This window comes from Convolutriloba macropyga, chromosome 7 (assembly GCF_964194025.1).
Source record: "Convolutriloba macropyga chromosome 7, txConMacr16.3, whole genome shotgun sequence".
Lineage (NCBI taxonomy): Eukaryota > Metazoa > Xenacoelomorpha > Acoela > Convolutidae > Convolutriloba > Convolutriloba macropyga.
Window position 1 is genome coordinate 68,275,860 of NC_134474.1, and position 129,994 is coordinate 68,405,853.

At 38.6% G+C, this 129,994-nt stretch overlaps 4 protein-coding genes across 10 annotated transcripts; 3 read left to right on the forward strand and 1 right to left on the reverse strand.

Moving 5' to 3' along the window:
* The first annotated feature begins 7,347 nt into the window (after nucleotides 1–7,347).
* LOC142343281 (uncharacterized) lies at nucleotides 7,348–11,127 on the forward strand. Its single transcript, XM_075395076.1, has 4 exons — nucleotides 7,348–7,532; nucleotides 9,216–9,508; nucleotides 10,201–10,320; nucleotides 10,666–11,127. The coding sequence occupies exons 1-4, from the start codon at nucleotides 7,440–7,442 to the stop codon at nucleotides 11,054–11,056; spliced, it is 897 nt and encodes a 298-aa protein (XP_075251191.1). The 5' UTR covers nucleotides 7,348–7,439; the 3' UTR covers nucleotides 11,057–11,127.
* Nucleotides 11,128–17,002: 5,875 nt separating this feature from the next.
* Nucleotides 17,003–25,997, forward strand: LOC142342480 (uncharacterized). 3 transcript variants are annotated; one of them, XM_075393818.1, is made up of 4 exons: nucleotides 17,003–17,165; nucleotides 18,531–18,764; nucleotides 22,320–22,596; nucleotides 25,171–25,997. In XM_075393818.1, the coding sequence occupies exons 2-4, from the start codon at nucleotides 18,584–18,586 to the stop codon at nucleotides 25,556–25,558; spliced, it is 846 nt and encodes a 281-aa protein (XP_075249933.1). In that variant the 5' UTR covers nucleotides 17,003–17,165; nucleotides 18,531–18,583; the 3' UTR covers nucleotides 25,559–25,997. The 3 variants fall into 3 exon arrangements, with proteins under 3 accessions (XP_075249933.1, XP_075249934.1, XP_075249932.1); XM_075393819.1 differs by having other exon boundaries at nucleotides 17,003–17,161; nucleotides 18,531–18,766; nucleotides 22,325–22,596; XM_075393817.1 differs by having other exon boundaries at nucleotides 17,003–17,161.
* A 4,414-nt stretch (nucleotides 25,998–30,411) lies between these two features.
* On the forward strand, nucleotides 30,412–53,691 carry LOC142342483 (uncharacterized). 3 transcript variants are annotated; one of them, XM_075393823.1, is made up of 3 exons: nucleotides 30,412–30,508; nucleotides 30,821–31,023; nucleotides 53,389–53,691. In XM_075393823.1, exons 2-3 carry the CDS (start codon nucleotides 30,912–30,914, stop codon nucleotides 53,616–53,618), a joined length of 342 nt encoding a protein of 113 aa, XP_075249938.1. In that variant the 5' UTR covers nucleotides 30,412–30,508; nucleotides 30,821–30,911; the 3' UTR covers nucleotides 53,619–53,691. The 3 variants fall into 3 exon arrangements, with proteins under 3 accessions (XP_075249938.1, XP_075249937.1, XP_075249939.1); XM_075393822.1 differs by having other exon boundaries at nucleotides 30,423–30,499; XM_075393824.1 differs by having other exon boundaries at nucleotides 30,424–30,499; nucleotides 30,788–31,023.
* A 2,173-nt stretch (nucleotides 53,692–55,864) lies between these two features.
* Nucleotides 55,865–117,625, reverse strand: LOC142342484 (transient receptor potential cation channel subfamily M member 3-like). Of its 3 annotated transcripts, none has more exons than XM_075393826.1 (12): nucleotides 117,098–117,625; nucleotides 114,317–114,440; nucleotides 109,837–110,052; nucleotides 107,577–107,715; nucleotides 106,659–106,796; nucleotides 104,072–104,535; nucleotides 86,113–86,241; nucleotides 85,127–85,429; nucleotides 83,010–83,243; nucleotides 82,615–82,814; nucleotides 60,635–61,016; nucleotides 55,865–56,857 (listed from the first exon to the last, which is right to left on the reverse strand). In XM_075393826.1, exons 1-12 carry the CDS (start codon nucleotides 117,197–117,199, stop codon nucleotides 56,064–56,066), a joined length of 3,225 nt encoding a protein of 1,074 aa, XP_075249941.1. In that variant the 5' UTR covers nucleotides 117,200–117,625; the 3' UTR covers nucleotides 55,865–56,063. The 3 variants fall into 3 exon arrangements, with proteins under 3 accessions (XP_075249941.1, XP_075249940.1, XP_075249942.1); XM_075393825.1 differs by having other exon boundaries at nucleotides 104,072–104,538; XM_075393827.1 differs by lacking the exons at nucleotides 60,635–61,016; nucleotides 82,615–82,814 and having other exon boundaries at nucleotides 104,072–104,538.
* Nucleotides 117,626–129,994: the final 12,369 nt, after the last annotated feature.

Here is a 129,994-nt window from a genome sequence, read left to right on the forward strand (position 1 = left end):
TTCACAATTTACAATGGAACACAATAAGCAAAACCACTCACCAATTTTTTTCCTGCCAGTTTGGAGTGGTGCCTCTGCAAAAATGACTGCCCACACTCAAATTAGCAGAGTTTCCAGGGTTTCCCTCAGAATTTCCGTAGTTGGAATCAGTGCAGTAATTGGTGGGAAATCTCTGTTCTCGCCGTATTTTGGGACGTTTTTCCCTTCATACGAAACAACAGTGGTTGCAACAAATACAGGTGCTAACTTGAATGTTTTTTAATATGGTTTGTTTCCAAAGCTGATTTTCATAACATCTATTAGCACAAAAATTCTTGTCAATTCAATAAATTAAATTCCGAAGCCGCAACAAACCAAACAAAATGACGTTACGCTCAAACGTTTTTTGGGCTTGTGCAAATTTCAAACCCATAAAACTGAATTAACGATGAAAATCACGATTTTCAGAAAAATCGATTGCGTTTCATTTGCCTGAGACCAACTCAGCTGCCGAAAAGCTGCAAAAACAGAATTTTCGTGTCCACAACTAAGGAAAACGACACAATAAACTCCTGAGTAGCTATTTCTCAAGGAAGGATGCATGCCACATATAACAACAGCAATAGCAATGAATTTAAAATGAGGAAGATAAGAAGTTGAAAGTATCAAGCTGACTGAGTTCTTAATGCTCTGGGAATTTTTGACCCTGAGTCCTCGTTTTGTTGCTAGAGGAGTCAGGTTTCTCAATTTGTAATCCTAGGATGAAAAGCGCCCTTATTAGTTTTAACTAACCATTGATAACTAAAAAAACTGTTGAATCTGGCGGCAAACAAAACAAAAAGAGAACTGTTAAATTTTTTTGAGCGAAGGGTTACTCTTCTCTTTAGTTGACCTATATATATATATATATATATATATATATATATATATATATATGTATATATATATACATATATATACATATATATATATATATATATATATATATATATATATATATGTATATATATATATATATATATATATATATATATATATATATATAGGTCAACTAAAGAGAAGAGTAATCCTTCGCTCAAAAAAATTTAACAGTTCTCTTTTTGTTTTGTTTGCCGCCAGATTCAACAGTTTTTTTAGTTCAATATCGTCTACTGCTAGATCTGGATTCGCCATTTAATTCTTTTTTCAAATCAACTTTAAAGGGTCGTTGCTCTTCCTTTGGCTGTGTCTTGTTCTGTTTGTTTTCGATCTCTCTTTCTTGCAGTTCATCAATAAGGTCGTCGCAACTAGTAGTCGTTCTATTGTATTATGATTTGCAACTTTGACTAATTGAAGTTGAAAATATCCCAAGACAAATTAAGTTAGATGTGACTGAAATATGAAAAGCTTTCGTCATTGATAGTAATATTGCTTCTTCTAATACGGAAAATTCTATCGAAAAAGGAACATTAAGGAATGAAGGTGAAAATTTTTTTCAAATTGAATCAGAATTGCTCTTGGTAACAGTGTTTTAGGTTCTAAATACAATGTTCTTGCATTATATAAGAAAAATTTTTGAGTGAAAATGAAGAATAACTATCATATATAACATCAAAGTCACGCGTTTTGAATAGTTTAATCAAATTGAACCAATGAGGTATATCACTTTTTTGCACAATATGTGTCAAGTAACGGCACTATACGCTATTGTTGCCAAATCCAATGATATTTGCGATGGTGAGCACCTAGGTACGTTATGTAGAGACACCCAACGATCATAACAGACAAACATTCGGTGTACAGGGTTGGTTGAAAACTCTCGTCAAAATTGTCTTCCACGAGATGTACTGTCCGGTAAACTTATTCGTTTTATGTAAATAACCGTTGCTTTGGACGAGAGTTAGTCAAAAATTGGTTTTGTATCACGTTATTTTTGAAGACCGATATGGAAGGCGTGATTATAGTTCTCTCTTGTTTATATATTCGTAATTTGTATAATAATGATCAAATTGCAGCTTTGTATCAAAAATTGTGTTGTCTGTCTGTTGCTTGCTAACTAAGGAAGTTTTGATTGTGTGGATCAATTAAGTCACTATTTCGACTGCTCTTGCGTCATCAGCAGTTGCTTGAAAATCTTTTTTAAATCATTTTCATATAAAAAAAATGAAATTGTTTTGCTGCAACACATTTTACAGGATCAAAAAACCTTGCTTGTTCACTTTGAATGTGATTATAGACTTGTAGAAAATATTCAAATTTGTAGTAAGTTTCTATTTTTCAAAGTATTGATCTCTGGGATATTTTGAATATCTGCATGTTGATGTGCGAAAAATAGAAAATTTTCTATTTGTTTTTTCACTAATATTGTTCCGCAAAAAACACACTTCTTCATTTGATTCTTCTTTGTATGAGATCGCAAAATAAAATTCTGAGTATTGGTTCCAATTTCTTTGCCAGTGTTTTTACGGGGGGGACTCAGTCAAGGGGTTTTGTCAGTATTTCCCCATGCATTTGAAAAAAAAGAAATCATTCTGTCAGGTTGGGACACATGTAATGACTCAAGTACGGTCTCCAAAAAGAAACTGGGAATAAAAACGTGGTCATTTTCAGTGAGTCATGCTCAATTTAATTCAGGATCCCACCAAAAAAAGGATATGCGGGCCAACTTTGCTGCATCTGTCAACGTCGGCTATTTGACACAACTCATCTGTTTGAAGATGACATCTTTTGTTGCCCAAATTGCCAACCTTCGTGAAAAATTGGCGGAAGTTGTTTTTGAATATCTTGTTACTGGACAAAATTTTTTTTAGGTTTTGGTTCATCTGGAAATTTTGGACACATTTACATTTGTATCAATGTATGGAATCTGTTTATCGTTGCTAGTGTTGTCGTTGTTATTATTTGGATTGTGATTGCAAATACATCTGATTTGAATTCATTTGTTATTTGCGTTTTCAGGATTGACCTCATCTTACCTGGCGATCCTCATCATCCACATAAACTTTGAAAAATTTTGGAAAAATTTTATAATTGTTTTTATAATTGTTTAAAATATACATTGCCCTCGGTTTCAGATCTCAAATCTTTAATTTACTTAATCAGCTGTAATTGATTTAACTTACTTGCTCGCAGGACTACTGTTCATCTTACAGTATGCGAATATTTGATTTGATTTGGTTTTTAATGTAATCAATTAGCAGTGAACTGCTAAATGCGATTTCTCAGGTGGTCGTTTACGCCACCTTTTAAACCGCGCTTTCACTTTGGTTTGCATTTGGTTTTGGTATTTTCGTTGGTTTGTTGTGGTTTTTGTTGAGTGCTTGTCTGGAGGATTAAAGCAGTGAGATTGGTTTTGGGTGGGACACTTGGTTGTGGGATTTCAAGTGTCTTTATTTTGTATTCGTGAGAGAAAAGAGAGAACCTTGCAGTGGGAGAAAAGGAGGGAAGTTTGAGAGAAGGAGAGAGAGTGAAGGAATAGAGTTTTCAGAGAAGAAGAAGGAAAAGAGAAAAGAGAGAAAGAAAGAAATAGAGGCACCCTCGGTACACCACCGGCAGCCAGTCCCCCTATTCAGAGGACAAGCAACCGGCTTGTGCATTGAAAGTACAGAGACAAGTTGCTCTTTCTGATGCTTATAGTGAACGGAAGACATGAATAAATTCATTAGAGGAAGACAAAGAGGGGCACCCAGAGAGCACCATCGGCAGCCAGTCCTCCCTTTCAGAGGAAAAGCAGCAGACTTGTGCACTGAGAGTACTACGACTTGTGGTTTCTGCCTTTTATTGAGGTGAGCATTTTCACTCTTGCTGGGATGAATGTTTGCTCCCAAGCGAGAACAGAGTGTGGGATCAGTATCAAGGCCTCAGCATGATTCCACAATCATGCTTCCCTCCATTACTGAAACCCTGGAGTTAGAGTGTGGGGCCAGCATCATGGCCTCAGCATGATTCCCCCGATTATGCTGCCTTCCCCTACTAGTACCCTGGAGTTAGATCAGCTTCAAGAACTAGACTGAATCCCGTGATCAGTCTAGTCTCCCACACTGATTTTTCTGATGTGGTGTTCATCGGCTCTTTGGTTTTTCGGGTTCAGAAATGGCATTTACATACCAAAGAAAAAATTAGCCGGGCAGTTTATTTTTGTTTGCTTTCAGCTAACTTCTCGAGTCATACCCCAAGATGTCCGCATCCACCTCTGTTTTGTTTTGATTTAGATTTCTAGGAGAGTTTACTTCTTTTTTTAATAGCTTCAGCTAACGTCTCGGGTTATACCCCAAGACGTCCGCTTCCACTTTTTTCTTTTCCTTTTCTTTTTCTTAATTTAGATTATTAGGAAATTTCCTACTATTTTTGATGGCTTCAGCTAACGTCTCGATTCATACCCCAAGACGTCGCATCCACCTTTGTTTTAGAGTTTTGCACTAGTTGTTGTTGTTGTTTTTTCCTTTCTGCCCTTTTTTAATTTTTCTTTTTGAGTGATTTCAGCTAACGTCTTGAGTCGTACCCCAAGACGTCCATATCCACCATTCTTTTAACATTTTTTCCTTAGTTTTTGTTTTCTCTTGCTTTTTTCCTTTCTGCCCTTTTCCATTTAACTTCTTCCCTTTTGAATTGCTTCAGCTAAAATCTCGAGTCATACCCCAAGACGTCCGTATTCACCGTTGTTTGATTTTTTTTCACTTTATGAAATACTTTGCAAATGAGTTTGATACATCTTGATCTGGCTCCAAGTTAACAATTTTTTCCACTATGTTTATAAGTTCTTTATTTCGTTTTGTAGCCCTTGCAAGGTATTCCGAGCATGACTTTGGATTGTTTTGCTTAAATTTCTTATTTGATGTAGGTCATCTATACTCGTCCACATTGGCAAGTTATAAATTCATTTTCTTTTTTTGTATCTTGTTGACATCAGTTTTTGTTACATCCACCCAAGTTGCCTTTGTATACATGTACAGTGGTCTAACCGATGTTTTATATAGGTACATAAAGATTTTAGATTTTGTGTTATATGCTTTAAGATGTCTTAGCATGCATGTTGATCTTTTGTTGCATTTTTCTGACTATTTTGTTGATATTATTTGCCCATTTTTATTTATAATTGAGGTCAAGTCCGAAAACTTTTACATCTTTGCTTACGTTAAAGTCTTCTTACCCTAATCTTATCCTCAGATTTGAGTTCAATATTTGTCTAGTGAAGACAGTATATAAGGTTTTTTTCCTGCGTTGAGGAGTCTTTTCCATTTTTTGCATCATTTTTTAAGCGTACGATTCCGATTTGTAGTTGTTTAGTAGCCATTTCTTGTTTTTTCATTTGTTTGGTATATAGCGATATCATCTGCATATTGTGAGACTGATGCATTTTGGTTTGCTTACATACCTATTCAACAAGATTGAGCTGATAATGCCGCCTTGAGGGACCCCTGCTTCGGGTGTAAAGCTTTTCAAAACCAATTGGTTGTTCTTTAGTCTGTTTTTTTTCTGCTACTTAAGAAGCTGCTAGTCCAATTTGTGATCCACAATGGTGTGTTAACCTGAATTTGCTCATAAAAGATACCTTTGTGCCATACAGAGTCAAAACATGCTCATTATCAAAGAAGGCAGCAGCTGTGGCACCTTTCCATTTGAAGCTTGTTGTTGCTTTTTTTTGTTAGCGTTAGAAGATAGTCTGTAGTGCATCTGCCAGATCTTTAGGCGCTTTGTTGATCTCCGAACAGGGTTAGTTGTTCAAACTGATTTATCGGTTTTCATTTACAAAGCTATCGCAAAAATTTCTAAGGCAGGATGTTAATGATAATGATCTGTATCCTTTCATCGTTTTATGATCTTTTCCTACTTTCGGTATTGATACAGTTGTAGTTTTCCATTGGGCTGGTAAATGTACTAATTGTAATGATGTTTGAATTGTTTGCGCTGAAAGATCTATTGTTTCTATAGGTAGTTATATCATCATCTGATATCTAATTCCGTCAGACCAAGTGCGGTATCTTTACGATTTCTTAAAATACTTTTAACAGTTCCATGGTTTCACTTCTGTGTGTTTCTTTCTTCTTCACTTAGATTGGTTGAATGATTTGGACCTATTGGTTTTTTCTGATATACCTTTTCCAACATTATCAAACGCTGTTTGTTATGTGTTTTACCATGGAGCCAGCACAAATAATTATTTTTGTGACAGTTAACCCAAATTAAGTTGCCAAACGGAGGTGACCTCTGATCATACTGAACTCAAACGCACACGGTATGTTTCCAGACCAAATATACAGGGTTTGGGAATGGTTTCGAGTGCACAAGCGTCTGGAAAATGGTCTGATCAGTGGTCACTTTCGTCAGATATTACCTTTGTCTGATCAGAGCTCACTTTTGAGAGTATTTTTTCTTTCATTTTTTCTTTTTCTAATGAGAAATGTTGACTCTCCCATGAGGCAACAAAAAAGCAGCATTCTGTTCAGAGACTCATCTGGAGTTTGACGGCTCTGATCAGTGCCAAAGTGGTCCAGCTAATGACGGTCCCCTCAAGAGGAAATTTCGATTAACTGTAGATCACAACATTTCTTACATAGTTCTTGCATTAAGTCAGAAATATGCACTAATGGCATACTAAACATCTTTTTTCCCTCAACAGTTTGGTTTTATTTTCATGAGCAATACTTTTAGAATTGTTTTTTCCTTAATTGAATTTAATGCTGCAAACATCAATTGTTCATAGGGAAAACTTTTCTCTGATCAGACTATTTCAAGCGCAATTGAGTCTGATCAGAGGCAATTGTGAGCGCACGACAGTCTGATAGATAGTGATTTTTGAGTGCCCCATATTCTGATCAGAAGTAATTGTGAGCGAACAATCATTTGTACAATGGTCTGGAATTGGTCTGGGCCAGGCTTGCGCAAAACGCTAAACGATGGTCTGATTTGGACCTGATCAGTGGTCACCTTCGTCTGGGAAAGTCTGATAAGAGATCTTCGAGCGCAGTTCCAGCTCACACAAGATTTCGCGTGATTATCAGTCTGATAAGAGGTTGTTTTGGTCTGAGATAGTCTGATCAGAGATCAATTCCGTCTGGCACCTCAACGAGGGGGTGCATCATTCAGCTGTTTTTTTCCCGTTTTCATCTCATGTTTTTGCGCATCTCATTAAATTCAAACAGAAATAATTTTAGTATTATTTTGTGTCAAACTTAACTTGGAGCGGGGGGGGGGGGGGGTGGGGGGAGGATGGAGTTATCAGAAATTATAAAGCTTTTATCCTAAACTGAAATTTAAAAGTTAGAGTTCCTTAAGATAAGCGCGAAGAAGTCATGACTCCTTAGGAAAATGTGAATTCATTTCACGTGATCCCCAAATCTGCTAACAAAAAAGCGCCTTAATGAAGTTTAAATATCAAAAAAGTCTGCCAGCTACCATCTCTCCGAATTTGGACTGAAAACTAAGTTGTAACAAAAGAAATAATACAAAATTTTGTAAAAAAGTTTAAAAGAACGGCAAAAATGTCTCTCAAGACTGTGATTGTTGCGTTCGGTTTGCTGGCGCTAATTCACAATTCGAAACTGGCGATTGCTGACGATTCGGAGGATCACATTGTAAGCTGATCTATTTTCGACCTTCCTTAGAATAACAAAATTTTGCTTTTATAATAATGTACTAAGACGATGCAGGAACCCAGGGCAGTGGTTAAAAAACTAATTGAATTCGAGTATAATCTAACTTGCGGGTCCTTTTCAAGGAAATGTTTCCTGACAGATACGCTTTTTAATAGTTTGACGAAATCTGAGTGTTTCGATATATAATCAATAGAAAAAATTGTGCATAAAGAATACTCGTCTCATTACCCCATCCTCCCCCGGTCACATACATGCGCGCGCAACACACCCACCCACACACACACACACACACACACACACACACACAGACACAAACACACACACACACACACACACACACGCACACACACACACACACACACACACACACACACACCCACGCACACACACACACACACACACACACACACAGACACAAACACACACACACACACACACACACACACACACACACACACAAACACACACACACACACACACACATGCTCACACGATAGATAACTGCATACTTGGACATACACAAACAAACAAATACTGATACATAAACGCACATACATTCAGCACACATACACACATACACATAAAAACACTAATACATACACATATATAAACAAATACAGACCCATACATACACATTCAAATGGTGCTAGGAAAATTGGCCGACAGGGCGTTTAGCCGACAAGGAAAAAATGGGAAATTTAGCCGACAATTTTATCATAATTGGTCATAAAAGTCTCATTGGTCCATAAATCAGTAGTTCGGTTGTGATAGATTCATATCAAGTCCCACGGGCCGCTGAGGCATGGCCATGTGCCGCTGAGGCATGGCCAGATGCGGTTAAATACCTTTGTTACACTAGTTGATAGACCTTCGTTATATTAGTTGATGAAAAAACTGCGGTATATTTATCCGCTTACGAAATAGTGTTTTAAATTGACCAATCACAGCTTCACAATAAGTTTTATTGCTCATTTTACTTAAATTGTCGGCTAAATTTCTCATTTTTTGGTTGTCGGCTAAACGCCCTGTCGGCCAATACGGCGGCCGCCCATTCAAATACACACTTACATACATAAATAAACAGACACACGTACATACGCATACACATACAAACACAATCAGACTCACATGACATATTTTTTACATATTGATTTACAATGTAATGACACGTGCTCTGTAATTGGGGATTACATATCGTACTGGGGGGGGGGGGGGGGGGGACAAATGTAAAAGCTCCTAATATACTTTGATCGCTTATGATGTTGCTTTGTTTTGTTTACGGGCCTCTCATGAATGGTCAGCTGATCTAAAATTCTAGAGTAGAAACATTTCTTCCGACTCCGTGAGTTAGAAATGTTCCCGGGTTGAAGGTTCTTTGACTTCGTACAAGGCATATAAATGATTTCATACTGAACATACAAAATTTCTTAATTTTTGATTAATTGATCTAATGATTAGTTGATTTTTTTGGGACTCACTAACTTAGGGTATAATGATTGATGCTTTTGGGAAAGAGTTTGATTTTTGTATGATTCTTTCATTACTACTAAGAATTCATTCACATCTTATTTGACCTAGTATGGTTACTAAAAATCATTTATGACCTAGTACGAAATAAACTAAAGTTGTATGATGGGTGAAACAAGTTTTTGAAAATTTCAGAACGAATCGATAGCCATCGGTGATATTCTTCTCGGCGAGCCAGAAAATTGGACTTTTGCTACTAATGAAACCAGGCGAAGTTTTTTCGAGGCAAACCATAAACGAATAATTGGCGGGCAAAGTGCGTGGTGGGCTAGAGAAGCATTTGCCCAATTAGTCGCAACTGAAGATATCTTCTACGATGACGTCATGAGATGCGGGGGCACCGTAGTCCACCCCCAGTTTGTCCTCACCCTCGCTAGATGTGTCACGTCTACGAACGAGTTCCATATATTTCTCTACAACAAGGAAAAGTATGAACTATTCAAAATTCAGTTTTTATTTTGACCCGAGTCCAAAAATTTAACCCGATTGTCTTTCACATCCTTTTGGAAGACAGCTTTTTTTTATCCTGGCTGAATCAAGTCAGACTGAAGTCAGGATAAGACTAAAGATTAGATAAAAATCTAAAATCCGTAATTTGACATCAGCTAATATGTTCCGCCGATTTCATAATATAAATTTGGGTTAAATTTCAGCCGATATGCTCCTTAATTTTAAGATAAAGTTCTATTGAATGTGAGTCAAATTTGAAAAATGCTTCTGATCCCGGGTCGAGGTTTTTGGGTGAATTTTTGTAAGAAATGCGGTGATTGCGTTGAATGCGATGAAAATATTTCACCGCATTTCTTACTAAAATTCACCATTAAACCTTGACCCGGGATGCTCTAAATAACATTAATTCTGTTTCTAAAAGTGAATAAAATTTCGAACAATGCCGAATTTAAATTGCGTTCAATTATAAAGTAAAATTTTGTTTCACCTGTTTTCAATTTTCCATAGTTACCACTCTTCAATTAACATTGTCAAAAAACTTTAAACTTCCCAAGTTATAAGCTAGTTTTTGGTTACTTTCTTCTGAAAACTCGCTTTTGGCTATTTTCCTTCAACTGAATGATGAGTTCTCAAATTTTAAGGAAAATTTTCCGGCCCGCTGTTGTTACAGGAATACACTTTCTCCAAAAGATGCCAAGGTAATCTCACACAAAAGAACCAATGGCCCAGACAAGACAGAATTCTACATCAATGAAATCATTGTCGGTAGCAAAGCTCGCTTTATGGAGGGGTAAGTCCTGTTTTGTATCTGATAGAACAATTTCAAACACCACATTGAGAGCACGTTAAACATGTAACCGGGGGTAAAGTGGGTGGTACAAAAATTTGCATAGAAAACAGTATGACTATTATAATTGCTACAAGCTTCGCTAGAGAATAATTAATTAGAATATGATAATAAAATCCAAAAAAGTTGTTTTTTACTCGGTACAGTTTCTCTTTAAACCTAAAGAGCAAACATTTTTGCTATGCTTGAAAGTTTACAGATGTTACAATTGAAGGGCAATAATCTTTACGTGAAATGCTAAACACGAAAAACAAGAATTTATGAACGAACAATTTGTTTTTATTTCAGCTCTTTCGAAGACCTCGCGTTGCTTAAAATTCCAAAGGGCTTTTCCAAGAGTAAGATCTCGCCGTGCAAAAACAAACATCTCAAAAAAGGAGACAAGCTCACAATCTTAGGAGCTGGAGAGTCAATTGACGAGTCGATAGTTCTCAGTGGAAAATTGACATCCACTGAATTGGAAGTCGAGAAACTTGATGGAAATTTTATCCTGACAACTTCTTCATCAGGAGCGCATCCCGGGTATAGTGACGAGGGTGGACCTGCTTTCGCTATTAAGGGAAAAAAGATTGAATGCCTAGCTGGTGTCATATCTCAACAAGATTCCAAAAGCAGTCCAAAAATTATCAACATAAAGTCGCACGCCAAGTGGATCAAAGGAATTCTGAAAAAACACTAAAAAACCTAAGACTAATTTTGCCAGCTAACTAATTGTAACCAAGCATTTTACTTCCAAAAATCTCCGTTTTATTTTGTCTCCGAAGCACACTTTCAGCTTTTACAAGAAAAGGCGTCTAGATTAGCCAACTTTCTTTGAAAAAACAAATCTGGGCAGTTTAGCGAATGCCATCATGTCAATCTCCAAATCTCAAGCTGCAGATTTAGGCATTAGGGTTTGACAATTTCCGTTGTCTAGGTACGTTAAAGTGTCCAGAGTTTTGTTTTAATACCATTAGAGAATTCAACAGGAACAAGGGACACCTGTAATGTTCCATATAATTGAACTGATTAAACGGCCGATGACGCCCTCACTTTCTGATTGTTTCCTCCAAAACTTTCATATAGCTTAGTATGATGCTTTCGGCCGCAATTGCCAGTTCGACAATATATTGAAATGGAATGTTGCACAAGATATGATTATAACCAATGCAATTGAAGCACAATTATAATTTGCTGACATGTTTTCTCCGATCGAGAGACACTTGTGGAGAGACATTATTGACATTTGTCATTATTAGGACAAAAAAAGTTCTGGTGTGGTCTTTTTGTTACCATCGGAAAACGAGTCACCTTATCAACGAGTTTTTTTGAACCCATGTTTTGTGAGCGAAACCTCATCGTCCATGGACGGACAGCGTTAAAGCTGTTGGCGCTGAAATATATTCACTAGCCTTTTTGCAGATAGATAACCAGTCAGAAAAATCTTTAAGAGACGGGTGGAGTCGAAGTTTTCGAGGACTCACATGTTCCAGATGGACTGGAGACGCAAACTTATTCGATGCCTGATTTAACAATTATTGTAAAGTAGATGGCGTGGTGTAATCCAAAGTAGTGAAATGCATCAAAAATATTCAGAAGTTCCAAACAAAGGCTGAATTTTGGGTACGACTTTCGGGAACATTTAGATCAGGCGGCTTAAACTACAGCTTGAGATTTTATCGAGACAAGCATTTACTAACCGTTTTGGGTTTCTGAAGTGTTCCTCAAAACAGTTTAGTACTGCAAAATACCAGATGCCGTTGCAGCTGTATCCGTCAAATGAAGATTTTTCCTCTCTTAGTTAAAAATAACTGAAGATGAGTAATCTTTTCTACTACTGACAAATAAAAACGATCACCTATGGCTTCAGAAAAGCTGACACTTTTCCTTCAGTAAGGCGGGTTGCCATATAAATCTTTTGCTCGCAATATTCGCAAAGTTATTGAACTATGTGTAGATGGAGAAAGAGTTCTGATATAAAGCACAGCCATGTGTAGCGGATGCTGACGGATCAGTGAATTCATGTTTTGGGAGGAATGTGCAAGATGGATTAGAATTTGCAAGATCAAATAAAATGTCCTGGTTGATTGAACTTGTGTTCCAGTTACACAGAAACGGTTCCGATGATATGTCAGTAAAAAAATTTGCCAGATGAAGTTGCCGTTGAGAATCTAATCTTGGCGTTCAATTTGGTTGGCATCGGAATGGAACTGGATTGAGTTGAGTAAGCGGATGGTGCAGAGTCCGATGTGAAACAAGTTGAGCTGATACTTTGCCCTCATCAGATGCTACGAATATTCTGGAAGTCTCTGTACCACCAGAAACTGTTGGTTTATTGCAAATGTTATCAAATGTTACTCCTTAGTGGCCTGACGAATCATTGCTTTGCTCATCGCTTCGAGATTCGTTCCTGTGTTTGCGGAAAATATTGATTGTAATTCATATCCTTAATTTAAGTTTGCTAAAGTGAGAACAGAGCGCTCCTATGGTTTGTCCAGTTGTCCAGTTTATCTTGCACCTCTATAATTCAGCTCAAGCGTAAAAAAATTAACTCCCTCTTTGATCGATGAGAGGTAGAGTTGTCAAATTATTTTAGTCCCTGTTATTAGCAATTTAAAGTTTACTATATTTGGACATCAGAACCTACTTACGTAACTACCATTTATCAAATACCTACCAAAATTTGATGAACCAAAGCTTGCTCCACTTGGTCCAACCGCACCAAAACTTGCTTAAAACAAAGCACTTTACCAAGTCTTTCAAAACCTTTCCCAACCATACGGAGGCTCACCGGATCTTATTGAACCTTACCAATTTTTACCAAACCCTGCCAAACCTTAACAAACCTAAGAGTATCTTAGCAAACCATTCTTTTCCTCACCAGACCTTATGGAACATTATCAAACCTTCCCAATTTTCACAAAACCTTGCCAAACTATACTGTGCCTGACCAAACTTTGCCAAATTTTGCCGAAAAATTTTGGTTACTACCAGTTACCAATAGCAGAACAAGTAACCCAATATATATCAAATAACCTACTGAACCAAACGGTTTTAAAACAGCCGTTTAATATTAGTGAAAAGCCGTTGTTAATGGTTGTGTCGAAGCAACCAAACAATTGACTGAATTTTTAGTTTTAGTGCAATTGCTTCCCTAGTCCGGAAAGTAGTTCTCTAGTTGCGAGAAAAACGCTGGGGAAATAACTGGTGAATCTCATGTTTCAAAAGAGAAAATAATATTGTAATTTATTAGGTCAAATATTTTAACGTCTTGTAGGGTCAGGGGATGATGGGTTGTATTGAGTTGGGTTGGATGAGATGGTTTTTTGTATCTTAATTTCTTTCTCTACCCTTATCACGAAAAAATCTCGGGAATTAAAATTTAGCGGGCCATTCTTTCGTTGGGCGCCAGTATGTTATATTGGCCGTCTTAGGAACTCTGGGAGGTTGATTTGATTGTCAATTTAAATATGAAGCGCATTGGTTTTTTAATAAATTATTTGGGTTTCAGTTTTGGGTTTTCAGTTTTCCTGAAATTGACAGTTTTTAATGATTTTGGATGTTGTTATGGCTGAAAATATGCACAACTTTTTGCTAACCATGTTCAATCATCATAGGGTAGAGATAAAAAATAGTGCACATATGGCAAATAATCAAATGGGCATCAATATTGGTAACAAGGTTTTTCCGATTTTTTTCCGTTTGCGCCCCCCCCCCCGCCCCGGCTTAGGCGCTGCATAATATTTCCAAACCAAGGCTCACGTGCCTTGTTTTTACTACTGTTTTACTATAGTTTAATACTGTTCCACTATTTAATCACATGTACTCTGTAACTTGGGTTGCATGACGTGCTGGGGTGGGGCGCAAACTGAAAAGATCCTTTTGTCGATACCTTTCCTGACATAAAATTATCTGCTAATGTACTGTATTTGTCATTCTTTTCGGATCTTTTCCGTTTGTGCCCCCCAGTACGTTATGCGCACGTGCCATTACACAGCCCCAGTTACATTACGTTTGTGCCCCCCAGTTACAGAGCACGTGCCATTACACAGTAAACCACTTTGTAAAAATATGGCACGTGCGTCCGGGGGACAAAGCTAAGCTGGGGGGCACAAACGTAAAATATCCTCCCTTTCTTACATAATTTTAGCACCTGTGAATGCATTAGGTTGATTATAAAGTAATTTTTTATCACGGATCTTTTCTGTTTGGGCTCTGATTTGGGTTGGTATTGCGTGCCCAGTTACAGTGCACGTGTCATTACGTGAATATTATTATACAAAATAAGAAATTGGCACGTACGCAAATAATATGCACTCAGTAAGGGGGGAGGAGGGGGGGGGGAGGAGGGAGGGAGGGAGGGGGCACAAAAGGGAAAGAGCAACCTTTTCCCTGAAAAAAAATCTGCTTAAAGATTTATTTTTGACCTAGAAAAAGGTAAACTTAATTTGATAACTTTCTGTTGCTTTTTGTAAGAAAAAGCGCCACTAGCGAAGTCAAAGTTCAAGACTTGTGAACAAAAATTTACACCGAATATTACCCGAAGTCACTAGTGAGTTAGCATCCAACAACCATAGGAAGGAAAAAACTGAATTTTTGATGCGAAATTACAATGGCCAATTTCAGACAATCATCAGAATAATGATCAGCTGAAATTATGGGTCTTTCCCATTATAGCCCCCCCATGAAATTATAGCCCCCCTTTATGGTATAATTACCATGATTGGGGGGAGGATAGGTTATCTGACCACTAAGATGGGGGGCTATAATGGGAAAGACCCGAAATTATAGCCCTCAATTGTGGTATATTTACTGTGGGGGGGGGGGGTTATGTATTCGAGTTTCTCACATTACAAAGCTGCGAGAGGTAGGGGGGTTTGTTATGTGAAGGACTCTGTTTTACTTCTATTTGACTTTGGCGTCTTTCACTTTATAGCCCCCCTCAACCCCCCCCCCCCCTCGCCAATTTTATTGGTCATATAATTTACCCCCCCACACACACACACCCCAATCAAGATATACATACCACACTGGGGACTCGTGGGGGGGGGGGCTATCTCGGGAAAGACCCTGAATGTGTACGAAATGCTTGAGAAGTGCTTTCTTTTTAGGGGGGGGGTTAAAGTTCCGAAATAGAAAAAGGCGAAATAGAAAAGATCCCAAAAATATATGCGTTGGAAAATCGGATCTTTCCCATTATCGCCCCATCGCCCCTCGCTTACGAAACTATAGACCTCTATAATGCTATGCTTACCATAATGGGGGAGGGGAGTTGGGCTGTATCTCATAACTAAGATGGGGGGCTACAGTGGGATCACCTAAAAAACATAGCGGGCTAGCATGATGTCCCATGAAACGTTGAACTGTTTGCTGGTCATAGTCACCATAATAATAAATAGCATTATAACCCTTTTGTATCTATTCTGTTTTGCCCCCCCCCCCAGCTTAGTAAGCATAAACCTTTTATAACCCCCAGGCGCACGTGCTATTTTCTTAGATAGTAACGTGCTATATAACAACATAAAATTTGTAACTGGGGGTCATAAAAAACACTGGGGAGGGCGATACAGAATAGATCCCCCCTTTTCAATATAATACAGTTATCTGAGGTATAGACGTTATATGTCTGTACACTGGGAGAAGGGGGCTATAATTTTTATAACCCAAAAAGCTCTTAACTTCTCAAAACTCACGGATGCTAACCTGACTGGCTATTTATTTTTCGAAAACTTTGAAACCAAGTTGAAACCAAAAGCCCAATAGTAAAAAAAACGAAATGAAAAATTCTCAAATAATTTTCAATGCAGTAGTCGTCGTACTCGTAGTCTTTGTGGCTTTGCAGGTTGAAGAAAGTTGCACTACAAGTGAAGACGATGATAGCTTTGAGAAAAGATTGATCGGCGGCAACACCGCATGGTGGGCACTTGACTCATTCGCACGAGTGGTCTCAGCTCAACAAAGGGAAATTTTTAGTTTTCCCTACCAGAGAATAATATTTCCAAACCAAGGCTCACGTGCCTTGTTTTTACTACTGTTTTACTATAGTTTAATACTGTTCCACTATTTAATCACATGTACTCTGTAACTTGGGTTGCATGACGTGCTGGGGTGGGGCGCAAACTGAAAAGATCCTTTTGTCGATACCTTTCCTGACATAAAATTATCTGCTAATGTACTGTATTTGTCATTCTTTTCGGATCTTTTCCGTTTGTGCCCCCCAGTACGTTATGCGCACGTGCCATTACACAGCCCCAGTTACATTACGTTTGTGCCCCCCAGTTACAGAGCACGAGCCATTACACAGTAAACCACTTTGTAAAAATATGGCACGTGCGTCCGGGGGACAAAGCTAAGCTGGGGGGCACAAACGGAAAATATCCTCCCTTTCTTACATAATTTTAGCACCTGTGAATGCATTAGGTTGATTATAAAGTAATTTTTTATCACGGATCTTTTCTGTTTGGGCTCTGATTTGGGTTGGTATTGCGTGCCCAGTTACAGTGCACGTGTCATTACGTGAATATTATTATACAAAAGAAGAAATTGGCACGTACGCAAATAATATGCACTCAGTAAGGGGGGAGGAGGGGGGGGGGGAGGAGGGAGGGAGGGAGGGGGCACAAAAGGGAAAGAGCAACCTTTTCCCTGAAAAAAAATCTGCATAAAGATTTATTTTTGACCTAGAAAAAGGTAAACTTAATTTGATAACTTTCTGTTGCTTTTTGTAAGAAAAAGCGCCACTAGCGAAGTCAAAGTTCAAGACTTGTGAACAAAAATTTACACCGAATATTACCCGAAGTCACTAGTGAGTTAGCATCCAACAACCATAGGAAGGAAAAAACTGAATTTTTGATGCGAAATTACAATGGCCAATTTCAGACAATCATCAGAATAATGATCAGCTGAAATTATGTGTCTTTCCCATTATAGCCCCCCCCCCCCATGAAATTATAGCCCCCCTTTATGGTATAATTACCATGATTGGGGGGAGGATAGGTTATCTGACCACTAAGATGGGGGGCTATAATGGGAAAGACCCGAAATTATAGCCCTCAATTGTGGTATATTTACTGTGGGGGGGGGGGGGGGTTATGTATTCGAGTTTCTCACATTACAAAGCTGCGAGAGGTAGGGGGGTTTGTTATGTGAAGGACTCTGTTTTACTTCTATTTGAATTTGGCGTCTTTCACTTTATAGCCCCCCTCAACCCCCCCCCCCCTCGCCAATTTTATTGGTCATATAATTTACCCCCCCCCCCCCACACACACACACCCCAATCAAGATATACATACCACACTGGGGACTCGTGGGGGGGGGCTATCTCGGGAAAGACCCTGAATGTGTACGAAATGCTTGAGAAGTGCTTTCTTTTTAGGGGGGGGGGGGGGTTAAAGTTCCGAAATAGAAAAAGGCGAAATAGAAAAGATCCCAAAAATATATGCGTTGGAAAATCGGATCTTTCCCATTATCGCCCCATCGCCCCTCGCTTACGAAACTATAGACCTCTATAATGCTATGCTTACCATAATGGGGGAGGGGAGTTGGGCTGTATCTCATAACTAAGATGGGGGGCTACAGTGGGATCACCTAAAAAACATAGCGGGCTAGCATGATGTCCCATGAAACGTTGAACTGTTTGCTGGTCATAGTCACCATAATAATAAATAGCATTATAACCCTTTTGTATCTATTCTGTTTGCCCCCCCCCCCCCCCCCCCCCCAGCTTAGTAAGCATAAACTTTTTATAACCCCCAGGCGCACGTGCTATTTTCTTAGATAGTAACGTGCTATATAACAACATAAAATTTGTAACTGGGGGTCATAAAAAACCCTGGGGAGGGCGATACAGAATAGGGATCTTTTCCGTTTGTGCCCCCCCAGCTTAGTGGGTGCATATTATTTGCAACCCCCAGACGCACGTGCAATATTTTTACATAATGATTTACTATGTAATGACACGTGCTCTGTCACTGGGGGGAGCATAACGTACTGGGGGGGCACAAACGGAAAAGATCCCAGAATAGATCCCCCCTTTTTAATATAATACAGTTATCTGAGGTATAGACGTTATATGTCTTTACACTGGGAGAAGGGGGCTGTAATTTTTATAACCCAAAAAGTTCTTAACTTCTCAAAACTCACGGATGCTAACCTGACCGGCTATTTATTTTTAGAAAATTTTGAAACCAAGTTGAAACCAAAAGCCCAATAGTAAAAAAAAAACGAAATGAAAAATTCTCAAATAATTTTCAATGCAGTAGTCGTCTTACTCGTAGTCTTTGCGGCTTTGCAGGTTGAAGAAAGTTGCGCTACAAGTGAAGACGATGATAGCTTTGAGAAAAGATTGATCGGCGGCAACAACGCATTGTGGGCTCTTGACTCATTCGCACGAGTGGTCTCAGCTCAACAAAGGGAAATTTTAGTTTTCCCTACCAGAGTATATCTCAATAATACCAACGATGATCAAATGATTCCATTATAGCCCCCCCCCCCCAGCTTAGTGGTCAGATAACCTATAGCCCCCCCCCCAATCATGGTAAAAATACCATAATGGGGGCTATGTTTTCATGGGGGGGGGGCTGAAATTGGAAAGACCCGATAGCCTATAGCCCCTTTCCCCCAAGCATTGGAGTTATACCATAATGGGAGTCTAAAATTTCATATTGGGTTTAAAAAAACTCCTTTTTTAATATGGGGTGACTTAAATTTCCCTCAGGCTAATTGGAAAATCCTAATTAGCACAAGTAATGAAGAACAAGAGGTACTAGATCTGATAGAAGACAACCTCTTAATGCAAGCCATGGGTTTTCCGGGGTCTTTCCCATTATAGCCCCTCATGAAAATATAGCCCCCAATTAAGGCATATTTACCATCATTGGGGGGCTATAGGTTATCTGACCAATAAGCTGGGGGTCTATAATGGGAAAGACCCATTTTCCGACCTGCTCAAAAAAAAATACTCGATGTTGCACTGTATAAAAACTGTCACGTTCATGCAGAAAATGTTGAAGCTGTTGAGAAAATTTACAGTTGTTCTGATCATACTGCAATAAGTCTGACAGCTGAGGTTCCGCAAACTAAAAAATAAACCACCCCTTGAGACTATTAAAAGCTTCAGAAACGCAAACTTTAATGAGATGTGCAAAATGATGAAAAGCAAACCTCCTAATCCCGTATGCCATACAAATAGAAAGCAAATGAGTGAAGAACTATACCAGTTTTTTGAAGACCTAATAGAGATTAACGTATCTCGTAGAACTCGACATCGTCAGAGTCTCCCACCGTGGATAACCTCTAGCATATCTAATCTGATGAAAAGGTTACAAACGCAACAGCAACTACTTAGAACAAAGCCCACGATACCGCAAAAGACATTTAAAGACTTTAAGAGTTGTCGTGACTGAAGCTGTGGAGACGGATAGAATTCTTTATCAAGGAAAGAAATTGGGTCTTTCCCATTATAGCCCCCATGAAAATATAGCCCACCATTATGGCTATAGGTTATCTAACCACTAAACTGGGGGGTCTATAATAGGAAAGACCCAAATTTTTTGAAAACGTAAAGCGTCTAAGAAGAGCAACTAATCTAATAGTTGGAAAATTGCAGCAGTTTCGCGCGATTTTCAAGAAAGGCTACACAAAATCAGTTGAAGAACACAGACCAGCTTCTCTGTTGAACATAATGAGTAAAATCTTCAAAAAATGTGTATACATTGCACATTGCCCTGTATGAGCACTATGTCAAATACTTAACGAAGTATCAACACGGTTTTGTAAAGAGAGGATCTGTACTGAGGAATATGCTTGCCTTCCTGCAGATAATATTTGAAAGCCGTGATAAAAAATCAAAAAATGAATTAATTGCGTTCGACAAAGATTTCATGAAAGCGTTTAATAAGGTACCTTGAGCACCGAGTTTAAGAACCAAATAGTCTTCTCTATTTGCCTAAGCGCAATATTTCCCCGAAAATCGCAATTAAGGTGGAACTCTGTCTCGTCCGTCTCGTTCTTAATTCGTTCAGTGCTAGTCTACAGCCTTCAAATCGTTGAGCTCACAAAAACAAAAATAGGTTGAATTGTACTCGAGATATTTTATAAAAAGTGCGGAAAATGGTTAGCTGGAGTCCGAGCCAGCTACGAAAATCAATTAAAGTTTTTAAATTTTCTGCCTCTTTCTAGGTATTTGCAACTGATTGACATTTTACTGCTAAGAAAACTGACATCTGAGGAAGTTTGGGAACCCAGGTTTCCTGAGAGGAAAACAAAAACTGGAGGAGCTCTTGAATTGTTTGAGACATTGAAAACTGGTACTGAAAAAACGAGAAACAAATACGTCTTTAGAACGGCCCGCATAGTCAACAGACCCAAAAAGCAAAAATTATTTCACGAAAGTGATTGGTCTGAAAAAACGAATATTGAAGATCATGTGGAAATTTGTCGATGGAAAGTTTCTAGAAACAAATAGCTGATGCTGGCAAATCGTTTGTGATGGTAACAGTTGCAGGAACATGAAAACAATATTTTAACGAACACGGAAAGGGAGATATACCCGTCAGTCACCAGACTGAGAATCCACAACAATAAAAACAACAACAATAGGACAGACCAAAAATTTTTACAAACTGCTTACTCAGCCGCGGAGTACTTCGAAGTAGATTATATAAAACCCACCATTTCAACAGTGACAAACTTGAGCGTCTCCAGGAAAGAAATTGGGTCTTTCCCATTATAGCCCCCATGAAAATACAGCCTTTCACTTATGGTATATTTACAATTGTTGGGGGCTATTGGTTATCTGACCAGTAAGCTGGGGGGCTATAATGGGAAAGGCCCAAAAAATCTATCATATTCTTGCAGAGATTGCCGGCACAAAGTTAAAAGACCCAAACGCCTACCAGAGGGAGGCCAAAATGTTGAGCTTAATTCCGCAATTAGTCATGAAAATCTCTCAAAAAGTACCAAGATGTTGGAAGATTGCGGCAATAACACCAATCGTTAAAAAATTGGGACAAAGGGGCAGTCAAAAACCTCCGGCCAGTTACTCAGCTAAAATTTACAGCAAACTTCTCAACATGTTGTGAAATGTGTATATAAAAATTAACTTTCGCGCACTTTCTGAAATTCCTGAAGAAGAAACAACATTGTTTCGTAAAGATGAAAATAAGAGACGTTACTCACGAAAGTGGCGTCACCAATTGTCCTGGGCAATTGATCAGAAGACGACAGAAGACATAACCATCTTCTACTCAGATGTTTCAAATGCCTGCGGCGAAGTTCTTCAAAAAACATTTATGAAAGAGGTAACCGACTAGGAGTTGGTGCTTGTCTTCTTGAAATCTTTGAAAAATGAACACTTTCCAGAAATAAACGAACTGCGAGGACAGAAGACCCGCTGTTCAACCTGCAGAGAACCAGACTTGTGGAAAGTTTCATCTTCAAAAAAATTTAGATTAGCCATTAGAATTGATAGCGAAGTAAACTTTTTGAAGATCAAAGACCTCAAAAATTTAATTTTAAAGCCAATGTGGAAGTGCGCCGAAAGTGAATGGAATAGCACAACTTGGCAACTCTGCTAAGATTTTCAGAAGTGCCAAAATGTCTGGATGATCTTTATAGAAGACTAAAGGGATAATATCCCATCGACGTCAGACGAAAATCGAAAAGAGCAATAACAACAACAATGCCCATTATCTACTAAATTGTGTATGTGTGTGTGTGTGTGTGTGTGTGTGTGTGTGTGTGTGTGTGTGTGTGTGTGTGTGTGTGTGTGGGGGGGGGGGTTATATAGAATCGTGAGGACCAGTATAAATATATTGATCCCGACTCTCTATTTCATATTCCTAAATCTCTATTAAAAAACATAAATGATGTGTCTCAAAAAGACATTTTCAGTTTTTCTCCAATGAAAACATGAAATTTTAACTAAGAAAAAAAACTGTTCTGGGAAAACTGAAATATTTCATAAAGTAGCTGGAACGGTTTCAAAGTTTGTGGGGGTACAGCAATTCACCCTCAATTCATTTTAACCCACCAGAAATGTATCAACGGGTCGGATGAGATTCATATTTTCCTCTACGAGAAGAAACGATCAAAAGATAAGAAATGTGTGAACAAAACTGTCTGTACTCGACCTATACCAGAGAACGTTACTGTAATTACCCATACAGAAGGTTTTAACAAAATGAAAAGTTATGTACTGAACGAAATTATCGTTGACTCACAATCAACCTTCGTCAACGGGTAAGTAGGTTATTTGGATCTATTCTGTTTCGGCCCCCCAGTGTTTTTTATGACCCCCGGTTACAAATTTTATGTTGTTATATGGCACATTACTATGTAAGAAAATAGCACCTGCGTCTGGGGGTCATAAAAAATTTATGCTCACTAAGCTGGGGGGGGGGGGGCAAAACAGGATAGATCTGGTTATTTAAGTATACAAAATTTGAACACTTTCCCAATTCTTCCGAAATAGATTAACTCAGTGACCCCCTCCTCCAGGAAATCAAGCTTTGTGCTTGACCCCCCCCCCCCCCCCCCCGAAAAAACTCCCAAATTAACTCGACAAATTTAAAGGTCCCTGACACAAGTGAGCTCTGGAAAGTGTTATAGTCGCACAAAAGTTTGATCAGAGAGCAAAATCTGGACATATTCTAATCAACGGTCACACTAAAATCTAATCGGGCCAGATGGATGCGGGCAGGATTCGCGGACAGGGGGGATTGCGGACAGTGGGTCCGGTGAGATCGAGCTCAGTGTCTGGGCAATTTTTCGGGCATTAACCCTGTCCGTATGGTCCGTCTGTTTGTTTTGGACTAGTATCGGCCTTGCGTCTGTTCGGTCTGGCCCAGGGCGACTAAAGTCTCTTCGGTCTGATCTCCCCTGTCGCAACCAAAGTGCGTCTGGCCTATATCTGTATTGGGCCGCGGACCTGATCCTGGGTAACAATCTATAATGACAATTTCATGAGTTCGTAACATCCTTTGATCAGACTTTCGTGTGTTCGTAAAAGCCTCTGAAGAGACCTTCGTGCGATCATAAAAGTCTATGATCAGACTATTGTGCATTTGTTACAGTCTCTGATCAGACGTTAAGGGATTCATAACAGTTTAGACGTTCTTGCGTTCATAAAAGTCTCTGAAGGACTTCCGTGCGTTAATAGCAGTCTCCGATCAGTCTATATACAGTCCAAACTTTCGTGCGACCATAAAAGTCTCCGAAAAGACTTTTGTGCCTTCAAAACAGTCTCTGATTAGACTTTCGTGTAATAGACCAGTAATTGCGTTCATATTAGACCAGACTTTTGTCCATTCATAATAGTCTCTGAAAAGATTTTTGTGCGCTGATAGCTATCTCGGGCCAGAATATCATGCTTTCGTAACTGTCTCTGATGAGACTATCGTGCATTCGTAACAGTCTCTGATCAGGCTTTTGAGCTCCCATAACATTCCAGACTTTCGTGCGTTCATAACGCTCTCTGGAAAGACTTGCAAGCGTTCATAAAGGTCTCTGCTCATCCTCTCTGATCACACTTTCTTGCGTTCATAACAGTCCCTGAAAAGACTTCTGTGCGTTCATAATTTCTCCAGTCAGAATATCTTGCTTTCGTAACAGTATCTGATCAGACTATCGTACATTCGTAACCGTTTGTGATCAGACTATCGAGCACTCGCAACGGTCTCTAATCAGACTTTTGTGCTCCCATAACATCCCTGACTTTCGTGCCTTCATAACAGTTTCTTGAAAGATTTTCATGCTTCATAACGGTCTCTTCTCAAACTATCGAACTATCGTGCGTTGTTAACAGCCTCTGATCACACTTTCTTGCGTACATAACAGTCTGTGATCAGACTATCGTGAATAACGGTCTCTGGTCAGAAGTTGAGGCGTTCATAACAGACCAGACTTTCGTGCTTTCAAAATAGTCTCCGATCAGACTATCTAGCTTTCGTAACAGTCGCTAAATAGACTGTTCTGCATTTGTACGATTCTCTGATCATACTATCGTGCGTTCGTAATAATCTGTGATCAAAACTTAGTGCGTTCAGAATAGATCAGACTGTTCAGTCAAAACATTCTTTGAAAAGTTTTTGTGCGTTCATAACTGTCTCCAGTCGGACTATCGTGCATTCGTAACCGTCTGTGATCAGACTATCGTACATTCCTAAGAGTCCCTAATAACACTTTCTTGCGTTTGTAACAGTCCAGGCTTTCGTGCGTTCATAACAGTGTTTGAAATGATCTTCGTGCGTTCATAACAGTCTCTGATCAGACTATCGTGCATTCGTAGCAGTCTCTTATCAGACATTCGTGCTCTCATAACGTTCCAGAGTTTCGTGCGTTCATAACACTTTCTGCAAATACTTTCATGCGTTCATAACAATCTCTAGTCTGACTATTGCACTATCGTGCGCAGTTAACTTTTGGGCGTTAGTAACAGTCTCTGCTCAGGCTTTTATGCGTTTACAAAGGTCTGTGATCAGACTATCGTGCAACCGCCTAAAACCAGACTTTTGTGCGTTTGAAATCTGTTATGACCAGATGTGAGTGCGCGACAAGCTACCTTTGCTCAGAACATCGCGCGCTCAAAACCTGCTGCGATCACAATTTTGTAGATTTTGTAGATGGCCTGTAGATGGCCTGATCATGGTTCCCTAACCGGTATAGACCAACCTGGGTTGTTAGAACCAATGTAAGTTTGCTATAATCTATTTTGGGAATAATTTTCTGCAAATTGGACTGCAACAGTGCTGGAAGTAGTCGCTGAGGTGATCCTTGAAGGCGATAAATTCGGACAAAATGATGATCTGTTTGCAGGAAATCCGGACATCTAGCCCTTATCAAGATCCCCAAAGGTTTTAATAACAAATCAATACCGCTGTGCCAAAGCAATCAACTTAGAACAGGAAAGAGGTACCACATAGTAGGCAGTGGGCAATACAAAAAAGACTCGGTCCTTATCAATAGGAAACTGGAATCAATAGACGTCCAGCTCCTGAGTAACCGTGGAGACTTAATTACCGCCGGTTCTACCACCGGAGCACATGCAGCACATGGGGACGAAGGGGGTCCATTTTTTCGAAAGCGGAATAATAGAATTGGATGTGTGGCTGGTATTATTCATGGATTCAACTCCAAAAATGAAACAATAGTTATTAGCCTTAAGTATCTCGCCAAATGGGTGAACGGTATCATAAATAATTGACATTGAAAATTCGGATTTCCAAAGGCCCGTGAAAACCCTTAATTTCGGATCTATTCTGCCCCCCCCCTCCCCGTGTTTTTTATGCCCCCTGTTACAAAATATATATATATAGAGCACGTTTCTATGTAAGAAATTGCTTGCACGTGAGCCTTCGAGACGTAAAATTTATACGCTCACTAAGCGCGGGGGGGGACAGAATGCATCCTCAATTTCAAATGACTGTGAACAAACTGCATTTTTGACTATTTTGTTTATATCAATATAAGAGTTTAAGCAGCCGCTACAAAATGGTGACCAAGGTTCCAGCATTCTGTGCCAGTGAAATATCGATCGTTTACTATAAAATGAAGTTCTGATATAATGAATTAACTAGCTAATGCACGACTGAATTTAGATATCAAAAGTCTCTATTTTACCATTAACATTAATTTTGGTCTTCTCTTCCCGTACCATATCACCAGAGACGATCAGGCCTGATTCAGAAAAAAAACACAGAAGGTCCCAGGCCTGATTAAATGCGAAGTTCGTAAAGTTTCGCAATTATTGTAAACGTGTTGGTATTTTTATGCAAATTGTTGGCGTGACCGTTGTCGGCTTTTCTTCTAGAACAATCTTTGAATTCTCAAGCGCCTTTTTCACAATTCCGTTCTTCATTTTTGAATGATCTCTATTGCTCTCACTCCAAAGTAAAGCTTGTTGTCGAGCACACCGTTACAAAGTCGAGACATAAACGCGTTGCATCGCACTGATTCTCACTAATTCTAGTCATAGCTAAGTTTCTGTCTGGATTGCCTAGTCATGGCCATTTCTTTCTGGATTCCCGGTTCCACCACCTCACTCCAGAAAGCTTAAAAAACTTTTCAAGATCTTATCAAGTTACGCCAAGAAAATTTCTTGACACATCTTGATAAATTCTAGTCAAGATCTTTTCAAGGTGTGCCAAACAATATTTGTCTATCATTATCTTGGCAAGATTTTTCAAGTTTTGCAAGAGTTATCAAGATCTTGGCAAGGTGTATCAAGTTTCGTTTCGTTGGGTTAAATCTTTCTTTTTAAATATCATTGGTTTGTGTAGTCGGTTCCAAAATCTTATTACCAAAAACGTCTAAGATTAGCACTCTTCTGTTCAACATTTGCTAATAAGTGCAAATCATTTTAAAGAGAACATCTTTATGAACCTCAAAGATCTCCATCGAAATTTTGCTAACACTACATACATTGTTCTCATGCATTTTCTGACCAATTGTTTCCGTAGTCCTACGTGAGGAGTTGCAGTTGTGTTGAACGTCCGTATAATCTCCTGCTGAATCTAAAATTCTTCAATCTTTTTTTGTTACTTATTTGAAGCAGACATTTTTCCAACTCTTCGTCACAGTCGAAGATACTCTGAGAAATCTCAATCTGATAGAACAAAATGTATCTTAAGGGTATAGACTTAAGAAAAGCCAAGGCTCGACAAAAATGTACTATAAAAACAACATATTCGATTCATTTGAACTATGAAAAGATTTTAGCCCGACTCAGATTTTTCGCAAAATCTCGGCTAGATTTAAGTTCGACACAATTCTTTCAAATCAAGTCGAGTTAAAGTCTATTCAAGGGTCCATCGTTGGTCTTTTCATAAGTCTGTTTTTTTCTGCCATCAATTTTTTACGTACAATGTTTCATATAAAGTAGTCAGCATGTTTGCTCCTTCATCTCTTAAGATTCAGAAGAGCCACAAAACGCACAAAAACCTGCATTATTTTTTAAAGATAGCTCAGAATTTTGTAAGGGAAAACAAACTGAATAACACCGACATTTTGTCAAGGCTAATGGGACTAAGACCAATACACTTGAACTAGCTGGTTTCATTGAATCAAGTAATGTGGTAATTATTCAAGTTGCCATAACTCTTTATCTCAAAATTTGACGAAATTCTTAAGGCTTTTGGCAGTTTTCCTAATGTTTCCTAATTTGGACTGCTCTGGCGCAAAGCTATTTAGTCTTGCTCCTATTCTGCATCTGCGTGTACAGAAGCAGAAAAAAACAAAAATTTCGAATTCTGAAAAAAACAGACTTATGAGAATACTAATGATGGACCCATGAAAAGACCGTAATTCGAATTTGTTGGTTATGAAATGACTTTTGCTCAACCCATGAAGAGATACTAGCTCGACTTTAACTAGGAAGCTCGACCCTGTGATTATTGTCAATATTGGCCCCCTACTAGAGTTTTAAAGTCTTTTCATAAGTCGAGGACTAGGCCTGGGTTGGCTGGCTTCTTTGATCAATTGAACATAAAAGAAAAGAATTTGGACAGTTTTCAATTTGGGTTCACTTTCTGTTTAATCTCCATATGTACTTCTACAGTCAGGTAGGTGAAAAGATAAAAGCTTTTTTGTTTCTCCGCCCTATATTTAACGTTAAGTAATCAATTTTTGTCATTTTTCATTTTTCCGACCAAGTTTTCTTGTAGTTCACTTCAAAATAGTAGGTTAAAGTAGTTCACTTCAAAATTTTAAGAAGTTTGAATAGGAAACAGTTTTTCTATTGAGGCAGCCCGTACATCACTTCTCTATGTGCAGCGCTATAAATCTATTCCTCCTTTTAGTTTAAAATATTCTTACCTGAGATCGGATACTGTTGACGAAAAACGTTTCTGACAGTTTAAAGGTTTTCAAGAATTGGTTTTGTGCTCAAAACTCAAGATTAGTTCAGAAACGTGAGTCCTCTAAAGTAACATTATTGCATTCTTGGTTTGAAAGCTCAATTGAGTTTCGATTATCTTGTCTTTTGCCACAAAAAGGCCATTTTTAAAACAAAAAAATGCAATACTTTGCTGCTTTATTGAAATGTTGTTTAGAGCTTTAATTCAGATATTTCGATTCGTCCATAAACTCTTATTGGATTGAAAAACCAAAAAAATTTCATTGCATTGGTTTTTTTAATGGCAACTATTTTTTGTTGACGGATTAGTTTGGCTCAATGCTAGCAGAACATTTGGCAACGTTTTCTCTATTCCACTGAAGCTTCAAAACTGCTTCCACAAAGTGTCCAGTTTTGTTTTTAGACAGTGTTAAGAGTGTTAAGCGTGTGTGTATTATCGGCGGTTTGTTTTTTGATCCCAGAGAAACTGAAGTTTAATTTGATTAGTCCGGTCAAATTTTTAACTTGTCGTGAAATTCGCAAACTATTTTGCTCCTGTTCTAAAGACCGATAAGTTATTAATAACGATCAAATGTTTCCGCAGAGATACATCCGATACATTCAGTTTTTCACCAACTCTATTGACTACAAATATGTGTTTTTTGAGAGATATGCTTTAATTGTATACTGTTAATGAGGCCATTAAAAATTGCAGTTATGTATCTTTATTTCATGTTACTTGACAATACCGCTCTTTTCATTTCAGCGGAATGTCGCTGCTTGTAATTCCAAACGAACAATTGAAAGATGTCGCTTTGGTGTAACTCTTAAAATTCCGAATACAAAAGCTCTGCAGATTTGATATCTGGTTGTAAACCTAAGTAAAAACTACAAACATCTTCTTTCTGGACGCGTCTTCAAATCAACAGCCACACTTTTATCTCTGGTGCAGATGTATCTAATATCGACGCTTATTTCAGCTGAAATTAGGAGTCATAACCTCCATCATGTCATTTTTGTTTCTTCATTAGGTTCTATATGTCTGTCCGTAAACTTTGAATGTTCAGTTCATATTAACGTCATTACTGGTCCTGTAAAAACAAAGAAAGTTGCTAATAATACTGTTACGAAGTTATCAGAAATTTTCGAATTCATTTTTTCCCTAAATGGTCTGCTAAAATTAAGTAAGAGTTGAATTTGATTTTCCTTCGCGGATCATTGTCAACTTTTGTGTTGTGCTAACTGAGTTTAAGTCATTTTTATTAGTAAAATTCCCATTGCAAAACAAATTGTGGATTCACACCGCAGTTAGCGGTTTTTCAATTAATTATATCACTGTTAACAAAAATCATGAAGTCTTTGAATTGGGTAAAAAATAAATAATAATAAAATTCTATCAATAAAATTTAACCTAATTACATTTTCAGAATCGTGAACGAAATTTATGTTTACCCGCAGATACTGTGACAAATTGGTTCTTCGCAACCTGTGTCCACATTTTTTACTCATGAACAAAAGCTCCACAATGTGAAAATTGGTGACGAGTTATTGCTACTGTTGTCCACAAAAACACGAAAACCGCCTGAACAACAGCATGTGCAGTTTTGCTAAGTAATGTAATTTTGCACAAAAATCTATCAAGCTCAAAGCGCAAAAACTCACAAATTTAAAACCAACAATGGCAACCTTATCCGAGAGAACGGGTGACTAAGTTTATACTTATGTTGTCAATGCAGTCAATGCTCTTAACGTATTGCAATTTCTCAACGCTGAAATCAGAAACAATCTAAAAGTATGTGACGAGGTATTGCCAAAATTGTCCGAAATGTCTCAAAATTGCAAAATTTACTAATTACAACTCAATGTTAAAAGGAAAAACGGATCTTTTCCGTTTGTGTCCCCCCCCCCCCAGCTTAGTGGGAGCATATTATTTGCACCCCCCAGACGCACGTGCCATATTTTTTCATAATGATTTACTATGTAGGGGCACGTTCTCTATAACTGGGGGGAGCATAACGTACTGGGGGGGGGCACAAACGGAAAAGACCCGTAAAAACTTTGTGAAATTTTACTTTTGTAAGAGGCAAAACTTCGTGAGATTGTGAAATTTTATGCCATGCGACGGCTTTTAACTTGTTTCAGTACTATTTAAAACTTCAGTAGTTTACATTTCTCTGTGTAAATAAATTCTATTGTTGTTACTGGTAAACAATTAGAAATACAAATTTCAATTATCGCTTTAGCTTTCGGTCAATCTTAAACAGCTGAAACTAATTCTGAGTTCTATTACATAACATCTACCAAACTTCCAGAGTCCATCAGGCTTAATTCAGAGATTCTCGAGTGTCCAGGTTTCGGCTATGATGCTAAGACAAAACCTACGAAAAAACTGCAAACTCATAAAAGGGGGAGGGGGTTGGAGGGCTAGTTATGACTAGACCAGAATTACACTGTCCCGTTTCCGATTAAAATCGAGCTGAAGTCTTTATAGATTTTTTCATTGGACCCAATACGGTCTTTTTTGAACAAATTTTGGTTGGGCATTGTCGTTATTGACATCGAGGTCAAAAATAGGATTTTATCTGGATTACTCTGAATCAGGTCATGGACTCTTTCTGATTTTTTCTTATTCAGGCTCGATAGTCTCTGCGATTACAAGTTACAAGGAAGACTTAGGTTCTGTCTATTATCTCTTATAATTAGCACACAGTGATTTTCACCAAAAATGCGAGCATTTTTATCATCAACTCTATTAATTACCGGACTCTGGTTAGCCAGTATTGTATTCAGTGATGAATTAGCTGGTAACAATGTTCAAAAGAGAAACAGAAGACAAGGTGGGACTAACTTTTTTCTATATCATCGATTAAAAAAAGTCCACCGAACTTAAACTTTCAACGTGTAATTATCAACGTGTAACAGAACTTGTAAGCTGCTCTTGAAAGATTCAATTTAAGTGTTTTTTTTTTTCAAATTACTCTCATATTAACTGAGAGGATACTTTTGAAACATTGCAGAGGATGCTTGTAAAAACTTTTAGAAAACTTTTCGAACTAACATAAAGAGGTATTCCCTTTCGCATTTCAGCTACACCATGTAATTTACCAACGAGTGTCTCAAAATGAAAACCCATATTTCGATAAGAAGAATCTAACGTTAAATATTATCGGGGTTGGTCGCACAGGCGCAAAAAATTTTAAACGGATTTTGAAGAAAACGCAGATTCTGAAGAGCCATGCATTGCTTACGTAAAACATTTAAAGTCTGGAATATTTGGGAACCTTCTGATCGCTCTTTTACGCCAAATTTAAGATATGACCGAAGAATGTAGAACAAAAATAGAAAATAGAGCAAAATTAGAGTTTTGAATGTGAATATTGATAGTGGAAAGGCTATTTAGCAAAATAGATATTTCATTGATATACATTGCTGATCTAGTCAGTTCATCAACACACATACAGTGCGTTGTAAAGAGAAACTCATTGTTGAACGTAATAGTTCTTTGCTGTGTTTGTTGCCGGAAACCTTAATGATGGTATAGCCTATCTACCTTTGAAAAGGTCGAAAAGATTACGAACTTAAAACATATTCTCAAACACTCTCTCTGAGGAATTGAAGTCCAAAATAGAAGAAAGTTTGCTCAAAATACAGATTCAGTCTTTTTCTCTATTTGGCGTTAATCGGAGCCAGCTTAGATTCAATTTTATTGAATGCAACTGAAGACCCTAATTGAGTTAAAGACCCCCAAAAATCAAACTCCGTCTTCAAATTTTGTTTGATTTGCCGAAATATAATCCTTATTTATTCTGGTTATTAATGTTGCATGCGATAGAACAGTCGGCTACTATAGACTTAACTTTCAGATAATTGGATTTTACTTTTTGTATTTGATTTGCAAACCAAAACTCAAGGGAAATGTACTTGTTTTAACGCAGTCTTGTTGGAAAACTTGAGCGAAACAATATGGTTAAGAACAATAAAGCTCGACAATTGGTTATTGGGCATAATGGAGAGTCAGGTAATCCAATGATAAGTATAGCTTATACTACAGTTTTAAAAAAACTAGCAGAAAAACGTTATATTCCGGACGGGTTTTGAAAACAATAAAACAAACTGGGCCGTGTAAAACTTTGCTTGTCATAGGCATGAGAGCAGCCGTTAAATGCTGCAAAATAAAGATTTTTTTAAGAAAGCATCTCAAATGTTTTTTTTACTTTCTTTGGCCTGCATTGGGCAGCTATGAATGGTAAAATGATGAAGAGGCAACGGCTTCAATGGAATATTTTCCTAAAAAATTACCCGCACGGCAGTCTACCTGTCTTGATCCAGCGGCCTATTTTGCCCTCGCAAACTCTTAGAAAACCAAAAATTTTGCCGCTTTTGTTGCTATGTTTTTTGAGTACGCTTTTAGCAAAATAGTTCTAATGATTAATTCTCACACTGAAATATTGATAACAAAGACGCAGGTTTATATATATATATATATATATATATATATATATATATAATATATATATATATATATATATATATATATATATATATATATATATATATATATTTATAGAACATGTCAATTTTTTGCTTTAAAAAACATTTTTTTGTTTTTGAATGTACGGTAACTTTTGCGAATGCTATTTCTTTAAAGTCTTGTCAGAATTTTAAGTACACTACGAGCAATTAAGTACAGTACGAGAAGTAATTCGTTTAACGTTTTTACATAACACTGTATGCAGATTTTGGAATAATAAATTTATCAGAATTACTTATAAAAATAATTTTATCCGAGTGTGAAACGTTTTGATTATTGTCGGCCTATTTCCTGTAGTCCACAAAAAAATTGGGTAAAGGTTGGTAGTGATAGAGTTTGGAACATTATCGTCAGATAATATATACGTCAAATATATTTTTTTATTTTTTTTTGTGCTAAATGGAATCTTTTATTGCCCACATTCAAAGTTTCATTAATTTTTAAGAGCTATAGGTTTTTGATTTTTTTCAACTCAACTGCTTCTTTAAGCCACAATTCTGCCTCTTCTTTAAAAAATTATTGATTGAGATAGAGATCAATAAACTATGAAAACATGGACCAAAATGTGAAAAATTCATGATTCGCAGTCTTGAGATAACTGCATGTGTTTTGATATTTAGTTTTATAAAGTCTATTTTCTCCAGGCCGGGCGTCCGTCGGTAGTTCACCATAATTAAAGCTGAAATAGGGATGTAAAGCAACTTCTAATCTCAATAAGAAGTGAAAAGATTGCAAGATTGTAATTTTGAGCAAATTACACACTTTTGAAAATCTTCACACTCTTTACTACACTCACATTACACTCTTAAAACAACATTTAAAATACATTGTTTCTAATTTTAGTGCACGCTTTCTGCTACAACTTTTATACCTCCTAACTAGTTTCCTTTTACTTAGTTCATTTTTTACACCTAAAAACAATAGAACTGCATTGTTTAGTCTATTTTTGCACTGTTTTCACTGATTGAAGCCCTCTTTAGTCTTATTGGGAAAACTTGAGCAAAACAGTATGGTTAAGAACAACGAAGCTCGACAATTGGTTATTGGGCATAATCCAATAAGTACAGCTTATACTACAGGTTTAAAAAAAAACTAGCATCAAAAACGTTATACCCGGACGGGTTTGAAACAAATGAAACAAATTGGGTGGTGTAAAAATTTTGCTTGTCATAGAATGAGAGCAGCCGTTAAATGCTGCAAAATAACGATTTTTTAGAAAGGCATCTCAAATGTTTTTTTTTACTTTTTTGGCCTGCAATGGGCAGCTATGAATGGTAAAATGATGAAAAGGCAACGGCTTCATTGGAATTTTTTCCTGAAAATATACCCGCACGGCAGTCTAACTGTCTTGATCCAGTGGCCTATTTTGCCCTCGCAAATTCTTAGAAAACTAAAATTTTGCCGCTTTTGTTGCTATGTTTTTGAGTACTCTTTAGCAAAATAGTTTTATTGATTAATTCCCACACTGAAATAATGATAACAAAGACTCAGGTTAGACATGGGTTTTTATCTATCTATCTATCTATATATATATATATATATATATATATATATACATATATATATATATATATATATATATATATAGAACATGTCATTTTTTGCTGCATAAAACATTTTTTTGTATTTGAAGGTTTCTGTATCTTTTCCGAATGCTATTTCTGTAAAGTTTTGTCAGATTTTTAAATATATTACGAGCAATTAGGTTCAGTACGAGAAGTAATTCGTTTAACGGTTTTTACATAACACTGTATGCAGATTTTGGAATAACAAATTTAACAGAATTACTCACAAAAATAATTTTATCTGAGTGTGACACGTTTTGATTATTGTCGGCGTATGTCCTGTAGTCCATAAAAAATTTGGTAAAGGTTGGTAGTGATAGAGTTCGGAACATCATCGTCAGATAATATATACGTCGAATATACTTTTTTATTATTTTTTGTGCTAAATGGAATCTTTTATTGCCCATATTCAAAGTTTCATTAATTTTAAAGAGCTATAAGTTTTTGATTTTTTTTCAACTCAACCGCTTCTTTAAGCCACAATTCTGCCTCTTCCTTAGAAAATTATTGATTGAGATAGAGATCAATAAACTCTGAAAATATGGACCAAAATGTGAACAACTCATACTTCGCAGTCTTGAGATAACTGCATGTGTTTTGACATTAGTTTTATGAAGTCTATTTTCTCCAGGCCGGGCGTCCATCGGTAGTTCACCATAATTAAGCTAAAATAGGGAGGTAAAGCAAATTCCAATCTCAATAAGCAGTGAAAAGATTGCAAGATTGTAATTTTGAGCAAATTACACATTTTTGAAAATCTTCACACTCTTTACTACACTCACATTACACTCTTAAAATATCAATTAAAATACATTGTTTCTAATTTTAGTGCACGCTTTCTGCTACAACTTTTATACCTCCTAACTAGTTTCCTTTTACTTAGTTCATTTTTTACACCTCAAAAACAATAGAATTACATTGTTTTGTCTACTTTTTTCTCTGTTTTCACTGATTGAAGCCCTCTTGAGTCAAACTATCAGTGCCTGCAATCAAAAAAATATTTAAGATTTTCACTAATTTTGCGAAAGACCTGGCCGAGAAGTGAGTGGGCGCAAGCACAAAATTTTGTAAGAAATGCGTTGAATGTGTCGAATTGATCAGTGGAATATGCTGTTAGAGATTGTTTAGTAAGAGTTTAGTTATAAAATATTATGCAAACCTGGGTATAATATGACTCGTTCCTTTTGAACAAATAGCGCGGAAACAAGTGTAAAGAGTGCAAATATAAATATTTAATGCTCTGTTTAATAAAGTTGGCAAAGTGTAATTTACGGGTGTAAACATAAGAAAAAGAGTGTAAAACAGAAAGAAAAGAAGTGTTAATCGTGAAAACAGAAGAGTTTAAACAAAATTTTGATGACATAATTCAATGCGAAAAAAAATTTAATTGGTGTAACTAAAAGAGTACAAAATAGTTTTAATGGTGTATTTAAAAGAGTGTAAAAATATGTGAATCCTAACTTAATCAATTTTAAATATTTAAATTACACTCTTAAATTACCACCCGTATAGTAACTGCTTTTAATGAAAAAGTATTATTCGTTAATCAACGCGGAAAAGTGTAAAGAGTGTAAAAAAAGGATTTTACACAAAGTTAGAGCCCCGCTCAATAAGTATATAATTTACGGGTATAAACACAAGAAACAAGAGTGTCCAAGAGTTTAAAAATAAAAGATAATGTTGTAATTGAAAGTAAAAAAAATTGAAAGTAAAAAATAGTTTTGATGGTGTAATTAAAAAAGAAAGTGAAAATAAGTTAATCCACCATTACTTCACGTTTTATATCTTAAAATTGCTTTTTTGTACACATCTTAAATTACACTTTGTCCGCAAAAGCATTGAACGTGCAATTCATGTTTATTCACTCTTTTCTATTCACTGTTTTCCCCGTTAATTTCAGGGATAAAGCTCCGGCAGCTCTGTGGTCAATTGTCCCCATTATAGCCCCCAATACCCCCAATCATGGTCATGGTCGATAATACATAATAGGGGACTCTAGTTTCTAGTTTCGTGGGTGGGGGGGGGGGTAACGCGCAAAACCATAAAGTAACTATTGTAGGGTTTCATTAAATCATAGCCAGATCGAATCGAAACGTTGATATAAAATGCGTTGACATACCCATGAAAACTTTACCTCGACTTTACGTAAGTTCTTGACTGTGTCTTTATAGTCAATAGTAGTAAGACCAAATTCAAGGTTTGTAACGGGGGGGGGACGTCCCCCCGTGACGAGCCGTGTACACGCTTTGTAACGGGTGGGGACGTCCCCCCACATGACGATCCGTGAGGTACATTTTTGAGGTCGAAATTTTTTTTCTCTCATTTTTGGCAGAGGGACAAAAACTTGTAAAAATTTTCTCGATTTGTGCCGAGGACAAAAACTTGTAAAATTTCTCACATTTTTGGGGGACAAAAACTTGTAAAAGCTCTCAAATTTTTGGGGGACAAAAACTTGTAAAATTTTTGTCAATTTTGTGCGGTGAGAAAAACTTGTGAATTTTTTGCCAAATTTGTTTGGCGGGCGAAAACTTAGGATATTTCCAGCTATTTTGTGCGGGGGATAAAAACTTTAAAAATTTTCTCGATTTGTGCCGGTGACAAAAACTTTTTTCTCAAATTTGTGGGGGACAAAAACTCGTAAAATTTTTGCCAATTTTGTTTGGTGGCTAAAAACTTAGGATATTTCCAGCTATTTTGTGCGGGGGATAAAAACTTGTAAAAATTTCGCAGTTTTGTGGAATTATTGAAAAAATTTCTTGGGGTCCATTTCTTGGGGTCCATTAAGTTGATTTTAAAGTTTAAAAATTCTTAAACCCTATTTTAGTCAAACAGACTGTTTATGGGTTTTTCAAAAACATGTAACTGACTTACCTTTTCTTTATTTCGATCTCCTGATAAGTTTTATGTCCACATTCTATAAGTTTCAGGTCATAAATCTACATTTAAACCAAAATGGAGTCCAGTTCTGCTGGTTTTGATCCAACATCTGGTTTTAATTTGATAGTTTTATTGACCATATGTTATCCCAGATTAGGGAGTGTGGGCAGATTAGAAAACCAATAAAACTTAAGTGCCAGGGCTCCAAATTGAGAATTTTTGTGTCTGGTATGAAGTTTGCGGCGTCAGAGTTGAAAAGAGTGCAACTTTGCAGAGAATAAGGAAGAAATATACGTATGAAATGGACAAAATAAATGCTCAAAACTATGTGAAATGTTCCAAAAGAGTACTGAAAAATGTTTGAAAATGTGCCGTAAAGCAATTCATCTACCACGTTTAAATGACGGGAGAGTTAGAAATCGAGAAAAAAATTGTGTATTTTTAGAGTGAAAATTGATGTATTTGGACAATTTTATGCAAAATACTTCCACAAAAAGCAACTCCATTATGCGCAAATTGTTTTGCAATGTGAATGACAACAGGTGCAGACCGGTAAGTTGTGTAACACAAGGTGTTTGAGGGATAATGCAAATGTGATCACGTAAAATAGTGTAAAACTTGGGGAAATTATAAAGAATGACGAAATTTTAACTGGAAAAAACTATGTCTATATTGTTCATCTATTTTTATCCAATCTCGACTTGTTTTGCCGACCTCTGATTTGTTGAGAGCTGAGTGAAGACTAATTTTAAACTTGTACATATGACAAAGTTTGTTTTTGATTTTGTTTCGCAAGTTTTGGTCTCGGCGTTTGTGATTGGTTGGCCGAGTTTTAGGAACTGTTATGTCTACTACATGTGCCTACATGTGTCATTCAATTACATAAGCAATTCAGTGTGCTCTTCTCTGACTCTCTGATTGGTCAGTCGACTTTGAGTTTTATTACTGTCTCGCAAGTGTTTGAGCAAGTGTTGTATTATTGTCAAAGACAAGGTGTGGTCTCCTTTATTACCATAAGCAATTCAGTGTACTCGTCTCCGACTCTCTTATTGGTCAGTCGAGTTTGAGTTTGATTACTGTCTCGCACATGTTTGAACAAGTGTTGTTTTATTGTTAAAGACAAGGTGTGGTCGCAAGTTTGAGTTTGTGTTTGAAAAGAAAGTAGTATGTCGTCGTCTCGTACTTTGATTTCTGTCACGATATAGCGCGTTCAATAGAATGTGCATAGTCGTTACTGTGTATAAATTAAATATGTAGTGAAAGCATAAAATTCAATTTCAAGTGGAACAATGTGCGTTGGGACGAAAAATGGAAAGAAATGTTAGGCTATATAACACGGAACAAACAATACTAACAAAATAATTTTCACACTAGAAGATCTCAGAAACAAAAGAAACAATGTCTTTGATTGAGTATTAGAAGTTGTTATCAAGTTTTCGTTTCTTTGGAGCAAAGCAAAGGCTCACTGGTGGCGTCTCAAGACTGCTGCTGGCAATTATGGAATTTTCCGCTACCTTGGGAGTTGAGGGAGTTGGCGTTGAGTCTGGTAGGGGAGAATTTGACCAAGTTGTAATGTCTGGACTTTCGGGGCTATTTGGAGTCCACCAAAAACTATCGATATTTTCCAGGTCCCTCCAATAGCCCTCCTGATTTTTGTATAGAGGAATCTCTTTGATATCATAGTCGTAAAGAATTTTCCTAACATTTTCATCTATCGTCTCTGGATTGAAAACAAATTCCCTTACGTAGCCGGTAACATGATCGATCGTGTACTGTGCTCCTTTCATCAGCGGCTTTTCAAATCTGAATGATTGAATGTAGTCAAAAATTACAATTGGTAGCGCCATGTGGTCAATTGTAATCCACTCATTGTCCCGCAACTCTTGTTTAACAATAACGACTTTCTCTTTTTTGTAAGTTCCATATGCTATTGTTCTCAAATCGGGATTAGCCTATTTTTTCAGAATAATTGCCACCGGAGACATGTTCAAACTTTGAAGACGATGTCGCAGTTAAAGATTTGTTGTGGTAGTTTGTCAGGTCGTGAAAATTTTGGTCAGGTTTTCTATATAATCGAAAGATAAAACAATTTGTTCTAAAAATTAAGAATTTTGTATCAATCTCGTTTCGAGAATAATCAGATTGTTATCAATAGTGGAGAAAGAGAAAAAGAAATGAGGAAAGACTGTGAAAAGAGTTTGCAAACAATTTTAAGTTTGTTGTAGAGCAAAGATTTGGATTTTGTGAACAACCAAGCAGTATGCAAGAATTGAAAGAAACTGATTTTTGGTATTCAATTGCTTTGCTACATGTTTAGGCGTGTTGCTTCTAAGAACAGCTCAAAAACATACTTGTCACGTAAAGCATAATAGTTGGATATATTTGGTTTTTCTCTTAGCCAATCAGAAAACAGCAATAACTATACTTGTCACGTAGAGCATAATAGTTGGATATATTTGGTTCTTATCTTAGCCAATCAGAAACCAGCAATAGCTATACTTGTCACGTAGAGCATAATAATTGGAGATATTTTGTTTTTATCTTAGCCAATCAAAATACAGCATATTTAGAAATTTAACCTTAGGTCTAGTAAGGCGAAAGGAGAGTGCCTACAGACAGTAAGCGAATGCGTTGTTCTATGTCTAATCATAACCAATTGGAGAATTCATGGACAAACAAAAACAACATGCAGTTAGCATTGCGGTTATTGATTCTTAGTGTTTGAAATTACAAAATTCAACACCCGATAAGTTAGTCTGTCGCTATTATTAGAATGACAAAATCTTATTCGCTCGTTGACTAATGATTGTTAATAATAAATGGTTTAGACTCTTCAGAGAAAAGCATTAAAAACGTTGTTGAGTTGCAGTTTGGTAAGTGAAAAAAAAGACTTGGCATGCGTTTTGATCAACCAGTTCTTTGTAGAAACTGCTTGGAAAACATTCACGACAAATACTTATCCATTTCTACATCTTATCCTGAAATATCAGTAAGATTAAACTATTTCCTGGCAGCAAGTGAATATTTTAGTGAGTTGGACTGCTTTGATCATGATATTGCTCTTAAGTTGCGTCCATATGGAGTTCTAATTGGCATCGACAATACATCTCTCGACAAGTATCTAAAAGTATCAAAAATTTTACGTTTGCACGCTATTTTACACGATGCAGGTGGTTTCATATACAAAACATATAACCAAGGACCTGGTTATTCTTATATGCTTCTGTGGAAAAGCTGCAACTGTTTTAGCGGGCATTTGCCGGGAATATAATTTTGCTTATATATAAAGATTTTTCATCCGTCAATTTTTCACTTATTCGAATGCTGAGCAGCAAAACGGTTGTGTTAGACGTTGAAGGATTTCGTCACAGAAAAGAAAAATTTATTGTTATGAGTTTGGAATTTGTACTGAAGACTACCTTGAATGCGTGTCATTTTTACCACCAACAAGTTATAGTGAGTTAACAACTCAACAAAAGCAATCTTTCAGTTGGTTGAGTAGAATTTTGCACGGTATTGATTGGTACATAGGAAATTATCCCTATATTTATCTAACACAAATAATTCAAAGCGTTCGCTTGCGGAATCTTGGTGCAATATTCTACGCTAGGGGAGCAAAAAAAATTAAGTTTTTGTCAGAATTACTTGAATGCCCTTTCAGTGATCTTAATTCGCTTGAGTGTCCTTCGATATCTGTGAACTACTTTACAAAAAATTGTCAAAATCTTTCAAATGGCAAAAACAATTTCAACAAACATTGTGCAAAGGAAAAAGCCATTTTCTATTTCAACTGGTTGACCAGTGAGAGAGGAATCGACGAAAATGGAGGCACCGTTGTCACCGAGTTCAACAATTTGTGCCTTGATTACGGGGGACGGGAATCTGAGTCTTTCAATTTCCAAATACGAAACCATAAAAACCGGAAACCAGTTTTTACAGAGAAAAGTTAAATTGTTGCTGACTGAGGACGAAATTCGCTCATTCACTCATTTAGTGTATTATGTTGAACCTTTTCTTCATTGGAGAAAGCAGAACGTCAAAAAAACAACCCAGAGTCTGTCCTCCGAAACTCTTACTGATGTCGAAGCCCCCGGTTGGTGAAGAAATTGACAAAAACGATCCTTCACTTCCAAAAGAGATTCAACACTTGGTGAAGGAAGAAAGAGTGCACAAAATTGTTCATTATAACAAAACTGAGAGACTCTCTGAGTGCTTCATGGTTCATATCAATGACTTTCTAACTGAGTTTAATTGCTATGAGTTGTTTTATGTAAACTTATATCCAATTTATACTTTTTTAACAAATTTTTATTTTGTGTTGAGATGGAGGGAGTAACAACCGATCAAGTTTACGCTGTTGTAGAGGAAAATTATTTTGAAAAAGAAAGTAGCAGCAAGTCGTCTTGGAAATTTTGTAACCAAACAACTTTGCCACGCTCAGAAGTTGCATTTTTTGTGCAAATGTTTCAATGTTTGTTATATTACTGCTAATATCCCTTTGTTTTGTGAAGTTAACCGTGTTAAAACCAAATTGTGAAGAAATCGCAGTTTGGATATCCATATTGTCAAATTTAGTCGGATACATTTTACCAAATCCAAGACAATGAATAAAATTATATCTACGCAAGATAGAGTCTTCATGGCCGTTGTAGGGCCCTCAGGTTGTGGCAAAACAGAGTTAATTTTCAAAATGTAGAGTGGTAACACATTTTACCCGAAATTTAACAACATTATATTTTTATACCGAGAAATGCAACAAATGTACATCAAAATGGAGCAAAAACTTGGAGTTATTTTCAAAAAGTATGCCAATTTAGAACTTTTTGTGGCGCAGGGCGCCACAAAAACATTAATGTTATTTACATAAAGCACAATCTTTAACAGCAGAGCAAGTGGTCTCGTACCATAGACTTGAACACATCACACATCATTTTGTTCAAATCAGCCCGCGATATTCAACAAGTCGAATTTTTAGGCAAGCAGTTAAATCTTGTTAAATTTTTAAAACATTGCTATCAATTGGCAACGAAAGAACCATTTGGGTATTTGCTTATCGATCTTGATCCAAAAACTTCTGATTGTTTACGATACTGTTCAAATATTACTGAGCCCGGTACTACAGTGTTCTATCTTCCATCTGATAAAGCAGAAGCAACCCCTCTAAACAATGAAAAAGAAAAATTATCTATACTGAAGCAAATGGTGCATTTGCAACGAAAACAGTTAAGGAAATACCTGCGTAATTGTGATAGTGATGTTATACTGGTTTTATGTGAATGTCTTCACAATGTCTTGCTGGGTCATGTTAGAGTGAAAGTAAGAGAATTAGAAAAATACAGACCCATATTTGAAAGTGTTCTCAAGAAAAAGTCTTCAAAGGATAAACGACGAGCATTTTTTCTAACAAAAACCGGTTTCGAATTGATTCAACTCATTATAAAATTATGTTTCATTCATTTGAGTTAAACTATGTCAACTGCTGAAGAATTTATTTTGATTCCCAAAAATCAGTTTATGGGAGAGCAACCGTATACCTCACAAATTCTAGTGATCCCAGTGTTCAGCATACCGGTGCTCAATTTTCCTTTTAAATTTGTATGCGACCAAATGAAAACACTAAAAAAGAGTACCAAGAAGTTTTAGATACAAGGGAAACAATTGATCACACTGAGTTGTCAAAAAAAATTGCGAACAAAATTCTTCAAAATCTTAACGTTTTAGCGCCAGCGAATTTTACCAGGACGGAGAAAATAGTTAGCCTCATTAAAGAGTCAAAAAAGGTTGCTATAGACGAAAATTTCATTGTCGACGAAACAGCACCAGGAATAAATGTCCCTATTTTTCTCTATGATTTGCAACAACCAACTAAAAAACTAAGTAATCCAGATTATTTTAAGATTCTTGAGGTTTTAGACATTAAAGAAGACTTGGGGATCAACAGAAATGCTAAAATTGCGATCCGGAAAAGAACTCAAAGAACTGTCAAACCAAAAAAGAAAATGAAAACTATTTCGCCAAAAGGAATCAAGCACAATGAAACCAGTCAATTACTTACAGAAGAATCCTCAGACGCCGGAACTGGTTTCGAAACTTCGAAGGAAGACAGAACTCAGCAAGAGGAGAAGGACTTGGAGTCTTTCGACGAATGAGAAAAAATTGCTTGAGTTAAAATATATGAAAGGTCCCGCAGCATACGGAAGTGTAAAAAATCTACATAGAATCACAAACTTGAAACCAAGTAAAGTGAAATTGTTACTCGAGGGCAAAAATGCCCACACAAAGCAGAAAAAGTATAGAATAAAGTTTCCAACAATGAAGGTTATACCTACGATATAAACGAAATTTAGTCAATAGGCTTGACACATGTGGATAAACTAGCAAAAGAGAACAAAGATGTAAAATATTTATTGGTTGCGGTGGACTGTCTCTCACGTTATCTACGAGTCGAACCCTTAAAATCAAAGTACGCCACAACAACAGCAGATGCGTTTGAGAAAATGATAAGGAACAAGCGACCTAAAAAGTGTGGGTAGATGCTGCTGCAGAATATAAGGGCTCCTTCAGCACTCTATGTCAGAAAAATGAAATCGAAGTTTATAAAACTTTCAGCGAGAAAAAAATCAGCATTTGCGGAAAGAAATATACGATCGCTCAAGAATTTGATATACAAGTATTTAGAGGACAAATGTACACACTCGTATATTAATCAATTCCAGAGCTTAGTACAAACCATTAACTCTAGAGTCAACAGAGTAATGAAATTGGCGCCGAATAAAGTGACAAAGAAAGACGTTCCTTACTTGATATCATTAACTTTTAATGATTCAGCAAATCTAGTTCGCCGACCAAAGTTTTACGTTGGGGACTTTGTGCGAATATCAAAAGCGGATCTTCCTTTTAGAAAAGGATACAAGCAGACATTTACCAACGAAGTTTTTGAGATATACGATATACCTACAACAATTCCCTCTACTTATAGTCTCATTGACGCATCCCAAGAGCCAGTCAAGGGAAAATCTTATGAAGTAGAGTTGGTCAAAGTTTGAGACAACAGTAGTGAAACAACAAAACATGAATGAATTCACGGTTCACTTATTTTCATCAGCCTCTATGAAAATTTTTCCTCAAAACACCTTGTCCTCATTCAAAAATTTCAAAGAAGAAATTAATTTGGAGGGGGATTGGCGAGTTGCACTAAGTGAAATTATCTTCCCGACAAAAATAAATCAAGTGAACAAAAGTGATTAAAAGATAAGGCCTTAAGTTTTGAAGGCCTTAAGTTTTGAAGGCCTAACTTCTGAAGGCCTTAAGTTTTATGAGAAAAGTATTCCATTCGATGCTGTCTCCCGACCATACGGAGGAGAACGAGCTATTATTGGAACTGGTTCCTATGAAAACCGTGACCATCATTTGAGATCCTTAAAAACAGCTACCGGATGGTCTCATTTTGACTATCAATTCAACAAAATCAACGGAGTTTTGTTCCTCTTTTTTTGGTATAAACGAAGCAATTACTTTTCCGGATAACGAAATTCCAAGCATACTAGGTTTCAACAGTATGGGTCTGGTTATCATATTGGATACAAAATGTTGGATACTTTTGAAAATCTGACCATGGCTGATGACGAGGAAAAAAATTTGTTGATTTTGTTGGCGATTATCCTTTTGATTTGTCTGCAGGGAAGCAACTAATTTTTATTTACGTTAACGTAATTGAGTATCAACACGTAGGTGATACCAAAGCACCTCCAATTCGAGTCATTGATTCAAAACAACGACTGAAAAACGGTAGCCCCTGCGATATAGAGCCAACACACAGAATTGTTTTCAGCAACTTGGAATACAAAAAGTTACTATCAAAAAATTTTCATTCAATTGAAATTCAATTGCGAACCAAAACTGGAGAATTAGTTCCATTCGCTGGAACAGGAAAAGTTATTTTGACTTTAAATTTTAAAAAATTCGACCAAATGGAAGCCTACTATCAACAGCAATGGGTGTCACCATACTTTTTAGGACACTATCGTCAACGAGGAAATGGTTTTGGGGCTTTAGCAGCAGGTATTGGCAGAGCGGCATTACCGATTGCAAGAAAGTTTCTTTGGCCTGTAGCCAAAAAGATTGGACGTGAATTAAGTGTTCAAGCAGCTCCTGAGCTGGTAGAGGTTGTTGCAACGACAAAGTCTCCAAAACAAGCATTAAAATCGACTGTGCAAAAAACTGTAAGAAAACAAGTGGGCGGATCAAAAAGAATACGTAAATTGCGATGGCAACAAATCAAGCATACCTCGGAACTAATCGCACTAATCCTTTTCACTACCAGAAATTCAATTTGAGCCAAATTGATGTTTATCGAAATGGTCAACCTATTGTTGGAACTCCGGTCTCAACAACTTTTAACCACCGCATTTACTTCAATACTCTGGAACCCTGGTTTTTCTTGACAAAGGTGGGCATGGCATAACTCAATTGAAATTCAATTGCCGACCGAAACTGGAGAATTAGTTTCATTCGTTGGAACAGGAAAACTTATTTTGACTTTAAATTTTAAAAAATTCGACTAAATGGAAGCGTACTATCAACAACAATCGGTGTCACCATACTCTTCAGGACACTATCGTCAACGAGGAAGTGGTTTTGGAGCTTTAGCAGCAGGTATTGGCAGAGCGGCATTACCGATTGCAAGAAAGTTTCTTTGGCCTGTAGCCAAAAAGATTGGAAATGAATTAATTGTTCAAGCAGCTCCTGAGCTGGTAGAGGTTGTTACAAAGACAAAGTCTCCAAAACAAGCATTAAAATCGACTGTGCAAAAAAACTGTAAGAAAACAAGTGGGCGGATCAAAAAGAATACGTAAATTGCGATGGCAACAAATCAAGCATACCTCGGAACTAATCGCACTAATCCTCTTCACTACCAGAAATTCAATTTGAGCCAAATTGATGTCTATCAATTTACACAGCCGTGTATCGCTATACAGAAGTATTACCAAGATCTTTTTTAGCTACAACTGGAATAAGCTACAACTGAGGTTATTTTCTCGAAAGAACCTGTACGACGTATGCTAATTGCGATGGCAGCAAATCAAGCATACCTCGGAACTAATCGCACTAATCCTTTTCACTACCAGAAATTCAATTTGAGCCAAATTGATGTTTATCGAAATGGTCAACCTATTGTTGGAACTCCGGTCTCAACAACTTTTAACCACCGCATTTACTTCAATACTCTGGAACCCTGGTTTTTCTTGACAAAGGTGGGCATGGCATAACTCAATTGAAATTCAATTGCGGACCGAAACTGGAGAATTAGTTCCATTCGCTGGAACAGGAAAACTTATTTTGACTTTAAATTTTAAAACATTCGACTAAATGGAAGCCTACTATCAACAGCAATCGGTGTCACCATACTCTTCAGGACACTATCGTCAACGAGGAAGTGGTTTTGGGGCTTTAGCAGCAGGTATTGGCAGAGCGGCATTACCGATTGCAAGAAAGTTTCTTTGGCCTGTAGCCAAAAAGATTGGACATGAATTAATTGTTCAAGCAGCTCCTGAGCTGGTAGAGGTTGTTACAAAGACAAAGTCTCCAAAATAAGCATTAAAATCGACTGTGCAAAAAACTGTAAGAAAACAAGTGGGTGGATCAAAAAGAATACGTAAATTAAAACCCAACGGTGAAAAACCAAAACAAGGTATTCGTAAGAAGAAGCCTTTGACGAGAAGTCGGTCAAATTTTTTTTCAAAAGTTCAAAATGATTACTAATTTACTGCCCGCAGAGACAACACACACCGCATTTGATTTGTTTGAAACACAGCCTCAGCTTATTACTTTTGACAATGCTTTTACTCAAAAATTTGGGCCATCATATTCCCCGGACGGTCCAATGCTTGAGTTTGAAGTTTTGGGTGACAGGAACAATTTCATAGAATTACAGAAACTTCTCCTTGAAATTAAATGTAAAATTTCCCGAAACAATGATGGCGATTTAAGAACAGGAACTGATGCTATAAATACAGACGGGTCATACTTTAGCAACAACGCATTACATTCTTTATTTTCAGAATGCACTGTATCTGCTAACGATGTTAGAATTTCCAATACAAACGGAAATTATGCAGACAAAGCATTCATTGAAACCGAATTTTCTTCAAGAAAAACTGCAAACAACACATGGCTAGTTTGTCAGGGATAATATTACGAGGATGAGCCGGCTAAAATTGATGGCACCGACGGTCGCGCGGACGACGTAGCGGCCAGAAAAGCTCTGATTGTTAATTCCCAAGAAAACTATTTTATTGGAAGGCCGGCGAGTGATATCTTAACTTGTGATAAACACTTACTTAGAAGGTCTACAAATGATTTTGCTGTAATTTCAGAGTAAAAAAAACATTACAAAGTTAGAATAATTGAAGCTAATCTCTACGTTAGAAAAATGACAATAGCGGATCATGTTTTGACGGCAATTGAGAAAACTCTACTAAAAACACCTGCCGTGTATCGCTATACAGAAGTATTACCAAGATCTTTTTTAGCTACAACTGGAATAAGCTACAACTGAGGTTATTTTCTGGAAAGAACCTGTACAACGTATGCTAATTGCGATGGCAGCAAATCAAGCATACCTCGGAACTAATCGCACTAATCCTTTTCCTTACCAGAAATTCAATTTGAGCCAAATTGATGTTTATTGAAATGGTCAACCTATTTTGGGAACTCCGGTCTCAACAACTTTTAACCACCGCATTTACTTCAATGCTCTGGAACCCTGGTTTTTCTTGACAAAGGTGGGCATGGCATAACTCAATTGAAATTCAATTGCGGACTGAAACTGGAGAATTAGTTCCATTCGCTGGATCAGGAAAACTTATTTTGACTTTAAATTTTAAAAAATTCGACTAAATGGAAGCCTACTATCAACAGCAATTGGTGTCACCATACTCTTCAGGACACTATCGTCAACGAGGAAGTGGTTTTGGGGCTTTAGCAGCAGGTATTAGCAGAGCGGCATTACCGATTGCAAGAAAGTTTCTTTGACCTGTAGCCGAAAAGATTGGACGTGAATTAATTGTTCAAGCAGCTCCTGAGCTGGTAGAGGTTGTTAAAAAAACAAAGTCTCCAAAACAAGCATTAAAATCGACTGTGCAAAAAACTGTAAGATAACAAGTGGGCGTATCAAAAAGAATACGTAAATTAAAATCCAACGGTGAAAAGCCAAAACAAGGTATTCGTAAGAAGAAGCCTTTGACGAGAAGTCGGTCAAATTTCTTTTCTAAAGTTCAAAATGATTACTAATTTACTGCCCGCAGAGGTAACACGCACACCACACTTGATTTGTTTGAAAAACAGCCTCAGCTTATTACTTTTGACAATGCTTTTACTCAAAAAGTTGGGCCATCATATTCCCCGGACGGTCCAATGCTTGAGTTTGAAGTTTTGGGTGACAGGAACAAATTCATAGATTTACAGAAACTTCTCCTTGAAATTAAATGTAAAATTTCCCGAAACAATGATGGCGATTTAAGAACAGGAACTGATGCTATAAATACAGACGGGTCATACTTTAGCAACAACGCATTACATTCTTTATTTTCAGAATGCACTGTATCTGCTAACGATGTTAGAATTTCCAATACAAACGGAAATTATGCAGACAAAGCATTCATTGAAACCGAATTTTCTTCAAGAAAAAGTGCAAAAAACACATGGCTAGTTTGTCAGGGATAATATTACGAGGATGAGCCGGCTAAAATTGATGGCACCGACGGTCGCGCGGACAACGTAGTGGCCAGAAAAGCTCTGGTTGCTAATTCCCAGGAAAACTATTTTATTGGAAGGCCGGCGAGTGATATTTTAACTTGTGATAAACACTTACTTAGTGGTGTTACTCTGCGATTTTCATTTAGAAGGTCTACAAATGATTTTGTTGTAACTTCAGAGTCAAACAAACATTACAAAGTTAGAATAATTGAAGCTAATCTCTACGTTAGAAAAATGACAGAAGCGGATCATGTTTTGACGGCAATTGAGAAAACTCTACTAAAAACATCTGCCGTGTATCGCTATACAGAAGTATTACCAAGATCTTTTTTAGCTACAGCTGGAATAAGCTACAACTGAGGTTATTTTCTCGAAAGAACCTGTACGACGTATGCTAATTGCGATGGCAACAAATCAAGCATACCTCGGAACTAATCGCACTAATCCTTTTCACTACAAGAAATTCAATTTGAGCCAAATTGATGTTTATCGAAATGGTCAACCTATTGTTGGAACTCCGGTCTCAACAAATTTTAACCACCGCATTTACTTCAATACTCTGGAACCCTGGTTTTTCTTGACAATGGTGGGCATGGCATAACTCTGGTCAATTATCCCAATCATTTTATTCTAGCTTCTGATTTAACATCAACGCAAGAGGCTTCTCAAGATTTCATTCATCCAGAACTTACAAATTGCTCAATTTCAGTTCAACTTACATTTGACGGAGCATTGGCAGCCAACGTAGAAATTCTATTTCTGGGTGAAAGAAGCTCATTATTTTATGTTAATTCGGAAAGAAAGGTGACAAAAAATTTGATTATCACATACCCCACAGACGGATAGTGATGAAATACGCTATTTTTTGGGAAAATGTATTCATTTGAAATATTATTTTTATGGAGTTTTTGCAGCGGACAATTTCCCAAAGTTAACAAGATAAGGATTTATCATAGTCAATGCTTCAACGTCGCAACATGCAGGAAGTCATTGGATGGTTCTTTTGTTTCACAAAAACAAAGTTTATTTGACAGATCCGCTTGGAATCCCGATACAAAACTGCCATTTATTGTATTGCCGACTGTTAAAATTTTACAATGAAGTAACTCAAATAATCAAACTTCAGCCAATTCAAAATTAAAACTCAAAACTCTGTGGACTTTTTTGCTTTTACATTGCACGTGTGATGTTTGGTTATGAATATGAATGATAATGATTTGCTACGCTTTGCTAACCATATGCTCTAACATTTTTAATTAACTTTTTTTGCCCAATTCTTTCTTCATAGACAAGAGAACAAGACCATTTTTTTATTAAAAGATTTCGATTCCATATTAAAATTTATCAAAATCAAACTATTATCAACATGCAAACAACCATAGCTACTGTTTAATATATCAAGTATTTTGGAAAACTCACCGTACATACCACCATTATAAATACTATAAAATCTATCAATCGTGCAAGTAGGTAAAAAGTCAGTTTGCGTTTGAACATCCTGTGTCATTATCATGTTTACATTTGGTAACTTTTTCTTAGAATTTGAAACAGCTAGATTGTGCTGGTCGTTGTAACTGGCTGCCTCTTGAAGTTTTTCCATCACTTCGCCATAATGCACTATGTGAGAAGACCCCCGAATGAGCAGTTGAAAACAAGTGAGGAGACATGGTATTGTATATGGTTTAGAAAAAGTATCCTTGAAGGACTGCGGTAATTGATTAACCGAAGCAATGACATGGTAATGAAATTGTTGTATTTTGCAATGATCTGCATTTTTGTGCTGGCTGTATGCGAAGTTTTGTGTAAGATTAGAATCAAAATTGAGGCTCACTATTGCAAATAAAATATCGAAAAAGTCTTTGGAATTGTCGAAAATTTCCAGTCGTACGTTCAAACATTGCTTCAACTATTTTCTTTTGCTATTTAATTCTCTTTATCACTCTCTGAGAATTTTTTGATTTTTTGAATCTGCAGCTACGACTTTGACCATTCGTTTCTAAACTGGAACCAGGCCGTAGCTTCCTTTTGCCAGAGCTGCTCTGCTCGTTCGCAAATTTTGAGAGAGTTATTCTTCTAATAGCATCAATATTTTCTCCCACTTGCTCCAATTCCTGCATAGAGAGAATGAGTTTTTGGTTGAAACGAAATTCGTTGTCTGCGTTTTCTTTCTTGAAAAGTTTCAGCGATATATAAGTTCCTGTATTATCATATGTTTTCACACAGGCAACTACATATTGTTTTTCAGAATGCGCTATATCGTGATAAAAATCAAAGTAATCTTGAGACGACGACATACTACTTTCTTTTAAAACACAAACTCAAACTTGTGACCACACCTTGTCTTTAACAATAAAACAACACTTGTTCAAACATTTGCGAGACAGTAATCAAACTCAAACTCGACTGACCAATAAGAGAGTCGGAGACGAAAACACTGAATTGCTTATGGTAATAAAGGAGACCACACCTTGTCTTTGACAATAAAAAAACACTTGCTCAAACATGTGCGAGACAGTAATAAAACTCAATCTCGACTGACCAATCAGAGAGTCGGAGACGAGCACACTGAATTGCTTATGTAATTGAAAGACACATGTAGGAACATGTATTAGACATAACAATTCCTAAAACTCGGCCAACCAATCACAAACGCCGAGACCAAAACTTGCGAAACAAGAAATCAAAAACAAACTTTGTCATATGCACAAGTTTAAAATTAATCTTCAGTCAGCTCTCAACAAATCAGAGGTCGGTAAAACAAGTCCAGATTGGAGAAAAATAGATGAACATTATAGACACACAGCTATAGTTATTGTTAGTGCTATGAAATTAATAAGAGAACAAAAAAGAGAAAACGAAAACTGTTTATTAAAGTAAGGAAAAAAACAGAATTTCCTTCACAAAAAAAGAATTTAGTTTCCTCAAGTATTTAAGGGAAATACACTGCTCATACTATCATTTCGCCTAGGTTACGCAGTAAGGTTCAGTCGGACATCAGTTTTTCCAATTAAAATTTCGTTATTTTTTATAATTTCCCCAAGTTTTACACTATTTTACGTGATCACATTTGCATTATCCCTCAAACACCTTGTGTTACACAACTTACCGGTCTGCACCTGTTGTCTTTCACAGTGCAAAACAATTTGTGCATAATGGAATTGCTTTTTGTGGAAGTATTTTGCAAAAAATTGTCCAAAAACATCAATTTTTACTCTAAAAATACACAATTTTTTTCTCGATTTCTAACTCTCCCGTCATTTAAACGTGGTAGATGAATTGCTTTACCGCACATTTTCAAACATTTTTCAGTACTCTTTTGGAACATTTCACATAGTTTTGAGCATTTATTTTGTCCAATTCATACGTATTTTTCTTCCTTATTCTCTGCAAAGTTGCACACTTTTCAACTCTGACGCCGCAAACTTCATACCAGACACAAAAATTTTCAATTTGGAGCCCTGGCACTTAAGTTTTATTGGTTTTCTAATCTGCCCACACTCCCTAATCTGGGATAACATATGGTCAATAAAACTATCAAATTAAAACCAGATGTTGGATCAAAACCAGCAGAATTGGACTCCATTTTGGTTTAAATGTAGATTTATGACCTGAAACTTATAGAATGTGGACATAAAACTTATCAGGAGATCGAAATAAAGAAAAGGTAAGTCAGTTACCTGTTTTTGAAAAACCCATAAACAGTCTGTTTGACTAAAATAGGGTTTAGGAATTTTTAAACTTTAAAATCAACTTAATGGACCCCAAGAAATGGACCCCAAGAAATTTTTTCAAGTTTTTCAATAATTCCACAAAACTGTGAAATTTTTACAAGTTTTTATCCCCCGCACAAAATAGCTGGAAATATCCTAAGTGTTTACCCGCCAAACAAAATTGGCAATAATTTTAAATTTTACGAGTTTTTGTCCCCCACAAATTTGAGAAAAAAGTTTTTGTCCCCGGCACAAATCGAGAAAATTTTTACAAGTTTTTATCCCCCGCACAAAATAGCTGGAAATATCCTAAGTTTTCGCCCACCAAACAAATTTGGCAAAAATTTCACAAGTTTTTCTCACCGCACAAAATTGACAAAAATTTAACAAGTTTTTGTCCCCCAAAAATTTGAGAAATTTTACAAGTTTTTGTCCCCGGCACAAATCGAGAAAATTTTTACAAGTTTTTGTCCCTCAGAATTGAGAGAAAAAAATTTTCGACCTCAAAAATGTACCTCACGGATCGTCATGGGGGGGGGGGAGGTCCCCACCCGTTACAAAGCGTGTACACGGCTCGTCACGGGGGGGGGGGGCGTCCCCCCCCCCCCCGTTACAAACCGTGAATTTGGTCTTACTACTATTGACTATAAAGACACAGTCGAGAACTTACGTAAAGTCGAGGTAAAGTTTTCATGGGTATAATATGCACCCACTAAGCTGGGGAGAGGCACAAACGGAAAAGGATACCAATTGTTGTTACAGCGTTCGGGTTGTTTCACCTCTCGGCTTCATTGAAAGCCAGGGAGCAAGTACGGGAAATGGGGCTTGAGCCAGGTGACGTTGAGCCACAGGCGTGTCTCTATTACGAGGGGACCACAGATGTGCTGAAGATGTGTCAGTTTGTATGTCCAGGGTGCGTCCACTTTAGTCGCCACTCTCCAAAATGTCTGGGCAAAGAATGCTACTGCTGTGACAGATACAAAAAAAACTGATCAACTGATAGAAAGGACTTTTTCCTTTTTGTGCCCCCCCCCCCCAACCCCTCTCCCGGCCCCCTGGCCCCTCTCCCTCATTTAGTGGATGAATATTATTTGATACTTGCATATCTGTATCGCATAATAGTGTTACGTAATTTGATTTATTTTGTAATGGCGTGTATTTTACGATTAGGGTGTGCTCAACGCAGGGGGGGGGGGAGGGGGGTTGTGGTCACAAATTGGAAATTACAAATTAACTGCAACCCCAGACACACATGTCATATTTTTACATATTGTTTTACTACATAATGACACGTGCTCTTTAACGGGGGTACATAACGTACGGGGGGAGGGGAACGGAAGAGGTCCTTCATTTTACATATAAGGGATCTGTTTGCATCTCATCAAAACGTTCAACTGTTGAACCTGATAAACAGTGGCAGCAACAACAGTTTGATATCAATAAAATTATTAAAATCTAAATTGATTTTGGCGCATTTCGAAAAAAAATCTTTTAATCATATGCAAAAATTCAAAACTTTGAAGAAGACATTTGTTTACCGGAGATACCATATTCAAAATAGTCATCTTGCACCTCTCTTAATCATCTCAACACTATTTAATTTCTGTTATCATGCTGTCTTTAACTTGAAAAACATTGACTCTTATTTTTTTATTGTAGAATTTGAATACCTTGAGTGAGGGATCTTTCTTATTGAAATCCCAACAATATTTTAAAAAAATTTGTTAAAAAAACGGACAAGTGGTAACTTAGCAAAACGGCTAACCTAAGTAACAGAGAGAGGAATACAATGCCCTCCTAAAATCTCTTAAGATTCAGAGTTTAATACATTAGTTTCTATAATACAGTAGTAAGCAAGTTTGATTCAGTTTTTTTTTAGTCTCAACTATGACCAAAGGCAAAAAAAAGTGGAATATTTAATGAAGTAGTTGGCACTATGATTGAAATGTATACCAAGTTAAAATACAACTAATTTATATTAAGAGATCAAACTGTAAGCCTAACAACTACAAGTTTTTGGTGACGAAGAGAAATTGTTTGCATTACTCCACAACTCCTCAACCAGTCGAGTAGTAAACAATGGAAAAAAGAACGCAAGATCTTTTGCCCATCAGGTGCTTCAGGGTTACTGCAGACCGTGTTAATTGTCTATTTGAATATCCCATATATGCTACAACGGATAGTCTTACTCGCCACTCTTCTACAAGCAGGAGACCCTACCCTAATATGGTAGCCATTATAAGTTCTGAATTTTTGCCAAAATAAAAGTAAATATTTACGTGAATATAAATGTATTTTAGAATTATGAATTAAAGATTGCAAAGCTAGCAGAGACATTATTCCTGACTAAATCAGTCATAGAACCAATCAAAGCATACTCTGGAAAGAGTCTCTTACTTGTTTTTCATTTCTCATTTCCATTTCTGAGTCTAGAGTGACTCTATCGAATAATCCTATGAAGCTAGAAATACCAAGGCTACGGAAAAACTATTACCGCCGAAACAATAACAATTGTATCACAAGCAGGTAAAGGTGGAATCAAGAAATTGCGTTAAGAAAATGACCCGAAAAACAGCCGCACTTATTCTAACTTATCTGCCCAAATCTTGTGGTAATTGAGTCTGCGTGCTTCATTTAGACTTTAGAAATCCCTTAGAGGGGCTAATTTTGGCCTGATTTCAAGTGTTCATGAATTCGTATTTGCTATGGTACGCAAAATACCTTTCAGGCTCTTTTGTTCGTGACTTCGAACTTTGATTTAAGTTTAAATTCTAATATTTTTAATACAATCGGGGCAGAAAGTTAGTTTAAATTTTGTTCCAATTTAGTTTGAGAAAAACCAGAACATATCTCTAATCTTGATTTGTACAAACAACCATTTTTTCTTTAGTTTATTTCGAATTCAGTTTATATGGCTAATTGAGAAACTTTTAAAGTTAGTTCAAATTTCTTTAACTTTCGTTTTTCTGTATTGTTTAACTTTCAACTTCAACAATTATGATGAGAAACTCTGCAAAAGTCTTTACGACTCTAGCATTTTGTGAATCCGTTTCTGACTAGAGCTGATACTAATCCAGCGTCAAAAAAGCAAACTTTAAAACAAGCTTCAATTTTTAAATTTTAACAAACAATCGAATTGTAAAGAATTTTTAGATTTAGTCAAAAGAATTGCAGCAGACTACAATGTCGTGAAACAGCCGAAAAAATCTGCTGTCTTACAATGACTTCGACAAAATCATAATTGGCTATGGTTCAAATATCAAAATATCACATTACAAATATAGAAAATTGAGAAATTTATTGGCATGAATATACTTGGCTATAAATTCAACTGCAGGAGATATTTTCTAAAACGTATTGGTTACTTTTTTATTTGAAAAACTGTACAAGGTAGCTGTTTGCTTATGAGTATTTTCGTTTGTTTTCTAAATGCTATGTTAAGTTTGCTCAATTTGAGAAAAGTAGTCATGAAAATACATTTGTTCCATCCTTTTAGCTCTGAACAAATTTTGCTCGCGTTCCAAATTGATAGTTTTCGCAACTTTATTATCAGTTAAATCCACCAATGACTGCGTGAAATATTTTCTGAACTTCCAAAATCCCGAAATTAGTAACTCAGTAAGAAACATAATCAGAAAAATTGGCCCAGGATAGTTGTTTTTCATCGAGTAAAACATTACAGCAACCCTATAGACAACCAAATTCCAGTATTGACCCAGATTACCGCTTATAAGTGCGTAGGTGTTTGTAAAAATGGCTATTAACAAATTGACTAACATCAAATTAACCAAAGTTGCGTAGACTAAAAATAAAAGCAAAGCTAAAACTGGTCGTAAAAATGACAATTTGCAATTTTCAAATAGGTTGTTCGAACTTGCATCGCATTCACCGCTTTCTGCCAAGCTGTCCAAGAATTTATCTCCAAAAATATGAAGGAATGGTTTTAAAGTAATGCCAAAAATAACACTCCAAGTTCCCCTGTCACGACTTGAAAACAGAAGACTTTGTAAACAAATTCCATAGCACAAGCTGAGAATGCCGACAACTATTAGGAAATTCGCTAAATTATAGACCATTTCTTCGATCATGATGATGTATGTTCCCACGTAACTCCATATAAGGCAAGATCTGAGAATGAGTGAATAGTTCGCCATTACACTGATGATGTAGAAAACTTGGCTCCAGTCGGACGCTTCCGTGTTGTCGTATGTGAAAGCGTGAAGAGTAAAAGCTGGAACAAAAGGTTGAAATGTAAAACTTCATAAAGTTTATTTAACGGATTTTATAAAATGCCATGGTTTGATTACCCAAAAGTGCATTTTTTATTTTTATCTCATAGTCCAAAGAAGCAAAAAAAACGCTATATAATGGATTGCTCAAAAGATTGAGTATCGTTTGATTTTGACTGGAACCAAAGTTAGGGTGCAACTTGCGATCCAAAAAACGTCTGAAAAAACTGATAAAAATAATGAAATCTGCCAGAACAGCTAGGTTTGAAATCTGATAAGGTCTAACATCTGATAAGTCTCGATATGTCTTATTGAATAGACAAATAAATGTTTGATTCTGATCATTTAAAATTAAAAGATAATTTGAAATGAACAGTCTTTAGACAATTAATTTTCTCACAGAAAACTAAATGAGAATGGTGAAACTTACTTTGTTCTGATATAAAATTATTATTGAACACCAGTACAAAAATTATTTTTTTCACTTTTTCAAAACTTCAATCTTCAGATTTACCAACTCTGATTTAAAACGGTTATGCAGACTGGGTTTAGTTGTTGAATAAGTTTTCCTATAAATTTCAAAGCCAAACTGACTTTCACGAATCTATCTGGTGTTCTGCTCAAACTAGCGCTCCCTTTCTTCCCTATTTTTCCACCTGTGTTATTAATAAAACTGAACCTGGTTTTTCTGACCACAACAAAGCTCAGGCATAAATATCTGATTCTTCACAGCAATCTGCGACACACACAAGCATAATTTTATTAAGCTTTGAAATATGTGAAATCAGACTTATGCGGAATTTCACGAGTCTTAGTTCTTCCACTTCACTTCTGTATAAGTGGCAGCAGCCGTGATTTTTTAAGAAAAGTCAAACTAACACTTTGTTGTTACCAGCTGTAAACCGTAATTTTGGTTTATAGTAGTTTTAGTTCCCTTATTTTGTAAAGACGTTAATTCGGTCTGATTTTTCTTAGTTTCCTACTTGGTGCACGCTTGGGGGGCTCCTTTTTCCCGTTTAGAGAAATAAGTCGGATCGTAATAAACCGATTAAAATTATCTGCAAAACGATCCGATCATGTTTTGCCTAAAAATGGCTGACGCGTGCTCTCTTAAGTTGTGAAGCGACAATTGGAGGCTATCAAACTTCTTTCCAATCAAATGAGAAGTTTATTGATGATCAAGTGTTTTTTTTTAGTTTTAACTACTTCCAATTTCAGTTTTTTATTTCAGGTTTTTATTACATTTCAGGTTTTTATTTCAGGTTTTTTTAAAATGATTTTCAAGAACCATCGATATGTGGGAATATATGGTTTGATTACCAGCCCGAAGTCAAGTTTACTTACAATAATATGCCCTCTCCTAGAGAAACTGTTTTCATAAAATCAACGTAATTATTTCATGCCCTACGCAAAACTCTTCTCGGATCAACACCTTAAAAATGAAGATCAAACAATTATAAAAGGAAAGCTGTGAAAACTTTTTGAAGGTGGGAAGTCAAAACTAAATTCTGATGGACAAGCATTTTGGTAGTAATTTTTGTGATAATTTTTGGGCGAACTGTCTGCAAGTGGAATGGATATAAAAATGACAATAGTGAAAGCCGACCAATTTTGAACGTTTTTGCAAATGAGTTTGCAGAATGCTTTACTTTTTCTATATCGATATTTTTTCTGTGTCTATTTATTCCATATCTCAAACCCTACCAACCCACCAACGTCAAGAGAAAAATTATGTTCTCATTTTAAATTTTTTCCGGAAATTAACTTTAAACCCATCTTAGATACTTTTGCAGAAAATTTTGGTTTTCTGTTCGCTCTTTTTCAAAGCTCTGATTGAAGATTCTGATCAAATCAATTTTAGGTGGACAAGCCATGGGGCGGGGTATAAGAAACAATTGAGTTCTTTTGAGTTTCATTGATTTTACTAGCGGCTATCAAATTACTATTATAAAATCTTTTGAACACAGTTTTCCATTTTTTTCAGTTATAAAATGGCATCATTCAATCAAAGGTTACATAAAATGTTTTTAAACTTAAGATTGGGAAGTGAAGACGACCTTACCTTCATTTATTTTGACTGGATCTGCTTTTTCTCAAGTTTCGTTGCTCATTAAACAATCTAACAGGCTTTCTTTTAACCCAAGATGAATAACATTATCCCTTTTCAAAATAAATTTTATAATTGAATAGAGAGTTAAAGACTGGATTGAGCCATAATAAACAATTTTGATTGCAGTTACCATCTTATCAAATTTCAAGGCAAAACCAAGCTGATAAATAACTTCAAAAATGCAATAGAAACAGTGTTGTAAACAGTTCCTGTGTAGTCAACACTATTTGCATAATTTAAACCACAGTATAGTTGCGTGACCGGTCAATTGGCCGACATACAAGTTAACCGATGCACTTTTTAGCCGACACTTGAGCAAATATAACTGCTCAAAAACCAAAGTTCACAATAATTGTAAAACAAACATTAAATGGCTATTACTGCTAACTAATTTGGCCATGCCTCAGCGGCCCGTGGGACTTGATATGAACCTATCATAACCGAACAAATTATTACGGCCAAGCATTATTAAGTTGACGCTTCGAATAACACTATTTAAATTACACAGTTTCTATTTCGGTCTTTTTCACGTCGTCTTGATGAAATCTGTCGGCCAAATGGCGTGTCTTCTAATTTGTGTGCCGGCTAATACCCCTAGCCTCGCATAGTTGCTGCAACCAACCGCTAATGCCACTTTTAAAGTGCGATTGCTGTTAAATATGGTGACGTCTTAACAAATAGACGTACCAAAATGTAGAAATTTCAACGAATGTGATTGGTTGAGAAATTTAAAACACTGTACTGTTAAGTGTACATTTAGCCTAAATTTGACATAGCCCAATGCGAGATTGTAATTTTTACCGCATCTGGCCATGCCTCACGGGCCATGGCCATGCCTCAGCGACCCGTGGGACTTGATATGAATCTATCACAACCGAACGTGAGACCAGTTTTCACCAAAAAAGTATTATTTTGCTTTTTCGGATTATCGCAATTTCTGAACAATTTTACGTTAACGCGCATATCCTATTTTAAAACATGGAGAATTTGTTGAGCAATCAGCCAATCAGAAAACAATATTCCCATTTTGTTGATTGTGATTGGCCAGAAATAAAATTTCTATCTTTTGGTACGTCTGCCATTTTCACTAGCGCCGTTACCGGATCGATAGAATAGTAGCATAGACCTTCACTCAAAGTCTGTAAGTGTTTTTCTCTTTTAGATTTTTTAATATGTGAGTTTGAATGGTCGTCAACATCTATTTCTATCGATAAGTTATGCAACCGTTGCTATCGAAATGAAAGTTGATTAAATTTGCTTGACTTATAGAGCAGATTTTTCTCTTTTACAGTAGCAAATGAAAAAGGCTTCAAAGAGAAATTAAAACCAGATCTGTCGTTTGTGCCCCCTGTTTAGCGGGTGCATTTTGTTTGCCCCCCCCCCCCCCCTCTTCGCATGTGCCATATTTTTACAAAAGGGTTTACTAAGTAATGGCACGAGCTTTGTATTTAGTGACTGCATGGCATACCCGAGGACACAAATGGAAAAGATCTGAAATCTTTCTGTAAAAATAATCCAAGTGATCAGGCGAAAAAAAATTTTCTTTGCTGTTCTGTGGTATATATGAACCCTGTTAGAGTTAAAGTAAGTGTGTATCAAAATATTTATAAATTATCCTTTATTTTTCGACTGGGAAGTATTCTCAACAAAGCAGAAATTTTATACGCACCTGTAACCGCAAACAGGTTGCCAAGTGTTGTGATAATTCTCCATTTGTTTGTCATGAAATATCTCCGCACTCTATGCCTCCATCGCGTTTCTTCATACCAAACACAAGAAATCACTTCTTTAAGTAAATTGCTCACACTGACCCCTAGAAGGACCCATTCAAGTGTTGATACGTTCTTCTGAATATCGAAGACCACTGTCAACATATAGCTCTGAGCGAAGACCAGCAGTATTTGAAAAGTTGTATCAACAAAGTATTTAGATATTGGGGATGTGTAGACAGACAAGAATAAAATGCCGAAAGAATATCGAAGTTGTTTTTTGACAGTTGGCTCGACTGATTTCTGTTTCTGTCTCCGATTTGACACTCGATCGCACATGACCTCGAGAGAAACTTTCCTTTCTTAGAGAAAAATAGTAGAAAAAAAGAAGTAGAAGAAAAAACAAAATTGCTCTACCATGGAAACTTATCGGCATCAACAATTTAATAGATTTGCTTAGAAGTTTTTTTCAAAATTTAACATTTGTTATAACATTTATTATTAGTTATCAAGTATGTAATTTATCTGAAATATTTCGGATCTTTTCCGTTTGTGCGCCCATCATAGTGGGCGCATATTATTTGCACCCCCTCCCCCCAGCGCACCTGCTATAATTTTGCATAATGATTTAATGTGTAATGGCACGTGTTGTAACTGTGGGGTGCATGATGTACTGGAAGGGGGTACAAACTGAAAGATCCAACATTTCTAACCCGGGGTGTCTATGAGAGCGTACATGTCAAGACATGAAAAACACTGTCTGCACCACATTTTTAGTCGCCCTAACTCAGGTTATCAGGTCACTTCATTCAAAAACCTCAATAAAACGACGTATAATCTGAAAAGTTCTATAATTGCTTCAGTTCAATAATTGCAAGATAAACAACTCAAAAAACAATTCATACTAAATAGTTTTGCCTCATAATTGCGCTCCATTGTTTCATAACTCTATATCCTCAAATAAAATAATAAATCTACTTTTGAACCATAACAGAATTTTTTTGAAAAAAAAATTATATGACATAATCACAAAATTTAGCAAAAAAACTCATCTGCAAAATCTGCAGGCCGAGAACAGCCACAATTCAGGATGTCCTTGTTGCTAATGATATCAGATACAAGGTCTATTTGAAAACTGGAGAAAAATGTTTTCGGCTCGTTTCAAGCGTATGCCAGACATTAGTGTAAAATTTCTCCTTGTCTGCTTTCTAATCCATAATCGCATCAGTTTTCTTAATTTGAACATCATTTGGTTTTACGAGTCATAACCACCTGCATTTGCATATTTTGGTTGATTGAATGTTGGTCATTTTAATTTGCACAGCTTATATAATTCTAGTAATTAGTTGGAACACATTCAATACTGTCACTGACATGACTTCTTCTTGTCGAAAACGAACGGAAGTGATTTTCTACACGAGCCTCACAACACAAATTACAATCAAGCAAAACACTCGCAATCAAAGGAAACTAATATATTTAATCTAAATCAAAATAACAAACAACATTTCTTATTAGCACATTCAAACGATAACCCCCACCCAAATTAAGTTGTTTTTGATAACATATTTTGGCGCCCAACCACATCACGCAACGAATTCAACCCCTGAAAAAGCTAAGTATTGCTCTAAAAAATTGATTGAAATGGGAAACAATTGACCTGCACCATGAGTTTTTTTTGATGTTTCAGTATCCAAAGATCTAGAAATTTTACAAAAACAGTCCAAATGTAACAGCAAGAGTGTTCGCAAAACATCACAACAGACTGAAAGCAGATCCAAAAGACCCAAAGACAGTCTTTTAAAATTTATCTTATTATTTACCCGCGCGCTCTGTTTTTGGTTTTGGAGTTTTACCCGCCCCAAATCCCCCCAGGTTGGTTGCCTTCCCAACCCCCCGCGCTTTCTTTGCTTTCGGTTTTTGGGGTTTTACCCCTCCCAAATTCCTCCAGGTTGGTTGCCTTCCCAACCCCCCGCGCTTTCTTTGCTTTTGGTTCTTGGGGTTTTAGCCGCCCCAAATCCCCCCAGGTTGGTTGCCTTCCCAACCCCCCCGCGCTTTCTTTGCTTTCGGTTTTTGGGGGTTTTACCCGCCCCAAATCCCCCAAGGTTGGTTGCCTTCCCAAACCCCCGCGCTTTTTTTGCTTTCGGTTTTTGGGGTTTTACCCGCCCCAAATCCCTCCAGGTTGGTTGCGTTCCCAACCCCCCGCGCTTTCTTTGCTTTTGGTTTTTGAGGTTTTACCCGCCCCAAATCCTCCAGGTTGGTTGCCTTCCCAACCCCCCCGCGCTTTCTTTGCTTTCCGTTTTTGGGGGTTTTACCCGCCCCAAATCCCCCCAAGTTGGTTGCCTTCCCAACCCCCCGCGCTTTCTTTGCTTTCAGTTTTTTTGGGGTTTTACCCGCCCCAAATCCCCCCAGGTTGGTTGCCTTCCCAACCCCCCGCGCTTTCTTTGCTTTCGGTTGTGGGGTTTTAACCACCCCAAACCCCCACAGGTTGGTTGCCTTCCCAACCCCACGCTCTTGCTTTGCTTTCCAGTTTTTGGGTTTTATCCACCCCAAACTCCCCGGTCTTTTCTTCCAGACCACTCACGCTATCTTTGCTTGTCGTCTACTACCCAGTTTGATTACTATCTCAACCTTTGCGCATTTCACTAATAGGTGTGGACCTATTGGTAAAAGCTGTTACAGGTAGATTGCTAGTATCCAGCAACAAAGTTACCGGCAATTAGAAATTAGGTATAAGTAGGAACAAGTTGCAGCAGGTAGGTAGCAGGTATTAGGTAGGTAAAATTTGGGAGCTTCTAGGTAGGTAAGTTTGGTATAAGTTTGCAGGTCGGTATAAGAAGGTAAAAATTGCAGCAAGTAGGTAGCAGGTATCAGGTAGGTAAAATTCGGGAGTTTGTAGGTAGTTAAGTTTGGTATAAATTTGAAGGTAGGCAGCAAGTGTTAGTTAGTTGGATTATTAACAATCCTTAATTGAACTTGATTTGTATAAGTTTTAGCAGTTAGGTAGCAGGTAACAGGTAGGCATTTAACAGGTAGGTAACTGGTATATGTAGAAACACCCCGATAGCGCTGGTAAGTAGCCCTTAGAAAACATTTGTACCAGATAATTGTCAAGCAGTCAGGAATTTGAGAATAAATCAATCTACGTTACAGTCATGGTAGACACTCGGTCAACCGCTAACTCTGATAGCGACCAGAGAGAAACAACTATCTTGCAGAATCTTCATCAATGTTCTAGTGCTTCAACAGAGAGCCTCTCTGAAGAAAAACCAGAAACAATTCAAGAACAGAAGATGCTTGAATCTTCCAAAATGATGATAACGGACGATATAAATTTTCACCTTGAATACCTATACTCCTCAATTGATGAATCAGAAGATGTTGAAATACTACAGGAAACAGTCGAAGAGATAAAAGAGAAGCAGTGAAAACTTGAAACCGTAGTGTCTCAATTAATAATCCTGATTGATCCATCAGAACAGAGCAATTGTTCTCGCGAACATAGTCGTCTTAAGATAGAAGTTAAAAAGTTTATCGATAATTTCAAAAAATATGTCAAGGGGAAGCCACAGATAAATACTGGAGAGGACTTCAGTCTCAGTGTTGGTGCCACCAACAGACCGAATTGTCCGCCGGACAGTTCTAATTTTCAATTTACTAACCCAATTCAACCTCGTCTTGATATCAGCAATCAAGAGCAATATGCAGTTAGTTCATCAGCGCTCGCTGTGAACAACAATATCAGTTTTTCTGCACCCAGCAGCTTACTATTTAATTCTAACGCCGCTCCATCGTCATTGCTTAACGCACATTCCTTCAATTGGCCCACTGCTCAGAGTATTTTCCCTGAAACGAATCGCAACGCGTCAAACAATAACTCCGATCATCGAGGACTTCTAAACGCAGAAAGCTCAAACCAATGTTCAACCAGCTCAATGTCAGTGTGCTTCCAAAAATATGTCCCGAAACTGCACGCAGAAACGTTCAACGGTGATCCAATGAAGTGGATAAACTGGTATAGCATTTTCAAAGCAACTATCGACCAATCACCCATGTCGTCAGCTGAAAAATGATCCATTTGCAATCACTGCTCACAAGAGAAGCTAAAGCACTAGTTGATGGCTACGGTTGTAACGGTGATTTATACGCAGCACAGCTCTATCAAGACTGCAAGCACATTTTGGCAATTCAAAGAGGATTGTCAATGCTTTTCTGGACAAATTATTGAACTTTAGAAATCCAAACATATCAAATCCGGAAAAATATACACAGTACTCTTCATTTCTTCTAACGCTTGTCGACACCTTTCAACAACTCGGTTTTATTCATGATCTTCACTCCACAATCAACATGAACATAGCTTTAACAAAATTACCAAATCCAGTCAGACTCGAATGAAACCGTTACGTCCTAGAAAAAACCATGACACAGCCATCTTTAAACGCGCTTACTGAGTGGCTCCTAAACTATGCAAAAGCATGCCGAGATTTACCAAAAAACTCAAACCTCCCATCTTCTCTAAACATTGGTGTTCATAAAATGGCTTGGAAAACGTCTCACACTACTAGAATTAATGAAAATCCGAATTCAAAGTATCAATTGGTGAGTAACAGGGAACAAAAGGGCAATTTCAGTCTAAGACGAAAGAAAGCGTTAGTTGTCCTAACAATGACAATTGCCAATACCTCTACAAATGCATACAGTTCCAAGCACTGAGTCCCCCAAAACGGAAAGATCATGTAATGAAGCAAAAGCTTTCTTTCAATTGTTTTGGACATCATCATGTAGATCAATGCATTTCAAAAAACGTCTGCCGCTCAAAAGGCTGCGGCAAAAGACATAACACACTTCTGCACGATAGTTTTATGAACAAAAGAAACTCAAACGTTAAACCAGTGCAATTTGTTGGAACAGGCCAGGTGGCTTTTGTTCAATTGATAAATGGAAACCGGTCTGTGAAAACATACGCATACCTAGACAACGGCAGCTGTCAAAATCTACTTCTGAAATCAACAGCAAAAGACCTTGGTCTTAACCTCGGAAAAACAGGTAAAATGCCTATAAGTGGTTATCACTCGACTAAGGAAAATGATTGCTCCAAAGTTTGCTTCGACATACAGCCAATAGATAGCTCAGTCGAACTTGTCAGACTTAATGATGTTATGGCAGTACCAGATTTGAACATGTCCGCAGTGAATGTAGCTCAACCAAACGCTTTGTGCAATAATTATGATCATCTCAGTCATATAAATTTTCCTGAACTTGAACGGATCAATGTCTCACTAATTACAGGCATTGACAACTTAGACTTGATTCACTATAAAAAAATTATAAAAGGTCCAAAAAATGCCTCATGGGGCGTTGAAACTCCATTAGGCTGGACGTGCGCCGGTAAAACGAACTTAGTTTTCAATGAGTCTACACCTGTACAGTATACTCAGGTGCAAAATTGCCGTAATATGGACGACTCTCTTTTCAAATTAGTCCAAGATTGGATGAAAGTGGAAAACTTGGGCATTGCATTGCCCCGAAAAGCTTTGTCGGAAGACGATAAAAGACCGATTGAAATTTTAGTGTCCACGACCAAAATTTTTGACGGTCATTATCAAATAGGTCTCCTGTGGAAGCAAGGTGCAATTCTTCCAAACAACAGATGGTTAGCATTAAAACAACTTGACCAATTAGATCAAAAGCTTTCAAAAAATCCGATACTAAAGGAAAAGTATCAGGCTACTCTGGACGCAGACTTGGAAAAAGGATACGTTGTTAAAGTTCATGATTCCGAATCTCTAACAGATAATGTCTCTTTTTTGCCTCATCACTCAGTGACCAATGAAAATAAACCTGGTAAGGTTCGTAGAGTTGCAAATGCCTCCAGCATTTTCCAGGGTCTGTCCCTCCACTCTAATTTACTGAAAGGGCCAGATCTGCTCAGCAACTTAACTGGTTTCATTTTGAGGTTTCGTGAGAATCGAATTGCCCTGTGCACAGACATAGAACAAATGTTCATGCAAGTGAAAGTTGACCCTAAAGACCGACCCTACTTACGCTTCCTCTGGCACAACAGTGGACACACAGAGACTTATGAATACACAAGTCATATTTTTGGTACAACAGATTCACCCTGCGTAGCATCTTAATTCAAATAGTCATCAAGTTCTTGACCAGCTGAATCCGGATATCCGACTCAATCTAGAAACATCCGCACCACAAAGTCAAAAAGTTCTAGGTTTGCCCTGGTTTCCAGAAGCAGATACATTTGTTATAGAGCAAAAACTGTTCCATAAGATCAAACTCGATGACAAAACGAGTCAGCGTAAACTACTTCGTTTTGTTGCTTCCATCTTTGATCCCTTAGGAATTATTGCCCCCTTTACAATAAGATTCCGCAAAGTTCTCCAAGCAGCATAGAACCACGGTCCAATATGAGACAAGCCATTACAGCTCGATGAGAATTCTGATTTCGAGAATCTGAAAAAAGAACTTTCGTCTTTTCAGGATGTACAGCTTCCTCGCAAATAGTTTAACCAGATACCGATTTTATCGATTGAACTACACACGTTCACAGATGCATCCGAGTTAGCATTATCAGCAGTCAGTTATCTACGAATTGAACACATTGACGAATCCGTCTCAGTCGCATTTGTGATTGGTAAAGCAAGAGTTGCGCCAATAAAACGGATGACGATTCCTAATTTGGAATTACAATCTGCGGTATATGGTGCTCAACTAGCTCAATTTGTCAAAGATGAGATGGATATAGAAATCCATAAACAAGTTTTTTGGTCTGATAGTACGACCAATTTGTAATGGCTACGGAATCCTGAGGTTCGTCATCGGATCTTCATTGCTAACAGACTAGCCAAAATTTTAGACGTTTCCTCTGCCCAATATTGGTTCTACATTTCGTCTACCAGAAATCCCGCTGACGATGGTACCCGAGGCTACAACGTTCACCAGATGAATGTCAACTCACGTTGGCTATTAGGCCCATCCTTTTTGTCTCAAAATAAAAACACGTGGCCGAAACAAGATTTACTTTCTGTTCAACATGTTAAAATTATAATGGCAGATCCAATAAAATACCTGAAATGCCAAATTGACTTATCGCGTTTCGGCAACTGGAATCGTTTACTTAGAGTTGCAGCGCTTTGCTTCTTGTTTGCAGATAAATGCAGAAAAAAGGAATCCATATTGTCACTAGCACATTATACAAAAGCGTACAATTACTTGATAAAAAGTGCCCAGCATCAAGATTTTAAATCGGAAATTTCGAACTTAAGAAAAAGTATTGCAGTATCATCTGCCAGTAGAATTGTATCATTATCGCCATTCGTCGACCATAATCAGAAATTGCGTGCTCGAGGACGATTGTCTAAAGCACTGAGACTAGAAACTGCGCGCTTCCCGTTGATCCCGAGTGTTAGACTAATGGTAAAACATTTTCACCAAACAAACTTGCATTGTGGCACAGAACAAACTAGAAGTTTATTAATGGAACTTTATTGGATTCTTAGGTGCAGGGCGGTAATCAAACAAACAGTTAGACAATGCATTCCATGCGGACGTATGATCCAAAAAGTAGCTGCCCCCCAAATGGCTGACCTCCCAGAGTTCAAATTACCAAGAGAAAATCATCAAGTTTTTCAAACCACAGGCTTAGACTTCGTAGGACCCTTTCCAGTTAAAGAACATGGAAGAAACAGGCCTAGGTACATACTCCTCTTCACGTGCTTAGTAGTACGCGCTGTCCATCTAAAAGTTGCCGTCGTCTTGACAACAGACTCAACAATCAATTGCATCCGTCGCTTTATAAGCCGTAGAGGAAAACCAAAAAAGATTGCGGAAAATCTTTTGTTGGATCAAATAACTCTTTGCAATCCAGTATCGCAAGCCTTAGAAATTCCGATGATTTTGCAAGTCATTTGCATCTGATGCAGGTTGAAATTGAGTGGGTGTTTAACCCTCCTGCGGCTCCACACTTCGGTGGAAGTTGGGAACGCCTAGTGCAGATATTCAAGTTATCTCAATACAAAGCAATTGGGTCAAGAACCCTTTCAGATGATATTTTGTGGACACTGGTATGTGAGATTGAATCCAATATGAATTCTAGACCGCTAACTAATGTCCCGAGTGAAATTAACGATCCTCTGCCTCTCACGCCTAACCACTTTTTACTCGGAAGAGCGTCAGTTAACTACCCTCCTGGTCTTTTTGAAACGCAAAAGGTCACCGTGTCCAGGTCATGGAAATCTGCTCAAGAACTAGCCTCGCATTTTTGGAATAGATTTCTTCGTGAATACATCCCTAATCATTAGACAAGGTCGAAGTGGAAAACCTCAAGGTAAATGATTTGGTTTGGCTACTTGAAGACTTCACGCCACTTCACTTCTCTGGCCTCTTGCAAAAGTTATAGAAATTTACCCCGGTTCAGATGGTGTAGTACGCTCCGTGAAACTGAGAATTCCACATGGCGAGATAGTAAGACCAGTCATCAAGCTAAGCAAAGTCTTAATAAACAAATGAGTTATTTTGTGTTCTAGTTCTCACGAGCAGATGTATACTTTGGTTTTCAATAGGAAAAGGTATAGAAATGTGTGTCAAGTCATCTCCAAAAGTTGATGCAACAAGTTACATTATTACAAAGTTTTACATCAAATGTCCAAGTTTTGCGATCAATAGTCAAGCATTGTTACAATACCTGCAGTCAGTCCCTTTTGCGCGCCAAACTATTTTTGGGATATTCTGTTGCTCGATTTCGTTTGTCCCCCTTTCAGTCGCCCGTAGCTTTATTTCCTCCCAAACTTCCTTTTCCGATTATTATATTTGCGATCGATTATCTTATCTTGTCTTCTTTTCCTGCTGATTTTACACCGATATCATACAGTACAGCAACAGTTCGTGATCTTACAATAGGGGCCGAGGATGTCACTGACATGACTTCTTCTTGTCCAAAACGAACGGAAGTGATTTTCGACACGAGCCTCACAACACAAATTACAATCATACAAAACACTCGCAATCAAAGGAAACTATTATATTTAATCTAAATCAAAATAACAAACAACATTTTTTATTAGCACATTCGAACGATAACCCCCACCCAAATTAAGTTATTTTTGATAGCAAATGCAGTTGCTTAGATTTTGAAAAAATGCCGTGGTTTCTCAGTTTTTATTTGATATTATGAGTGATTTAGTCATTTTTTATTTGAAAATGCTAGTAACCGACTACGTTGAACAAATTGTTCTCGAACAACAGGTGAATGGTTTTCTTATTTTGGTTGTAGCTAGCTTAAGTTTAGACACAGATGCAATGCTATTGTGTGTGAGGGAGTATACCTAGGGGGGGGGGAAGGGGTGTGAACAGTAAATTCAGAGCCTACTAATGTTCTAAAGCAGCTCCTCGGGCACTTAATTCCCTCGGGCTGTACTATTTTATCCCGTTGTGATAGATAGATTCGTGCATTAAACTCCCTAATTTAACCGCATCTATTTCAGATTGATTAAAAAAGAAATACAAAAGCAACATACAGTTAGGAACAACCAATTTTTAATCAAGAATGTGGGTAAGCGGGGGGAGTAGTTGAGAAGAAGCAAGGGATGGGGGGTAGGTAGCTGTAGGGCGTAGATGGGTGGGGGTAGGCTGGTAATTGCGGTGGCGGTGATGGCCAAAATAAGAAAAAGGTAGAGTGATGGGGGTAGAGTGATGGGGGTAGGCTGGTGATGGCCAAAATAAGAAAAAGGTAGAGTGGGAGGGTGGGGGGAGTTGTTAGACAAGGAGTAACTAGGTGCCCAGAGGAGTAGGTAAGTAGGGGTGTGTTGGCGGGGGAAAAACGTTTTTTGGTTCGGGTTAATAAGAGGGAAAGTGTGGAGTGTGTTTTGGTGGCGTGGATGTGTGTGTGTTTGTGTGTGTGTGTGTGTTTGTGTGTGTGTGTAAGTGTGTGTGTGTGCGTGGGTGTGAGTTTGTGTGTGTGTGTGTGTGTGTGTGTGGGTGTGTGTGTGTGTGTGGGTGGGTGTGCATTTGCGTGTGTGTAAAGGCGATAAAAACGCTCTTTTGATAACTTTTTTTCAATTAATATATATATATATATATATATATATATATATATATATATATATATTAATTAATTAATAACAGTCCAAACATCACTTTTTTTCAGTTAATAACAGTCCAAACATCACTGAAATTGATGAGAATGGTAAAAAAACGAAAGATAAAAATCAATATGTAACGCTTTTAACAGAGTTTTCAGCGAAATGGGCATCTACAGAGGGCAGATTGTTCCATTGAACGTCGAAAAAATAGAGCGAACTTTTCAAGAGTTTAATTTTAGACCTTTTACTTTGAGGGAAATCTATAAAGTTATTGACAATCTAGACAACAACAAACACCAGGGCCGGGATACATCAATGCTTGGGCATTGAAATCCGGAAAATATGCTATTGGGACACATCTTCAGATTATATTTAACGATTGTATTCAAGAGAAAGTTTTTCCAACAATTCTTAAGGATGCACACATCACACCAATTTTCAAAAAAGGAGATGTTTCTGTTTTGACGAATTATCGTCCAATTTCTGTAACACCAACTTTTGCAAAAGTTTTTGAAAGGCTTTTACTTAATCAGTTATTAGAATATCTTGAAAATTTTGCGCTCTTGAACAAAAAACAATTCGGTTTCCAATCTCGAAAGTCGTCTACTGATGCTGTTCTTTACTTTATTGAAAAAATAATAGGAAATATGCAAGATAACGACACAGGTGCTGTGTTCTTAGATCTTGCAAAAGCTTTCAATTCAATTTCACATGAAATCTTTCTCAAGAAAGCTGAAAATTTCAACCTCTCTCAATCAACAATTTTACTTCTCAAATCTTTTCTCGAAAATCGAACACAATGCGTAAAACTGGGTATTGACTTATCAGATAAATTAACTATTAATCATGGTGTTCCACAAGGAACTGTGTTAGGACCTCTTATTTTTCTGTTATATGTCAACGATTTTTCTGAAAAGCTGGAAGGTGAAAATGATACTGTTCAATTTGCGGATGACACTAGTATTATATGCAAATTCGAACGTAATGAAAATATTCCCCAAAAAATTGAAAAAATATTAGAACAAACAGACAAATACCTGACAGAGAATCAACTCACATTAAATGCCGATAAAACAGAGATGTTATTCTTTACAGATCATACTAATTCGGATCCAGAAATTTCTTTTAAAGGCGCAGTTATCAAACCAGCTCATGCATGTCGTTATCTGGGAGTACAAATTGATTCAAACTTATCCTTTGAAAATCACCTGAATTCAGTTTTAAGCAAAATGGCTAATGCAATTCGTTCTTTGTATCTTGTAAGAAATCAAATACCTTTGAAAGTAAGAATTGATGTTTTCAAGTCAGTTGTACTCTCTCATCTTTCTTTCAGTAGAGTATTCCTCCAAACTCTTACAGTGAAAAACATAAACCGCATAAACAGGCAAATTAACTGGGGAATAAAAGTTTGTTATTTTCGTCAAAAATTTGACCACTCCATTGATCTTCTCATTAAGGATGGTATCCTACCAGCCGAATTGTTTATCTCAAAAGTTAGCCTAATGAAGCTACAAACAGATATAAAACAATGGGAAACATCCGAAAATTTTAAAATGTTTACTAGTCGCCATAACGCCAGACAGAACAACAGAACAAATCAAATTATTATAAAAAAAATGAAAACGAAGTTGAGTAACAAATCTTGAATCTTGAAAACCGTTCAAAAATGGAACAAATTGGCCTCTTCAATAAGAACTTTTAACAGTAAAACTTGCTTTAAAAAATTTTTAACCGACTTTTTGCTCGATCAACACAGGAAAGTACCCGTTAATAGACAAATAGGAGCCTTCAAATCCTATTTTTACCTATGAAAACGAACAGCCACAGTTTGAAGATTACTATATTAATAACAATGCTGATTAATTTATTTAACATTTTAGAGCATGTAGATATCTAACCTTAGGGTTATAGTCTGAGTAATTTACATGTTTCAAAAAAAAACATATATATATATATATATATATATATATATACATATATATATATATATATATAAACGTCGAGATAACAAGCAACTGTTCCACGTAGCATGAAGGCAAAAAGCCTCGTTAACTTACATAAGCAAATTTAGCTTGATTTTTTTAGCAGGTCTTAGTCTCAAATCGGTCGCCGATTCCATTCGTTTGAAAAACCGAAAATTATTAGGCTAAGCGAGCATTTTTAAGCCATATTAGAAGTTCTTCTTACCGGGAAGTCGGTTCTGGAGCCTCTCAAAAATAAAACGTATGTTGCAGTTCGAACGGAAAATCTAAGTTAAAGTTTTGATACAATACGCATACAAATTCTCTATCTAATGATAAAATTTATTCCTTTCAATTTACTCGGTAAGAGCGTGTGTGTTTGAGTATATGTGTGCGTGTGTTTGTGGGTGTGTGTTTGTGTGTGTCTGTGTGTGTGTGCGTGGGTGTGTGTGTTTGTGTGTGTGTGGGTTAGCGTTTGTGTGTGTGTGTAAAGGCGATAAAAACGCCCTTTCAATAAACTTTACTCAATTCATATATGAAAACGTCGACATAACAAGCAACTGTTGCACGTTGCATGAAGGCAAAAAGCTTCATTAACTTACATAGGAAAATCTAGCTTGATCTTTTTAGCAGGTCTTAGTCTCAAATCGGTCGCCGATTCAATTCGTTCAAAAAACCGAAAATTATTATGCTAAGCGAACATTTTTGAGCCATTTTACAAGTTAGTCTTAGTGGGAAATCGGAGCTATCTGTCCACATAAATACTTTATCCACAGTAAATGTTAATGCTCGATAGATTTTCGTTTTTAAACGGACAGCGAGGAGAGCGGCCTGTAATTCCAACTTAGTAACTGTCATTACCTTCATAGGTGCAACCGGGGCCTTGCCCAGGACAAACGCTAGCTGTTTTGTAATCTTACCGGAAGTGCAAGTCACTTGAGCCCTAAGAAAGCATACTGCACTGAATACGTCTTGCGAGCTATAACCAAACATGAGGAGTTCAAGATGTTGGAAAGGTCCTGAAATTTAACTTCTTGGTATAGTGATCTTAGCTAACTGCGGCAGTTTGGCACATCAGGCAAGGAATCTGTCAACTGTGTCTTTAAGTAATTCGTCATCCCAACTTTGTCCATTAACATGCCAAATGTTTTTCAAGATTAACCGATCACCAACAGTAAACGGTTCGACAAGGCCACTTGGGTCATAGACATTTGACACAAGACTTAAGACCAAGCGCTGTGTTAAACTTTTCGTGATGGTGCTGTTGGTACCCCTGCTCACAACCAGTATCGTTGTTGTGATCCCACTTAAGCCCAAACACCTGCATTGATTCCTCCTTTGATGAGACGGTGACTTTCGGTTCAGTGGATTGAGCAGATCCATCAAATTGGTCAGCCAGATCTGGTACATTGCTTACAAACTTATTAAGCTTGAACCCACCTAGATAGAGAAGATGTACCAGTTCCTTCGACCTAATGATGGCCCTCTCGGGGGATTCCAGTGAGTTTAAGTAATCGTCCATGTAAAAGTTCTCAAGGAAGGTTTCTGCGGCTTCCGGATACTCCTTAGCATTATCACTTGCCGTGCGCTGAAGCGCGTAATTGGCACAGGTGGAGTGTGCGAATCTTTTGCCCCAAAAATGTGGCGTGTTTACTGGTGTACCACAATATTTGATGTGGGGTCCTCCCGCGACAAAAAGTGCAATGATGGCTGATCACTTGGTAACACTCCAACTTGGAGGAACATTCCCTCGATGTCGGCTGATACGGCAAATGGAAGCTGACGGAACCGTAGAAGTACGTAGATTAGGTTTTGTAGTAAGTCAGGTCGGGTGAGTAACGACTTATTAAGATGTCGTGTTTTCAAGAACACCAAGCGTTCGTGCATCCGCTGGGGATCAAGGGTCTACTTGCTTCAGTGCGCCGTACGACTCCATGTCGTACCAAGATTTTACTTGACTAGCGAGTTCAAAATCCTGCTCCATATTTGCTTTAAAACAAGTCGAGACTAAACCTGAAGACTACAGTAGAGAGCCGCTTAGAACCCAACCTATGGGCAAGTGAACAGCAAAAGGCGATCACTTCTCGTCGGCATCATAGTACTCTAACAGGCGGATGGCATGATACACAACCTGTCCAAATATCATCTCGATGTTTCCGTAGCAATATGTAACCGGGTCTAGAACTGCTATGTGCGGGTATGTTTCTTGAAGTGCTTTAATGTTTATCTCATGGGCGCCTAATTTCTAAACTTCCTTTACTTAATGAATGACTTTAAATGGTTCAAATGCTTGGCTGTCACGTGTAGTTACAGTCAGTGCAACCAATTTAGTGTCTATAACCTTCTCGGTATCTATACCCTTGAATGTTAGTTTCAATGCTGTACCGTGCAAACCAAGTCTATTTGCAAGATTATTGGCCGTGGTTCTCAAAAAAAGGCCGTGGTATCTTTACCAGAAGAGCTCGTCATCTGTAAATCAGTCACCTGAAGGAGGCCTTTCACATTGCTCACAGATGACAAAGTATTGGTTTTACCAGATGAATTACTATTAGTGGCAAAAGGAAATTTTGATGGATAAACTCTCCAGCTCCATTGAGAAGTGTATTGTGGGAGCAGTTGCAGCCATCCTTCCTTTTCCTAGGATTTGGGGATTGCCTAAACATATGCTTTTCTCTTAAACATGAGAAGCACAGTTTTGCTTCCGCCACTACCTTTGCTCGCTGAGTGGGAGACTTGTCCTTAAATACCCGACACTCCCAGATGTGGTTCTTATGTTTACACACAATGCAGCGAGGAGTAGGAGTCGTTTCCGAGGCTGGTCTCTGAGTGCCCTTGATTTGAGAATTGGCAGCAAAGTTCTTGAGGCAACTTTGGTCTTGACTACTGAGTTGGTGTTATCCTCAGTTTCTGCCTTTGCTAATATTTATTTCATTAATTCGTGTGCCTCGGCTTCTTGCATCAACCAGTCATTGAAGTCAAGGAGTGTCGGCTTTTTTCAATGCTTTTGGGCCGTGAAAATTGACCTAGACTGTTTCATATTGTGCGGCAATTTTTGCACTGCCGCGTTAAGGAGCGAGGTGCTCATAAGGTCCTTCGAGTCATTTGAAACTGATTTAAAGACCCCAAGAAAACCTGAAATTTTTGCACAATAGTTTATGATGTTATCACTATTGTGCATCGTTAGTGATGAAAAAGAGCTGAGTTTGTCTAAGTGTGCACTGATTGCTTCCTGGGGTTGGCCAATTTTACGTTTGAGTGCCTTAAGTGCGTCCTCATACATTACGCAACAGTATGCGAAATCAGCGATGGCAGTTTTAACTTTCCGAGTTAAAAAGAGGTTTTAAATACTTTAACTTGACATCATCAGTCAAAAACTGTGAGTCTATGGCGCTACAAGTGGTACTGCGTTAAATGGGACTTCAGCCGGAAAACGCCAGATGTTTGGATCAGGAGGAGCAGGAGCTGCGTGGTTTATGGGACAAAATTTAGGGGCTGGTATTTTTCTTGTGGGGGCGTTGGATGAATTAATTGTGGTACAAAAAAGTTTGCGCAGGAATTGAATTGTTCAGGCGGAGAAAGGGGTAACGGATTGACATTATTCGACACAGGGTTATTGGCGTTTAGTGGGGATGCTTGTGGCGGCGAAGGAGCAAAACGGAATGCAATGCCGGTGGGATTAAAGGGAAATGCGGTGGTACGGGGTTTAAAACGGGGGATGAGAGGGCGGGTGCATTTATGTTTGCTTATGGCGGATTAGGTGCAAGCGGAGCATTGGCGAATGCATTTAAAGGCAGTGAACGAGGAGGGCTGAATAAATTCAACTGTCCCGGCAAGCTCGACCTGCGAGGGTTTTGGTGGTATTACTGTAAACCATCAAAGTGCATTGTTGCTTGAGAAAGTTGTCGGGCTTTGTTTGGGGCCTTTAGTTCAGTTGGCATACCAAAGTTTATTGGTGATGATGGAGGCGTAAATTGAGGCTGTTCCTGCTCTTGCATGATGTTGTTTGCAACATTTACATTAGCAGTTACATTGGTTCTACTACTTGGTTCTAGCGGCTCATAAACAGGGAAGTTGATGTTAGCCCCAACTTGTCCATGTGTATTGAGATTAGAGTTTGAGTTTTGGAGGTTGAATTATAGAAGGACGCGAAAAAACTGTTTGGTTGGATTGGGCAATGGAACCAGAAAAGTGAAAACTCTTTTCATTTGCAACATCTGCCATGTTCCCGGCCGCGGACAAAATTACCCAATCTTGAACAAGTTTTTTGCTCTTGACTGAACTTCTTTCAGTAAAGAGCTCGCTCGTTTTGCCTGTACTACACCGTCTAACGATGGTTTTGTCATCAACTCGCTTGCGCTTGCTACTTTCTTGCGATGTTCTTCCTCAGGCTGCTGTACTTCCAATTTTCGCAATTGCGATTGTGTTTCAATTTTAGGCCGCTGTCTGGCAATGCGCAGCTCTGGCTCATGTTGTTTCTCAAATTCCCTTTTAAGTCAAGATATTTCTAATTCACGTTGACGTTGACTTGATCTTTTTGAGGAAGTCAAGTGTGAACCTGATCTTGAATTATGAGAAGTATACTGCTCTGCTGTCTCTTTGTCTTGGTCCGAATTGATGTACCCTCGAGCAGCAGCAATGAACACGTCAGTTTTCTTAGTAACAGTCTCTAACTTTTATTCAGAGTTCTTACAGGCAGCGTCTGGACATTCAGTTTCTTGCGCCAGATCAAAGAGCTCTTAGTTCTTATCAACTACTTTAATAAAAGCATCTTTGCACTTCACAGACAGACTTTCGATCCTAACTTTCCTCTCTTGCCTATCCAGAGCATTGTTGTTTTCACCATAGAGGTTATTAAGTTCAGCCTCTAATTTTGCCCTCTTACTATAAATTTTGTTGAATTCTCCTGCAATGTTGTCATTATATTATCAAAACAGGAACCAAAAATTTAATTATGTACTATTACAAAAATACACTCGCTTACATACACAACATAAATGGGTTAAACGGAACCCTGGTATGACGGTTTTCTAGCAAACCGCCAAAAAGCAAAGTTGTTCGTCGAGTACAGTAGTACCCGACGAGAGAAAAAAGAGCGGTGAGCGCAGAAAGCGCAATACAGGACAGAATGTGAGACGGGATGGACGGGAAGAGACGCTGAAAGAGGAACGCACGACGCAACGGGCAACCGGACGGACGAACATGAGCGTCGGGCGAACAGCCCGCAACGAAGCGGAAAATGGCACGGATGAGACGGAAACGTCGGGCGGACGGTGCGCGATGGAGCGGAAAGCCGGGATAGCACGGGAAGGAGACGGTAATTCACGAGCGAGGGGGCGGGAAGAACAATGCTAGCAGACAACAGCAACAAAGTCAACCAAACAAACTAGCCGTAACTCCAGAACAAACTTAAGTCACACCCTAGAAAAAGGGTGAGAAACCACTGTCAGGCAAACCAGCACAAGTCATTATGGTGCTTTATCTACCAATATCAAAACATTTTACGGCAACGAAGTAGTATAACCAAAAGGTCTGGAATTTTAATAGCAGTAACAGCGGAACAAACTTAAGTCACACCCTAGCAAACCACCATACCCAGAAAACAAAAGAGTATACTACCAAAATTAATCAAGCTACAAGAAACTGCTAGCAAACAAGTGTGGCGAAAGTCATCAAACCAACTAGCCGTTACTCCAGAATTAACCTAAGTCACACCCTAGCAAGGAACGAGACTAAAAAACTGACCAGCATACTAGCAAAAAAAACTTTACTACAACAAAACTCAACATACTACATCATACAACAGATAACCGGGGAATACGAAAAGAAACGCGCGAAACGGAGACAAAAATACGGAAACGGAAAATGAAACCAAATAACCTGCGGAAAGCGGACGGTAGTGAATAACTCGAAAAAATTGGTAGAGCGAAACCTTTAGTAAAGCGCTATTGGAGAGAACCAACCACAAACTAACCCCTAACTCTTGATTGAACTAAGTCACAACGCCAGTCAGCGGGTAGACTCCCACAACAACGCAAGACTAAGAAACCCCCAGGTTATTAAAGTTTTGAGTGAGTTCCGCCTCCTGGAACGCATGACAGGTACGAAGCGTTTTACGACGGCGCTTAGAAAGTTCTTTCGTTCGGGAGCGTGTTATCAAGGACCGGAGGTTGTTCTTATGCGCTGATACTATAGGCTTCTGATGTAACGCTCCGTACTCTTTAAGTAAACTAGGATCTTTCTGTTTACGTCTAGACGCAATATCTTTCACTATATGGATGGTAACAAGAGTACTAGGCCTGAGCTGATTGTAAATATTAGGAGTTCCCTCTCTGGGGCAATCCACTATGGCTTCTATACGCCCTGATACTTTTAATGCACTGCAATAAGCTGCGAAGGTGTATAAGGCTTATTGTTGTTGCTTCGATTACTTAAAAGCGGATTGTCCACCACATCATGCCATATAACTAGCCTATTTTTGTGACTAATTTGAATCTTTGAGGTTTTTGGACTTTTAAAACGTTGAGATTAAAACTCAGAGCCGGTAATGCATAAACCACTTTTTTATAATGGTCTTGTAACGCTTGAGGCAAAGTTTTTTGGCGTGGTGCAGTGAGCTGGCAGCTAATATAAAAATCACATAATGTTCTTACAACATAATTGACGTGAGCTTTGCTCAAACTCCGAACTTTGATGTTATTCTGTCTGATTGTTGGGGAAAAACAAACCAAGGATGAGCTCTTATTTGCCAAAAAAGTCAGTTCCCTGATTTTTTTTTGTGAAGTTTGAAAAACCTGATCAAACTTGTTTTTTACAACGTTTTAATCCATCTAGCTACTATATAAATATGCTAGATTGATCGGTTAGATTTTTTAAACCAAAATTTCAAATTAGATCAATTTTTTCAAACTTTTTTGCGTCACGTGATTTAAGACGTTTATAGCCTTTTTACCAACTCCAGCATGACATAACGCAATCAGACAATTCGCGCTTTTTTGTTAACAAAATTTTTTCAAAATTGTTGGTTTTGAACTCGAAAAATTACAAGGAATAGGTTGTCGGTGACAGGGATAATGTCGAAAATAACAGATTATAGGAAATGAAACCGAAAAAAGAGGGGGTAACTAGATTTGCCGTTTTCTATAATATTAATTTATTTCTTCAAATTAAAAGTTCAGACTTGGATGAATATTACAGTTTTCCGGCAGACCTTTTTTGATAACACTCTCTCAGTGGCTTGAGTTCTGTTTGGCCTCTTCAAAGTCCTCACGGTTGAAAAATTTGTCAAAAACGGTACCAGATTTGACATGCCATATATCAATCCCTACAGTTTCAAAGTCCGTGTACAGGTACAGTTTGTCGTCGGTGGTGTATTCTAGGTTGTCAATCTCTCTGGGAATCCAGTTGCCTCTGCAATCATTGTTCTCGATCTGTTTGGGTTTCTATTCAGCCTGTTAGTCTCGGTTGTCGATCATCGGGGTTCCCATTCACGGCCAATATTGTCATCCCAATCCTCGCGCTACACAAATAGAGTGTAAAGGTGCAACATTTCATTGTCCTTGCAGCTGGTGGAATTTTTGGTTAGGAGGTTCTTACCCTTGTAGTTGAGGATGGAGTCCCTTGTGGTTGAAGATCGAGTAGTATCAAAACAGTAAGCCGCCGGCGGGCTTCAATTCATCTTCAAGTAGGGTAAAATGCAATCTTCCGCTTAGGTCGCGGCTCCAAATATAAAGGCGATTAAAACGCTCTTTTGATAACTTTTGACTTTTGTACAATTCTTATATATAAACGTCGAGATAACAAGCAACTGTTCCATGTAGCATCAAGGCAAAAAGCGCCGTTACCTTACATAGGCAAATCTAGCTTGATCTTTTTAGCAGATCTTAGTCTGAAATCGGTCGCCAATTCAATTCGTTCAGAAAACCGAAAATTATTATGCTAACCGAAGTTTGAGCCTGTTTAGAATATTTTGTTAGCGGGAAATATGTTTTGGAATCTCTCAGAAATAAAACGTATGTTGCATTTAGAACGAAAAATCTCAGCGAAAGTTTTGATATAATACGCATAAAAATTTTCTATCTAATGATATGATTTATTCCTTTCAATTTACTCGGTAACAGTGTGTGTGTGTGTTTGTGTAGATGTGTCTGTGTTTTTGGGTGTGTGTTTGTGTGTGTGTGGGTGTGTGTTTTTGTGCGTGGGTATGTGTTTGTGTTTGTGTGTGTGGTTGTGCGTTTGTGTGTGTGTAAAAGCAATGAAAACGCACTTTTCTTCAATTCAACTATATAAACGTCGAGATAACAAGAAAATGTTCCACGTAGCATGTAGGCAAAAAGCATCGTTAACTTACATAGGCAAATCTAGCTGGATCTTTTTAGCAGGTCTTAGTCTGAAACCGGTCCCCGATTAAATTCGTGTAAAAAACCGAAAATTATTATGCTAAGCGAACCTTTTTAAGCCAATTTAGAAGTTGTTCATAGTGGAAAATCGGTTTTGGAATTGCTCAGAAATAATACGTTTGTTGCATTTAGAAGGGAAAAACTAAAGGCAAGTTTTGATATAATCCGCATAAAAATACTCTATCTAATGATATAATTTATCACTTTCAATTTACTCGGGAACAGTGTGTGTGTTTGTGTATATATGTGTGTTCGTTTGTGGGTGTTTGTGTGTGTGTGGGTGTGTTTGTGTGTGTATGGGTCTATGTGAGCGCGTGGGTGCGTGTTTGTGTGTGTGTGTGTGTGTGTGTGTTGGTGTGCGTTTGTGTGTGTGTAGAGGCGATAAAAACGCCCTTTCGATAACTCTTATTCAATTCATATATATAAACATCGAGTTAACAAGCAACTGTTCCAGGTAGCATGAAGGCAAAAAGCATCATTAACTTACATAGGCAAATCAAGCTTGATCTTATTAGCAGGTCTTAGTCTCAAATCGGTCGCCGAATCAATTCGTTTGAAAAACCGTAAATTATTATGCTAAGCGAACATTTTTAAGCCATTTTAGAAGTTATTCTTAGTGGAAAATCGGCTTTAGAATCGCTCAGAAAAAGTATGCAAGTTGTATTTAGAACGGAAAACCTAAGCGCAAGTTTTGATTATGCTAAGCGAACAATTTTAAGCCATTTTAGAAGTTATTCTTAGTGGAAAATCGGCTTTAGAATCGCTCAGAAAAAGTATGCAAGTTGTATTTAGAACGGAAAATCTAAGCGCAAGTTTTGATAAAATACGCCGAAAAGTTCTCCATCTAATGCTATAATTTATTCCTTTCAATTTACTCGGTAACAGTGTATGTGTTTGTGTATGTGTGTGTGTGTTTGGGGGTGTGTGTGGGTGTGTGTTTGTGTGTGTTTGTGTGTGTGTGTGTGTGTGTGTGTGTGTGTGTAGGTGAGCGTTTGTGTGTGTGTGTGGGGGGGGGGGTGTGGATGTGCGTTTGTGTGTGCGTGTGTGTTTTTGTGTGTGTGTGTGTGTGTGGGTGTGTGTGTGTCTGTGTGTTTGTGTGTGTTTGTGTGTGTGTGTGGGGGGGGGGCTGTGGCAAGCAGCTTGATAAGTAGCTGTTAGGTATGTATTTTAGATAGATAGGATCGAGGGACTTATATGGGATCTAAAGTTCTCAAAATGACCTTTTAACCTTGAATATTACTATTAATTTCTAATTATTTTGCATTACAAACAAAGCTACTGTTAAAGACCATTGCTCGAAAACAGAAGTCAACAGGGTAGGTGGGGGGGGGGGGAGTGGCTATATGTAGAAGATATTACAATGTAATATGTATACAGTGGCGCGTGCACCTGGGTACGTAAAAACATATGCCCATAGGGGGAAGCAGAATAGGCCCGCAAAAAAGTGAGAAAAATAATAGTTGCAGAAAAATTTCTCTTTCAGCACCTGTTGCGCGACAACTCCTTTCATTTGGTAGTCCACTCCTTTGTAATTTGCCTTCCAAGGTAAATAGAAGATGCAAGGTATAACTAACACTGTGCAAATCAGAACCCGCAGCCATGATGTCGATGGTAAAATTCGGCCGTAGAAAAGTTCGTTTTGCAAATTGTTCACTGTCTTCTGGGAGAAAAAATTGTTGCATTCCGCTGAAATTTTTCAATTCTTTATTAATGCAAAGTTTTACCGACGACACTATTGTGTGAAAAAATGCAATTTTTTAAAGTTGCTATTTTTCGCGCAGAAAATTCCAATTATGTAGAAAATGAAAACTTTTTAAGAATGCCAGGATTTTTAAATGAAAGACACCAAATTAGACTGAAACACATTTAGCTCAAAGTTACCTTTTTCGGCTAAGTGTAGGGGTGTTAAGTTGAACCAACGCAGCTGCTGACTTCTTAGATTTTCAGCAGCCATTTGGGGTTCCTGTTTTGCAAAAAAGTCGAGGAACTCACATGCCTTAGCCTCTAGGATCTCGCTGAGCTTGATCAAGAGTTCTTCTTCCTGATTGAAGTCAGAGGAACTCCTCATTTCAAGCACAAGCAGTTTTGCGAATATAGCGGCTGCGATTGGCTCATCTGAAAAATGAGTGTTAAATTTGATTGGCTCATTAGCAAATTTTTATAGATGTGCAATATAAGTATTGTAACTTTATATTCGATTGATGCTAAAGTGAAACTCCGAACCCTAGTTCATGTCCCAGGCCTGCATCAGGTCATATTCCAGACTTACGAATTAATGATATTTCAGAATTTGTTTTTGATCATTATTGTGAGAGCACAGACCTTGTGTCACCGTCTTTGGGATTGACTATGATCTGATCAGAGGTCAACTTGCACCGGAAAAACAAATCGCAAACATGTATCGTCAAATTTTATAAACTTAGAGCTCTAAATGTAGACCAAGTCCTATCTATTAAAATTAAAAAGATGTTAGAGATGAGTTTAAGTAGGAGGAAAAGTCACATGACTTGTTGGTCAATTTTCGTCCACTTTCGGTTTTCAAATCAACAATTTACGTCAAAGTTATAGTAACAGTTATAGTCATCGTCACATGGTAAAAACGAATAAAAAGGTGACTAAAACAGCAATACAGCAAGCAACTGTCACAGACAACGGCTTTTTCCCTATAACTCAGAAACACTATAAACTGACTTGAGCAGAAAATAGCGTACTACTATGCCTTCCATTCTAATTGTTCTTGGACAGTAAATTGTTGCTGTGTTCTGTATTTACAACTTAGTTGAGTTGCAGTTCAAGTTTCACTGTCCAAGGTGCTGGTATTTAAACTTTTTAAACAAGCTGGACAAGATTTGCTACTGATCACACCAATACAGGTTTGTTTTACCAGTTCAATTTAATAGGGAAGCAAATCGAAAGCAAAGATACGCGCCCAAGCTTTGTTTGTGAACAAATGTTATAGCTTAAACTTGAGTTGGGTTCTTTTCTTTGTACTGCTCCGGTAGCACTGGTCCAGTAGCAAATATGGTCCAATAGAGCAAATCTGGTCCAAAGAAAAGAACCCAACTCAAGTTTTATCTATAACATTTGTTCACAAACAAAGCTTGGGCGCGTATCTTTGCTTTCGATTCGCTTCCCCATCAATTTGAACTGGTAAAGCAAACCTGTATTGGTGTGATTAGTAGCAATTATGGTCCCGCTTGATATTTAAAAAAAACTGAGCGGAGCAAAAATTTTCCAACTAATTTCATTTTGCAACGAAAAAAAATATTATTGGATATACTGTTACAAAAACAAACTGCAAAAACATATTTTTCGGACAAAATTGGAACCACTAAAACGAAGGGGGCGGTTTAAGGCGTTCCCTGTGATGAGACGCAGAACAGACGATATAATAGAGAATCAGATCTACCAAAACCTAGGATAATCAAATTTAGCGATCAGTTTCAATTATTTTCTACTAAGCTATCAACTCATTTTTACAGTAAAAATTATTTGTAAACTTATGGTAAGAGGATTAGTTAAAATTGTAAGCTGAAATAAAAGGTTTAACCATCTCCCAGCGATGGTTGGATTCAAATCCTGCAACAGCCTTGCAAGAAGAAGGGAAGAGCTATGCGTTGCCTCGCAAGATTTTTGGTTGATTTTAAATCTTGCCATTACTCGGGATAAATGGAACGGTAATTCTCTTCTATGATGCACCCATCCCTTGTTTAGAGTTTGACAAGAATAAATATTGCGATCGACCAATATGATGTATGTAGAAATCATTGGTTGAATTATTTAAGACCGTTGTTGAACAATTTTTTGCTACGAAAAGTCTGTTTTGGATGTATTAAAAAACTTTGGATCAAAGTCCCTTTGGCTTGTGGTTTCGACCCTGTATCCAGGATAAGTAACACCCTCACCCCCCCCCCCCCCCCCCCCCCACATACACATACACACACACCGACTTTGTCAGTATTTTCACATGATCGACCTCTCAACCTGGGATAACATACCACATCGCTTCCAGAAGAACTCGCTCATACTCTGGTCTAATTGTATAACAGAGAACAAAAACAGGTGCTGGTTCATATCCAGTTCTGAACATTTACAATCAGCTACTTTGACCAGACGACTCAACAGAACCTCGAGGTAGACCAGCTGGAACTTTTTCGGATTGTTCCTTTCAGTTATAGGCATGTAGTTGTTCATGAACCCAAGAATAGCAGGGTTTCGAGTCATGGCTCGGATGTATAAGTCTTGCAGGAATGACTGTTCGAAAACATCGGATATGTTGAAGCCAGATGATACGAGTCCCTCTGAAACAGAAAACTAGCAAAAACTCTCTTTCTATCCCCCTGTAAAGAGAAGAACAAAAAAGGGGCTATGAATTCCCTGTCTGAACGAAAAACTATTGTGATTCAATAATCCAGCAGCGTAATTTTTTTAAAAAGTTTTTGTAACATTTCAAAATGTACATTGCTGGGGTTTAGAATCGTAATTGTTTTTAGTTCAGACGAGGAGTTCATTGTCCCTTTTCGTTCTTTTGGATTTCTATTATTTTCGATTTTATTTTTTTTTAGAAAAAATGAGAAACTATCACGTTGTATTAAAACCTAAGGCTTTTTATCCATTTTGGCGTGACTTTCAACTCTACCAGAATGCAGAATTTTTGACGATTGTTGGGCTGGCTCTTAAGCTGTGAAATTTTTTAAAAAATCTGATTTTAAATTAAATTATAATTATCAACAACAATCCAAAACGCTTTGGTTTAGTGCAGAGGCGTCTTCCTTACATGTAGAAACACCCAATTGAAATCAGTCTTAAATCTGATCATTAACGAGCGAATGTCTGATCTTGTCTGGTTCTTGTGGGTATGGTTCTGATTATAAACGAACAGCTCAACCCTGGTGACCTTGAAAATACTTCGACCAAAATAAATACAGGTATAATAAAAAAAATCAGTGCATGGACTAATTGCAACCAGGTTAAGTTTGCCTACCAATGATGCGCAGTTGTTCGTCAACAAGTGCATTTTTGAATGCATCAACACAGTGCCAGTTCATTTCTGGATCGTTGACCAGCTCGTCTATCACAAGTCCCAGACTCTCTTTCTGAGTGTCAAACACAGCTAAAACCAATACAATCAACATTTAAAAGATATTACGAGATTCTTGCACAAACAATTCATAAGATAAACCAGGTTGAGGTATGCGCTCGAAATTCTGCTGGTCCAGACCGTCCCAGACCAAAAGTGCCCCTGATCACACCGTCCCAGACCAAAAGTGCCCCTGATCACACCGTTCCAGACCAAAAGTGCCCCTGATCACACCGTCCTAGACCAAAAATGCCCCTGATCACACCGTCCTAGACCAAAAATGCCCCTGATCACACCGTCCTAGACCAAAAATGCCCCTGATCACACCGTCCTAGACCAAAAATGCCCCTGATCACACCGTCCTAGACCAAAAATGCCCCTGATCACACCGTCCTAGACCAAAAATGCCCCTGATCACACCGTCCTAGACCAAAAATGTCCCTGATCACACCGTCCTAGACCAAAGATGCCTCTGATCACACCGTCCTAGACCAAAAATGCCCCTGATCACACCGTCCTAGACCAAAAATGCCCCTGATCACACCGTCCTAGACCAAAAATGCCCCTGATCACACCGTCCTAGACCAAAAATGCCCCTGATCACACCGTCCTAGACCAAAAGTGCCCCTGATCACACCGTTCCAGACCAAAAATGCCCCTGATCACACCGTTCCAGACCAAAAGTGCCCCTGATCACACCGTTCCAGACCAAAAGTGCCCCTGATCACACCGTCCTAGACCAAAAATGCCCCTGATCACACCGTCCTAGACCAAGAATGCCCCTGATCTCACCGTCCTAGACCAAAAATGCCCCTGATCACACCGTCCTAGACCAAAAATGCCCCTGATTACACCGTCCTAGACCAAAAGTGCCCCTGATCACACCGTTCCAGACCAAAAGTGCCCCTGATCACACACTTCCTAGACCAAAAATGCCCCTGATTACACCGTCCTAGACCAAAAATGCCCCTGATCACACCGTCCTAGACCAAAAATGCCCCTGATCACACCGTCCTAGACCAAAAATGCCCCTGATCACACCGTTCCAGACCAAAAGTGCCCCTGATCACACCGTTCCAGACCAAAGTGCCCCTGATCACACCGTCCTAGACCAAAAATGGCCCTGATCACACCGTCCTAGACCAAGAATGCCCCTGATCACACCGTCCTAGACCAAAAATGCCCCTGATCACACCGTCCTAGACCAAAAATGCCCCTGATCACACCGTCCTAGACCAAAAATGCCCCTGATCACACCGTCCTAGACCAAAAATGCCCCTGATCACACCGTCCTAGACCAAAAATGCCCCTGATCACACCGTCCTAGAGCAAAAATGCCCCTGATCACACCGTCCTAGACCAAAAATGCCCCTGATCACACCGTCCTAGACCAAAAATGCCCCTGATCACACCGTCCTAGACCAAAAATGCCCCTGATTACACCGTCCTAGACCAAAAATGCCCCTGAACACACCGTCCTAGACCCAAATTGGCCCTGATCACACCGTCCTAGACCAAATATGCCCCTGATCACACCGTCCTAGACCAAAAATGCCCCTGATCACACCGTCCTAGACCAAAAATGCCCCTGATCACACCGTCCTAAACCAAAAATGCCCCTGATCACACCGTCTTAGACCAAAAATGACCCTGATCACACCGTCCTAGACCAAAAGTGCCCCTGATCACACCGTCTTAGACCAAAAATGCCCCTGATCACACCGTCCTAGACCAAAAATGCCCCTGATCACACCGTCCTAGACCAAAAATGCCCCTGATCACACCGTCCTAGACCAAAAATGCCCCTGATCACACCGTCCTAGAGCAAAAATGCCCCTGATCACACCGTCCTAGACCAAAAATGCCCCTGATCACACCGTCCTAGACCAAAAATGCCCCTGATCACACCGTCCTAGACCAAAAATGCCCCTGATTACACCGTCCTAGACCAAAAATGACCCTGAACACACCGTCCTAGACCCAAATTGCCCCTGATCACACCGTCCTAGACCAAATATGCCCCTGATCACACCGTCCTAGACCAAAAATGCCCCTGATCACACCGTCCTAGACCAAAAATGCCCCTGATCACACCGTCCTAAACCAAAAATGCCCCTGATCACACCGTCTTAGACCAAAAATGACCCTGATCACACCGTCCTAGACCAAAAGTGCCCCTGATCACACCGTCTTAGACCAAAAATGCCCCTGATCACACCGTCCTAGACCAAAAATGCCCCTGATCACACCGTCCTAGACCAAAAATGCCCCTGATCACACCGTCCTAGACCAAAAATGCCCGTGATCACACCGTCCTAGACCAAAATTGCCCCTGATCACACCGTCCTAGACCAAATATGCCCCTGATCACACCGTCCTAGACCAAAAATGCCCCTGATCACACCGTCCGAGACCAAAAATGCCCCTGATCACACCGTCCTAGACCAAAAATGCCCCTGATCACACCGTCCTAGACCAAAAATGACCCTGATCACACCGTCCTAGACCAAAAATGCCCCTGATCACAACGTCTTAGACCAAAAATGCCCCTGATCACACCGTCCTACACCAAAAATGCCCTTGATCACACCGTCCTAGACCAAAAATGCCCCTGATCACACCGTCCTAGACCAAAAATGCCCCTGATCACACCGTCCTAGACCAAAAATGCCCCTGATCAAACCGTCTTAGACCAAAAATGCCCCTGATCACACCGTCCCAGACCAAAAATGCCCCTGATCACACCGTCCTAGACCAAAAATGCCCCTGATCACACCGTCCTAGACCAAAAATGCCCCTGATCACACCGTCCTAGACCAAAAATGCCCCTGATCACACCGTCCCAGACCAACACTGCCCCTGATCACACCGTCCCAGACCAAAAGTGCCCCTGATCACACCGTTCCAGACCAAAAGTGCCCCTGATCACACCGTTCCAGACCAAAAGTGCCCCTGATCACACCGTCCTAGACCAAAAATGCCCTTGATGACACCGTCCTAGACCAAAAATGCCCCTGATCACACCGTCCTAGACCAAAAGTGCCCCTGATCACACCGTCTTAGACCAAAAATGCCCCTGATCACACCGTCCTAGACCAAAAATGCCCCTGATCACACTGTCCTAGACCAAAGATGCCCCTGATCACATCGTCCTAGACTAAAAATGCCCCTGATCACACCGTCCTAGACCAAAAATGCCCCTGATCACACCGTCGTAGACCAAAAATGCCCCTGATCACACCGTCCTAGACCAAAAATGCCCCTGATCACACCGTCCTAGACCAAAAGTGCCCCTGATCACACCGTCCTAGACCAAAAATGCCCCTGATCACACCGTCCTAGAACAAAAATGACCCTGATCACACCGTCCTAGACCAAAAATGCCCCTGATCACAACGTCTTAGACCAAAAATGCCCCTGATCACACCGTCCTAGACCAAAAATGCCCTTGATCACACCGTCCTAGATCAAAAATGCCCCTGATCACACCGTCCTAGACCAAAAATGCCCCTGATCACACCGTCCTAGACCAAAAATGCCCCTGATCACACCGTCTTAGACCAAAAATGCCCCTGATCACACCGTCCTAGACCAAAAATGCCCCTAATCACACCGTCCTAGACAAAAAATGCCCCTGATCACACCGTCGTAGACCAAAAATGCCCCTGATCACACCGTCCTAGACCAAAAATGCCCCTGATCACACCGTCCTAGACCAAAAATGCCTTGGTCACACCGTCCTAGACCCAAAAATGCCCCTGATCACACCGTCCTAGAACAAAAATGCCCCTGATCACACCGTCCCAGACCAACACTGCCCCTGATCACACCGTCCCAGACCAAAAGTGCCCCTGATCACACCGTTCCAGACCAAAAGTGCCCCTGATCACACCGTTCCAGACCAAAAGTGCCCCTGATCACACCGTCCTAGACCAAAAATGCCCTTGATGACACCGTCCTAGACCAAAAATGCCCCTGATCACACCGTCCTAGACCAAAAGTGCCCCTGATCACACCGTCTTAGACCAAAAATGCCCCTGATCACACCGTCCTAGACCAAAAATGCCCCTGATCACACCGTCCTAGACCAAAGATGCCCCTGATCACACCGTCCTAGACTAAAAATGCCCCTGATCACACCTTCCTAGACCAAAAATGCCCCTGATCACACCGTCGTAGACCAAAAATGCCCCTGATCACACCGTCCTAGACCAGAAATGCCCCTGATCACAGCGTCCTAGACCAAAAGTGCCCCTGATCACACCGTCTTAGACCAAAAATGCCCCTGATCACACCGTCCTAGACCAAAAATGCCCCTGGTCACACCGTCCTAGACCCAAAAATGCCCCTGATCACACCGTCCTAGACCAAAAATGCCCCTGATCACACCGTCCTAGACCAAAAATGCCCCTGATCACACCGTCCTAGACCAAAAATGCCCCTGATCACACCGTCCTAGACCAAAAATGCCCCTGATCACACCGTTCCAGACCAAAAGTGCCCCTGATCACACCGTCCTAGACCAAAAATGCCCCTGATCACACCGTCCTAGACCAAAAATGCCCCTGATCACACCGTCCTAGACCAAAAATGCCCCTGATCACACCGCTCCAGACCAAAAGTGCCCCTGATCACACCGTTCCAGACCAAAAGTGCCCCTGATCACACCGTCCTAGACCAAAAATGCCCTTGATGACACCGTCCTAGACCAAAAATGCCCCTGATCACACCGTCCTAGACCAAAAGTGCCCCTGATCACACCGTCCTAGACCAAAATTGCCCCTGATCACACCGTCCTAGACCAAAAATGCCCCTGATCACACCGTCCTAGACCAAAGATGCCCCTGATCACACCGTCCTAGACTAAAAATGCCCCTGATCACACCGTTCTAGACCAAAAATGCCCCTGATCACACCGTCCTAGACCAAAAATTCCCCTGATCTCACCGTCCTAGACCAAAAGTGCCCCTGATCACACCGTCTTAGACCAAAAATGCCCCTGATCACACCGTCCTAGACCAAAAATGCCCCTGATCACACCGTCCTAGACCAAAAATGCCCCTGATCACACCGTCCTAGACCAAAAATGCCCCTGATCACACCGTCCTAGACCAAAAATGCCCCTGATCACACCGTCCTAGACCAAAAATGCCCCTGATCACACCGTCCTAGACCAAAAATGCCCCTGATCACACCGTCCTAGACCAAAAATGCCCCTGATCACACCGTCCTAGAGCAAAAATGCCCCTGATCACACCGTCCTAGACCAAAAGTGCCCCTGATCACACCGTTCCAGACCAAAAATGCCCCTGATCACACCGTTCCAGACCAAAAGTGCCCCTGATCACACCGTTCCAGACCAAAAGTGCCCCTGATCACACCGTCCTAGACCAAAAATGCCCCTGATCACACCGTCCTAGACCAAGCATGCCCCTGATCTCACCGTCCTAGACCAAAAATGCCCCTGATCACACCGTCCTAGACCAAAAATGCCCCTGATTACACCGTCCTAGACCAAAAGTGCCCCTGATCACACCGTTCCAGACCAAAAGTGCCCCTGATCACACCGTCCTAGACCAAAAATGCCCCTGATTACACCGTCCTAGACCAAGAATGCCCCTGATCACACCGTCCTAGACCAAAAATGCCCCTGATCACACCGTCCTAGACCAAAAATGCCCCTGATCACACCGTCCTAGACCAAAAATGCCCCTGATCACACCGTTCCAGACCAAAAGTGCCCCTGATCACACCGTTCCAGACCAAAGTGCCCCTGATCACACCGTCCTAGACCAAAAATGGCCCTGATCACACCGTCCTAGACCAAGAATGCCCCTGATCACACCGTCCTAGACCAAAAATGCCCCTGATCACACCGTCCTAGACCAAAAATGCCCCTGATCACACCGTCCTAGACCAAAAATGCCCCTGATCACACCGTCCTAGACCAAAAATGCCCCTGATCACACCGTCCTAGACCAAAAATGCCCCTGATCACACCGTCCTAGAGCAAAAATGCCCCTGATCACACCGTCCTAGACCAAAAGTGCCCCTGATCACACCGTTCCAGACCAAAAATGCCCCTGATCACACCGTTCCAGACCAAAAGTGCCCCTGATCACACCGTTCCAGACCAAAAGTGCCCCTGATCACACCGTCCTAGAACAAAAATGCCCCTGATCACACCGTCCTAGACCAAGAATGCCCCTGATCTCACCGTCCTAGACCAAAAATGCCCCTGATCACACCGTCCTAGACCAAAAATGCCCCTGATTACACCGTCCTAGACCAAAAGTGCCCCTGATCACACCGTTCCAGACCAAAAGTGCCCCTGATCACAACGTCCTAGACCAAAAATGCCCCTGATTACACCGTCCTAGACCAAGAATGCCCCTGATCACACCGTCCTAGACCAAAAATGCCCCTGATCACACCGTCCTAGACCAAAAATGCCCCTGATCACACCGTCCTAGACCAAAAATGCCCCTGATCACACCGTTCCAGACCAAAAGTGCCCCTGATCACACCGTTCCAGACCAAAGTGCCCCTGATCACACCGTCCTAGACCAAAAATGGCCCTGATCACACCGTCCTAGACCAAGAATGCCCCTGATCACACCGTCCTAGACCAAAAATGCCCCTGATCACACCGTCCTAGACCAAAAATGCCCCTGATCACACCGTCCTAGACCAAAAATGCCCCTGATCACACCGTCCTAGACCAAAAATGCCCCTGATCACACCGTCCTAGACCAAAAATGCCCCTGATCACACCGTCCTAGAGCAAAAATGCCCCTGATCACACCTTCCTAGACCAAAAATGCCCCTGATCACACCGTCCTAGACCAAAAATGCCCCTGATCACACCGTCCTAGACCAAAAATGCCCCTGATTACACCGTTCTAGACCAAAAATGCCCCTGAACACACCGTCCTAGACCCAAATTGCCCCTGATCACACCGTCCTAGACCAAATATGCCCCTGATCACACCGTCCTAGACCAAAAATGCCCCTGATCACACCGTCCTAGACCAAAAATGCCCTTGATCACACCGTCCTAAACCAAAAATGCCCCTGATCACACCGTCTTAGACCAAAAATGACCCTGATCACACCGTCCTAGACCAAAAGTGCCCCTGATCACACCGTCTTAGACCAAAAATGCCCCTGATCACACCGTCCTAGACCAAAAATGCCCCTGATCACACCGTCCTAGACCAAAAATGCCCCTGATCACACCGTCCTAGACCAAAAATGCCCCTGATCACACCGTCCTAGACCAAAAATGCCCGTGATCACACCGTCCTAGACCAAAATTGCCCCTGATCACACCGTCCTAGACCAAATATGCCCCTGATCACACCGTCCTAGACCAAAAATGCCCCTGATCACACCGTCCGAGACCAAAAATGCCCCTGATCACACCGTCCTAGACCAAAAATGCCCCTGATCACACCGTCCTAGACCAAAAATGACCCTGATCACACCGTCCTAGACCAAAAATGCCCCTGATCACAACGTCTTAGACCAAAAATGCCCCTGATCACACCGTCCTACACCAAAAATGCCCTTGATCACACCGTCCTAGACCAAAAATGCCCCTGATCACACCGTCCTAGACCAAAAATGCCCCTGATCACACCGTCCTAGACCAAAAATGCCCCTGATCAAACCGTCTTAGACCAAAAATGCCCCTGATCACACCGTCCCAGACCAAAAATGCCCCTGATCACACCGTCCTAGACCAAAAATGCCCCTGATCACACCGTCCTAGACCAAAAATGCCCCTGATCACACCGTCCTAGACCAAAAATGCCCCTGATCACACCGTCCCAGACCAACACTGCCCCTGATCACACCGTCCCAGACCAAAAGTGCCCCTGATCACACCGTTCCAGACCAAAAGTGCCCCTGATCACACCGTTCCAGACCAAAAGTGCCCCTGATCACACCGTCCTAGACCAAAAATGCCCTTGATGACACCGTCCTAGACCAAAAATGCCCCTGATCACACCGTCCTAGACCAAAAGTGCCCCTGATCACACCGTCTTAGACCAAAAATGCCCCTGATCACACCGTCCTAGACCAAAAATGCCCCTGATCACACTGTCCTAGACCAAAGATGCCCCTGATCACATCGTCCTAGACTAAAAATGCCCCTGATCACACCGTCCTAGACCAAAAATGCCCCTGATCACACCGTCGTAGACCAAAAATGCCCCTGATCACACCGTCCTAGACCAAAAATGCCCCTGATCACACCGTCCTAGACCAAAAGTGCCCCTGATCACACCGTCCTAGACCAAAAATGCCCCTGATCACACCGTCCTAGAACAAAAATGACCCTGATCACACCGTCCTAGACCAAAAATGCCCCTGATCACAACGTCTTAGACCAAAAATGCCCCTGATCACACCGTCCTAGACCAAAAATGCCCTTGATCACACCGTCCTAGATCAAAAATGCCCCTGATCACACCGTCCTAGACCAAAAATGCCCCTGATCACACCGTCCTAGACCAAAAATGCCCCTGATCACACCGTCTTAGACCAAAAATGCCCCTGATCACACCGTCCTAGACCAAAAATGCCCCTAATCACACCGTCCTAGACAAAAAATGCCCCTGATCACACCGTCGTAGACCAAAAATGCCCCTGATCACACCGTCCTAGACCAAAAATGCCCCTGATCACACCGTCCTAGACCAAAAATGCCTTGGTCACACCGTCCTAGACCCAAAAATGCCCCTGATCACACCGTCCTAGACCAAAAATGCCCCTGATCACACCGTCCTAGACCAAAAGTGCCCCTGATCACACCGTCCTAGACCAAAAATGCCCCTGATCACACCGTCCTAGAACAAAAATGCCCCTGATCACACCGTCCCAGACCAACACTGCCCCTGATCACACCGTCCCAGACCAAAAATGCCCCTGATCACACCGTCCTAGACCAAAAATGCCCCTGATCACACCGTCCTAGACCAAAGATGCCCCTGATCACACCGTCCTAGACTAAAAATGCCCCTGATCACACCTTCCTAGACCAAAAATGCCCCTGATCACACCGTCGTAGACCAAAAATGCCCCTGATCACACCGTCCTAGACCAGAAATGCCCCTGATCACACCGTCCTAAACCAAAAGTGCCCCTGATCACACCGTCTTAGACCAAAAATGCCCCTGATCACACCGTCCTAGACCAAAAATGCCCCTGGTCACACCGTCCTAGACCCAAAAATGCCCCTGATCACACCGTCCTAGACCAAAAATGCCCCTGATCACACCGTCCTAGACCAAAAATGCCCCTGATCACACCGTCCTAGACCAAAAATGCCCCTGATCACACCGTCCTAGACCAAAAATGCCCCTGATCACACCGTCCCAGACCAACACTGCCCCTGATCACACCGTCCTAGACCAAAAATGCCCCTGATCACACCGTCCTAGACCAAAAATGCCCCTGATCACACCGTCCTAGACCAAAAATGCCCCTGATCACACCGCTCCAGACCAAAAGTGCCCCTGATCACACCGTTCCAGACCAAAAGTGCCCCTGATCACACCGTCCTAGACCAAAAATGCCCTTGATGACACCGTCCTAGACCAAAAATGCCCCTGATCACACCGTCCTAGACCAAAAGTGCCCCTGATCACACCGTCCTAGACCAAAATTGCCCCTGATCACACCGTCCTAGACCAAAAATGCCCCTGATCACACCGTCCTAGACCAAAGATGCCCCTGATCACACCGTCCTAGACTAAAAATGCCCCTGATCACACCGTTCTAGACCAAAAATGCCCCTGATCACACCGTCCTAGACCAAAAATTCCCCTGATCTCACCGTCCTAGACCAAAAGTGCCCCTGATCACACCGTCTTAGACCAAAAATGCCCCTGATCACACCGTCCTAGACCAAAAATGCCCCTGATCACACCGTCCTAGACCAAAAATGCCCCTGATCACACCATCCTAGACCAAAAATGCCCCCCCCCCCTAATCAAACCGTCCTAGACCAAAAATGCCCCTGATCACACCGTCCTAGACCAAAAATGCCCATGATCACACCGTCCTAGACCAAAAATCCCCGTGATCACACCGTCCTAGACCAAAAATGCCCCTGATCACACCGTCCTAGACCAAAAATGCCCCTGATCACACCGTCCCAGACCAAAAGTACCCCTGATCACACCGTCCTAGACCAAAAGTGCCCCTGATCACACCGTTCCAGACCAAAAGTGCCCCTGATCACACCGTTCCAGACCAAAAGTGCCCCTGATCACACCGTCCTAGACCAAAAATGCCCTTGAGGACACCGTCCTAGACCAAAATTTACCCTGATCACACCGTCCTAGACCAAAAATGCCCATGATCACACCGTCCTAGACCAAAAATGCCCCTGATCACACCGTCCTAGACCAAAAATGTCCCTGATCACACCGTCCTAGACCAAAAATGCCCCTGATCACACCGTCCCAGACCAAAAGTGCCCCTCATCACACCGTTCCAGACCAAAAGTGCCCCTGATCACACCGTTCCAGACCAAAAGTGCCCCTGATCACACCGTCGTAGACCAAAAATGCCGTTGAGGGCACCGTCCTAGACCAAAAATGCCCCTGATCACACCGTCCTAGACCAAAAGTGCCCCTGATCACACCGTCCTAGACCAAAAATGCCCCTGATCACACCGTCCTAGACCAAAAATTCCCCTGATCACACCGTCCTAGACCAAAGATGCCCCTGATCACACCGTCCTAGACCAAAAATGCCCCTGATCACACCGTCCTAGACCAAAATTGCCCCTGATCACACCGTCCTAGACCAAAAATGCCCCTGATCACACTGTCCTAGACCAAAAATGCCCCTGATCACACCGTCCTAGACCAAAAATGCCCCTGATCACACCGTCCTAGACCAAAAATGCCCCTGATCACACCGTCCCAGACCAACAGTGCCCCTGATCACACCGTCATAGACCAAAAGTGCCCCTGATCACACCGTTCCAGAACAAAAGTGCCCCTGATCACACCGTTCCAGACCAAAAGTGCCCCTGATCACACCGTCCTAGACAAAAATGCCCTTGATGACACCGTCCTAGACCAAAAATGCCCCTGGTCACACCGTCCTAGACCAAAAGTGCCCCTGATCACACCGTCCTAGACCAAAAATGCCCCTGATCACACCGTCCTAGACCAAAAATGCCCCTGATCACACCGTCCTAGACCAAAGATGCCCCTGATAACACCGTCCTAGACCAAAAATTATCCTGATCACACCGTCCTAGACAAAAAATGCCCCTGATCACACCGTCCTAGATCAAAAATGCCCCTGATCTCACCGTCCTAGACCAAAAGTGCCCCTGATCACACCGTCTTAGACCAAAAATGCCCCTGATCACACCGTCCTAGACCAAAAATGCCCCTGATCACACCGTCCTAGACCACAAATGCCCCTGATCATACCATCCTAGACCAAAAATGCCCCTGATCACACCGTCCTAGACCAAAAATGCCCCTGATCACACCGTCCTAGACCAAAAATGGCCCTGATCACACCGTCCTAGACCAAAAATGCCCATGATCACACCGTTCTAGACCAAAAATGCCCCTGATCACACCGTCCTAGACCAAAAATGCCCCTGATCACACCGTCCTAGACCAAAAATGCCCCTGATCACACCGTCCCAGACCAAAAGTGCCCCTGATCACACCGTCCCAGACCAAAACTGCCCCTGATCACACCGTTCCAGACCAAAAGTGCCCCTGATCACACCGTCCTAGACCAAAAATGCCCTTGATGACACCGTCCTAGACCAAAGTTGCCCCTGATCACACCGTCCTAGACCAAAAGTGCCCCTGATCACACCGTCCTAGACAAAAAATGCCCCTGATCACACCGTCCTAGAAAAAAATTGCCCCTGATCACACCGTCCTAGACCAAAGATGCCCCTGAATACACCATCCTAGACCAAAAATGCCCCTGATCACACCGTCCAAGACGAAAATTGCACCTGATCACACCGTCCTAGACCAAAAATGCCCCTGATCACACCGTCCTAGACCAAAAAAGCCCCTGATCACACCGTCCTAGACCAAAAATGCCCCTGATCCCACTGTCCTAGACAAAAAGTGCCCCTGATCACACCGTCCTAGACCAAAAATGCCCCTGATCCCACTGTCCTAGACAAAAAGTGCCCCTGATCACACCGTCCTAGACCAAAAATGCCCCTGATCACACCGTCCTAGACCAAAAATGCCCCTGATCACACCGTCCTAGACCAAAAATGCTCCTGATCACACCGTCGTAGACCAAAAATGCCCCTGATCACACCGTCCTAGACCAAAAATGCCCCTGATCACACCGTCCTAGACCAAAAATGCCCCTGATCACACCGTCCTAGACCAAAAATGCCCCTGATCACACCGTCCTAGATCAAAAATGCCCCTGATAGCACCGTCCTAGACCAAAAATGAGCCTGATCACACCGTCCTAGACCAAAAATGCCCCTGATCACACCGTCCTAGACCAAAAATGCCCCTGATCACATCGTCCTAGACCAAAAATGCCCCTGATCACACCGTCCTAGACAAAAAAATGCCCCTTATCACACCGTCCTAGACCAAAAATGCCCCTGATCACACCGTCCTAGACCAAAAATGCCCCTGATCACACCGTCCCAGACCAAAAATGCCCCTGATCACACCGTCCTAGACCAAAAATGCCCCTGATCACACCGTCCTAGACCAAAAAATCCCTTGATGACACCGTCCAAGGCCAAAAATGCCCCTGATAAGACCATCCCAGATAAAAAGTTCCCCTGATTACACTGTTCCAGACCAAAAGTGCCTCTGATCACACGGCACTAGACCACAAATGCCCTGATCAGACCGTTTCAGACCAAAAGTGCCCCTGATCACAATGTCCCAAACCAAAAATGCCCCTGATCAGACCATCCTAGATTAAAAGTGCACCTGATCACACCGTTCCAGACCAAAAATGCCCCTGATCACCCCGTCCCAGAACAAAAATGCCCCTGATTTCACCGTCCCAGACCAAAAGTGCCCCTGATCAGACCATCCAAGATTAAAAGTGCCCCTGATCACACCCTCCCAGACCAAAAGTGCCTTTATCACACCGTCCCGTCTCAGACCAAAAGTGCCGCTGATCAGACCGTCCTAGATCAAAAATGCCCCTGATCACACCGTCCCAGACCAAAAATGCCCCTAATCACACCGTCCCAGACCAAAAATGCCCCTGATTTCACCGTCCCAGACCAAAAGTGCCCCTGATCGGACCATCCCAGATTAAAAGTGCCCCTGATCACACCCTCCCAGACAAGTGCCCTTATCACACCGTCTCAGACCGAAAGTGCCCCTGCTCAGACCGTCCCAGACCGAAAGTGCCCCTGATCACACTGCCCCAGACCAAAAGTGCCCCTGATCACACTGTCCCAGACCAAAAGAGCCCCTGATTAATCTGTCCCAGACAAAAAGTGCCCTTATCACACCGTCTCAGACCGAAAGTGCCCCTGACCAGACCGTCCCAGACCGAAAGTGCCCCTGATCACACTGTCCCAGACCAAAAGTGCCCCTGATCAGACTGTCTCAAACCAAAAGAGCCGCTGATCAGACCATCCCAGACCGAAAGTTCCCCAGATTAATCTGTCCCAGACCAAAAGTGCCCCTGTTCACACTGTTTCAGACAAAAAGTGCCCTTATGACACCGTCTCAGACCGAAAGTGCCCCTGATCAGACCGTCCCAGAACAAAAGAGCCCCTGATCACACTGTCCCAGACCGAAAGTGCCCCTTATCACACTGTCCCAGACCAAAACTGCCCCTGATCAGACCGTCCCAGACCAAAAGTGCCCCTGATCACACTGTCCCAGACCAAAATAGCCCCTGATCAGAGCGTCCCAGACCAAAAGTGTCCCTGATCACACTGTCCCAGACCCTAGTGCCCCTGATCACATTTTCCCAGACCAAAAGTGGCCCTGATCACATTGTTCCAGACCAAAAGTGCCCCTGATCAGACTCAAGCGCGCTCGACAGTTTCTTTGCGCCCTCATGCGTTATTCACGATGACACGAATGCCAGATCATACAAGCTATTCACAAGACTTCGCATTATTTATGCTCAAAAATTAATGACCGTTCAAATGATATAAGTTGCAACATCACTACAAGATATGACAATTTAATATGTAGAATTTTTGCGAGAAGAAAATTTTTTAAGAGAAGAAAGTTTAATAGATTAATAGTTAATTAATAATTCTTAACATTTTTGGCCGGTCAGACATGCAGCTATTTGCATTTTTCCCTGCTTAATAGACTTCGTTCCATCGACCGATGACCTCCCGAAAATCTTCAAAAGAAAAACGTCAAACTCTGCTGATAAAATGAAGGTCAGAAGAACGCTAAATTCAGTCTGCAAAACATCAGAAACGTCGGTAAATTGCCAAAAATAAACTCAAAAACAATAGATTCTCAACATCAAAACCTGAGTAGTTCACAAACTACTGATTGAGAAGAGCATCTGAGTTTTTTCCAAGGTACCACTTATCAAAATTGAACTACTCTACAATTATTTATCAAGGAGTGAGCAACATATACTTGGTCAAAATCAAATGTTTATCTTGTATATCATCTTTTTTCCCAGAAAATATTGAAACGCGATTGAAAAAACATAGAGGGAAGAATTCCATAAACGATTCGAAGGAGAAAATTGACCGTACTTATGACTAAACAACTGAACAACTTTTGAACCCTCAACCTCCACAAATGCCTTAAAAATTAAGGAAGAAGAGAAACGGCACTCAAAAACAAATTGAACAAAAAGATATAGAAAAATTTAAGTTTTTTAAGTTGAGTTTTTTTATAGTACAAGGAAACATAAAGCCGAATAAAGTTCCTTTGCAATTAGAGCAATGAAAAGCTCGCAAAAAAATGGGTAAGTCACAAAAGGCTAAGAAACTTGTCTAAGAAAAAAAAGAAAATCTTAAATAAAAATAAAAATGGTTTTTCTCAATTTTTCTGTCAATTTTACTAAAAAAAATGATATATACCAAGAAAACTTTAGTCAATTGGTATCTGAATATTCCTTAATTAACAAGCTTCTATACAACTCCCACTTAAAGCATTAAAAAGACAGGTAAAAACTTTTCTAATTTCGTCTAAAAATCAGCAAAACTGATCAAAAACCTCCAAATTAGCATTAAACTCAAATTAATTGCTTGAAACCTTCAATTCCTATCAAAACAAGCTTAAAACTAATAAAATATCATAATCAAACCTCATAACCATCAAAAGTTGCAAAAAAACTTCTTTTAAAAGCCGCACGTGAACAACAAAATTTCGCTCGCTTGGAGAAAATTTTTTCACACATCATTTTTTCGCTCTCTCAAAAACAGCGGTATGAACAAAAGCCACTCTCTTTTCGCTCCGCTCTTCACTTTTGTTCACCACTAAAATCACTCCAATTTTTTTCACGCATTTCATTTCCCGCTTCAAAAATCACTCCAATAAAATTGAATAAATAAAGGACTTCTCCATTACTCCTCTTCGAGTTGTAAAAAACATGGCGTATTGAGCTCATCAGAACTATAGTTAAGTCATTTAAACAGAATAGGATTCAATTTAAATTTCAAATTACAAAAAAGCATTGACCGTTGGCCAAAATTATCAGACAATGACCAATTTTAAATCAGCTTTTTCGCCCTCCGTCAAAATTCATCTCTCGACCTTTCAAGCCTGGCCATGACATAAAATTGATAAACACTTTCTCAGAAAAACAACTGTTGCATTGGCAAAAAAGCAACTGTTTCATTGAGAAGTTGACAAAAATTGATTGGATTTACGCTCAATCAGTATTGATAAATAATTGAAATTCGTCACGGATAATTTCCTGATATTACATGTCAAAATCAAACATTTCAAGCAAAAATCTGTTACAGCGAAATTTTTTCAAGTAGATTTTCAAAAAAGTGCAAAAAAAGCATCGTTTATTAAAATTAAAAATGAAGAGGTCAGAAAAGTAGACATTTTTTTCGCAAGTTTAATTACAATGTTGGTTTGTGTGAAAAGAACAACGATTTGGTAAAGCAACTTATCGTAGAGGGGGAAAATTGAAATTTAATATTTGCTTGCACCATTTCTCTTGAAGAAATTTGAATAATAGAAGTTCTCGAATCATGAAAAAAATTGCAAATTCTTTTTTGCATTTCGAGCAGTGACTTGAAACTTTGGATCTCAAATTGATCAAATGAAAACGGAATAAATTTTGTGAACGCAAGGTAAGCCGAAGGAAAATTAAGCCGACATAAAAGCAAGCCGGAAGTTATGTAACAGTTATATAAACTATCAGAAATAATAAATTGCCATCCGTCACACACAACGCTGCGCATAGTATTATTATGTATATTTTATTCTAATGCACCAAAGAAACAAAAACACGTCAATTTTTTGATATCTAGCGGTTCCACTATTTATCAAAAAATGCATGTGGCCGCTACCTATGGCCGCTGCCTATGGCCATGCCTCTCATCCACTGTGGGATGTAATCTGGAAACCGCGGGTCGGTTGTCGCAGCAAAGCCGCGAAGCACGCAAAGCGCGCACTCCCCAATCTAGGAGCAACTTCCAATATCGGTATACCAAAATTGTTTGGCCTACTTGACGTCATTTTCCAAGTTTGGCTAGCTTGCCTATCGGCTCGCTTGACCGAGCTCGCTTGAACTTAGATATTGACAAGTAGTTCTCGTCCACTTTTATGAGGAACGAGAACAATAGAACAATTTTAGCCGATTTGTTCCGATGGTGGAAAGTGCTATTGATATCTTTCTTTGAAACTGTATTTGTAAAAAACCGCTTTATTATCCAGATTGTTTCCATTCTAAAAATACTCAATGAACCATCCCTTTAATAAATTCTTTTGCTGCTGTTGAATGCAACTAAAACTTTCTGTTCAAGTATTCAACACCGGGTTTTTCTATTTTGAAAAATGATTTGTTGTTGTCTTTAGTTGATTTCCAAGATATATAAGTCAGGTACTTTCTTTTAAAAACCGAAAAAAAATTAAGTGGATACAAAAAATTTTTTCTAACCTAGTACTTTATTTTTTTGTTATCGTATTCTATCAGTGTTGTTTCTTTGAAATCCTCAACCATTATGAATTTTTCAAAATTTTTTTTTATTTTCACAATTTTTCCGGAGCCTGAAATAATGCAAAAGTTAGTTTCCTTCAAAAGTTAAAACAGACCGTATCAAGAAAAATGGTATTTATCAGTCCTGTACTTGACCATTGTTCAGAGTTTTGAGCAGATTTGCCTTTTTTTTAATAATCATGGCTTTATGATAGTATTAAACCCTTATCTGGGTCCAAAATTTAGCCAAAACTAGATGTTAATTTCCTAATGTTAAAAACATGACCCTGGCAATTAAACTCCCGCCACATCTCAATAATGATAAAAACAAATAGGAAAACAGCACACGTGATTGTAACGACTCTTCGATTCAACAGCTGAGATTTAACTGTAACATATTATAGTTACTCTCTTTTTCCCTGCCCGGCCAGTGAGCTTTGGCAAAAAGTAAGATAAGAATTAATATTCATTTAATATTATTAGAAGCGTCAAAAGATAGCTGGGCATTGGTCATTGAGCGAAAAATTGATAAGCTAACTTTTCCCAGTGTCCGAGCTAATATCAGACTTTTGTCCAGTCATTTTCAAGACCATTTATGCGATCTTTAACTTTGCCGACCTATTTTTTTTGGGCTTTTTTGCATCCCACGAGTGCGACCCCTGAAGGTCTGATAACATGGTAAAGTCTTGACAACCTCAGCCTGGGCGAGGGTACTGGTCTATCTTACCTAACTTTATTCTCTTTTCAGGTGACAACAATTTTGACGCCACATTGAAGACCTTATCAAGGTCGTTCCTCAAATGCAGGTCAACAATGAGCAATCTGTCTGAGTTTTGAAAGCTGGCCAGTTTCTGCCAAATTTCGGCGTGATCAAAAGTGAACTCGTCAGATATCGGATTCCTCAAAAATCGGACAGCATCGTCACAAAATCCTCCAAGACCATAGAGTAAAATAATGTTCTGGTTTTGCTCCAATTTTTGCAGTAAGATGATGACGTCACGGGCAGAACCTCCGTAGAATATGTTTATAACGGGAATTTTCTGGTCACCGTTTTGAGTTAAATGGAGCTCAAACGAGTATCGAATTTCCTTGACAAAATTTGTTTTCTCTAATTGTTTTGAGGGAGATGGCGAGTCAATGATAATGTAATGGGTGTCTTCGCCAGATAATTGAAAATATTCTTCTGGTGAGCTGCTGAAATTGAATGCTGTAGTAAAAAAATAATTATTTATTTAACCCACGAAGTAGAATTTAAGAATTCTATTTAGAATAGCGAACGTTCATTCACTTCTAATCGTATCCGAACAACACACAAGAGCTCTTTTAATCTTAGGTTTTAAAAACTGAACGTTTCCAGAAACCATGTGAAGTACAGATTAAATTTCGTATCTTGATTTCTTAAATCAACAAAAAAATATCCGACAAAATTTCCGTGATACTTGAAATCCGTCAAAAAGTATATGAGAATCAGCACCTTCAGCGTGAATCATTACTGCCTGTTCTAAGAACGAAACACAACAAGTGCCTCAGAAGACTTTAGAGAAGCAAATCAGCGCTGAATCGGTCTTATAACCTACTGTTTTTTCCTGGGTGTCCAGTACTCTGCTCATGTACCAAATGACCCTGGCTAGTCTTGATTATTGAGTAAAGTTTACCGCCTGACTAATATTATGCAAGATTCGCTTATTACACATGGTTTGCTGCACGTTTTGCGTGCTAATTTTGCTTTATATGCAGTTTGAACTTTCACGTGGGTATTATAACATTTAAATAGTAGTTACGTGACTCTGCTTGAAGTCACTGAGAACTTCTGATGTTTATTGAGAACCGCGAAACGGTTCAAAATATTCAGTCGGAAATTCGAAGTGACTTCTGCAGATTCACGTAACCATTATTTAATACACGAAACTCGCGCGTCTTAAAATGACGAACGTCAACGGCAGTCAGTTTCTGACTATGTAGCAACATATTTAGCTTCTGGCACTGCAGACTTTTTGGTTTTAAAAAATGGGCCCGCGAGTGTTTTAGTTTGAGGGGCAAGTCGTAGTCAATAACCTGAGTGGCTAAATTACATACAAGCAAGCCTAATTATAAAAAGCTTGCATACCACTAAAAAAATTTTACATACCAAAAACATGAAATTTTGCTAATCAGTCTTCAATTTTGCTCTCGAATGTTTTTCAGACTTTCCAAGCTAAATTCAATCTGAGCAAATATTTACCTCTATATCATAGTAAATTTAAACTGGGCATAGAAATTGAACAGCCCGGTATAGGCTTCGTTTTAGATCCGAATTTGGGTTTTGCTATTGAGAGGTGATGTTTGTTCATCACTGAAATTCACTGAGACATATTTCTAGGATCACTTTGGAATAATCATGAGCTGTTGGCTTGAGCGGAGATAAATTTTGAAAAATCTTTTCAATTTTTCAATAGATGTAAAATTTTACATGTTTTGATATGATTCTCGGTGTTCTTCTTTTTTTTATCTCATCATTTTCGTTTCAACTGAAAAATTGAAAATAACATACAATTTTTTAAACTCCTTGGTTGTGTTTTGTCAAAAATTGTGCTTATATCAAATCATGATTGGCTAAGTTTTGCCAGTTTTCTAATCACGATCATTCAAAGTCTGATTCAATTGGCTCATGCAAAGAAAATTAAAACAGAAGATTCTCAGTTTTCAATAAAAAATCCACAAGTTACGTATTACGATAAATCTGGTCGACTGTATTATAAATGTTTTCTATTCACAATATCTTTCAATTTTTTTTCTATTCACACAGTTTTGAATTTTGGTCACGTATTTTGATTTTTTAAAAGTCAACAATAAACTTTATTCGTTCAATTTTTCGTTTCAACTTTTTCGCCTCCTTCTGTTTAGAGAGAGAGAGAGAGAGAGAGAGAGAGAGAGAGAGAGAGAAAGAGAGAGAGAGAGAGAGAGAGAGAGAGAGAGAGTGTGTGTGTGAGAGAGAGAAAGAGATCTTTGGAGCGATAATTTTGTGAGAATTAGCACACTCAGATTGAATTATCAGTGCTTGTCCTATGAGCAAATCACAACAATTATCTCAAAGGGCTTTAGAGGAGCAAATCAGCTCTGAATCGGTTTAATGACATAGTTATTTTTTTAAAAAATAATTAATTTTGCATTTCATTACCACCGCAGCAGTTATATGCGCAAATGAAAACATAAATTTATTGGCGTTGCTTAAGGGTTTAAGAATTAAGATGAGAGAGTTGACAGTTGAAAATAAGGATGGACCTCAGATTTTTATCAGAAGGACAACAGATGACGCCGCATACAGAATTGCTCACCTGGATAATGATGGTAGTCGTGTAGTCGAATTGGTGTTGGAGGGATACAATCTGATTTTGTAATCCTCGCCATGAAGAATCTCTTTTTCCTCGATACTTTCAAAGTGCACAAATGCAACAGAGGTGAAGTTATAGGATCTAAAGCAAAATAAATTCCAGAATAAAATCATAATCTATTATGCATGTTTGTGCTGGGTTTTAGCACCTAAATGGGGAGGGGAGCTATTTTCTGGGCAGGGGGAGGGGTGCTCCGGTACAGGGAGGGGGGCTATTTTCTGATCAATTTTTAACATTAATTTTTTGATATGCAAAAGGGAGCCAAAGAATCGAGACTTGAAATTGTTTACTGGACCTTGTCAAGTTTCTTGATTAAAAAAAATTAATGGGTATATAAGTTTTACCTCCAACTATTTTTCTACATAATAACGTGATTGTAATTTGGAAGGGGGGGGGCATAAAAGGCGCGGGGTGCAGCAACAGATTAGATCTAATATTGTTCAAGCATGCCAAGTCATGTTGAGAAAAATAAGATACTATATGTCGTAGAAAGATGTTTGAAAAATAGTTTCACTGCGTGCATTTACACTTGATTATAAAGCCGAAAAGATGCAATTAATTAAGCTGGTTGAGAATTACAATTAGTTCTCAATTTGGCTTGGTTTCACCAGCTGAAATTTTATCCCACGAAATATAAGAAAAAGGTCAATTCTGACAGCTATTTTAGAAAACGTCCAGAACTCCTGGTTTTTTGATTGGCAGTATTTGAGAAAACGGCCATTTTTGGCCGGTCCCCTCAATTGAGAATTCTCAAATGAAATTATAATGCATAATTATAGCCCGAAAATATTTTTAATTTGGAGAATAATTTTGGGCTATAATTTTAAGCTAAAATTTAAACTGATGGATTTGTATTAAAACCTGCTGGGATCAATTTGTAGGTCCTTTCGCTCCACCTCAAGTTGTGAGAAGAGATTGTGGTTGGCCAGTCCGTCACAGACCACCCAACCGCTTCCAACAACCAGAATTATTGTCAAGGCATCCCTCAACTTGGCCAACTCTGCCAAAAATCCCAAAAACCCAAATTCATTCAACGGAAAACTGCCGCCCCTAAATTGGGGTGGTTGCTCAAATATACGCATGATCTGACACATCTGGGCAAAAAGAAGTCATGATGAACCAAGAGAGAGGCTTTGACTGCGATCTTTGCGACTGCGAAAAAAACAGCAGACCACATTGCCCTGTGAGAGGATAAGACTATACGGAGCAAAACGTAAAATTTCGCAAATTAAAATTACTCAATAAAGTCAGAATTGTTCACGACTGACCCACATGTGTAGTTTGTACGTTTGTATAAACAACAGTAATATCAAGTGTATGTTGTTCAAACTTTCTTTTTTTGAAACATGTAAATTACTCAGACTATAACCCTAAGGTTAGATATCTACATGCTCTACAATGTTAAATAAATTAATCAGCATTGTTATTAGTATAATAATCTTCAAATTGTGGCTATTCGATTTCTTTTTTAAAATAATTTGATTTGTTCTCTTGTTCTGTCTAGCGTTATGGCGACTAAAAAACATTTTAAAATTTTCGGATGTCTCCCATTGTCTTATGTCTGTTTGTAGCTTCATTAGGCTAACTTTTGAGATAAACAATTCGGCTGGCAGGATACGATCCTTAATGAGAAGATCAAAGGAGTGGTCAAATTTTTGACGAAAATAACAAACTTTTATTCCCCAGTTAATTTGCATGATTATGCGGTTTATGTTTTGCACTGTAAGAGTTTGAAGGAATACTCCACTGAAAGAAAGATGAGAGAGTACAACTGACTTGAAAACATCAATTCTTACTTTCAAAGGTATTTGATTTCCTACAAGATACAAAGAACGAATTGCATTAGCCATTTTGCTTAAAACTGAGTTCAGGTGATTTTCAAAGGTTAGGTTTGAATCAATTTGTACTCCCAGATAACGACATACATGAGCTGGTTTGATAACTTCGCCTTTAAAAGAAAACTCTGGATCCGAATTAGTCTGATTTGTAAAGAATAACATCTCTATTTCATCGGCATTTAAAGTGAGTTGATTCTCTGTCAGGTATTTGTCTGTTTGTTCTAAAATTTTTTCAATTTTTTGGGGAATATTTTCATTCCGTTCAAATTTGCATATAATACTAGTGTCATCAGCAAATTGAACAACATCATTTTCACCTTCCAGCTTTTCAGAAAAATCGTTGACATATAACAGAAAAACAAGAGGTCTTAACACAGTTCCTCGTGGAACACCATGATTCATAGTTATTTTATCTGATAAGTCAATACCCAGTTTTACGCATTGTGTTCGATTTTCGAGAAAAGATTTGAGAAGTAAAATTGTTGATTGAGAGAGGTTGAAATTTTCAACTTTCTTGAGAAAGATCTCATGTGAAATTGAATTGAAAGCTTTTGCAAGATCTAAGTATACAGCACCTGTGTCCTTGTTATCTTCCATATTTCCTATTATTTTTTTAAATAAAATAAAGCATAGCATCAGTAGACGACTTTCGAGATTGGAAACCGAATTGTTTTGCTTTGTTCAAGAGCGCAAATTGTTCAAGATATTCTACTAACTGATTCCTCAAAAGTGAAGTTTCCAAAACAGTTGTAAACGATGCCTGTTTTTGAAACAAGAAGAAAGTCAGTGACAAAGTTTTGCAACTGTTTTCAACGCTCGCCGTTACTGCTGTTCGGAGTTATTATCGCTCCCTGGTAAAACATGATTTTTGAAAATCTTAAACTGCATTAGTTAGAAAGAAATGAAACATTATAATCAACGATTAATCACAAAAAAGCCCTCGCGACACTAATTGCAATTTAGGAAGGAATGTCGTAAATTTATCTCTAACCAGATCATGATTTTTAAATCCAGAAATCCAAAAAAAATTACAAAGTGTAATTTTTGCGGCTTAATGCGTACAAATGAAAGATGCCCAGGTGTCTGTGCACTGGTTTCAATTAATTAATGAGACCAAAAAAACTCATTTTTGATTAAAAATATTATTTTTTTCAAAATGAAAATAAATCAACCAGGCCTAATTTTACATATAGAAACATTCACATATTTAAATAAAATTTTCAAATTGATATAGACCTTTTTTTAAATAGAGAATTTTTTTAAATAATAATTTTTAGCCCAACCTGTGAAAACTTGCACATTAGTCTGATGTCTGTAGTCCACTGTTCCGTGGACTGACAAAAGTAGCCCCAGTTTATCAACCTGAGCCCTATTCGAGCTGTAATTGCATATGTACTCGAGCAAGTTGTAGGGTTTAGCATACTCTTTTGAAACTCGAATGAAGTCTGCCGTGTTTCCGTTAGCCGAAAAAGTCAGTGTGCCGAAATCGCGACATGGAACTGAAACAAGACATGAAAGCTTTACTAATTGCCGGCTGATGACCAAAATGAAAAAAAAACAAAAAAATAGATAGAAAAAATTCAACTGAACTCTAAATAGAATCAAGCCTCAACGCATTTTTTGCGAATAATTGTGCATTAAATGCAATAAAGTCTGCCCGGGTCAAGGAAAAATCGGATAAAAACGATGTCAGATAAGCGATGAAAAGTCACCGCAAATTTCGTACATAATTTTGGGTTGAAACGCGTTGAAATTATGTAAATTCACCGCTAGAGTAAGCGGTCAACTTACAAAAATTAACCACAATTCACCGCTAAAATATGTAACTTCACCGCTATATTACGCGGTGAAATTGCATACTTTAGCGATGTAATGTGGTGAATTTTTGCAAGTTCACTGCTTACTCTACCGGTGAATATACATAATTTCTTTGCATTCAGCGCATTTTACTCCAAAATTAAGTACAAAATTTGTGGTGAAAAGCCAACATTTCACCGCTTATCTTACACAATTTACGCTTATCTTACATATAAATTTTTCACAGCTAATCTTACATATCTTACATTCATCTTACATATTAGTAGTTTTAAAAATAAAAATTTCGAAATTGGAGGAGACCGTTAATTCAATTTCTCAAGTTTTCTCTCATGAAAAATTAATATCAATCTTTATAATCACGTCTAAATGAGTATAGATCTGATTAAGATCGAGTATATATTCTTGATGCATTAGAATTTTAAAAACCCTGCTGGTCAAATTATTTATGGACATACTTTAGCGATGTAATGTGGTGAATTTTTGCAAGTTCACTGCTTACTCGAGCGGTGAATATACATAATTTCTTTGCATTCAGCGCATTTTACTCCAAAATTAAGTAAAAAATTTGTGGTGAAAAGCCAACATTTCACCGCTTATCTTACACAATTTACGCTTATCTTACATATAAATTTTTCACAGCTATTCTTACATATCTTACATTCATCTTACATATTAGTAGTTTTAAAAATAAAAATTTCGAAATTGGAGGAGACCGTTAATTCAATTTCTCAAGTTTTCTCTCATGAAAAATTAATATCAATCTTTTTAATCACGTCTAAATGAGTATAAATCTGATTAAGATCGAGTATATATTCTTGATGCATTAGAATTTTAAAAACCCTGCTGGTCAAATTATTTATGGACAAACTTTAGCGATGTAATGTGGTGAATTTTTGCAATTTCACTGCTTACTCTAGCGGTGAATATACATAATTTCTTTGCATTCAGCGCATTTCACTTCAAAATTAAGTACAAAATTTGTGGTGAAAAGCCAACGTTTCACCGCTTATCTTACACAATTTACGCTTATCTTACATATAAATTTTTCACAGCTAATCTTACATATCTTACATTCATCTTGCATATTATTAGTTTTAAAAAATAAAATTTCGAAATTGGAAGAGACCGTTAATTCAATTTCTGAAGTTTTCTCTCATAAAAAATTAATATCAATCATTTTAATCACGTCTAAATGAGTATAAATCTGATTAAGATCGAGTATATATCCTTGATGCATTAGAATTTTAAAAACCCTGCTGGTCACAATATTTATGGACATACTTTAGCGATGCAATGTGGTGAATTTTTGCAAGTTCACTGCTTACTCTAGCGGTGAATATACATAATTTCATTGCATTCACCGCATTTCACTCCAAAATTAAGTACAAAATTTGTGGTGAAAAGCCAACATTTCACCGCTTATCTTACATAATTTACGCTTATATTACATATAAACTTTTCACAGCTAATCTTACATATCTTACATACATCTTACATATTAGTAGTTTTAAAAATAAAAATTTCGAAATTGGAAGAGACCGTTAATTCAATTTCTCAAGTTTTCTCTCATAAAAAATTAATATCAATCTTTTTAATCACGTCTAAATGAGTATAAATCTGATTAAGATCGAGTATATATTCTTGATGCATTAGAATTTTAAAAACCCTGCTGGTCAAATTATTTATAGACATTAGTCAACTTGCTATCCAACAAAAAACAAACAAGATATTGCAAGCTGCAGTTTTTGAAGCTTTTGATGAACTGTTTTCTTGAAATTTTCAGAAAAACATGCTAGATAAGCATTACAGATTCCAGTACTTTTTCAGGACTAAAATGTCTGAAAATGCATATAACTATGCGGCAAATTTTCTGCTACCAATTTTGCTGATATTCAGCCTTGTTTTTGACGTTCAGCTCATACTAGGATGAACGACTTCTTCTCAACCATTCTTGATAGATGAAAACAGTTAGCTTTGAGGAAGCGGATTGCGTTTTAGTAAGTTCTTTCTTTCAATTCCAGTTTACGCTATGGTTAACGTTGTTTGGTGTGTCTAACGAGAAACATACACTTTTTTCTGAACAATTTTTTGTTTTTGTTTTTAAATTAAAATATGGTAGATTAAGCGGAATTTGTTTGCTGAAAATTAAGTTATGCTTCAATTTTCTCCCATTTGAGGCAACAAACGAATCTCTCCCCAATCTTCGGAAGCTCTCTATTAATATTTCCAGGAACTCGCTTGTGCTCGTTTCCATTTTGTGATCGGGATCTATAGAAAATGGCAATCATCAAAGTTTTCCTGATTTCCATAAATGGTTTTAGCGCATTAGCAGACAACGATTTACATAGATTACATTTTTCCTATGTCTATGGGTAAAATGGCATTGGGTAAAATGGCATTGGGTAAAATGCCATTGGGTAAAACTGAAGGTTGGGTACAATGGCATTGGGTGTAATTGAATTGGGTAAAAAAAGAATTGGGCAAATTGTCATGCAGCCATATGGTTATTATCATTTTCATAATGGGGCTGTGTATGTCATGAAAGCTTTTTGGATTCGTTGTCCAATTTTACCAGCAGTACGTGGTTTGGCGAAGTAGCCCGATTTGTTCTCTGGGCACCTCAATTTGTGACTTTGCTCTCAGAATGTGCCAGAGCTAAATGACCTCTGGTCTCAAATTCGTGCGACCAAAGAAATAATGCGATCTTTGTGCGTTCGTAACCTCTTCAGATCACACTGACTACCATGCGATAAATTTCTGACTTTCTGGGAGCCAAAACTTTGGTGCAGCTTTTGGGTCGTAACTTTCAGAATATGCCGTAAAGTTACTCAGATGGTCAAACAAATTTTTCATAAACTTTTTCTCACCTAATGAGAGTGGAAAAAAAACTGAAGACTGAAGTAAAACAGAACAGACAGAAATCAGAAACAGAAGATAGATATAACCATCCATCGTGAACTAATAATTCGGAGTGAATTGAATCGTATATGATGTCAAAATACAACATCAATGAGCCGCCTCAGAATTCACTAAACTATTTTTATATATCTTTGCAATCAAAATCTCGTGCAATCAATGTTACTATACGCAGCAGTGTGGTTTGATAAAAAAAGAAAAAAAGTTTGTTATTTAAAATCACTGGGATGCCTCAGATCATACAAACGAAAAAAAAAACTTGTCATGATGGGACGACTCAATGTCATCTTTCATGTGAGTTTAAATAACTTAGAAATGACAGCAAGATTTTTTCTGTGAAGTCAATTATTTTGCCTGACCGTTGTGGACTCCTAGCTTTATTTGAAGAACAAAAAATATCGGCAGAATATTTTATTTCCTTCGAAGCATTTGCTATAGCTCTCGGAAATCTATAAAAGCAAAGATAGCATAAACTGTTTTCAATGGTAACAATTTGAAACAGAATTATTTGAAATTTTCAGATAAACAATCATTTCATAAAAAGATAATTAGTTTAAAACAGCTATATTTGGATTCTTAATTACTGCATGGAAAATAGAAAAATGCTGAATTATCCTCAAAATATCATACTGTTTTAGGGCGCAATTTAAGTGTTCGCTCGAGCCCAATTTTCCTTTAAATAACTTTTTAACTCCCCTCTTGCCAGTCCCCGCTCTGATAAGACCTCAGGAGGGCAGCGACTACAAAATCCTGAAAATTTCTGAAAGTGATATTTTTATCATTTTGAGGCAATTTTTCATCAGACGTTGCTGTTTTGTATGTTGCAAGCATTGATCGGAATTTCGTGGGACTTGTGATTAGACATAAACTATTGTCAGACTTTGACCTCTAATCAGACTGCGTTGACCCAATTGACCTCTAATCAGACATTCGAGCTTCCATTGTTATGTAATTCGCACTGTACCTACGTTTGTCTGGCTCTCACTAACCCCGCTTTAATTGTCCTCAACCATAGGTAACGTTACTTACTGATTTCTGGGATCTGAGAAATTCCGATGTTCTCTTTCGGGCCATTTCTACTCCTTAAATCCTTCCCGACTAACTTTGTACCAGTCTCTTTATGATGGGAGAAAACTGCTTGGACAAATTCTTTCTAAAACATATTTCATTATGAAATTATTTATTATTTAAAGTTTTTGTGCTCGCATCTGGGTAAAAGTTTTTGTGCTCGCATCTGGGTAAAAGTTTTTGTGCTCGCAAGCTCTCATCTGGGTTAAAAAAATTGCATCAGTGGTTTTTAGCTCTGGTCTTCTGCAAAATTTGGATTAATCGATCTAAAGCAGTATATTTATAGCATTTTTCAAAATAAAAATAATAAAAAATGTTTCAAAATTTTGTAGCCCTAATTTGTAATCCAGCAAAAGTCGGATCAAACATCTCAGCAACTCGCCATTACTTTAATTTTAAATTCATTAACGCTTTGATTAACAATTTTAACGTATATTAAAAACAATCGCCAAAATTGTTTTCAAATTTTAAAGTAAAAGTTAACTAAAACAGATGAAACCAGCTGAGTTTATATCTCGATAACTCAGTGCAAAAATCGAAACTCAAAAAAAAATATGATTCCCGGCCTTTTAATATCATCACTATATTTCCCTCCACGATGATTATATCGGTTAGCCAAATTTCTGAGCAAAAAACATCTAGTTGGGCATATAAATCCTTACCACACTATGGTCGGGTCGACACAATGAGAGATTCCTTCGTATGTATTATCGAAAAATAATTTAAGTGATATGCTGATGAAAGGCATCTAAGGGATAATGAAACGACAATTTGATGGGTTAAATACAATATCCTTAAAGAAGCAATTCGTGCTAACCAACGGTTGGTAATGTGCTGGGCATAATGTATTTTCATAGTCTTCACCTAAACCGGAAAAACCACAAAATGAAAATATCACAAATGTCGTAAGAACACGGAATATGTGAGCTCACATAACTTTTCAAAAGATTTGCTTCCGATACTAACGTAAAGCGTGCAATTAATTTACTCTCATTTTATTTATTTTAGTCTACTGTTGAATAACAACCTCAGTTAAATTAAGCTCTAATATGTCTGAAAAAATTCGTTGATCTTGAAGTACAGCAAGGCACAGTTTTGGACCTTTAGATTTATTTTCACGTTAACAATCTCTCGCAAAAAATCAAAAGTAACTTTGAGGTTTTAGAGTTTGCAGACGATAATCGTATTTTATGTCGTAACGAAACACGAGAAAAAATTGCAACTAAAATTGAAGGTTTTTAATGGAGACAATAAGTTATTCAAAAGAAAAACAACTGACTTTGAATGCTGACGTAGCTACTCTTTTCTCTAAGGAACAAATTGAAAAAAAAGTACTTTATTCAACGGCAATATGATAAAATCTGCTGAGAGCTGTTGTTCTATAGAAATACACCTTGACCCAAAAATTTTACCTTAATTACATCTAAAGATAGTCTTAAGAAAAACGGCGGCTGCTATTTGCTCACAATATCTGTTGAGAAATCATATACCTTCGGAAATAAGGCTGCATGTTTTCAAACCGTTAGTTCCCTCTCATTTTTCATTCCGTGACTTTTTTTACACTTCCTAGCACTTTTCTAACATTGTCAGCAAGGAACATACAGCGTATAAATCGACAGATTAATTGCAATATAAAAATGTGTTTCGTGCGGCTTAGGTATGATCATTGCAGTGCTATTTTGCTCAAGCCATTTGTCCTAGCAGCTGAATTAATTAATTCGAATATAAGTCAGATGAAACTTCACACAGACTTCAGTCAGTGGTATTGCATCAGAAAGTTTTCTAAAATGGACAAACCAAACCGTCTGCAGTCACAAGAGAACAAACGGAAAAAAGAGCTGTTAAAGGGAACGCAAAAGCGTATTGAGGAGATTCAATCATCTTGGATTTAAGGAGCATCCAGATGTTGAACAAGTTATCTTTTGCTTATCGTAATAGCGAAAGGGGGAAAATGTTTTTCAAAATAACTTTAGCAGTGTTCAGGCAATGCCAGGTTTAAAATATACCAATAGACAGCCAATTAGGAAAATTTAGTTCCTATGTTATTACAGAAGAACGGAAGAACGAACAGGTTAATGGGTAACATCAATCAATAACCAGAAGTTTATAAAAAGATTTATGTATAGTTTTGTTTGTTTCCGTATTTATATTTATAATTTTTCTGAAGACATGTAAACTTTAAAATTACGCCCATTTTAATAATTTACATGTTTGAAAAATAAATCGGTCACTTTTCACAAACTGGGGATATTTTCTGTTTATCCCCCCAACCCCAAGCTTAGTGGGTGCATATCATTTGCACCTCTTCCCGACGCACAAGCCATACTTTTTCATTATAATTATTGAAGGCGTACAACGTTCTGAGGGGGGGGGGGGGGTGTTGGCAGCCGCGTAAAATCCACATCATCTCTTAAAATATTAAAATTATCAATTTTAAATTTTACATATGTACGAAAGCCTAAAACTTAAATTAGTAAATTACTACCAGTGCCAATTTTCTTAGCAAAAACTTTCTGAATTTTTAAATTAATTTTTCTGAGCCCAAAACAGTTTCTGTCGTTCAATCTTATTTCGAAAAAAACGACATAGTATTTCAAGTGAAATTAAAATAATTGAAATTTTTGTTTTCATTTCCATCGTTATGGGGTTGTAAATTTGTGCACAGCTTGTCCGGCTTTGATCTCGACTACGGACTATAATAGAGGTCGGTTTGGTTTGTCACTTCAAAATATGCGAACTCACTTGAGAAGGATAAATATTTTCAAAACTGCTGCTTGTCGACCAGTGTCGTTCTCTGGGAAAAGTTTCCAGTCCAGCTTTCCTTGTATTGTCAGTAAGTTCCATCGTAAACTAAGTAATTTTCATGAAATTTTTCTAGTATGTTTGCTACACTCAAATTTTCTCGTGTTTCAAAAATATAATCACATTTTTTATGTGAAATGTTCCGAGAGATTCATAAAATTCTACGCGAAAAAATAAAGTGCGTTGCAGTTTTTCGAATTTTTCATTTTTCCCGAAAAACGATGCATTAATGGCACATAATTTTTTAATGTAATCTCGCACGAATAATAATTAGAGTGTGCATCATTTTATCACTAATCCTTGTCAATGAGACGGTTGCCATGGTTATCACTAAAATAATAGCTTGTATGAAGCAAATAGGTCTATGATTTTTTGTTCTTTGTAGTTCAGTCTAAAATTTGTAACAAAATTAGAGAGATGTTTTTTTCATAGCTTGTAATGTACTACTGACAAGCTGAGCAAGCAACTTGTAAACAATAAAGACGCCGAAAAAGATGAAAACTTCGCTTTCAAACTTCAATTGTTAAGTTAGAATTTGATACTTTAACTTAAGTCTTCTGTTATAAACTTAAAACACGTAAAGTCAGTTTTATATACTTTGAGACTTACGATATACTTTGAAATTAGAGAACTTATAATTTAAGAAGATTTCTTTAGACAGTTATCAGGTTTGGCTATATCGTAAAATCCTCTTATTGTAACTAAGATATCAAAGATCGTAGAACATAAAGATTCTTAATAGTGAGATCATAATTCAAGCTTGTGCGCGGGGGGGGGGGAGCAGGGTGGCTTTTCATGAAATATAACTGGAAAATTTTGCAGATTGAATTGGTGTGGAGATCAGAGAGTTAGTTTGAAAGACTGAGATTCTTGGCGCGAAAAAAAGTTCTTAAAAGGCTATATATCCGAGTTGTATAAAATTCTGACTAGAACCTCAGGGGGGGGGGGGGCAGTAATTGCCCCCCCCCGTTGAAGTTCTAGTCAGAATTTTTTTATACTACTTATCAGGCTGCAACATTACAAGTTCTCACAAGTCTTTTCTGGGAAAAGAATAAACTACTAATCAAAAATGCAGAAACAATATCCTTTATGTGATTGTAAAGTTTTGAAAATTGGCTGCTTGCACAATTTTAGCAAAAAAAAGTGCAATTCTAAGCTTTTCTTAATGAAAACCGACCCAAAATCAGTCAAAAACTGAATAATGACCTGCAATGTGTGGGCCAAAATTAAAAAGGCCTCCCCTTCAGATTTGAGCAAAAATTCAGCCACATACTTCCTCAACTGCTAAGTTAGATTATGTTACTTTACCATAAGTCGTCTTCTGTTTTAAGTTTAAAAAATATATGGTCAGTTTTATATACACAGAGACCTTCATGATGCTTTGAAATTTGAGAACTTATATTGTATGAGGATTTCTTAAAAATGTTATCAGATTTGAGTCCTGAGAATTTTTTTACTGTAACTAAGAAGATATCAAAGATTGTGTAGCAGTAGAAATACTGGATGTATACCTCCAGCCAATCAGAGACTGATAAGACATTTTTCTCTTGTATATAGCACTAACTCAACTAGCTATAGTCACTCTGTTACTTTAGATACACCATGTCTGTACTCTTGACTCCGGTGCTATACTGTATTACCACCGTATTAATAGAAGTTCATCTTCAGTGTTTTACAGAGTCGATTAGTCTTAGAGATATAGGTAAGCCTACTTCGCGCGCACAATTAAGTAGCCCTAACTCTTTATACCTTAGGGCTGTAAAAGGAGCCCACAACGGATCTGCTTTAATTGTATCACATACTGGAAGATCTATTGAAGCTGCTGAGGGTATCGAATAGAGAACGAACGGTTAGGCAAGAATTTTTTTGGAGGAGGCAAGATCTTACAAGTTGCAAGGCAATGCATCGCTCTTCAATTTTTTTCACGTTCTCACAACTTTATCTGGGAAAAGCATCAACTCCCAATCAAAACTGCGGAAGCAATATTGTTGACGTAATTGTAAAATGTTGAAAGTTGGCGGCGTCCACTGAGTCACTTGTAATGTGTCGGTCAAAAAATTTGTCAAAAAATCACTCTTTTCAGCTGTGAGCAAAAATTTTGCCATGCTCTCATAAAAGCCAAGAAACTGAGTTGACAATCAACTTATTATAAAACTCATGGTCCTGACCAATACGAACTGATTGGTCTCTTAATCGCTTGGTAATTTTCCGGCTGATAACCCAGAGTATTTCGGTATTGAATCACTATAAATCCAGAACTTTTTCAAAACATTTTTAGACTTGAAGTTCTGTGAATTTGTCCAACTATAGACAGAGTAAAGTTAACTTAGACAAAAAATTTTACTTTCATATTAACCTGATTTCACTCTCTGCCTCACCCCAGAACATTATGTATAAAAAATTTACCCCAAACATCATTGTTCGAGTAGAAATGTCAGCCTGATTATCATTCTGTTTATAACTTATTTCAGTCCCGATTTGAATTTAGTTGCAAGGCTTATTCACACCATCTCGCATCACGCTACGGCCATATTTGCATCATACAAACCGGCACACTCATAGTCGCGCAACAGGCAAACTCATTTCACCTCATGGTGGATTTGCTTTGGTGCGATAACGATTAATGTGAATATGCTTGCAGGCATGTTCACGTGATTCGTAATCACACCAATGAATAAGCAAATCATTCGGCATTTCAGCAAAAGCATAATATCACACCATAGTTAGTAAATTACAACCTAGCACCACTGGAGATGTAAAAGAACCACATCAGATCACACCTCAAAAAACTTTTAAGAAATCTCAAATTGGTTTAAAAAATTAAAATGGTAACAAGTTTTCATGACAAATTTTATGCCGAAAAACGCAAAGCTAACTTTGTGAGAAAATAGATTTTGCATGGTTTTAGCAAACATTTTGTTGAGATCCTGATGCTTTCATTGTGTATTTCTGCTAGATTTTGGGTTTCATATAGAACAACCGAACATGCTAGGCGCCATGGCATTATTAAGTAAATCAACGATGCCGTTGAAATACATGCATGACGAATTGAAACTAACAAAATGAACTGAATTTTCGCTGGTTCGTTTTTATATAGTAGTTGTTTTAGATCAAATGTCGACACTGATTACGAGCATCCAGTGGAGTGGTATTTTAAAAGGGATTTTGTCACTAATGGACAAAACCGGTTTGAATCGTGGAATGACTCGAAATTGTCAAGAAAAAACAGCAATAAATAATTGGAAAATCTATAGGTCAAAAAATTTGATTGACCCGTTTTTGGTTGAAGTAATGAGTTATTTAATAAATTTAACAATTGGGTTGATGGCAAGAACAGTATGTTTTTCAAAACTCTTGCTAAGTGTAGAAGGAAGCGCAGGAAAGAACACAAAGGCTGTTCGAAAGAACATTTCGATAAGAGCAACTCAAATTCTACACAATCAAGCGTCTAAATTTTGGCGACCACGCCACCAAAACACTTAAACCGTTCTTTCGCAAGCCCGATTTGCCTAAAATTTTAATTGGTAAAACCTTGGACAATTGCACAAGCAACGAGAAAAGCAGCAAGCTATGTTACCCAAAGATGTTTAGTTTTTTTAAAACAAATGAAAAAGAGAACAATAATTCAAAATTTGCTGAATGAAAGGTGCCTACATGAAAGAAACAATGCTTTCACCAGAGTTTTAGAGTTCATACAAAAATCCACTAAACGTGAAGATTTCAGATCGAATCTTTTCAATGCCGAAGTATTAACGCTGACAACTATCTTACAAGCGAAAGGAGCAGGAAGCCTCAACTTTTCCTGGCTTTTCCTATCATTGAGATCTAAAGCAGAATTGTAAAAAGTTATTTAAAAGCAAAAACTGCTGCTTTTTATGTGAAAACAAACGTAATCATAGCATAAGTTGAACCAGTGTCGACAACTAAGAGCTGATGTTAACAAGCATGCATTTGTTTTGAATCATTGTGTAATTGTGGAGCTTGAAGCCTGACTTTTGTCGAATCCTGAACTAATGGGACTATGGAACTGCTTTCAACTTGAGCAAACATTTGTTTACGATCTGTTGTTTAAGATCAGTGCCCAACATTGCACTTAGTGCATAGTTGAGTACTATTATGCACAAGAAAAACGCTCGTATAGAGGCTTACGAGCCTGAACAACAACGGTTCGACAGTCAATTTTGTAAGAAGAGAAGGAGATAGAAAGAGAAAACTCGAGTTGAGCATTTGGTTCTCCACTGAGACAAATTGCAGTTATCCAATGACTTCTTGATGAAAGCACATAGTTTTGCATTTGCAGTAAGTGAAAGTGCAGAGTAAATCGAAATTGTCGTTTGAGAGGATATGGAATTTCTGGCCAATGGCAACTGAGCTTAGCCAGTGATTTTTGGATAACCTGAGTTTTTGATACTTGAAGACAGATCAATTCAATTGGTTTGACTTAGGGCGAATCATTAGTTGGGATTGCTGGAATAATTACTCTTGGATTGTTGAAAATATTCAATTTAATGTTTCTGGCTATAACTTTGCTGGTTGCTGGTATTACAGTTATTGACTTTTAAACGAATTATCCACAATACATTTTTTTAACAGTCAACCGAGCACTTTTTGTGGGGACAGAAAATAATTTTTCCTACAAGTAGCCAAACCATCAAACAATACTTTGGCACTTTTGATTGACTTTTGGCGCTACTAAGTCCCCAGCTAGAAGCCTCCAAACGGTCAAAATACAAACTTCTACAGTGGCGCGTATGGGTGGACTCTTTCTAACATTTTAAACGTATTTCTGGAGCAGCCGCTGATACTTTGAATGGCAAAGGACTGTATGGGCAAGGTTCACGGCAACCCAATTGTTTCCCGAATCCCATATACAAAACATGGGTAGACTAAAAAAAATTTCTGTGCATCGCTGAATCAATTCACCGGGATGAAAAAAAACGACGGCTTTGGTCCCAGTGTACCTCACATGCTGGGCTTTTGACGAATACACTGCGATGCCCAATCACTTTTGTGAACAGGAAGATAGACAAACAGCTCCAAATAATCAACAAAAGTTTGAGTGCTGGGACGCCCAAATGATGTCCCCTCGAAATCAACAAACTGCTCGGGTTTCAAAAATGTTTTGTGGGAGAAAAAGGAGGAATCCAGGACAGTACGTTCTATCGGAGAAGTGGCTAATCATATCATTAACGCTGCAAATCATGATGACATGAAGAGTAAATATTTATTGCTCTACAATGCTGAGATCCAAGAACTCTTTCATAAAAAAGAGCTCCAGAAATTCTCGGCTGCTATTGATAAAGCTTTGAGTCTCGATGCTTGTAAGATTGATTAGTTAGTGAATAGCCAAGCCCAATTCAAAAATATATTTTAAATATTAACCACCAGTTTGTTACGTCAGTTATATACTGAAGCACTACGACTCGCAGAGCGATAATAAGCCAAAGCCAGGAGATAATGAGAAACGTTTGTAGATTCCGCAACCACTTGATAGCCGCTACAATCAGCAAACTTTTAGTACAAAACCAAGCAGTGCACAATACAACTCAACAGATCAACCAAAGCAGACAATTAGCAGTTGCGGGAAGGCAAAGCTTCCAAAACGGTCAGGAAAGTCACTTGGTTAAAAAAAGTCCTGAGCGGCAAACTCAACATTAAGCTGAAGCAAACCGGTCTTTTTAAATAACAGAGGCCGGGAGTGCCCCAATTTTTTAAAGGCTTTTTCGCGGTCAAATACAATTAAACATAAAATCAACAATAATTCAAATTTTGCTTCGATGCTTCGGCAACCGAAATTTTGATTGAAACCAGGGGATCAACTAAGCTAATGCACACAGAAAACTCTTCAGTCTCAACCGATTTGCAAGAATTCCACCATACAAAGGAATCTGAGAGTAGGCAGTTGGAAAACCCGTAAACGTCCTGGGACACGCAAATTGGAATTTAGTTTGGGCTCTACCTGATAGGAAATACAAGTCCTTGTACTGCAAATCCTGAAACTACAAACGATACTTTGTCTCGAGGAAGTGAAACGCCTTGACTGTACAGTTGACTTCAGATCAAATGAAATGTGGACAGAAAGCAGAAAAAGTTCCGCGTGGTTTCTCTGACTGCAGTTGGCTGCTACAGTTAATGGCAGAAGACTGACTTAGACACTTCGATTCGAGAGACGGAGCTCCCTGCCGGTCTTTCGCCACGACCAGACACTGGATGCAGCTCAAAAAACTGACTATCTGATGGCTGCTCAATACTAAAAAAATTCAGAATCCAGTGAACTGGTGGCTAACAGAAACGGATGGTGGAAAATATACAGACATCGACGATGAGGTTTTTGAATTGGGTTGACAACGCACTGTACAAGGTCCAAGCACATTAAACCACTCTACTTTAAACCAAGAAGTCGAACATATTTTGGAACGCTCTAGGAGTCACGGGCGCTGCTCTTGATCCATTGAGATTTTTAGTTCATGTGTTGCGTTTCCCTGGCAAAAATAACAAAAATCCGAGAGGAGCTAAAAAATTTTTTTGTCAAAAGGAATCACTCAACCTTCGTCCATTCCTTAAAGTGTCCCTATCTGCCTAAAAATGAAATAGGAAAGGACGTTAACAGGAGAATCTGCGTTGATTAATAATATCGATTTTACGGTCAAGGACGTTTTCCCTTTTTAAAAATTAGACCAGAGTTTAAAAACCTTGAGAGAATCAAATTTTTCCTCTTCTCTGGATTTCGCAAATGCTATTGGCTGGTACCTTTTGCAGCAAAAGAGAGACATTAAACTAGTCTTGTCAATTGGAAGTGCGGGTTGGATGAATAAATTAAGATGCAGTTGTTTTTTTCAACACTCCATCTGCAGTTCAAAAACTCATGAACAATCTTTTTGAAAAACACATTTGGAAGTGAATTCTAATTTTTCTGGTTGATGTTCTTGCTTGCAATTTTGCAATTTGACGGATTATGAACACTTCAAACATATTGAAAATATGTTTAAACTTTGCTTGGAGCCAGCTCGAAACTGAAGCTTACGAAACGCAGACATTTTCAGCAAAATGCTGTGCACCTCGGTCAAGTTTATGATAAAAACGGAGGACGCCCGAACCCCGAACCAACAGAAAGCCGATGCTGTCAGAGAATAACAAAAAACTGATGCAAATGTCCCAAATGGCAAAATGTACCAAAATTCAATGAGCAATTGCCATTATTCTTCGTTTTTTCTATTTGTTATCGGCGTTTTGCGAACAATTTTGCACGAATTGCTTGTCCTCTACATGAATTCGATTCGCGTGGACCTGTTTCTGTCGAATGGTGTTTGACCGCCTTCATCTGAAATTTACCACAGCACCTCTCCTGCAGTTCCCTCAATAATGTCCCTTTATCATCAAAACGGATGCGAGTTTTGTCAGTATGGGAGTGTTATTTTCAAATTACGTTGACAAGTGGAATATCCAAAAGTCTTTGCAAGTAAGAGCCTGAGTACGACTAAATATAGAACTAGACAAAAATGAGAATAATTACACCGGGTTTGTCATGGATAACAAAAAAGAGATTGAATGAGAACCTGGTGTAAAGGATCAGCTAATGGGGTGTTGTTCGGAGACAAAAGCACTCGGGGAAGCCCTACAAAAGTTCGGAAACACAATTTGTATTGGTTAATGCCATCACAGAAACGAGTCCCAATTGCAGTTTATACCAATTATACGTGTTAAAGTTATAACTGTTTCTTGAAGATAAAAGAATTTAGATCAAGCTCATGCATCCCAAGTTATTAGTCGCTATTTGAAAGTAGAAAAGACACTTACGCGAACCTGGTGGCCCATCATGCGGCGTGATACGGAGAAATCACATTTGTGCTGCCACCGATGTGCAGCTCGGACAACATCTGGCAAACAAAGTACTGCAGAATTAAGCCCCTTCAAGTTTAGTATTGGGTTCCAAGCGGTTGTTGCTGATATATTAAGACCGTTCGCACACGGCGCACTTTAAAAAGCGAAGTTCGTTCTTGTTATAACCGATCTTTTTTTACTAAATACGCAACCAACTTTCCAATCTTCCCAACTGAAACAAAAGAATGGAACAGAGAATATGTTGAATGTTCGGTCTTCTATTTTGTCCTGCCCAATGAAAATCTCACAAACCAACGAAAAAAATTTGCAAGTGTTTCAATCAAAGGGTTCTGTAAACTTCTTAAAAGGGAAATAATATGAACTTCTTCATACCAATCTCGGGGAACTGGTCAAGTACAACATAACCGTAAAAATTGTCAATTCTTTCTAAAGATATTGCGCAGAGAATCCTAGAGAATGAGATACAAGGTTGCTTTGTGTCAGTTTTGTCTATTACACGACGATTCACAGAACGATAGGGGCCACTCCATTAAGTCTTGTTTATGGGTATCAATACTTTTTTGGTCTGTTCTACCCAATGCACCATGAAGAAGGGAGGACTCGGGTTGACTTTGTTTACCGGCGGGCTAGGCAATTTAATGAAGCTCATTCTTATGCATGGGAACTTTCAGGTGTAAACCAGAAACGACAGAATGATCAATTTCATTTAAAAAAATTTGTGAAACTATTTAAAGTTGAAATTAAAGTTTGGGTTATATCGAACAAAAGGCTAAAGAATTTTCTCTACCATGGGAGGTTCATTGCGTTGTCTTTGTGAGATCTCCTGAAGACAATTACAAAGTCAGTAAAGCCAACATGGCGAATCCTTCACTTTAACTCACTGACATTACGAGCAGAGAGCGACACCTTTTTGTATGTTGAAATTCTATGATGAAGCATCGGGAGCCGATGATTGCCAGTGGAACAATTCCCAGGCCACCAAAACTGACTACGAGATACTAAATGCACACTCGACAGCCTATGACATAAAGGGAAAAGGAAATAATCAACGAACCTGTACTTGCTCAGCTTGTTGCCCAGTTAACGGACCTGGTTGCAGCAGATTCAAAGAAGCGGGAGGCGGAGAGGTTCACAAGAAGTACGGATGGAAAATCAACAAAACCGAGTGGCCCAGGTTGAGTGGCAGAATCTTTCGAACTACGCCGCTCAACTAGAATCCGGGTAGCAACCATACGACAGCAGATTGACAAATAAACTCGTTTTTTTGGTTTATATGGTTTTGTTATCGGTCACCTTATTTTTTTCGTTTGTATGAAAGCCAGATATTAACGAATTCTGACAATATCCTCATTGGGTCTCATTGAACAAAGACTATATGATATAGTTATGGTTTGATTTATCAAATTCTTCGGTTTTAGAATCCACGTTAAAATGACAGGAACAACGGACAGATTCCTGAATCCTCGGCTACTCGTCCTATTTCTGAGGCATAAATTTGCTACTTCTTTAACTACTAACCATACAACTGGAGCAATTTTTACACCAAAACAACTGTCATCATTGCTATTGCTCTGGAATCGTTCTGGATGTCCTTGGCATCACCTGGTCCGACTGCCATCAAACTAACATCTCTGGACTTTGCTTTCCAGGAATTTCTAAACAAAATTGCCATGCGCTGGAAAAAGTATCACGGGAGGCTTTGCAAAAGCACTCTTTTAAATGAAGTAGTAAAGAATAGGACCTATCTGGCACTGACGGGATTGGAATACCAGATGCTTGCAACTGATACTGTACTAACAGAAATGCGGTACGGCGCTGCAACAGACTTGAGCGGAACCAAAGCAGGCTTATCGATGATGAAACGATTTGTCAAACCACTTTTAGGAGAAATCTCTGCTGCAATTGTCTTTGCGCCTAATTTTAAAGCTCGGTTCTGTCACTATTTCGCTTTCCCCGGACTGTGCGGAAGGGGGGACCTAGATAAAAATGGAAAGGAAACGGTATTTCTAGACGAGCGGTGCGAAAAATCACCTTTGAGCATTGGGAGCGTGTTAACCTGCTGGAAAACTCCTTGAATAAGACACAAGATAAAGTGAAGGCTATTAGCCATAACTCCATCGACAACTTCCCGTATCAGATAGAAAAATGTTTTGGGAGAGCTGATCAACAGTACTTACATCGGATATACCCAACGGGGGCATATATAAACAACAGATTCAACTCAGACACGCACATTTCGTTTCTCAATTTTATGTGGGAACGACGAATTTAACCAAACTATGCTTGCTATGTGAGCAGAAGTGGATGAACTCAGAGTCTGACTTCCCAATTTTGGCTACATTTTTGACAACGCATTGAGTAGTTTAACCCGCGGCTATTTTTGAGCCAGACCTGTGCCCTGATGGTCTTACAACAAGTTCTTATTGAATTCAAATTTGATATGACGCAGGGAGCTACGCCCCGCTCAATATTCATGGTACATCATTAACTCGAACTAGTAAAGCCAACTGTACTCACGGAATAAGCCGTAAACGTTCATATAATCTTTCTTGTGCGCCACTCTAATGACTTTTTTAAAATTTGCCGCGCAGTTCCAGTAACCCAACCAATCGTGGGTTGTTCAAAAGCAAATTTTTGGGCGCAAACATTTAAACCAACACCGATGCTTTTGAAAAGATTTAGAGTCACTCTTTCTGGAGGACAACGAGCAGACAGTATCTCTTGACGTTAAAAGTTTGAACGCCAACGTACCGGTTGGTGAGGAAATTGATATTGCTCTAAGAGAACTCTTTTCAAGCATATTGGTTCCAGAGAACCCGAGCATATTGGCTCCAGAATAGCGGTGACAGATGTTCATTTTTGATGTAGCGAGACTTGGCATGTACAATCAGATGGTCTAGCTATGGGTGCATCAACGGCTGCAGTACTAGCAAACGCGTGAAAGAAATCGTTTGAAACATCACTGCAAAAACCAAGATCAATGAAATTATCTCAAACTCTGATCAAAACGGAAATTGCAAAGACTGCGACCGCAGAGTGAGTGTCCATTTCCGAGGAAAAGGAGTATTATAAAAGTCATGTAAAAACTGGTTTCATGCAAAATGCCAAAAGACAACAAATGCAGAATACGCCAACATGCAGAAATGTTTGGATTTGTACGTATTCGGCCATCAATAGACAGAGGGGCGGACGAGACTGTTCAAAAGGTATGCGATTGATTTTATCTGCACAGTTGGTGGTGACACAGACGAATAATGAAAATTTGCAATTTCATTACGCAAAAATCTGCAGTTTACCATCAAAAAAATGAATATGCAAGGGGATATAATTTTTCTTGATATCATAGTAAATATGAGCAGCGAAAATATAATCACCTGTCATTCGCATCAAAAAACATCTGACACAGGAAAAATACTGAATTTTTGCAGCTGTGCACCGCCTCAGCATTAAAAAAATGTGCTTCAACGGATAGCTCACAAGGTTTTCACGCAACATCTACTTTGTTGGCCTGCGATTAGGCGCTTGAAAAGAACAAGACATGCTGGACCAAAAATAATTATACAGATGAATGGTCTTCAAAACCAGGACTTAGAAAAGATAATAATTGGCAGTAAATATCAATTGAGAACAACAGCAAAAAGCAAGACTGGATCTCTTGATAAACCAACAAATTTTTTACAATGTAGAGGCAAACTTAATCAAAACATGAAGCCAGCAAATTGAAAAAACTATGCGAATTGCAAGTGGTTTTTCATAACGCGACAAATTAGATCATGCCTCCCACCTTAAAATCATATTACGATAGTGGCCTGAAATCCCACGTTGTGTATGAGATAAATTGTAATCGATGCGAATCCGTCTGTTGGACAGACAAGCCGGCATGTTACTACAACGATATCAGAACTTCAAAAAAGATTCAAAGGTGGGTGAACATCTCGTTGAATGTAGTGGCTCTACGAATGACATTGAGTGGAAAGATCTCGATGCTCAGTAGAGAATCTTAAGACCATCGAAGCTATATATATATATATATATATATATATATATATATATATATATATATATATATTTATCGGCAAGTTGAAGCCGGGACTAAATACACGCAATGAATATAGGTTGCGGGAACAAACCATAATAATAGTTCAAATCATGATTTTGACGTGGGGAAGAAAAATTGGGCAAAGTTTTGTGCATGACAAAAAGAAAATTACAAAGCCCACAAGAGGGAAACTCAGGGTTAGGGCAAATTCGATCTTACCCCACAATTACAAAAACATGGTCAGAATTGGTAAATCAGAATAGGAAATTTTTTTAAAAAAATTGATAACAGCTATAAATATGAGTTGTAATTAGGCTAAATATGGTATAAATGAAATGTTTTTGATCAAGTTTGTAAAGATAGTTTTCTAAAATTGTTTAAATTGTGATCTCAGACAAATGTAAATGCAGATTCTTTTTATCTTTCATTTATTTGCGTAACAGTTTTAACCTAACGATGAACATAATGTTCTAAAACGTTTGTTTCAAATATCAGAATTAATTTTAATTAAACAGACCTATTTCTTCTACATCAACGCTATTTAGTTTTCTCGGAGTAACAAAATGATATCAGGGAAGAGATAATTTAGCCAAAGCGAGTGACGAAAAACTTATTTTGCGTTGCAGTGGTAGCAGACTGTGCTTTAGATTTTTTTCGATGTCGCGAAGTGTGGAATCTACTTGTTTTTCCTGTTTGTTATTCATTTTTTTAAGCTTCTGTTTTGAAACTCTGCGCGCAGCAGGTAGTAGCACTGCCGGAACAACCCTACGCAGAGTACCTGGACGACTCGACCTACTCGGTTTACTCCCAATCCAGTAACTACACACTTCTCCCTGTGAGTTTGAGTGGATAGACAGTACATGTAATCGTTGCCCTGATATTCCTCACAAAAGACGTGAGCTAACAGCTAAATTATTTTTTGAAATGCACACAGACAATAACACGCCTACAATATA

Bases quoted from the DNA above. Each gene is read 5' to 3' on its own strand.
- LOC142342483 (XM_075393823.1), top strand. From the start codon at position 30,912: ATGCGAGCATTTTTATCATCAACTCTATTAATTACCGGACTCTGGTTA. The intron at 31,024-53,388 runs GTGGGACTAACT...TTGTTGTTACAG, and splicing joins AAAGAGAAACAGAAGACAAG to CGTTCGGGTTGTTTCACCTC.
- LOC142343281 (XM_075395076.1), top strand. From the start codon at position 7,440: ATGTCTCTCAAGACTGTGATTGTTGCGTTCGGTTTGCTGGCGCTAATT. The intron at 7,533-9,215 runs GTAAGCTGATCT...TGAAAATTTCAG, and splicing joins ACGATTCGGAGGATCACATT to AACGAATCGATAGCCATCGG. The intron at 9,509-10,200 runs GTATGAACTATT...CTGTTGTTACAG, and splicing joins TTTCTCTACAACAAGGAAAA to GAATACACTTTCTCCAAAAG.
- LOC142342480 (XM_075393818.1), top strand. From the start codon at position 18,584: ATGAAAAATTCTCAAATAATTTTCAATGCAGTAGTCGTCTTACTCGTA. The intron at 18,765-22,319 runs AAAGGGAAATTT...GAAATATTTCAT, and splicing joins ACGAGTGGTCTCAGCTCAAC to AAAGTAGCTGGAACGGTTTC. The intron at 22,597-25,170 runs GTAAGTAGGTTA...ATCTGTTTGCAG, and splicing joins CAATCAACCTTCGTCAACGG to GAAATCCGGACATCTAGCCC.
- LOC142342484 (XM_075393825.1), bottom strand. From the start codon at position 117,199: ATGGAACTTACTGACAATACAAGGAAAGCTGGACTGGAAACTTTTCCC. The intron at 107,716-109,836 runs GTTGGGCTAAAA...GATTTTTGGCAG, and splicing joins TAATGTGCAAGTTTTCACAG to AGTTGGCCAAGTTGAGGGAT. The intron at 106,797-107,576 runs GTTTTAATACAA...ATTTTGCTTTAG, and splicing joins CTACAAATTGATCCCAGCAG to ATCCTATAACTTCACCTCTG.